Source organism: Staurois parvus, unplaced genomic scaffold, assembly GCF_062004578.1.
Source record: "Staurois parvus isolate SC_StPar_1 unplaced genomic scaffold, SC_StPar_1.0 ptg000263l, whole genome shotgun sequence".
Taxonomy (NCBI): Eukaryota; Metazoa; Chordata; class Amphibia; order Anura; family Ranidae; genus Staurois; species Staurois parvus.
This window is the reverse complement of record NW_028318059.1, coordinates 3,587,082-3,731,260: the sequence shown is the minus strand read 5'-3', so window position 1 is coordinate 3,731,260 and position 144,179 is coordinate 3,587,082. Positions and strand designations below refer to the sequence as shown.

Genomic DNA, 144,179 nt, shown 5'->3' with positions numbered 1-144,179 from the left:
CATTGGGTGCTGGCAGATTACGGGCCTCCCATAGCTGCTGCCAGGCCCCTAATCTGCCATGGGCCCCTGTACCGCCTCCTCATGCTGCTGCCAGGTCCACAGTGTCTCATGCCATGTGCCACTTTCAGGTCTCCTCACACTGCTGGTGTGTTCAATTTTTTTGACATAGGGTGCTGGCAGATTACGGGCCTCCCATAGCTGCTGCCAGGCCCCTAATCTGCCATGGGCCCCTATACCGCCTCCTCATGCTGCTGCGAAGTCCAGAGTCTCTCATGGGTCCCTGTACGGCCTCCCATTGCTGCTGTCTCCATCGCCACACTCTGCCATGTGCCACTTTCAGGTCTCCTCACACACTGCTGGTGTGTTCCATTTTTTGACATAGGGTGCTGGCAGATTACAGGCCTCCCATAGCTGCTGCCAGGCCCCTAATCTGCCATGGGCCCCTATACCGCCTCCTCATGCTGCTGACAGGTCCAGAGTGTCTCATGGGTCCCTGTACGGCCTCCCATTGCTGCTGTCTCCATCGCCACACTCTGCCATGTGCCACTTTCAGGTCTCCTCACACTGCTAGTGTGTTCCATTTTTTGTCATAGGGTGCTGGCAGATTACGGGCCTCCCATAGCTGCTGCCAGGCCCCTAATCTGCCATGGGCCCCTGAACCGCCTCCTCATGCTGCTGCCAGGTCCACAGTGTCTCATGCCATGTGCCACTTTCAGGTCTCCTCACACACTGCTGGTGTGTTCCATTTTTTGTCATAGGGTGCTGGCAGATTACGGGCCTCCCATAGCTGCTGCCAGGCCCCTAATCTGCCATGGGCCCCTATACCGCCTTCTCATGCTGTTGCGAAGTCCAGAGTCTGTCATGGGTCCCTGTACGGCCTCCCATTGCTGCTGTCTCCATTGCCACACTCTGCCATGTGCCACTTTCAGGTCTCCTCACACACTGCTGGTGTGTTGAATTTTTTGACATAGGGTGCTGGCAGATTACGGGCCTCCCATAGCTGCTGCCAGGCCCCTAATCTGCCATGGGCCCCTATACCGCCTCCTCATGCTGCTGCGAAGTCCAGAGTCTCTCATGGGTCCCTGTACGGCCTCCCATTGCTGCTGTCTCCATCGCCACACTCTGCCATGTGCCACTTTCAGGTCTCCTCACACACTGCTGGTGTGTTCAATTTTTTTGACATAGGGTGCTGGCAGAATACGGGCCTCCCATAGCTGCTGCCAGGCCCCTAATCTGCCATGGGCCCCTATAGCGCCTCCTCATGCTGCTGCCAGGTCCAGAGTGTCTCATGGGTCCCTGTACGGCCTCCCATTGCTGCTGTCTCCATCGCCACACTCTGCCATGTGCCACTTTCAGGTCTCCTCACACTGCTGGTGTGTTCCATTTTTTGACATAGGGTGCTGGCAGATTACGGGCCTCCCATAGCTGCTGCCAGGCCCCTAATCTGCCATGGGCCCCTGAACCGCCTCCTCATGCTGCTGCCAGGTCCACAGTGTCTCATGCCATGTGCCACTTTCAGGTCTCCTCACACACTGCTGGTGTGTTCCATTTTTTGTCATAGGGTGCTGGCAGATTACGGGCCTCCCATAGGTGCTGCCAGGCCCCTAATCTGCCATGGGCCCCTATACCGCCTTCTCATGCTGCTGCCAAGTCCAGAGTCTGTCATGGGTCCCTGTACGGCCTCCCATTGCTGCTGTCTCCATCGCCACACTCTGCCATGTGCCACTTTCAGGTCTCCTCACACTGCTGGTGTGTTGAATTTTTTGACATTGGGTGCTGGCAGATTACGGGCCTCCCATAGCTGCTGCCAGGCCCCTAATCTGCCATGGGCCCCTATACCGCCTCCTCATGCTGCTGCCAAGTCCAGAGTCTGTCATGGGTCCCTGTACGGCCTCCCATTGCTGTTGTCTCTATCGCCACACTCTGCCATGTGCCACTTTCAGGTCTCCTCACACTGCTGGTGTGTTGAATTTTTTGACAATGGGTGCTGGCAGATTACGGGCCTCCCATAGCTGCTGCCAGGCCCCTAATCTGCCATGGGCCCCTGTACCGCCTCCTCATGCTGCTGCCAGGTCCACAGTGTCTCATGCCGTGTGCCACTTTCAGGTCTCCTCACACTGCTGGTGTGTTGAATTTTTTGACATAGGGTGCTGGCAGATTACGGGCCTCCCATAGCTGCTGCCAGGCCCCTAATCTGCCATGGGCCCCTATACCGCCTCCTCATGCTGCTGCCAAGTCCAGAGTCTGTCATGGGTCCCTGTACGGCCTCCCATTGCTGCTGTCTCCATCGCCACACTCTGCCATGTGCCACTTTCAGGTCTCCTCACACACTGCTGGTGTGTTCAATTTTTTGACATAGGGTGCTGGCAGATTACGGGCCTCCCATTGCTGCTGCCAGGCCCGTAATCTGCCATGGGCCCCCGTACCGACTCCTCATGCTGTGACGTTGCAACAAGGTGGAATTCAGCCCTACATATGTTAGACCGCCTTTACGAACAGCAAAAGGCCATCACAGATTTCCTGATGTTAAAAGCGGATAAAGGTACTCCCTGTGTAACTTAGATGTCAGCCATTGGCAGCTCATGCGTGACACCTGCGCTTGCTCAGGCCCTTTGAGGAGGCCACGCTATTCGTGAGTCGGCAGGACTATGGGATGAACGACGTCATTCCTCTGTTGCACGTCCTGGAACAAATGCTGTTAACAATGGCTGGTCAGGGTGCGGTAGACGTGGCGTACAGATCTCAACGCCACATGACCCCTGTGGGGGCAGGACAGGAAGAAGAGGAGGAGGTAGAGGAGGACATTGGTGCTCAGGAAATATTGAGTGAAATGGGTGGTTTTTCCACTCAGCGGACAGGAGTGGAGGAGCAGGAGCATCTGGTAGAGGAGGAGGAAGAGGAGACAGAGGACCCAGACGCACCGTGGCAGTATGCTGTGGAGATGGAGGCAGGGAGTCCTTCGCATTCCTTGGCACAAATGGCCCATAGCATGCTTGCTTGCTTGCGTACCGACAGCCGAATAATAACCATCAGAGGGATGACTTTTGGCTGTCCACCTTGTTGGACCCTCGCTACAGTTCAAAAATGGTGGCCTTTTTCACACCTGCTGAGAGGGAGGCCAAAATAACGTACTATAAAAACCACCTATGTAGTCAGTTGGTCTCTGCCTGTCTGCGCCAAGGTCCATCCTCAGACACTGTGGGCCCTGTGCGCTCGCGTTCCGCTGCCATGGCAGCAGGGGAGGGGTGGGGTGGTAGGAGCAGTGGCAGCTCCACCAGCAGCAGCTGCCTCAGTCTGCAGTCGATGATGAGTAGCTTTCTTCACCAGCGCAGTGAGGAAACTACTAACCAGCCGCAGCAGCAGCAGCAGCATCAGGTGGACCTGGAGCAGGACCTCAAACAACAGGCTTAGGCCTACTTGGACAGCACCCTGCCAACCGAGGTAGACAATCCCCTTGACTACTGGGCAACGAAACTTGACCTTTGGCCCCAACTAGCTGAATTTGCCCTTGAAAGGCTGTCATGCCCGGCCAGTAGCGTGGCATCGGAGCGCGTGTTTAGTGCGGCAGGAGGTATTGCAACTCCGCGGAGGACACGACTGTCCACCCAAAGTGTGGAGAGACTCACGTTTGTGAAAATGAATCAGGCGTGGATTAGTCTGGATTTCAAACCACCAGTTCCTGACACAACTGACTAAATCCGCCATGAATCATGCCCCAAACATGTGCCACTTTCAGGTCTCCTCACACTGCTGGTGTGTTCCATTTTTTGTCATAGGGTGCTGGCAGATTACGGGCCTCCCATAGCTGCTGCCAGGCCCCTAATCTGCCATGGGCCCCTATACCGCCTCCTCATGCTGCTGCGAAGTCCAGAGTCTCTCATGGGTCCCTGTACGGCCTCCCATTGCTGCTGTCTCCATCGCCACACTCTGCCATGTGCCACTTTCAGGTCTCCTCACACTGCTGGTGGGTTCCATTTTTTGTCATAGGGTGCTGGCAGATTACGGGCCTCCCATAGCTGCTGCCAGGCCCCTAATCTGCCATGGGCCCCCGTACCGACTCCTCATGCTGCTGCCAGGCCCGTAATCTGTCATGGGCCCCTGTTGTCGCTTGTTGGCATATTCCGCTCGTTCAGATGCTCCTTCTCCTGCTACTCCTCTTCACGGATTCCGTCAGCAGTCTTTCTTGGAATCCGTTTCCAAGAGACAACAGTTTGTGAGCACGCACCCGACGGTGCAGAAGCTGAACGTCCTCCTGTCCAAGTTGCTGCTGCCAGGCTCGTAATCTGTCATGCGCCCCTGTACCACCTCCTCATGCTGCTGCCAGGTCCAGAGTGTGTCATGGGTCCCTGTACGGCCTCCCATTGCTGCTGCCAGGCCCGTAATCTGCCATGGGCCCCGTACCAACTCCTCATGCTGCTGCCAGGCCCGTAATCTGTCATGGGCCCCTGTACCGCCTCCTCATGCTGCTGCCAGTTCCAGAGTGTGTCATGGGTCCCTGTACGGCCTCCCATTGCTGCTGTCTCCATCGCCACACTCTGCCATGTGCCACTTTCAGGTCTCCTCACACTGCTGGTGGTTTCCAATTTTGTCATAGGGTGCTGTATGGCCTCCCATTGCTGCTGCCTCCACCGCCACACTGTGGCTCCACACTCTGGTTTTGGCCCCGTGACTGCCCAAATGAGTGAAGTGTGTGGTGATTCTAAGATCGACGGCACTCATCTGCATGTCATACTGACTGTCAGTATTATTTCTCTTCCCCAGCAGACTCCAAGGGCATTTAAATTAAAGGTACAGTGTTCTGCACTAATATAAAGTCTCTCTGAAGCCTAGAAACACCCTTTTATAAGTTAAATTCGCAGTGAATATATTCGACTCGAATCGAAATTTTTCCACGAATTCGCCGAATCAGTCGAATCGAATTTTTGAATACTTCGCTCATCTCTAATCATAACCTTTCTATAAAAAACATTAGTATTTCCAATTGCTCTATGTAATCCACTAATCTGGAACAATATCTCCTAATGTGAAAAAACTGTCCTTTAGGAACTCCATTAATCCACAAAAGATGATGGCAACTAAAAGTTGGAATGTAACCATTATTGTCCATGGGCTTAAAATACATTTTAGTATATAACTTGCCACTTCCTGGAAAATATTTAGATCTAAAAAATTAACCGACTGGGTGTCAATACACTTAGAGAACCCCAAACCATAAGGGTTATTTTCTACATGTTTCAGAAATAAATTTAATTAATCCATATCACCCTCCCAAATGACTAAAATATCATCGATAAATCTTTTCCATAATTTTTACCCTTTCCATTCCTTTCTTCCTCATGCTCCCACCTAGACATAAAGATGTTTACTAGGCTTGGTGCAAATTTGGCTCCCATTGCCAAGCCTTTTTTCTGAATATAAAATTTACTACCATACCAAAAATAGTTGTTATACATTCCAAATTCTAACAGTTGGATAATTCATTTCTTTTGTTTTCTATGTATCACTGTGTATCTCCTAAGCGCCCATTTTACTGCACTTACCCCATCTTCATGTTTAATGCTTGTATAAAGAGAGTTAACATCTATAGTGACCAATATCATTTTTCACATCCTCCATATTCTCAATTAAATAAATTATATCCTGTCCATCTTTAAGATATGCTGGCATCTGTTTCACTATAGGCTGTAGAAATATATCCACATATTACCCAATTCTGGAGTGTACAGAGTCTATACAAGTTACAATGGGTCTACCCGTAGGCTGAGTTAGATTTTTGGGGATCTTTAGCAAGTAATAGAATATAGGAACTTTGCAACAAGAAGGAATTAGATATTGTTCTTCCTTTTCATTTATTATTCCCATATTCTTAGCTTTAGTTATTAACCGCTTAAGGACCGCTCTATAGCAGATATACTGCTACAGGGCAGCACCTGTGCGTAAAATCATGCATATATAAGTGATTTTGCATTTCTGGGTAGGGGGTTCACGCAAGCGCCCTGCCCGTGCCGCCATTTGCGGCCGTGGATGTCATTCACCGGGTCCCGGACGGTAATTACCCGCTGGCATCCATTGATTACCGACAATCACCGATGGGGAGGAAGACTGTTTTGTTTACAAACAGTCTTCCTCCCTGTCAGCTCGAGCACACTGCTACAGTAAAGCACACACACCCCACCCCCTAGTAAAACACTCCCAGTGCATAGTTAATCTTTTGATCGCCCTTCACATTAACCCCTTCCTGCCCAGTGCCATTAGTACAATGTCAGTGTTTTTGTTAGCACTGATCACTGTATTGGTGTCACTGGGAATGTCAGTGACACCAAGTTAGTTCCCCTCCAGTGTCAGAATGTCCTGCTACAACTCGCTCATCGCTGCCATTACTAGTAGAAAAAAAAAATCTCAGTATCTATTCCGCCATTTGTAAACTCTATAACTTTCACGTAAACAAATTAATTTACACATATTGGGATTTGTTTTTAGCAAAGACATGTAACAGAATACATTTTGGCCTAAATTTATGACGAAATTTGATTTTTAAATTTTTTTTTATTGGATATGTTTTATAGCAACAAATGAAAAATATTGTTTTGTTTTTTTCAATTGTCAATTTTTTGTGCTATAAGCAAAAAAGCTTATAGCACAAATATATAAAAAAAAAAAACCGCACAGGTGATCAAATACCACCGAAAAAAAGCTCAATTTGTGGGGAAAAAAAGGATGTAAATTTAATTTTGGTGCAGCGTTGCATGACCGCGCAATTATCAGTTAAAGTAACGCAGCAGCGCAGCGCAAAAAATGGCCTGGTCAGGAAGGGGGGAATCCTCAGGAGGGCAAGTGGTTACACTACTTAATTGTTTTTTTAATTTTCTTGTAGGGTTCCCTTTTATTTTTTCATATGTATCTTTAACATTCAGAATCTTATCCATCTATTTTTCATAGTCCCTTCTATCTAGAAGAACCACCCCACCTCCTTTGTCAGCCGGACATTTTTCTTATTTGCTAGTTGTTCTAACCCCTGATGATTTAATAATTCATTTTTCTCTTTTTTAATACTTAACTCTCTCAGATCCATATTCACCATTTGTTTAAATACATCAATATTTTGATTAGTTGAGATGATGGGATTAAAAGTACAATATCTTCTGGCGTATAAGACGACTTTTTAACCCTTGAAAAACTTCTCAAAAGTCGGGGGGTCGTCTTATACGCCGGTATACGGCATGCTGACACTTGGTGTCAGGGTGGCACTTTTATGGGGGCAACGCGGTGCCGCTGCCGCCCCCCCCACCTTCCAACGGAAGGGACACTAAGTACAGGGGTGGTCAGGGGGCTGCTGTTTCTTACCTGGCTCTGGTCCCAGTCCCACGATGATCCAGTCCAGGAAGCGTGGCTGCTCCTTCATTCAGTTCAGCTGCTCGATGTTCGCGCGGCCACTCAGCTCCGCCTCCTCACCGGTGATTGGCCGCCAGAACTGTAGCTCAGGAAAGGCACACAGGCGGCCAAACACAGGCGAGGAGGCGGAGAATCGAATGAGGGAGCCGCCGGTAAGTGTGCAGAGGTGCTGCTGCATCCACATATGCTGGCTGCAGCAGCACCATACTGGAACAGAGGTCAGCAAGTGTTATTGGTGTCAGTGGGAGGAATAGTGCCCCATCATTGGTGTCACTGATACTAATGATGGGGCATTATTCCTCCCACTGACACCAACGATGGGGCACTATTCCTCCCCCCACTGACACCAACGATGGGGCACTATTCCTCCTCCCCACTGACACCAACGATGGGGCACTATTCCTCCTCCCCACTGACACCAACGATGGGGCACTATTCCACCCCCCACTGACACCAATGATGGAACACTATTCCTTCCCCCACTGACACCAATGTTGGGACACTATTCCTCCCACTGACACCATTGACAGGGCACAATTCCTCTCACTGACACCTATAACAGGGCACGATTCCCCCCACTGATACTAATGATGGGGCACTATTCCTCCCACTGATACCAATGATGGGCCACTATTCCTCCCACTGATACCAATGATGGGCCACTATTCCTCCCACTGATACCAATGATGGAGCACGATTCCTCCCACTGACACCAATGATGGAGCACAATTCCTCCCATTGACACCAATGATGGGGCGCTATTCCTCCCACTGACACCAATGATGGGGCGCTATTCCTCCCACTGACACCAATGATGGGGCACGATTCGTCGCTCTGACACCAATGATGGGGCACTATTCCTCCCACTGACACCAACGATGGGGCACTATTCCTCCCCCCACTGACACCAATGATGGGGCACTATTCCTCCTCCCCATTGACACCAACGATGGGGCACTATTCCTCCTCCCCACTGACACCAACGATGGGGCACTATTCCTCCCCCCCCCACTGACACCAACGATGGGGCACTATTCCACCCCCCACTGACACCAACGATGGGGCACTATTCCACCCCCCACTGACACCAATGATGGAACACTATTCCTTCCCCCACTGACACCAATGTTGGGACACTATTCCTCCCACTGAAAACATTGATGGGGCACAATTCCTCTCACTGACACCTATAACGGGGCACGATTCCCCCCACTGATACTAATGATGGGGCACTATTCCTCCCACTGATACCAATGATGGGCCACTATTCCTCCCACTGATACCAATGATGGGCCACTATTCCTCCCACTGATACCAATGATGGAGCACGATTCCTCCCACTGACACCAATGATGGGGCGCTATTCCTCCCACTGACACCAATGATGGGGTGCTATTCCTCCCACTGACACCAATGATGGGGCACGATTCCTTGCTCTGACACCAATGATGGGGCACTATTCCTCCCACTGACACCAATGATGGGGCACTATTTCTCGCACTGACACTAATGATGGGACACTATTCCTCACACACTGACACTAATGATGGGGCACCATCATTGGTGTCAGTGGGAGGAATAGTGCCCCATCATTGGTGTCAGTGGGAGGAATAGCACCCCATCATTGGAATACCATACCGAAATACCATACCATATTGAAATCAAATCTGATGTTTTTTAATTTTTATTTGGTGTGCGTTGGAAGAGGGGTAGTCTTATACGGCGAGTGTAGCCCAAACCCTATATTTTAACAGGAAAAGTAGGGGGTCGTCTTATACGCCCAGTCATCTTATACGCCGGAAAATACGGTAGATTTATTTCTTAGCCCACTTTCTACAGTTTCCTGATATGATTTTCCTTTATTTATCCCATAGTTGGATCCTGAAAGGGATGCAAAATATTTTTTTTATATTTAATTTCCTAACATATTTATTGAGATCTATATAGGTCTGAAATGTATTTAAATTAGACTTGGGTGCAAACTTTAAACCCAAATCCAAAACTGCTATTTCCTCTTTAGATAATGGGGCTGATCTCAGATTGTAGACTAAACAAGCTAAACTGCTGTAATACTGACACTCAGCGACTTGAATGTCTCCTTGCCATGGGAACTCTGCTATACTGAAGTTTCTATCTGCCAAACCCAGCTCTGATGAAGAAGGGAGCACCCTTTAAAATGCATTAGCTTTTATCCCCCCCCCTTTGGATTTACCTGTAACCCTGTGTGGATTATAGTTACCTTATGCCTGTTTTACCGTCACTTTTGTGAGTATATTTCCTAAATAAAATAAGTCACTATTTATTGAGGAAATGCGCAAGATTTGTGTGCTCTTTCTTTCATCCTCAGATTGTATATACCTTTTCCTATGTTTCCTTCCTTCTTCTTTTGTTGCTGCTTTCTGCTCCTTGGTGGTGTTTGTGATATGGTTTTGAGCACCTAATGTGAGCACTTTATTTATTAGGGTTGATTTTATACAAAAGGGTATTACACTATGTGTGGATTTTGCTAATTTTTTGGAGGAAGAAGAGGAGGATACTTTATGGAGTTCTTGAAGATTGAACATTAAACGAGCTAGACAGGAAAGAAAGATCACTCACGGGTGTGAATTGAGAACTTGCATTGTTTGGACACTGAGAAAGAACTGTATGTTTTGACTTCCTAGGGAGGAAGAGATTACTTGGTGACCACGGACTAAACGCGTTTGAAAATGTATTTTCACTGAGTACATGGTTGAATATTATTTAGGGTGAATTGGTTTCACATTGTATATAGCTGATTACATCACCAGGGGGTGAGAGTTTTAACCAGTCACTAGGGTTCACAATGGACATTTATAATTTTGTTAATAATCGAAAGGTTAATTTGGAAGAAGTAACAAAGCAGGAGAAAGCAGCAACAAAAGAAGGAAGAAAACACAGGAAAAGGTATATACAATCTGATCTCAGACCCATTATCTAAAGAGGAAATAGCAGTTGTGGACTTGGGTTTAAAGTTTGCACCCAAGTCTAATATAAGTCTCATAAATATGTTAGGAAATCAAATATAAAAAAAATTTTGCATCCCTTCCAGGATCCAACTATGGGATAAATAAAGGAAAAAAAAGACAAAGTCCATCTAGTTCAACTATAGAAAAAAAAAAGTTATAATCCTATACCCACAGTTGATCCAGAGTAAGGCAAAAAAACCCCCAGCAAAGCATGATTCAATTCGCTCCTGCAGCAGAAAGAATTCCTTCCTGATCCCCCGAGAGGCAATTGGATATTCCCTGGATCAGCTATACCCATAAATGTTAGTATTCAATTATATTCTGTATATGCAAGAATGAATCCTGGCCTTTTTTTAAAGCTATCCACTGAGCTGGTCAGAAACACTTGAGGGTGTCTATTCCACATTTTCACAGCTCTCACTGTGAAGAAACCTCTCCGTGTTTGGAGATTAAATTTTTTCCTCCAGACATAAAGAATGCCCCCTTGTCCTCTGTGATGACCTCAGGGTGACTAACTCTACACCAAGTTCACTATATGAACCACTGATTTATTTATACATGTTGATCATATCCCCCCGTAATCTCCTCTTCTCGAGAGAGTAAATTCAGTTCCTCTAATCACTCCTCATAGCTGAGCTCCTCCATGCCTCTTATCAGTTTGGTTGCCCTTCTCTGTACTTTCTCCAGTTCCCCAATGTTCTTTTTGTAAATTGGTGCCCAAAACTGAACTGCATATTCCAGATGAGGTATTACTAATGATTTGTACAGGGCTATAATGATCTCTCTCTCTCTGGAGTCTATACTTCTTTTAATGCAAGAGAGGATTTTGCTAGCTTTAGAAACCGCAGCTTGCATTGCATGCCATTATTAAGCTTGTGATTTACCAGAACTCCCAGATCCTTCTCGACCATTGATTCCCCCACTTGTACTCCCCCTAGTATGTATGATGCATATACAATAACTATATAAAAGTGAGCGCTAATTGATAAGCTGCTGAATACACCAAAAAGATACCAAATAATCCTTCTAAAATGTGAACAATATATACAGGTGGTGCAGCGCTAAACATATATTGCAATACACGGCAAACCGCAAGCCTAAAATCAAAGCGTAGTGTGACAAGGCCTTGATGGTACAGAGCTAAACTGTTATAAAATAATGACATATAAGTGCCCACATAAAGTGACAAAGTGCACATATAACTCATGATAAAGTGGTCACAGGTGCGTGAAAGTGAAAAAGTCCTTCCATTAAAGAGTAGACGTGAGACTCATAATCCAGGTGACCAATCAAAATTCTTCTGGTGTGACAGAAGTGATAAAAATTACACTCTCACCAGATGCGCAATATTATAGCGCATTAAAGAATATATAACTCATGAAGTCAGCTGGATTGTCATGAAAGCGTCAATCTCTGGGTAAGGACCCGCTCCTGGAACATCACTGGCACCTTACACCTCTCATCTGGATGGAATTTTCTGTAGGTGGTGGGGCTCAAATCAAGAGCCCCCAAAAAAGGATGCCAGGATAGAGTTGTACTGCTTCAATAATTTATTAGCCAAAGTTATGATCACAATAAAGTATAAACATGCAGTACGGACCATGCATCTGAAATCCAATATGGCCGCTGGACTGGCGTGGACCTCAGCGGTAAAATGTCAGGACGCTGCGGCTATAATCTGACGCGTTTCGTGTCCAAACACGTAGTCATAGGGATCTGCCAGCAAGCGCCCGACATCTACTCTGTCCTTTATATAATGTAATTCATCGCGTGCGTATACAACGCAACCACCATGATGCCGACTATCAGGCGCATGCACCGTACGCATCACGTCGCCGATCGTAGTGCGCATGCGTCAGCAGTCAGCACCATTTTCTTGTGGATCTTACATCCAGTTACGTATATAAACAATGAGCATGCTGTTATATCCGCACTATGCTCACCAAAAAATGTGTCATTGGTGGTCTATCAAACACTCTGAAAAACTATATTAGATGGTTGATGATCATAAATATCTACTATAAAGTATGGTTATAATATTATAAATTGCGCATGTGCGGATCAGATGTCTGTCAATCCATTGTATAGATCTTACTCCTCTCAAAAGAAGGTAACAGAATTAGGGTTGCTAATGTTACAACCTGATTATGCGATGATACATGGTCATGGTTAAACGAGCGCTATTATAATGCACAATAGAAGCATGGGCTATCAAAAAATTAATTCATAATTGTGGGGTTAGCTCAGGTGGGGGATCTCCTTCCCTGGGAAAAAAGGTAGACCGTACAGCAGGCTTTCTTCAAAATCTAACTGGTTGTCAGTTTTATTTAAAAGGTTTGCAAAAATATCAAAATAAACAAAACATCAAAATAAACCCTGGCCATCCAGACACTAACTAAAAAAGGAGACGTTTCCTCTCTCAGAGGTGAAGGGCTTCTCCCTGTCACCCAAAACAAAACAAAAGCAAACCTTTTCTTGTAGGTATAGTATACACACAGCTCTCTCAGAATACCTCTGAGTCCCAGGCCACGAGCAACTCCTTGCTCCAGCCCTGCCTCCTTTATACCACCTGTTGGTGGTCATCAGTGGAGCACAAACTCCGGAACCACCTCTGCCATTGTGGCCCCGAAAACCCGGAGTGAACTCCACCTTACACCTCACAGTATGACCTCATGCGAGGTGACACATATCGTCCATCCATCACTTTGCCGTTCATACTGTCACATATCCCCCCCCCTCAGCTCAAGCCCCTGCGGCTGAGCAACTGTCCCAACCAGGCAATGGACCCGGGAGAGGGCATCTACATTGCTTTGCAGTTTCCCCGCTCTGTGTTCCACCGTAAATCTGAACGCTTGTAGCGCAAGAAACCACCTTGTCACTCGGCTATTTTTCTCCTGGTTATCGCACATCCATTTGAGCGGGGGGCATGATCAGTAACCAACTTGAACTGTCTTCCTAACAGGTAATATTTCAGGGCCTCCAAGGCCCATTTGATGGCCAAACCTTCCTTCTCCACAATGGCATAGTTTCTCTCATGTTTGTTGAACTTTCTACTTAGGAAGACCACAGGGTGCTCCTCCCCATCTCTGATTTGGGACAGTACAGCACCTAGTCCCACTTCAGAGGCATCAGTCTGTACCACAAACTCTGTTGTGAAATCTGGGGTCACTAGCACTGGTTGGGCGCAGAGAGCTTGTTTCACCCTTTGAAATGCGGTCTCTGCCTCAGGATTCCACTTAATCATGACCGACCCCCTACCTTTTGTCAGATCTGTCAGTGGGGCTGCAATGGTGGCAAAATTGGGGATAAACCGCCTGTAGTATCCTGTGATCCCAAGAAATGCCCGGACCTGCTTTTTATTTACCGGTTGGGGCCACTTTTGAATTGCCTCGATTTTATTTATCTGAGGCCTAATGAGACCTCGACCAATAATGTAGCCAAGATATTTGGCCTCCTCCAAGCCTATGGCACACTTTTTGGGGTTGGCGGTAAGACCTGCTTCCCTCAGCGAATCTACTACCGCTTGCAAGCGGGACAAATGAGACTCCCAGTCTGGACTGTGGATGACGACATCGTCCAAATAGGCAGCTGCATATTGGCGATGTGGTCTTAGCGTTTTGTCCATCATTCGTTGGAATGATGCCGGAGCACCATGTAAACCAAACGGCATCCGCTTATACTGAAAGGACCCCTCGGGGGTAGAGAATGCCGTCTTTTCTTTTGCAGCTTCCGTTAAAGGAATCTGCCAATAGGCTTTGGTTAAATCTAAGGTGGTTATGTACCGAGCCATTCCCAACCTGTCAATGAGCTCATCCACCCGAGGCATCGGGTACGCATCAAATTTAGACACACTGTTCAGTTTCCTGAAATCATTACAGAAACGAATTGTTCCATCTGGTTTGGGACCAACACTATGGGACTCGACCACTCACTGTGAGATTCCTCAATCACTCCCAACTCTAACATGTCCTTTATTTCCTTTGCCACCAATTCCCGCCTGGCCTCGGGTATTCTATAGGGCTTGACATTTACGCGGACCCCTGGCTGGGTAACTATGTCATGGTGTATGACCGTTGTCAGTCCAGGTAGGTGAGAGAAGAAATCTCCATTTTTCCTCACAAACTCCTTAACATCATTTTGTTGGGCTACTGACAAGGTTTTCGTTATAGGTACCTGAGGGGCCACGTCCTTTTGGGGGCTTGGTACTGCCAACAAACTTTCCCTGTCTTTCCAAGATTTTAAGAGATTACCATGATAGATTTGTTTGGGTTTCCTTTTCCCTGGCTGGTAAACTTTATAATTTACTTCCCCCACTTTCTCCCTAATTTCAAAGGGACCTTGCCACTTTGCGAGGAATTTACTTTCCACAGTGGGGACTAGCACCAGCACTCTATCCCCAGGGTTGAAGCTACGGATCCCGGCACCCCGGTTATAAACCCTTCTCTGGACCTCCTGCGCTTGCTCCATGTGTTCCCGAACAAGTGGCATGACAGCTGCGATTCTATCCTGCATCTGTGAGATATGCTTGATGACACTTCTATAGGGCGTGGACTCTGTCTCCCAGGTTTCTTTTGCAACATCTAGCAATCCCCTGGGATGTCTACCATACAGTAATTCAAAAGGTGAATATCCTGTAGATGCCTGAGGTACTTCTCGTATAGCAAACATGAGATATGGTAGCAAAAAATCCCAATTTCTCCCATCTTTGTCTACCACCTTTTTTAACATGTTCTTAAGAGTCTTGTTAAACCTCTCCACAAGCCCATCGGTTTGGGGGTGGTAGACCGAGGTACGGAGATGGGAGATTTTGAACAATTTGCATAGTTCTTTCATAACTCTAGACATAAATGGCGTGCCCTGATCCGTTAATATCTCCTTTGGAATACCTACACGACTAAACACCCGGACAAGCTCTTTGGCGATAGTTTTAGCGGAGGTATTACGCAAGGGAATGGCTTCTGGATACCGGGTGGCATAGTCAAGTATCACCAGTATGTGCTGATGGCCCCGGGCAGACTTTACTACTGGACCCACTAGATCCATGCCCACTCTTTCAAACGGTACTTCAATTATGGCGGACTAGCGGACTGCGAAAATGGGGTGAGGGCGCAGAATATTGACATTCCGGGCATGACTCACAATACGCTTTGACATCTCCATGTAAGCCTGGCCAAAAGAATCTCTGGGTTATCCTCTCCTTTGTTTTCTCTACACCCAAGTGTCCCCCCATTATATGCCCATGGGCTAAGTCTAGTACCATCCGGCGAAAGGGTTTGGGGACCACTATCTGTTCTACCACCTCCTCCCCTTGCTTTACCACTTGATACAGCAAGTTATTGTTAAGAGCCATGTAGGGAAAAGACACCACTACATCATTTTCAACTGGTTCCCCATCAATTATTTTAATGTTTTCACGGGCTCTATTAAGTGTGGAATCTTTCAGTTGTTCCGTACAAAAATCCTCTTTTCTGACCTCTAGGTCAGGCACCACATTCTGTCCACTCTCACTAGAGCCAGCGATCATCTCTTGTTCTATATCCTCAGTGTCTGGGGTTGGATCCAACTCCTCCTGCTCCCCAGCCATTACAGAGAAAGGGAAAAGATCTACGCCTTCCTCGGACACACCCACAGTTTCCCCTTCCACTCTGCAGTCAAAGGGGTCAGGAGTGAGTTCAGGAGTTTCCGGCGTTTCCCCAGCAGGGGGAGCTCGGTCCTCCTGACACCTCTCCTTGTCCCATAACCTCCAGAAATGGGAAAATCTCTTCCCACTATGGCTTCATGAAGCAGAGAGGGCACCACCCCCACTGACTGGGTTACAGGGCCCCAGGGAGTATCTATCTCCACCAGAGCAGTCTGGTAATTACGTGTATCCCCATGAATACAAATAACTCCAATCGTGCTAGGGTGTAAGCTTGCAGGGTTTACCAAATCACTTTTAACTAAGGTCACAACACTACCCGAGTCTAGCAGAGCAGTTACTGGCTTTTCATCAATTGCAATCACACGCATTTGCTTTTCCATGTGTTTCTGACATGCTGCAGTACATACCACCTGTGCAAAAAGAGACATGCGTTTTCCTAAATAAGCATTTTCACATTGCATAGGTTCATCATTTAAAGGACAGTTTGCAGCAATATGACCTAACGCATGACAACGATAACATTTTATATGTTCAGTACCTAAACCTCTAAACGGCTTTGGGGACCATCCTGACCTATTTGGCCAGTCTCTAGGTCCTAAGCCTACAGTCTCATTATCTGACACAATAGTCTTATCATTTTTTCCTGAGCCTTTGACCCATGGAACAGTCTTACCGGATCCTCCGGATAGTTTTCCAAACCTAGTGACATTGGGGTACGGCCCAGGTGAGTGCAAAAAGTCCTCAGCGGCTGCATATCTCTCCACCAGGTCCACCAGCTCGTTTGCAGATTTAGGGTCTCCACGGCCAACCCACTTCCTCAAAGTGGCAGGGAGTGCACGTAAATATTGGTCCATGACCACACGCTCCACAATCTGAGAGCCTGACAATACCTCTGGAGCCACTTCTTGGTGAGATGTATCAAATCAAACATCTGGGATCTGGGTGATTTGTCAGCCCTGTAATGCCACTGATACACCCGTTGAGCCCGGACTGCAATGGTGACGCCCAGGCGTACAAGGACCTCAGCCTTCAGTTTCTCATAGTCCTGGGCATCCCCTGGTTCCAGGTCATAATAGGCTTTTTGGGATTCCCCTGTCAGAAATGGTGCAAGCAATCCTGCCCATTGCTCTTTTTGCCATCCTTCCCGAACAGCAACCCTTTCAAACGTTGTGAGGTAGGCCTCCACATCATCCGCAGGCGTCAACGTTTGCAAAAAATAGCTGGCCCGCGCCATTTTCTGCTCCACTGGCAGCGGATCTGCAGATTCCTTCTTTAATTCCAATAGGTGTTGGGCCACCTGCTTAAGGAACTCTCGGTCTGCTTGTTGGGCTTCATGTTGTGCTTGTTGGACTTCCGCCAACTGGTGATTCGTCTCCCGTTGTGCTTGTTGGGCTTCCGACAACCGGCAATTCACTTCCTGTTGTGCTTGTTGAGCCTCCGAAAACTGGCGATTCGCCTCCCGTTGTGCGGCGTTGGCCTGCAGCAAGGCTCTTATAACTTCCTCCATCTTCCCACTTGCTCAGGAAGTTGCCCGCCAAATCCACCATATGTGGGGTTAGCTCAGGTGATGGATCTCCTTCCCTGGGAAAAAAGGTAGACTGCACAGCAGGCTTTCTTCAAAATCTGACTGGTTGTCAGTTTTATTTAAAAGGTTTGCAAAAATATCAAAATAAACAAAACATCAAAATAAACCCTGGCCATCCAGACACTAACTAAACAGGAGACGTTTCCTCTCTCAGAGGTGAAGGGCTTCTCCCTGTCACCCAAAACAAAACAAAAGCAAACCTTTTCTTGTAGGTATAGTGTATACACAGCTCTCTCAGAATACCTCTCTGAGTCCCAGGCCACGAGCAACTCCTTGCTCCAGCCCTGCCTCCTTTATACCACCTGTTGGTGGTCATCAGTGGAGCACAAACTCCGGTCCGGAACCACCTCTGCCATTGTGGCCCCGAAAACCCGGAGTGGACTCCACCTTACACCTCACAGTATGACCTCATGCGAGGTGACACATATCGTCCATTCATCACTTTGCCGTTCATACTGTCACATAATATATCCATATACAAAAACATATATAATAATATATAAATAGATGCATGGTCAGCAAATAAACCATAAGATAAAATGAATCATAAGATACAAATCTACATGATTAAAGCTAAAACCACAATGTATAAATTTACAATACCATAAAACGATTAAAATACATGTAATTCCATAATAGTAATAGATATGCGTTAATTGTTCTATAAAATAGGCATCAAATAAACACACTGAAAATAAACTAGAAGGGTGGGTCAACCTGGTCCGGCCCCAGAGAGGTCGGAGCCAAACCAACCGAAACGCCGGAACCGAGGGTCCGCCAGGCGAGGTAAAGGTGCAACAGCAGTCCAAACATGGCGAACATCAAACCAAACAATAGACCAATATGATTCCCAACCCGAGCAGCATGTATCCGGTGCTGGTCAGGCTTAGGTAAAAAAAACACAAAACACAAAAAATAACTGAAGCACAACAGACCAGTATAAGGATACAAAGTTGCAATGACGGCAGTCAGGTAGACAGTCAATTGACTAAACCCTGTGGGTGGCGACTGTGTGGGTGGTAACGGACCACCACATAAGGAGCAGGATTAAGGATCAAAGGTGGTCAACGGGATTCAGTCCATTGAATCTTGTGGTGAGGGAGCAGGAGAGGAAAAGCGTCCCCGCTTGTGTGCGTTTAGGTTAGGAATTTGTGACGGCTGGGATTTCTGCGGTGAGCATGACGCCGAACGCCTTCTGGAGGTCTCAATCTGTGCAGCGGGAGGGTGCAGCTGGAGGGTTCATAGCGCGTCCTGAAGCTCGTCAGTAGTCTTGCATACGTGGTCACGGGCTTGATGGCGGAAGCGTACCGCAAAGGGAAAGCACCATTTATATGGTATACTATGCTGTTGTAGCACTAGCAAGTGCGGTTTCATAGCTCTGTGTTTGGTAATGGTAGTAGGGCAAAGGTCCTGAAACAGCTGGTAATGGTGACCTTGAAACAGGAGGGACTCCGAATTGCGGGCGGCTTGTAGTAGTTGCTCCTTTGTGCGGAAAAAATGAAGTTTAGCTATGATGTCTCGCGGCGGGCCGTCAGTGCGCTTTGGAGCTAGTGCCCTGTGAACCCTATCCATCTCGAGGCGTTCTATTGGGATAGCGGGGGCAAGCTCTTGGAATAGCGCAGTAACTGTAGAATGGACATCAATAATTGACTCGGGGAGGCCACGAATACGCACGTTGGAGCGTCTGGCCCGGTTCTCAAAGTCCTCTAAGCGCGCCTGAAGTATAGCGTTTTCGTCACGCAGTAGGTCTAGCTCATCCCCTTGCGTTTGGAGAGATGCATCAAGGTCGTCCACCCTCTGTTCTAGGTCCGCAGTGCGTTGCCCCAACTCACGGATTTCCCTGGACAGCTGGTTAGTTATGCGGTCTGAGGTCTGTTTCAGGGCCTTATGTAGCATTATTTCAAAGCGAGCTAGAATGTCAGGGGTAGTAAGGTCAGGCGTCAAGGCATGTTTGGGGGTCGCAGTGTCATCATCTGACTCACCCTCTGAAGAGCTTGGGCGGCTTGGCTGCTCCGTTTGCAGGACTGCAGGGTTGGATAAGGCTGGCTGGCTCTTGTGGTGCTCCGATGCGGCGGCCATCTTAAAGGAGGCACGAGCAAGGGCCTCCTTTATTGGCTTATGCGGCGGCGCCGCTTGATGTTTATTTGCCCCCCTGACCATATTGACAGATGGCCGGGGGGTTGCGCTGCCGATCGGTGTCGCTCGTGGAGCGGTGCGGGGCCGGATCATGCAGCGGTGAGGCTGTCTTCCCTGCGGCGTGGAGGAGCCTCAGGGAGACATGTCCTGTGCCGTCAGCCGCGCATGCGCCCTCCCTATCCCCACAAAAGTCAGTAAAGTGGAGTCTCTATTATGATATAGACGATAATGCTTGGAGAGGAAGTGGTCTTTGAATCCTTGTTTGATGTTGCTTACATGTTCCCTAAGGCGATCTTTTAATCTTCGTGTTGTTCTCCCAATATAATGTTTTTGGCACGGGCATTGCAATAGATAAACGACATGTCTACTATTGCAAGAAATAAACTTATCTATTTGGTATATCCTCCCTGTACTGGTAGAGATGAAATTGTCTACTTTCTTTTTCCTTATTGTATTGCAGCGGCAGATTATACATTTATTACAGGGATAAAAACCTGCCATGTCCTGCCTGGAGAAAACTAATATGACTGCGGGGGTCAATGACATTAGGAGCTATTCTATGACGTAATGGCATTGCTTTCCTGAACGTTATCTCTGGTTTCTCAGGTAAAATATCTGCTTGGGTGAGATCGGCCTTCAGAATCCCCCAATTATTGTTAATAATTTTAGTCACTGCTTTGTATTGAACAGAGAAGTTGGTGATGAAGGGACATTTTTTGGGTTCCCTCTCCATATTATTATTATTTAACATTTCTTCTCTATTCATATTAGCTACTGCTGTTAAAGTGCAGTCTAGCCTAGATTCATTGTAACCTTTTTCTAAAAATCTTTTCTTTAATATTGCCGCTTTTGAATAACAAGTGTCTATGTTGGTGCAGTTCCTTCTGATCCTGAGGAACTGCTCTTTAGGTATGGTATTTAGCCAGGTAGGATGATGGCAGCTGTCAAGGGGTATGTACCGTATTTTCCGGCGTATAAGATGACTGGGCGTATAAGACGACCCCCTACTGTTCCTGTTAAAATATAGTGTTTGGGTTATACTCGCCGTATAAGACTACCCCTCTTCCAGTGCACACCAGTGGGAAGAATCGTGCCCCATCATTGGTGTCAGTGGGAGGAATAGTGTCCCATCATTGGTATTAGTGGGAGGAATAGTGCCCCATCATTGGTATTAGTGGGAGGAATAGTGCCCCATCATTGGTATTAGTGGGAGGAATAGTGCCCCATCATTGGTGTCAGTGGGAGGAATAGTGTCCCATCATTGGTATTAGTGGGAGGAATAGTGCCCCATCATTGGTGTCAGTGGGAGGAAGTGTCCCATCATTGGTATTAGTGGGAGGAATAGTGCCCCATCATTGGTATTAGTGGGAGGAATAGTGCCCCATCATTGGTATTAGTGGGAGGAATAGTGCCCCATCATTGGTGTCAGTGGGAGGAATAGTATCCCATCATTGGTATTAGTGGGAGGAATAGTGCCCCATCATTGGTATTAGTGGGAGGAATAGTGCCCCATCATTGGTGTCAGTGGGAAAAATAGTGCCCCATCATTGGTGTCAGAGCGACGAATCGTGCCCCATCATTGGTATCAGTGGGAGGAATAGTGCCCCATTATTGGTATTAGTGGGAGGAATAGTGTCCCATCATTGGTATTAGTGGGAGGAATAGTGCCCCATCATTGGTATTAGTGGGAGGAATAGTGCCCCATCATTGGTGTCCGAGCGACGAATTGTGCCCCATCATTGGTGTCAGTGGGAGGAATAGCACCCCATCATTGCTGTCAGTGGGAGGAATGGCGCCCCATCATTTGTGTCAGTGGGAGGAATCGTGCCCCATCATTGGTATCAGTGGCAGGAATAGTGCCCCATCATTGGTGTCAGTGGGAGGAATAGTGCCCCATCATTGGTATCAGTGGGAGGAATAGTGCCCCATCATTAGTATCAGTGGGGGGAATCGTGCCCCATCTTTGGTGTCAGTGGGAGGAATCGTGCCCCGTCATTGGTGTCAGTGGGAGGAATAGTGTCCCAACATTGGTGTCAGTGGGAGGAATAGTGTCCCAACATTGTTGTCAGTGGGAGGAATAGTATCCCATCATTGGTGTCAGTGGGGAAAGGAATAGTGTTCCATCATTGGTGTATAAGACTACTGGGCGTATAAGACGACCCCCTACTGTTCCTGTTAAAATATAGTGTTTGGGTTATACTCGCCATATAAGACTACCCCTCTTCCAATGCACACCAGTGGGAGGAATCATGCCCCATCATTAGTGTCAGTGGGAGGAATAGTGTCCCATCATTGGTATTAGTGGGAGGAATAGTGCCCCATCATTGGTATTAGTGGGAGGAATAGTGCCTCATCATTGGTGTCAGTGGGAGGAATAGTGCCCCATCATTGGTGTCAGTGGGAGGAATAGTGTCCCATTATTGGTATTAGTGGGAGGAATAGTGCCCCATCATTGGTGTCAGTGGGAGGAATAGTGTCCCATCATTGGTATTAGTGGGAGGAATAGTGCCCCATCATTGATATTAGTGGGAGGAATAGTGCCCCATCATTGGTGTCAGTGGGAAAAATAGTGCCCCATCATTGGTGTCAGAGCGGCGAATCATGCCCCATTATTGGTATCAGTGGGAGGAATAGTGCCCCATCATTAGTATTAGTGGGAGGAATAGTGCCCCATTATTGGTATTAGTGAGAGGAATAGTGCCCCATCATTGGTGTCAGAGCGACGAATCGTGCCCCATCATTGGTGTCAGTGGGAGGAATAGCACCCCATCATTGGTGTCAGTGGGAGGAATAGCGCCCCATCATTGGTGTCAGTGGGAGGAATGGTGCCCCATCATTGGTATCAGTGGAAGGAATAGTGCCCCATCATTGGTATCAGTGGGAGGAATAGTGCCCCATCATTAGTATCAGTGGGGGGAATCGTGTCCCATCTTTGGTGTCAGTGGGAGGAATCGTGCCCCGTCATTGGTGTCAGTGGGAGGAATAGTGTCCCAACATTGGTGTCAGTGGGAGGAATAGTATCCCATCATTGGTGTCAGTGGGAGGAATAGTATCCCATCATTGGTGTCAGTGGGGAAAGGAATAGTGTTCCATCATTGGTGTATAAGACTACTGGGCGTATAAGACGACCCCCTACTGTTCCTGTTAAAATATAGTGTTTGGGCTATACTCGCCGTATAAGACTACCCCTCTTCCAATGCACACCAGTGGGAAAAATTGTGCCCCATCATTGGTGTCAGTGGGAGGAATAGTGTCCCATCATTGGTATTAGTGGGAGGAATAGTGCCCCATCATTGGCATTAGTGGGAGGAATAGTGCCCCATCATTGGTGTCAGTGGGAGGAATAGTGCCCCATCATTGGTGTCAGTGGGAGGAATAGTGTCCCATTATTGGTATTAGTGGGAGGAATAGTGCCCCATCATTGGTGTCAGTGGGAGGAATAGTGCCCCATCATTGATATTAGTGGGAGGAATAGTGCCCCATCATTGGTGTCAGTGGGAAAAATAGTGCCCCATCATTGGTGTCAGAGCGACGAATCATGCCCCATTATTGGTATCAGTGGGAGGAATAGTGCCCCATCATTGGTATTAGTGGGAGGAATAGTGCCCCATCATTGGTATTAGTGGGAGGAATAGTGCCCCATTATTGGTATTAGTGAGAGGAATAGTGCCCCATCATTGGTGTCAGAGAGACGAATCGTGCCCCATCATTGGTGTCAGTGGGAGGAATAGCGCCCCATCATTGGTGTCAGTGGGAGGAATGGTGCCCCATCATTGGTATCAGTGGCAGGAATAGTGCCCCATCATTGGTGTCAGTGGGAGGAATAGTGCCCCATCATTAGTATCAGTGGGGGGAATCGTGTCCCATCTTTGGTGTCAGTGGGAGGAATCGTGCCCCGTCATTGGTGTCAGTGGGAGGAATAGTGTCCCAACATTGGTGTCAGTGGGAGGAATAGTATCCCATCATTGGTGTCAGTGGGAGGAATAGTATCCCATCATTGGTGTCAGTGGAGGAAGGAATAGTGTTCCATCATTGGTGTCAGTGGGGGGTGGAATAGTGCCCCATCATTGGTGTCAGAGCGACGAATTGTGCCCCATCATTGGTGTCAGTGGGAGGAATAGCACCCCATCATTGGTGTCAGTGGGGGGAATAGCGCCCCATCATTGGTATCAGTGGGAGGAATAGTGCCCCATCATTGGTATTAGTGGGAGGAATAGTGTCGCATCATTGGTATCAGTGGGAAGAATAGTGCCCCATCATTGGTGTCAGTGGGAAAAATAGTGCCCCATCATTGGTGTCAGAACGACGAATTGTGCCCCATCATTGGTATCAGTGGGAGGAATACTGCCCCATCATTGGTGTCAGTGGGAAAAATAGTGCCCCATCATTGGTGTCAGAACGACGAATTGTGCCCCATCATTGGTATCAGTGGGAGGAATACTGCCCCATCATTGGTGTCAGAGTGACGAATCGTGCCCCATCATTGGTGTCAGTGGGAGGAATAGCACCCCATCATTGGTGTCAGTGGGAGGAATAGTGCCCCATCATTGGTGTCAGTGGGAGGAATCGTGCCCCATCATTGGTATCAGTGGCAGGAATAGTGCCCCATCATTGGTGTCAGTGGGAGGAATAGTGCCCCATCATTAGTATCAGTGCGGGGAATCGTGCCCCATCTTTAGTGTGAGTGGGAGGAATCGTGCCCCGTCATTGGTGTCAGTGGGAGGAATAATGTCCCAACCTTGGTGTCAGTGGGAGGAATAGTATCCCATCATTGGCATTGGTGTCAGTGGGGGAAGGAATAGTGTTCTATCATTGGTGTCAGTGGGGGGTGGAATAGTGCCCCATCGTTGGTGTCAGTGGGGGGGGAAATAGTGCCCCATCGTTGGTGTCAGTGGGGCGGAGGAAAAGTGCCCCATCGTTGGTGTCAGTGGGAGAATTAATGCCCCATCATTGGTATCAGTGACACCAATGATGGGGCACTATTCCTCCCACTGATACCAATGACACTTGCTGACCCCTGTTCCAGTATGGTGCTGCTGCAGCCAGCATATGTGGTTGCAGCAGCACTTCTGCACGGCACACTTACCGGCCGCTCCTTCACTCGATTTTCGTGGGGCCGCTGGGCTCCGCCACCTCGCTGGTGATTGGCTGCCTGTGTGCCTTTCCTGAGCTACAGTTCTGGTGGCCAATCACCGGTGAGGAGGCGGAGCCAAGCAGCCGCGCGAACATCCAGTGGCCGAACTGAATGAAGGAGCAGCCGCGCTTCCTGGACTGGATCGTCGTGGGACTGGGACCGGAGCCAGGTAAGAAACAGCAGCCCCTGCCCACCCCTGTACTTAGTGTCCCTTCCGTTGGAAGGGGGGGGGCATCGGCGGCACCGCGCCGCCCCCCTAAAAAGTGCCAACATGTCTTATACTGGCGTATAAGACGACCCCCGACTTTTGAGAAGATTTTCAAGGGGTAAAAAGTCATCTTATACACCGAAAAATACGGTAACTGTTCCTATCCGTTTTTTTAAAAAATGATTCAGTTACAATTTTTCCACCTTGGTTGAATAAGGTTAAATCTAAGAAATAAATCTGGCTCACACTATATTCAAAGATTAATTTGATATTGAGTGTGTTGTTGTTCAAAGTGCTAAAAAAATTAACTAAAGTTTGTTCATCACCGTTCCAAATTAAAAATATATAGTCTATAAAACGTTTATAAAAAGAAAGTTCGGGCCAATCCCTGGCGTATATCACATCCTCCTCCCACCTGGCCATAAACAGATTGGCCAGGCTGGGAGCAAATTTTGCTCCCATGGCTACTCCCTTTTTTTGTAAATAAAAACAGTTATCGAACCAGAAATAGTTCTTAGTCATTGCGAAATTTAAAAGTTCAAGGATAAAATTCTTGTGTAAAAGGGTCATGTCATTAAAATCATTTAAATAAAACTGTACTGCCTCCATACCATTAGAATGGTTAATATTAGTGTAAAGAGAGGTAACGTCAGCAGTGACTAAGTATGCAGTAGGTTCTATCTCCATATCTTTAATGTCTTGTAGAACCTGTTTGTTGTCACGTAGATAAGCTAGGGTGTTGACCACCAGTGGCTGTAAAAAATGATCTATGTTTTCCCCAGCTTGGGAGCAAAGGGAGCCTATACCACTTATGATAGGCCTCCCTGGCGGTTTAGTCTGATTTTTATGTATTTTTGGTAATATATATAACACCAGTAGTCTGGGGGCCACTGGACATAAAAAATTTCTTTCTTTCTTATTAAGAATCTTATTGTCATAACCTTTCTGAATGATTGTCTTCAGGGCTTTTTTGTATGGTACCAATGGGTTTTTATGATGCATGCATATTCTTAGACCCCAATTGAATGAATAACCTTACACTTAAATCATAAGGGCAGAGCAGTCCAGGAGGGCAAACATTGGAATACAGTCTTGCTGCTGGCTGTGTTGAGAGTGTAATCTCCTATTATCTCTTCCTCAGAATGGTGTTATCTCTCCTGGCTGTTATATTTCATATCAGACCTGTGTCCTATGCTGTCCTTGTCTGCCTTGTCCTGGGTGGGGGATTTCATCTCAGATAATTTTATATTTCCTTGCACAAGGCTAGCAATGTTAGGTGTTTTACTAAATCTTTCTGTTTTACAGTACCTCTGTTTACTCCTGATTCATTTGCCTTTGATCTATACCCCCTATCACTGGACTCTTGACAATAGTCCCGCAGAATGTTGGTAAAACTTTGGTATGAACTACCATTCCTCAGTGCCATCTTAGTGGGATAGTTTACATAACACTTATTGGCCATTGAGTATATGAAATTTGCATCATCCCCCAATAAATCAAGACAGTTGTACACTTTTTTTATACAATGCATAATATTCACTGCAGAACAACATTGGGTCATCGCCTCTCCTAAATCTCATTCGTTGTATGTCATTCATACCTCTATCATGACTGTTCAAAATATGCTGCAACACTTTCGTCCGCTCCTCTGCATTTGCTAAGTTATCATTAACCTGTGCAGATAACTGGACTGCCAAAGATCCTGGTAGCCATGCTTTTAGAAGAGAGCAAGCGTACTCAAAAGGTATCAAACCACCAGAGCCTCAAATGTATTGGACAGACACACTGGTAATTCCAGAGTATTAGATTCACCAAGAACCTGTCACAAGGTAACATATAATAGAAGGTTGGTGACCACCGTGAGCCCCGTGGCCACCCTAAATTATAAACAGTGCCATGTCCCAAAATCAAATTTGGATTGTTGGTGTATGCTAGATATGGGCTTTATAGGCACATAGACACGATATCAATGTGAATAAAAATACATATTTATTAACATAATTTTGTTAAAACTAATGTAGCTCAACATGGAATGTGATACATTTCTAAAAGACAGTGTGTTCCCCACACTTGGATATAAATAATTGGCAATGGATGCTTGATATGAGTGTAAATAGTCCACTTATCCAATTGCAGGGGATTGCAATGTTCACAGTGTAACCAACATGTTTCACGACTAGGGTCACTTCCTCAGGGGCTTGAAATGCGTCTAAAAAGTGAAAACCCAATCAAAGCGCTCTTCTAGCATTCAATATCCTTCATTAATTACCACTTTTAACTGAAATCCCACCATACAATTACAACTTTTGCACATCCAAAAAAAAGACTCACCACATGTGCAGTGCTTCCAGTTTCCATGGTGTCTCAGATTCAGCTGCCTTCACAATGAGAAATTCATAGAAGTCCTGCTTGTCCTTATGCAACCATGAATCCGAGCACTTCTGTCCTGTAGGTTATATGCGGCTTTTAGGATTTCCACACACTTTCCGGGGTTCCAAATGTAAAATGTGCTCTGTTTGGAGTGTCTTGATTCCAAGAAGGATGACTAACTCTTACAAATAGAGTTTATTCACAAATGGGGAAGTAAATATATTCCAGTTGTAAATAAAGAGAAGGGAAAAGGGAGTGAGATGAAAGGGGAAAAAATAGGTTCTTACTAGTCTAACACATACACACACACATTCTCTCTCAATCTCTCATTCCAGGGCCCTTTTTATCCAGATTTGAGACCCATATCCCAGCTGGGGGTTGGTAATCACAGTCATTGAAGACATCTTGCACCAAAGGTCATAAAAGTTAATTCCTGTCCCAAGCTCAGCTTTGAGTTCTTCTTAAGCAGATGATCACACAGGACGTCCATCCAATACATCACCCTTCAGGCCTTTTGCTGGTATGTGGGTTAGGGCAATTAAATAGCCCGAGTTCTACTGGTCAGATGAGAACAACCTTGTTCTGACTCAGCTATAGGACGATAAATTTTATCTCCAGCAATGTATACAGCTATATGACGTGGTGTTAAATCTATCTCTTGCATCGATTTCACAGTTTAACTCATTGAATAAACTCACATGTTGAGGAAGTCAGATGAGGAAACCCATTTGAATGTTCCGTTTAATGAAGAATAATCATAGGTAGAAAAACGTTAATGTTGTAAGCCTCATGGAAAGATGCATTCAGGAAGACAGGATACAGTGGAATGATTACCAGAAAGAGGCAGGGGGGAGGGATATACACAAGTACGGTGAGAGAGCTCAGCTTAGACAGAAGGAGACAGCTTACAGACACAGAGCAATAATAAACAAGTGATGGTCACAGAGAAATAATAATATATCAAATAGTGTAACACAACATTCCTCATCTGAAACCTTAAGATTTCATAACTTCAATATATATTTATTTTTTATTTGTTTATTTCAGGTACTTATATACCGCCGTCAATTTACGCAGTGTTTTACATATATATTGTACATTCACATCAGTCCCTAACCCTCAAGGGGCGTACAATCTAAGGTCCCTAACTTACATTCATACATACACATAGAGTGGGGCAAAAAAGTATTTAGTCAGCCACCAATTGTGCAAGTTCTCCCACTTAAAAAGATGACAGAGGCCTGTAATTGGCATCATAGGTAGACCTCAACTATGAGAGACAAAATGAGAAAGAAAATCCAGACAATCACATTGGCTGTTTTGGAAAGAATTTATTTGCAAATTATGGTGGAAAATAAGTATTTGGTCACCTACAAACAAGCAAGATTTCTGGCTCTCACAGACCTGTACCTTCTTCTTTAAGAGGCTCCTCTGTCCTGCACTCATTACCTGTATCAATGGCACTTGTTTGAACTTATCAGTATAAAAGACACCTGTCTACAACCTCAAACAGTCACAATCCAAACTCCACTATGGTGAAGACCAAAGAGCTGTCGAAGGACACCAGAAACAAAATTGTAGACCTGCACCAGGCTGGGAAGACTGAATCTGCAATAGGCAAGCAGCTTGGTGTGAACAAATCAACTGTGGGAACAATAATTAGAAAATGGAAGACATACAAGACCACTGATAATCTCCCTCGATCTGGGGCTCCACGCAAGATCTCACCCCGTGGGGTCAAAATGATAACAAGAACGGTGAGCAAAAATCCCAGGACCACATGGGGGGGACCTAGTGAATGACCTGCAGAGAGCTGGGACCAATGTAACAAAGGCTACCATCAGTAACACACTACGCCGCCAGGGACTCAGATCCTGCAGTGCCAGACGTGTCCCCCTGCTTAAGCCAGTACATGTCCGGGCCCGTCTGAAGTTTGCTAGAGAGCATTTGGATGATCCAGAAGAGGATTGGGAGAATGTCATTTATGGTCAGATGAAACCAAAATAGAACTGTTTGGTAGAAACACAACTCGTCGTGTTTGGAGGAGAGAGAATGTTGAGTTGCATCCAAAGAACACCATACCTACTGTGAAGCAGGGGGATGGCAACATCATGCTTTGGGGCTGTTTCTCCGCAAAGGGACCAGGACGACTGATCCATGTACAGGACAGAATGAATGGGGCCATGTATTGTGAGATTTTGAGCGCAAACCTCCTTCCATCAGCAAGGGCATTGAAGATGAAACGTGGCTGGGTCTTCCAACAAGACAATGATCCCAAACATACCACCCGGGCAACGAAGAAGTGGCTTCGTACGAAGCATTTCAAGGTCCTGGAGTGGCCTAGCCAGTCTCCAGATCTCAACCCCATAGAAAGCCTTTGGAGGGAGTTGAAAGTCCGTGTTGCCCAGCGACAGCCCCAAAACATCACTGCTCTATAGGAAATCTGCATGGAGGAATGGGCCAACATACCAGCAACAGTGTGTGCCAACCTTGTGAAGACTTACAGGAAACGTTTGACCTCTGTCATTGCCAACAAAGGATATATAACAAAGTATTGAGATGAACTTTTGATATTGACCAAATACTTATTTTCCACCATAATTTGTAAATAAATTCTTTCCAAATCAGCCAATGTGATTTTCTGGATTTTTTTTCTCATTTTGTCTCTCATAGTTGAGGTCTACCTATGATGCCAATTACAGGCCTCTCTCATCTTTTTAAGTGGGAGAACTTGCACAATTGGTGGCTGACTAAATACTTTTTTGCCCCACTGTATTAGGGCAATTTAGACAGGATCCAATTAACCTACAAGCATGTCTTTGGAGTGTAAGAGGAAACCGGAGTACCCGGAGGAAACCCACGGAGGCACAGGGAGAACATGCAAACTCCAGGCAGGTGGTGCCGTGGCTGGGATTTGAACCAATGACACTAGTACTGCCAGGCGGAAGTGCTAACCATTTATATATTCAATAAGTCCAATTCTGATGAATGTCTTGGAACCTGTAACAGGAAACATGCAAGAAGCAAACATAAACATAAGTTCAACTGGATGGCAGAACATGTAGTTATCCAACATGTAACATCTGTAAAAAGTACCAAAGTTCCAAGTAAAAAAACTGTGGTTATCAGCAATGTACTCCCTGCCGTGCAGGGCAGAGTGCTTGCATAAGTCAATCACATGGCAAAAGGAATACTAACTGTAATTGGACAAGCAAATGTTCGTGTGGATCCTCCCTTGGTTACATTGACCTCTGCCTTCCGGTACTTGGCATCATTACTGGGCACAACTTTAGCAATAAGATCCATAGGCCATTCATTCCAACAAACTTCCTTGTCCTTTAAGAGAATGAGATCTCCAACCTTATGATTAGGCTTAGATGTTTGCCACTTGTGACGACCTTGAAGATGATGAAGATACTCCTTCTTCCAGCGATGCCAAAACACATTGGCTAGATGTTGCACCTGTTTCTATTGACGCCTGTAGATATTATTGGAGATATTGCAGCAGTTCCAATCTTTTGAGTAAGAAGTGAAGCTGGAGTAAGGATCACTGGAGCATCAGGATCTGAAGATACCGGCACTAAAGGTCTTGCGTTTACTATAGCAGACACTTCAGCAAGAAAGGTAGACAAAGTCTCATGGGTGACTGGTAACCTATGATTCTGCAACATGGAATCAATAATTCTTCATGCTACTCCAATCATTTGTTTCCAGGATCCTCCCATGTGTGAAGAATGTGGAGGGTTAAACAACCAAGTACATTCATTGTTGGCCAGGAAATTGCAACTCTTTACATGCGCCAACAAAGTTGGTACCACAGTTGGATCTCAGTTGTTTGACTGGTCCTCTAACAGAGAAGAATCTTCGTAGGGCACAGATGAAGGAAGAAGAATCCATAGACTCAATCACTTCTATATGTATCGCTCAGATGCTAAGACAGGTAAACAATACAGCCCACCTTTTACTATTGACAGCTCCACCACGAGTTCTCCAAGTGATGACAGACCATGGACCAAAAACGTCTACTTCAACATAGGTGAAGGGTGGATCTGTACTTAGGCGATCAGCTGGGAGACTCGCCATTTGTTGCTGTTGATGTCTTCCTCTTAACTTGTGACACTTGACACACCTGAAGAGCAGGGAGGAGATGCACCTTTTCACACCAACAACCCACAAGCCAGCTGATTTGAAAGCACCTTCTGTAAACTGACGGCCTTGGTGTTGCACCCGTTCATGGTGATGACAAACCAGAAGAGTAGCAACATGATGTTGACATGGTATGAGAATAGGATTCTATTCTTTGCTGCATAGGTCAGATTTCCCTATACGACCACTAACTCCCAGTAGCTGATTGGCGTCAACTATAGGGTTTAGAGTGAACTGTTTTTGGACAAATCAGCTCCCTTTCTGATTCGCTCAAATTTCTCCTGATACACCTCTTGTTGCACACAATGGATAATGACCTTTTCTGTGCGTGCAATATCTGCTGCTGTGGGGTATTCAGAACAAATGTGCCAGCCATGACACTCTGATGTGGAGTTCTTCGCAAAGCAACAAGCAATGTGAATTAGGTGAGCAATAGCTCTTACAACAGATGACCAGGTAGAAAAATGCTCAAAACGGTGTTACTGCAGTTTCTGTTTTGTACTCATAGAAGTGTGGAGTGAGATGTTCACAGTTCTTATTTCCTTAACTTCAGGACTTACTAGTCCATAGGTGTCATCAGTAAGGAGTGAACAGGAGTTCTCACACAAAAACCTTGGAGGCGAAAGCCATAAGCTGTTTTGAAGGGCTGCTGATGGCACGGCTCTGGTTCCACAGTCAGCTGGGTTGAGTTCAGTGGGAGCGTAATGCCATTGACTTGGTAGAGAGAACCTCTTTACACATTCTACCCTGTAGCTGACGTACATCTGAAACTGTTTTGTTTGGTTGTATATATAACCAGACCTTACTGTCTGTATAAAAAGTGAAAGAATCAATTCTAGTGTCCATTTCACTTTGTATGACTTCAGCAATTTCTACTGCTAGCACAACTGTACAGAGTTCAAGTCTTGGTATGGTATGTGCAGGTTTGGGAATGAGTTTTGCTTTGCCTAGAACAAAACTACAGGGTGATTCTCCATTACTTCCAAAGGTCTTTAAATAGGCTACTGCAGCAATAGCTTCAACTGATGCATCAGAGAAAATATGAATCTCTCTATGGTCAGCAGTTGAAATGGAAATTGGAACATAGCAACGTGAAATCTGAAGTTTTTCTAATGACCTCAAAGAACATCTCCACCTTTCCCACTTGTGTTGTTTCTCACTAGGTAAAGGAATATCCCAGTCTAAGTTCCTAGGAGATAACTGTCTTAGCAGGATAATACCTTGAATGGTAACTGAAGCAATGAAACCCAGTGGATCATAGATGCTGTTCACCACTGACAAGACTCCTCTCTTAGTGAAGAGCTTGTCACAAATTGACACTTGGAAGGTGAATGTGTCTTGTTTGATGTTCCACAGCAAACCCAAACTTCATTGTATGGGAGGCACATCTGTACGTAAATTAAGGTTTTTTATACTAGTGACATAGTCCTCAGGGGGAAGGCATTTATAAGTTCTTGACTGTTAGATATAATCTTGTGAAGTCTTAGGTTTGCATTTTCTTTGTTCTGATGAGAAGATTGATTGATTGTTTCTTTTGCAGATGAAAAGGATGTGAGTGCGTTTGTCAATGTAGAAGTTTCTTTCAACAAATTGGTGGGCATCAGATCCATATTCTTTTTCTCCAGCCTGAGCCATTCTCCTTAGCCTGTAAGTTGCCACTGCAGGGGAAGGACTGTTACCTAAAACATTTACTTTCATTTGATATTCTATCACTTCCTTGTTGATGTCATTGTCTTTGTGCCATAGAAACCTGAGGTAGTTTCTGTTGTCTATTTTGACAACGAAGCAGTGACATATTTGTTGAATGTCAGCCATTACTGCTATGGGCTCTTGTTTGAAGCGGATCAGGACTCCTATTAGACTGTTGTTCAAGTTGGGTCCAGTAAGAAGTAAGAAGCATGTTGTTAAGAGAAACACCTTCATGCTGGGCGCTGGAATCAAAGACAACTCTGATTTGGTCTGGTTTGCGTGGGTGATACACGCCAAAGGATGGAAGATACCAGTATTCTTCTCTCTCCTTTAGTGGGGGGTGCAGGCTCTGCATGATCTCTGTCAAATATATTTTGCATAAAGTCCACAAAATGCCTTTGCATCTCTGGTTTCCTGCTTAAGTTATGTTTTAAGGAGGAGAATCTACTGATGGCCTGCTGCAAGTTGTTGGGCAATCTCTTGAGAGACAAAAAGGTAGGGGTGCTACCCATTTATTGGAGTTGTCTTGAAAGAACTCATTGTCCATTACTCTGATAAATTCCTTGTCTTCCATTGAAGATCTGTGCGCTGGGCAAATGGGGCATCTGGGGCTCCACTGAGTTGTCTATGCACCTTGTGAACCCTTAACAGAAGAAGGATCTGAGCATCTTTGTCAAGCGGTGGTATCTCACGGTGGTAACGCAGTGGTGGTATCTCACTTGCTATTACCTTTAGGTGAGGGTGATGGAAGGCAGCAGCTGGTGTAGGGATTTTTCCCTGTTAGCAGGTTTTTTGTTGCACTCAAGTGTAGGTAGGAGTAATTGCAGGTTACCTTTGAGAGGAGATACCATGGGGTTTATTTACTAAAGCTGGAGAGTCCAAAATCAGACTCCCTTCTGCATAGAAACCAATCAGCTTCTAACCTCAGCTTGTTCAATGAAGCTTTGGCAATGAAACCTGGAAGCTGATTGGTTTCTATGCAGAAGTGAGTCTGATTTTGCACTCTCCAGCTTTAGTAAATAAACCCCCATGAGTCCACGAGCCCTTCTTCCAAAAACCTCTGTAGTTCCACTATTTATTTCAAATAGATTGAATAGTTCAGATCTTGTAAGCGATCTATTGCTCTGAACATCTAAGATCGCATACACCTTTCGAGTCTTTTCTGGTTGATCTTCGTGGTTTATGTTCACCAGGCATATCTTAGCACATGACTTATCACAGCGGTCTTTCCCACAAACTTCAGTGCAGGATGAAAAAATTAAGGTGGAATCAGGCACTTGGTCTGTATTCTCCCTGCCTTGCCTTGACCTGGGAGGAGAGTTAACAGGTTGTGCAGAGCTGAGCTCAAGTGGATGGAGGGTTTGCACATGTTTTTCTGATCCACACTCTATGCACTTCATGGACATATTGCAGCCCTTAGCAAAATGTTCGGTAGAAGCACAACACTTCAAACATACCCAGAATGTCTTTAAAAGCTCCTTACACTCTTCAAGAGACCTTTTCCTAAAGCTGATGCATTTTTTAAGTGGGTGCGGCTTCTTGTGAATGGGACACTCTCAGTTAGGGTTTTCAATCTTGCTACTCTGTTTATTTGCAGCCACAACTGTGGTAGGAGTGGAAAGGATGTCAGTCTTTTTCACGGATAGTGGGCCTCTATGGTTCCTATAGTTGGCCTGAAGACTGGTACTCTTAGGAAAGCATGGAAAGAGACTGTGCTCACCGTATGAAAAACTTGGATTGTTCTTTGCCTCTGCAATGTTCCTGATGAATTTGCAGAAGAAAGAGAATGGAGGGAAGGAAACATTGTTCTATTTTTTGTATAATGACCCTAGTGTGGATCATTTTTCTTGAAAACCATATGGGAGCTTGGAGACGATTGGGTTTACCCCTCTAGCAGTGTCCAGGTAACTGAGTCCAGGTAATGTTGGGTCTGCCTTGGCTAGCTGAAGCTCAAGAAGTAGGTCACTCAGTCTCTGGAACTCCTTGTTGTCCTTACCAGATATCTTTGGGAAAGCTTCCAGATGCACGAACAGAACATTTTCTATAGCTTCTGGACTGCCATAACTTTGCTCTAGTCGATCCCATGCAGCTGTGAGGCCATCTGTAGGTCCATGAAAACTGATCTTAATGGCTTAACACGTGCAGCAGATAGAGGACCAAGCCATCTGATAAGCAGATCCAACTCTTCAGCAGCTGTAATACCAAGATCATTAATTGCAGGTCTGAAAGCACATTTCCAGCTTCTGTAGTTTTCAGGTTTGTCACCAAAACTTGTAAGACCAGTTTTTGTGAGCTCTCTGTGAAGTATGTATCTCACAAACTCTGCTGTTTCAGTCATCTCCAACTTTATGCTGTCTCAGTTGTCTCCGACTTTATGCAAGATGTTGGTTGAACGGTGCTGATTGTGCTATCTTTGACATTGCTGCTATAATACACAGGGAAATATGGTGCAGCAGATGCATTCAGGCGAGTTTCTTGCTTGAAGTCATTTGCTCCATTGGTACGTTTGTTTGAGGCTGTGATGATGACAGGAGATTGATGACTTGCTTGCACCTTGCTCTGATGCTCTGTGACGTATGAAGGAAGGTTAGGTAGATAGGCAGGAAAGGTGTTGGAGTGATTTTGCAAGCAGGAAGTTGCTGGAACCTCTTTAACTTGATGCAGAAAAGAAGTCTCTATGTTGTCAGGAGCATTGGAGAAGATAGAGTGTCCACTGCAGTGGCTTATAACATACTCTGTATTGTGTTTGAGGGGATCTTCCATATCCGCCATGTTTAGGTTAGTGCTGTCTTTCTCACTTGCACTTCTGTCTGCACTGATGCTTGTTCTAGGACCCTTAGTTTTGCCACAGCTGTATCATGTTTACACTGTTCGATTAAAATTTCTATTGGTGCTTTTTGGCTCACTGACTGAGTTTCCAACTCTGCTTTTTGGTGTGCTGAGTTTCCAACTCTGCCTTTTGGTGTGCTGACTGATTTTCCAACTCTGCTTTTTGATATGCTGACTGAGTTTCCAACTCTGCTCTCTTTTTTGCATATATGGCCTGCACCTTGCTGGCTTCCACTTCAGCGCGGGCACTAATAAGTTGCTCATTGAGTGTAGAGCGTCTTGAACTATGGGATTTAGAGAACTTTTTAGAATGTATTGTAGAAACGGATCTGTGAGATGCAATGTCTTGTAGGAGCTTTAACTTTGCTTCTGCCTTTAACTTGGTTTGCTGGATAAAACTGTCTCTTTCTAGATTAAGAACCTGGAAGCTGTTTAATTCCTTTAACGAATCTTCCGTGTGCATACTTTGTAAAACATTATTGAACTTGTTGCTGGTAAACTGATAAAGCTCATATGAGGCAGAAAGTTTTTGGATGGCGCCCTCTATTGACCATACCTCATGTTCAACAGACCAAGTGTTAGATTGAGTAACAATCTTTTTCCATAATAACTTCAGGCTAGTCGTTAGTTCAGTTCTTAAAGTTTCATAATTGTGCCTGGAAGAAGATACAAGGGGTCTATGTCATGGTTGAGCCCCGAAGGGACATGGAAGTACCAGTAGACTGGCTGGTTGACTGAACTCTCTCTAAAGTCCATTGGGGCAAAGTGCTGGTTCAGCTAATCAATCTGGGAGCCACATCTGTCTTTCTGTCTAGATGTAGTGCCAAACCTGCGGTTGAGGTTACATGTGTTTTAGGTGCCTGAAGCCATTGAAGTATCTAAAAAAGAAATATGATTGTTAAAAAAAGCCAGCTCTCCCTCCGGGCTCAACACAGGCAACAGTGCTGTGACAGGGGAGAGACGAGCAGCGGGCTGTCAATGTTTCCCCCTTGCTTGCCCCCTCCTCATGTGAGCAGCTGCGGACTCCTTCCCCCCTTCTCACGCCACTATCCGGAAAACAGAGCGGCTGGAGGAGCAGACTGTACCCCCACCCCCTCGGCTCTTTCTCTCCCCTCCCCACCAGGTAGCATGGACCGGCCATGTTCAGACAAGGAGAAGCACAGCCGCAAGCTTTGTGTTCCCTCTTGCCTGCTGCTCACCAGTCGCTCAGTTGTCCCCCCTAGTATCAGCAAGGGACCAATTTGGGGAGACCAGAGGAGCATCATGGGACATACAGTCCTGGAACACAGGTGGCCCCACTGGAACTGACATGGGGCAAACTACAGGATCCAGCATGCTCTGTTGAATCAAGGAAGACGAGAGCCGGAAAAGAGGAGGCTAAAGTCAGTGCTGAGGGGGGACAGAGTGAGGAGACCAAGCGACTGAAGTCCTTTTTGCTGTGCCTGTCTGTGCACATGAACATGGAGAGAGAACCACGCTGCCCCAGCACTGCCAGAGAGATAGAGAGACTGAGCCACTGCTGGGGTACAGATGTGCTGCACTACAGTCCAGAGTTGCCCAGGGCAACCCAGAGTGGGTGATCATCCAGCCGGAAGGGTTCATTGCTGCTGTGTTGCAGGGTCAGGTTCGAGGGCCTTGCATTCATTACTTGCTATCACTGCTATAGAGTGAGCCATTAGGAACTGCATAACCAGCTATCCTATATCCATAATGCTGCCTGCAGGCTTTATTGATGGTCGCAATGCGACTAAAGACTGCTCCTAGTCGTAACTCCCACAAGGCCCTAGCCATTTCCTAGGTAAAGTGGTATCATACCCTTGTCCGTTCATGGAGTGCACTCAAAACCAGCATAGAGCTGCTATAATTCTAAACACATTTAGAGTTTGTATACATTGTTTAGTGCTGACTTGCTAATTGATATATTGATTCTGGCTCATAATATAGAATTGTACTTCTTTCTTTTCTACTTTTCTACTATGTTTGGCAGCCTGTGTCCCAGCTTGCCTGCTGTGTGTTAAATTCTGTTTAAACTGCCATATATGCTAATCCATTTTAATATAGTAAGTGTGTTTATCACTGAACGTGTGTGTTTTTTTTTTATTGGCAATACCTCACAGCTAGGCGAAAGGTATTTTACACTTGTGTTGTTACTTGTGCTCGCAGTGATTTTATTCAACCAAGTGTGAACCAGGGACTGAGGTTGTTCTTGGAATTGAGGCACAGAAGTAAGCCTAAATGCTGTGTCCATGTAACATGTAAAGATAGCAGGAATATACACATATTTTAAGTAACTGCACCAGTCTATGATCTGTGACCAATAACTTCATGGCAACATGAAGCAAATTCTGACTGGTGCTCTCATCTACATCTAGACAGCTAGAAAATATAGTCTATATATTAAATTAGTTGTGTTTATTCAATAATATAGGAAAACCTTTGTAGCCATAGCTAACCTCCTTCTAAAATACTAGTTTCCTGACTTTTATGATAAACCAGTGGCTGTAAAGCTTTTTTGAGTCAACAATCTGTTCTAAATATATAGAATAAAGTACCTAAAGAGACCCTGGCACAAGTGAAAAACATTGCAGGTTAAAGCACAGAAAAATCAAATAATTTAAAATCTTAGTTGCAGCATTTTCCTTTTCACAAATTATTTTTGTTTACTTACACTTTGCACTGGCCCAGCTGTTCTGCTTCTCCCTTAGCCTCCCACAAACCGTTTATGTAGCTACCGGGGAAGGAGCAAAGGGGTACACTATAGAGCAGTCTTTCTAGATCAGGGTTCTGTGGAATTGTAGGGTTCCTTTAGAGGTTACTAGGGGTTCTTTAAGCAATTACTATTTCTGAATAGAGTAACCACTGACAATAATGATCTTTTTGCTATCCGAAAGGGGGTTTCTTCTCATTGACCACTGTGACAGTCAGAAAGACAAGGTGATTGATGGACATTATGAGTTACCTCGCATTTGTTCATATGTAAGCTGGAATTTGATCCAGGTTTTCCAGACCACCTTGGCAGTGTTGGTTCCAAACTGGATTTTGAGTTTTGCTGGTGACCATAAGCAAATTATATAAATAAAGCAGGACTGGAGCAAATTGTTGCTCTAACCTGGGACTCAGGAAGCCAAAACCTGAGAGATCTATGGACATTAAAGATGGCTTTGTAAGAGAAAGGAAAAGGTTTGCATAAAGTTTGATTTTGTTGGTGTCTGGGAGAAGCCCTACACCTGTGAGGTAGGAACCTGAAATGTTTAGTTAGTAGCTAGATGGCAAGGATTTATTTACTATTTTGTTTTGTATGCAACCATTTAAATAAAACTGGCTACAAGTCAGACTTTTAAGAAAAGACCTGCCATTTGGACTAATTTATTTCCCAGGAAAGTTGATCCCCACTTGAGCTAATCCCCACATATGGTGGAGAATGTGGGCCTCCTGAGCAAGTGGGAAGTTTATTTGTTTGTTTGTTTGTTAGTTTGTTTTGGGTTTTTTTTTCACAACATTTTAAATAAAACTGGTTACAAGTCTGACTTTTAAGAAAAGACCTGCCGTTTGGACTGTTTTTTTTTTCCCAGGAAAGGTGATCCCCACTTGAGCTAACCCCTACACCAATAAAAAAAAAAATTCTTCCTAATGACTAACACACTAATGTACCATGAGCTGTAGACTGTATATAGTAACTGTTATCAGGTGTTCCCTGAGACTGGAAAGTTATTTTAAGGGTTGCCCTAAGTAAAAAAAAAGTTGAGAATGGCTGTTATAGCATGTCACTTAAAGCGTAGATATATATATATACACAGGTGTATGTTGAAAATAATGCCTCAGTTTACTAATTTTTTTCGCAATATGAACGGATTAATTGGTTTTCAATGCATTTACAATTTTTTTTAATCATGTCCCTGTACAGTACTATGCCTTTATAGTGCACTTTATAGAGAGTTTTGAACAGATAAGATTTTTTTTTACTTTTTTCTGATCTCTGGAATGGATTAATTGGTTTTCAATGCAAATCAATTTTTAATCATGTCCCTGTACAGTATTTATGCCTTTAAAGTGCACTTTATAAAAAGTTTTGAACAGATAAAATACTTTTTTTTTACTTTTTTTCTGACCTTCGTAACGGATTTATTGGTTTTCATTGCATTCCTATGGGAAACTGCGTTTTTAGTTTACAAATTCTTCGCAAAACGAAAAGTTCAGCAGAACGCATGAAATTCGTAAATCAAGGTACGCCTGTATATACTATATATATCGGATGTGAAGTGATAATTATAAATGTTGTTGTTGAGGTGAGAGTACGTTAGCCGATATGGAATGTCATACTCCTTTATCCAAGAAATTAATTTTTCCTGCAGCACCTCGATTTATCCAGGAGAAAGACATTTTTATTCGGTTCCAGAACAGTCCAAAAGATACTTGCAACAAATGACAAAAATCCAGCAGAATATGTGTAAGTATTACAATGAACAACAGCCCTCCCATTTAAGATATTTCATATAAAGCATAGAGATACTACACTGTCCAGCATATGTGCAATCTATATTATGCACTTAGGTAGCTTCCATGCATTCAATAATGCGAGTTAAGATCTATACCTGTGCATCCATGATGATGTTGTGTGTAATCACTCAAAAAAATCTTTTCTTGATATACAGTTTCTAAAAACAGCTGATTGGTTGGCCAAGCACTTTTCATCCTAACACCAAAAGACCCTACTTGCTTTTTACCAAAAGAAACAATTAAGACGTACAATTAAGCTACAGTGTCTACAACCCCCCCTTACCCAGTACAGCAAACCACTGAACGTGTGACCAATTAACATTTTCCTTGTTACAGTTATACAGGTACAGTCTGCCTGTTATGAAGAATTAGCATAGGAGTAGTCTGCCAGCACTATAAATCTTAATATCCTCCATTTTAATGTGTAAATGAACTTGTCAATGGCCTATGTGTGCTGATCTTTTTATATATATATATATATATATATATATATACGTATATATACACACACACACACTATATTGCCAAAAATGTTGTGACGCCTGCCTTTACACACACATGAACTTTAATGGCATCCCAGTCTTAGTCTGTAGTGTTCAATATTTAGCTGGCCCACCCTGTGCAGCTATAACAGCTTCAACTCTTCTGGGAAGGCTGTCCACAAGGTTTCAGATTGTGTCTATGGAAATGTTTGACCATTCTTCCAGAAGCTCATTTGTGAGGTCAGGCACCGATATCAGACGATAAGGCCTGGCTTGCAGTCTCCACTCAGGCCTCCACTGTGCAGGCCAGTCAAGTTCTTCTACCCCAAACTTGCTCATCCATTTCTTTATGGACCTTGCTTTGTGCACTGGTGTGCAGGAATGTTGGAACAGGAAGGGGCCATCCCCAAACTGTTCCCACAAAGTTGGGAGCATGAAATTGTCCAAAATGTCTTGGAATGCTGACGCCACTAACAGTTGACCTTGGAATATTTACTAGCAAGGAAATTTCCCGGATGGACTTACTGTGCAACCTATCACGGTACCACGCTTGAATTCACTGAGCTCCTGAGAGCGACCCATTCTTTCACAAATGTTTGTAGAAGCAGTCTGCATGCCTGGGTGCTTGATTGTATACACCTGAGGCCATGGAGGTGATTGGAACACCTGAATTAAATGATTTGGAGAGGTGTCCAAATACTTTTAGCAATATAATATATCTGTAAGTCCAAAAAGGTAATGGTATACTCATGATAATTAAGTAAATTTTAAATTGCACTAATTATCATTCAACTTTTCACCAAAGGTTTAAGCGATTCAGCAGTGTCCCAATACTATTTGGCAATATAGTGTATATATATTTATATCTATTACAATATACTATAGTCTACACAGGAAAGGATTTTACAAGTAAATAACCTGCTAAATGAGAAAAAAAAATGCACATAATTTTATGTGATTATTGTTAAAATGAAGGGCCTGGTGTCAAGGCCTCTTTTAACTACCTACCTACTAGGCACTTTCAGCCCCTTCCTGCCCAGTTTTCAGCTTTCAGTGCTGTCATGCTTTGAATGCCTATTGCTCGGTCATGCAACACTGTACCCAAACAAAATGAGGCTGCACTGATGTGTGGCACTAATGGGCATTGATAGGCGGCACTGATAGGCAACACTTATGGGCACTAAAAGGCAGCATTAATGGGTACTGATAGGCAGCACTGATGGGCACTGATAGGCAGCACTGACTGGCATTGATAGGTGGCACTGATTGTCACTGAGAGACTGCACTGATGAGAAGGCACTGATGTGCATTGACAGTCATTCCTGATGGGCACTGATAAGTGGCAATGATGGGCACTAAAAGGCAGTACTGATTGGACTGCACTGATAATCAGAGCAATGTCCCCCCCAAGGATTGCCGCTTATCGGCGCTGATAGCACGTGAGGAAAGGACTGCAGATAACACTGTTCAACAGGTAAAAAGTTTTGGGCATAAAATTAGCTAATCTTACATAATTTTGGGGTGCTGAAAACGAAAATGACCCTAAAAAATGTTGATTGGCTCTAGTTTCCATGATATATTCACCCATCTAATGACGTAAGCCATTCAAAATTATGATGCAACTTCAGCTGCATATTGCGCAATTGATACTGGTGACCAATAGAAAATTGCATGTATACTGAGATGATGCAATATTAGCCTTTAATTGCATCACTTCACTGCATAAAAGCTGCAGTATCTGTAGCTGATTGTAGTTCGACAGCGTCTTTACATTTCGTTTTATGCTTATATAGGCTACTCAGTAATGCCTCGAACTTGTGTGAATAAAGCAGATAATTTCTGCTATATCTGCGGTGAAATAACTTTTATCTCACAAAAAAGGAGGATAACAGGAATGATTAAGAAAGCCTACAACTTGTATTTTGGCTGCAAGATAGGAGACCAGGACAAGAGCTGGGCACCACATATATGCTGCAATTCTTGTGGGACGGCACTGGAGCAATGGTTGAATGGAAAAAAGGCATCTATGCCTTTCGCTGTGCCAATGATTTGGAGAGAGCCAACAGATCATGTTAGTAATTGTTACTTTTGTATGGTGCCTCCAATTGTAAAAGGGCTAAATAAGAAGAAAAAGTTATCTGTGCACTATCCAAATATTCCATCGGCAATACGTCCAGTTCCTCATGGAGAGGGGCTACCAATTCCTAAAGCACCAGAATCCTTCGTGGTTGAGTCAAGTGAGGAAGAACCTGAAGCGTGTAGTCACGTGCAGTTGTAAGAGATAGCCCTTTCCTCGAATACAAGAGAAAAGCCAAGAGAAGCAAAACCGACACAAACTGAAGACAAAACTAGTGAGAATCCTAAGTATTAAAATGATTCAACTTAGCTTATGGCTATAATTTTTCTTGGTAATCCTATGCAATATATTATGCCATTTAGGCTTTGTTATGTAGTCAATATCACTTGCTTTATATTTGTGGAAAGACATCTATCTATATAATTATTGTGCATTATGTAGTCATTACGCCTATAGTAGAAAACTTTCTGTTTACAGAAAAACTAGAGCCAATTGACAAATTTCATTGTTATATTTGAACTCAGAATGTGAAATTCATTAAGAAATGGATCCTTTTGTTTCCAAAACTGGCAAAAAATAAAAATTTGTTGAACAGTGTAACCTGCATTTCCTGTTTACATGTGATCAGCTGTGATTGGACACAGCTGAGCACATGGTAAAGAGCCTACATCATCTGCTCTTTACTGCGATCGGTGATCAGCTGTGTCTGGGGGGACACAGCGCACCACAAATTGCACGCTCTTTGGGGCGCATTTGCGTGGCTAGAGTGGGAGGACGTCATATGACGTCTTCCCAGAACAAGACAGCTCCTGCACGTCCATCATTTCCCAATACGGTGGGCAGAAGGCAGTTAAGATAAGTCCTTAATTGCTTAATTTTTTGGAGAGTAGTGACTCAATCTATTGAAGCAAAAGGAGAGCTTGAAAGGTAAACATCCAACATTTGGCATTTTAGAAATCCCAAACAGTAGCTTCCACATTTCTTTAAAAAGAAATAAAATAAAAAGAATACAGGGTCACAACCTGATTTGAAAACATAACTTTGAATTTGAATGTTCTATTGTCTTCTGTTAAATTAGCCTGGCAGTTTATGTGCAAGCTTACATATACATATATGAAACTCCCTAGGGGATCTGTCATTAGCTCAAACCTAAAGGTAGAAACAATTAAAATGAACTGAAGTTTTACTGTTCTAAAAAGAATTGAGTCTTTATTCAGGAACCCACAACACAAGTTTTACAAAGCGGATGTTTGTCCTGGCATTAAGTTAGCTAGTTAAGGGGGGTTGACTGCTGTGATAAAGAAACAAAAAGGAAAACGAGTTTGTAGGAAAATGTAAATAAAATCCCACCAGCTTCCTTTCTCCACCCTTAAGAATAGCAATCAGTTAACCTCTGCCCTTCAGAAGTCACTTTCTCTATGAGGGCCATTATTACTAGGCAGGGCTTAGCAAAAGATAGGTAGCTTATATAGGCGCTATCAATAGCAAGGCCACATCAGCAGAGTGAGAAAGTGTTTATAAGGTTTTCTTGGACTACAACTACCTTGGTATGTTCATCTGCATAATAGTAAAGTGAAAGCTCTTGTGTACATTCCATTGATTTTATATACAGCATGTTGGGGGAAATACAATACTTTAATAATTAAAACTATAGATTGGTGTTTTACAGAAATTGTCACGACTTGTGTAGTAGCTATTACCCACCAAGCTCAGATGCACCAGCCTCTTTAACTAATTTACTACAACTTTCTGTGTTCCTGGACACACTCAGCAAAATAAGCTCCTTCACTTCTCTCACTATGTAGCTTTGAAAGTCCACATATGATGAGGCAGAGGTAGCTGGACAAATGATTTGTAGCCAGGTCAGAGGTCCTTCACTGTCATCACTAGTGTGCGGGTAGCTGGGCCTGAACTTAACAACACACAGCTTCTCAGGAAAACCAAGCTACTGTGGAAAGCATCTCCCTAATTGCTACTGGAGTCAGGGGCGGCGCCAGGTGGGTGCTTGGAGATTCTTTTAGCACCCCCCAAAATTCAGATGCCACTACTTGCATTTGTCACAGTATTTTTTTTTTATTTCAATTTTCCTACACATCCTTTATTTATGCCAGAAGGCTGGGGACTCTTTTCTTACCTGTGGAGGGATACAGCTGTCATGACCTCAAAAAGTGATAAACTTTAATGAGTCCCAACAGGCTGGTTTCAGAGGCGGATTGATATACAGCCTCTGCTGCCTCCTCAGCCAATCAGAAAGCACTGTACCCACCCTCTTCCCCAGCCTGCCTAATTTGTCTTCTAAGCTATAACAGGAGGAGGTGCCTGCAGCTGCACGGAAAGGGGAGAGGAGTGGAGAGGAGACAACACAGCCTGTAATGGATGATGGACTAGAAGAGGCATATTCTCCAGCCTGCAGTGATGTGAGTTGTTTTCCTACACTTGGTCTAAAGGGAAAGAAAAGGCTTCTGCCAGCATGGAGAAGCTTGTTTCTACAGTGTGGGATACACTGCCTCTCCCTTCATCCATCCATCCCCTCCTTCCTCCCTCCATCCATCCAAAACCATCCCCCCCCATCCACCTCTCCATTCCTCCATTCATCCATCCCTCTCCCTCTATCCATTCAAAAGCATCCCTTCCTCCATCCATCCAAAACCATTCCTCCCTCCATTCATCCATCCCTCCCACCATCCATCCAAATCCATCCCTCCCTCCAGCCATCCAAAACCATCCATCCCTCCATCTATCCATCCCCCCTCCCTCACTTGCTCCATCTCCCCCTTCATTCCTCCCTCCCTCCCTCCCTCCATCCAAAGCCATGCCTCCCTCCATCCCTCCCTCCCTCCCTCTATTAATTCATCCATCCCTTCATTCATTCATCTATTTCTCCATTTGCATTATCTTTAACATAAACATTGCTGGTGTCACAATACATCCCTCAGTTTCCCACACTCTAGAAACAGGCCAGGGCTCTTGCACACTAACTGCCTGAGCCCATTCACGATGCACTCTGTACATAGCACACTCCTGAACACTGCACTGTGTGCATAGGGCACTCCTGATCTCTGCACTGTGTATGTAGCTCACTCCTGATCTTTGTACTGTTTACGTACAGTAGCTCACTCCTGATCTCTGCAATGTGTGCATAGCACACTCCTGATCTCTGCACTGTGTACATAGCTCACTCCTGATCTCTGCACTGTGTACGTAGTGCATTCCTGAACCCTGTGCTGTGTATATTGGACACTCCTGATCTCTGCACTTTGTATGTAGCAAACTCCTGAACCCTGCGCTGTGCACATAGGGCACTCCTTATCTCTGCACTGTGTACATAGGTCACTCCTGATCTCTGCACTTTGTACGTAGTACACTCCTGAACCCGGTGCTGTGTACATAGGGCACTCCTGCACCCTGCGCTGTGTACATAAGGCACTCCTGAACCCTGCGCTGTGTACATAGGGCACTCCTGAACCCTGCGCTGTGTACATAGGGCACTCCTGAACCCTGCATTGTGTACATAGGGCACTCCTGAACCCTGCGCTGTGTACATAGGGCACTCCTGAACCCTGCATTGTGTACATAGGGCACTCCTGAACCCTGCGCTGTGTACATAGGGCACTCCTGAACGCTGCGCTGTGTACATAGGGCACTCCTGATCTCTGCACTGTGTACTTAGCGCACTCCTGATCTCTGCACTGTGTACGTAGCGCACTCCTGATGTCTGCATTGTGTACATAGCGCACTCCTGATCTCCGCATTGTGTACGTAGCACACCCCTGATCTCCGCATTGTGTATGTAGTGCACTCCTGATCTCTGCACTGTGTACGTAGCGCACTCCTGATGTCTGCATTGTGTACGTAGCGCACTCCTGATCTCTGCATTGTGTACGTAGCGCACTCCTGATCTCCGCATTGTGTATGTAGTGCACTCCTGATCTCCGCACTGTGTGCATAGTGCACTACAGATCTCTGCACTTTGTACGTAGCGCACTATTAAATGCTGCACTCTGTACGTAGCGCTTGCCTAAACACTGAAACACGCACTGTGCTTGTAGCACTCTCCTCAACTCTGCACGCTGTAATTAGCACATTGCACTTTCTTCAGTCCTGCACGCTGTAAGCAGCACACTGCACTTTCCTCAATCCTTCACTTTATGCATAGCACTCTCCTGTGGGGTGGAGAGGGGGTCACTTGTATTGCGGTGGGAACATGGTTGAATCCTGCAATAATTTTATGAGAAAAAAGCTCTGATCACCAGTATGCAGGGGCACACTGACCACCAGTATACAGAGCCACTGACTACCAATATACAGAGAACATACCAAATCAAATAAAACACCTACCATGCAACCAAAAAAAATCTCAAACGCAATAACCACAGAATCTTTTTAGCTGGTTGCTGCTAGCATTGATATGTGTTCCCACATCCAACATGAAACAATAAAAAGCAAAAAATGCAGTGCAACACTACACTTCCTGTATACAATAGTACAAATCGACTTATAAATGCAATGGTAAAACTTATATATGAATATCCAGTACAAATCAACCAATGTATTGCAATATAGTAGTGATGATGTCATCCTTTCTGCAAAAATATTTTGAGAAATTTCAGAGCTGCAATGTGCAAACAATGGTGAAACCCCCTACATACAATATTAATAGAAAAGGTGTAGATCAATCGGTGTATTAGAACATTTATAGTGATGGCATTGCCCTCTCTGCAAATGTTAATAAATGTTGTAGAGCTGCAATTTGTAAATAGTGGTGAACCCCCTACATATAATAATAATAAATGTATAATGGATGCACATATTTTACATTTATTATTATATGTAGGTGGGTTTCACCACTATTTGCACATTGTAGCTCTACAATATTACTTAACATTTTTAGAGAGGGTGAAACCATTACTACTATGTTCTAATACACTGGTTGATTTGCACGTCTTATATTATTATTTAGGTAGAGGGTTTCACCATTTGTTTGCACATTGCAGCTCTGTAGTTTCTCAAAATATTTTTTGCAGAGAAATTGACACCATCACTACTATATTGCAATACATTGCTTGATTTGCACTGCATTTTCAATCATATATAGGCTTTACCATTGCAAATAGTCCATTTGTATTATTTTATAGAGGAAGTGTAGGATTGCGCTCCATTCTTTGCTTTTTATTGATATACAGATGACACGCTGATCACCTTTCTACAGGGGACACACTAACCATCATTGTGCAGATGCGCACTGACCACTAATGTAAGGCATCCTAAAGAGTATTGAAAACCAATGTAGGAGGGCACACTGAGGAACTAATGTACATAGTCTTGACCCTCATACTCTATATGCCACATATTGCTAACCTTTTCACTCTGTATGCTATGTTGTATGTTGCACCATTAAAGAAGCACGATTGCTATACTGCTGGGGATTTATTATTGTGCAATGTTGGGTGTTAATTATTGTGCTGTGCTGGGGGTTTATTATTGTGTTGTGTTAGGTGTTTATTACTGTTCTGGGGGTTAATTGTTGTGTTGTGTTGTTGGTTACTCATCCTGCAATGTTAGGGGATAATTATTGTGTAATTTGGGGGTTTATTTGTTGTGCAATGTTGAGGGTTAATTGTTGTTCAGTGTTGGGGGTTAACTGTTGTGCAGTGCTGGGGGTTAATTATTGTGATATGCTGGGGTTAATGACTGTGCAGAGGGTTAAGTATTGAACCATGCCCTGGTTACTTCCTGGGCTGTAATAAGGGTTAATTTCTGTGTCCTACTCTGGGTTAATTATTGTAGAGTTCTGGGAGTTATTTATTATGCTGCGCTGGGGGTTATTGCTAAACTTAACACAAGCTGGGGGTTATATTTTCTGGCCCCAGTTGGGCTTATTTTAATACCACAGTCTGTTTGGTTTACCCCCAGGTCTTATTTAGTCTACACAAAGGGAGAAAAGTGTTACACTATAAGACATAAACCATGAAGAAACACCCACTTGATGGCCATGTCCACTTTTTGGCCATGCCCACAAGTGCACAGTAGCCGGTGCACTTAGCACACATTTTGAACCCCCACTCGTACTTCCATCACCAGCATAACACCCCCAAAAGTTTTTGTCTGCAGCCACCCCTGACTAGAGTATACTTATTTCAGTGGATTGGCCCCCCTGTGTCCTTCTATCTGGGATCTCCCCCTGCTGTTCACCTATGTTACCTGGACTTCACTGAGGTGGATGCACTTTATGAGTATAAACATAATTTAATGTTTGTGTTCTCAACTTTTTTTACTGTAGTAGTGATTGGTCTTATGGAAACTATGAAGCCACACATTACCCTGATTAAGCCACAGACATTTCTGTGAAGAGTCACTGTGCAGTGTGATGTGTGTTAAAGAAACATCATCAAACATTCTACATCACTTAAAGGAGAAGTTTCCTTTCCTTTGTGTTTACACTCTCTTAAGGAAATCTTGCCTTTGCACCAAGAAGGATTTAAACCTTTATGTGCACCAACTAGGGTGCCATTGAGCGTGCAGAAGGTTGGACATTTTAATGTTAAAGGGACATTGATATATCTAATTAAAGAGCTCTTTTCCTTTTCAGAGGTAAACCCAGCCACCAGTAACTGAGGACCCAATCATGAGTTAGTCTGGCAGTTTGATAGTTTTCCCTTCAGCTCACCTAGGGTGAAAGATCTCAGAACTTTGGCTACTGTTTAAATTCTGACTTCTAAAAACTGATTGAAATTGTGCTGTGTTGCAACTCTTACTAGAGTCTTCTAAGAGTGTTCGCTGTTATTCTATGCACATATTTTCTTGTAATTTTATTGTGCCTGCATTCTGACCTCAATATAGTCAAATATTGATTCACTCTAAACTATGTGTGAGTCTATTTTGTAGTTGTAGCCAGGGGGTTCTCCTGGTCAAAGGTCTAAGGTGCTTTCAGCAGGGATTGAGCTTCCAAGGTGGGCTCAGGAAAGACAGGGAATGCAAAAAATATTCAGCGGCCCTCGAGGGGGTAGAGCTAAATGTGGGGGGCTCGACCAGGATATCCCAGGAAGAGAGAATGGAACCCTCTGATGCAGGTACAGAGAGTCCTGGAAGGGATGTACCTGAACCCTCTACTCCACCTGATGTTGTCAGGGGAATACCTGCCACCAGTTTGACTGAACTAGGAAAGTTCATAGAGACCCTGTTGAAAAGCTCTACTTCGAACACCAGTTGTAACTTGCAAATATTGGGATGCTTCTCTGGTAAGACACCCACTCCCCTTGGAGAGGATGACTTTGACACGGATTGATCAAGCTATACAAGCTGTAGAAGAATGGGAGGTAGCCAATGCTGTAAAGAGGCAGAGAGTGGAGAGTTTGCAAACCCCTGCCTCTAACATTGTGTGTAATCTGAAGGGAGACAAGCCAGGATGCAGAGCACACGAGTTCCTTGAAGACTTGTGAGAAGTGTTCGACAGGGTCGAGAATTGTAGAGCTAGTAATTGTTTGAGCACACATATCAGTATAAATGTGAAAAATTGATTTTAGCCAAAGCCTGGAAAGCTGAAGTTCAGAGGGGAACCAGGCCGTGGGCCTCCTCTTGTGTTACGAAAACTACTTTGGTTGGGGAGGAAACCCCTGAAATTCAGGCTACGGTTCCAGTAGATAACATAGTACAGACTTTGTTGCAGTTGGCTCAGGCTCAAGCCATGATTCAGCAGTCCTTTTGTGAGGTCTGAAAGACAATAGGGCAAGTCATGGAGGCCCACGTTGCCATGCAGATGGACATGTTGAAAATGGGACAGACAGTGACAGCACTGGCTACCGATCTGGAAGAATCTGGCGCCAGGTCTATCTTGTGCTCCTACCAGTGTGGAGAACCGTGACACTTTTGGGCACAGTGTCCACAAAATGAGTCAACTGCAGATCTGGCTGGCTTTCTTATCTGGATTCTGATTCAGCCTAAAGTACTGCCCTGGAGTGGGAAATAGGGATGTGGACGCCCTATCCAGGAGACCTCATTGCATCTAAGCTACCGAGCCCAATTTGCTGCAAGTATCCCCAGAAGAGGTGCAGGCTATGAGCCAAGGAGTCATATATGTAGCCATGGGGATGGCCTATGCACAAGTTATGGGAGCCCGAAATGCATGTATCCCTCAGTATTAATGTAATGTGTCACAGCTGCAGGGTGAGGAACTACTGTACCTCAACTCACTATGAAAGACATGCAGGAAGCCCAGAATCAAGACCTGCTCTGTCAGTTTACAAAAAGGGCTCTTTTGGAAGCACAACATAGTCTACTCTGGGTAGATGATCCCCCAGATGCCAAGGTAATTCACAGACAGTGGGATAGGATGGAACTGAGGAACAGGGTGGTCTACTTAAGGGGCCCCTTGGACTGAAGTGACAATCAATGGCAACTCTTGCCATCTCAGTTCAGAAAGGGCAGTTTTAAAGTCGCTGTATGATGAGCATGGTGAGAGATTGATTCTACTGGCGTTGAATGAAGTCAGAAGTAGAGGAATACTGTAGTACCTGCATGAGCTGTATGCAGAAGAAAACCCTGCCCAAACAGACTGCCTTCATGAGCCACCTCCAAAGCCAAGGACCAATGGAGCTGCTGTGTATCAATTTCCTGTGTCTGGAACCGGACTCTAGCGGACGGGGGAATATTTTAGCAGTGACTGACCACTTCTCTAGATACGCTCAGGCATTCCCTACCAGAAACCAATAAACATCTACAATATCCAAAGTTAGAGTAGAAAAATGATTTGTGCACTATGGACTTCCACAAAGGATTCACTCAGACCAGGGCAGAGACTTTGAAAGCAAGCTGATAACTGTTGGCCCTCTTCTGGAGATGAAGCAACAGTGGAGTCAGCATATCGCTGCAGTGGTACACGCATACAACAGCACTGAAAACAACACTACAGGCTATTCACCTTACCATTTAATATTCTGACAGGAGGCAAAATTAACCGTAGATCTGTCCTTTGGTACAGCCCCTGATCACCTTGCCTCTTCATCGCATCAGGGGTATGTGGAGAGGCTGCAGCACCAGAGCCCGATTATGAAAAAGCTAAACAGACTTCTAAAGTGGTGGAACATTGGAACAAATGACACTATGACCCTGATTTACTAATGTGCCTAGGCGCATTTCCGTGGGCTAACGTCTACTTTTTAATAGCGACCGTCTACTTTTAGACGGCAAAGACATTTACTAAAGAAAGCGTCAACAAGTAGACGCGAAATCGAATTTACTAACCAGGCACAATCCAGGAATCAGTCTCAAAAAGCAGACTTGCTAAGAAGCACGTCTAACACCACCAAAAATCAATGCAGAGACATGTTCACATTAAAATTTGCTTTCCCAAATATTGGGACTTCACTTTAAACAAACAAAAATTTTAAAATGTGTAAAAAATAGTTTTTTTAAAGTCATGACAGTGAAGAACTAGAAGCTTTTCCAGCGTCTATGGACGGATATAAATGTGCATGTGCAGAACACATTTTAGCCGTCTGCCAAGGGCGCTTTCTTTTTAGACGCTGTTTAATAGTAAATCTCAGTGTGGAGTCCTCTGACAGACGGCACTCGATCGCATGTATTGTGTTTAACAAACAGCACTATTTGTAGCTAGGCATATCTTTATGTATTCTAATTTGATTTCCTTAGTTCTATTGATTCTGTTTTTGTTTCTTATACTTTATAATTATTTCTGTAATGATTTTACATATTTTGAAGGTCTAGATAATATATATTTTGACAGCTGAATCTAAAAATAAAGGTCTGCAATTGAAGAAAAAAAAAAAAATGACGTGGGGTCCCCCCTCCCATCCATACCAAGCCCTTTGGGTCTGGTATGGATCTTAAGGGGTAACTCCACGCCAAAATGTAAAAAAAACGGTGTGGGGTCCCCCCCAAAATCCACACCAGACCCTTATCCGAGCATGCTGTCCGGCAGGTCAGGAAAGAGGGGGGACGAGCGAATGACCCCCCTCCTTAACCATACCAGGCCACATGCCCTCAACATGGGGGGGTGCTTTGGGGCAGGGGGGCTCCACCCCCAAAGCACCTTATCCCCATGTTGATGGGGACAAGGGCCTCTTCCCTACAACCCTGGCCAGTGGTTGTGGGGGTCTGCGGCTGGGGGGCTTATCAGAATCTGGAAACCCCCTTTAACAAGGGGGCCCCCAGATTCTACCCCCCCCCCACGTGAATGAGTATGGGGTACATGGTACGGCTACTAATTCACAAAGAAACAAAAAGTGTAGTGTAAAAAAACACAGGACACAGTCTTTGACAAGTCCTTTAATAAAAGAAAAATCTCAAAGAATGCCCCCCGAAGTAGATCCAACGTCAATCACGATGTAAGGCGCCGGCGACCAGAAAAAAGAAGAAAAAAAAAGGTTCCGCTCCCGACGCTGGCTGCTCAGCCTTCTGCTGTGAGCTTGGGTGACAGCTCTTAATTATGTAAAAGGCGGGGCAAGCCGGGGACATCGCGCATGTGACCCCACCCCATGTCACATCAATGATGTCACATGGGGCGGGTCACTCGGATGATGTCCCCGGCCCTTACATATTTAAGAGCTGTCACCCAGGCTCACAGCAGAAGGCTGAGCAGCCAACGTCGGGAGCGGAACCTTTTTTTTGAAATTTTTTTAGGTCGCCGGCACTTTACACCGTGATTGACGTTGGATCTACTTCGGGGGACATTCTTTGAGATTTTTCTTTTATTAAAGGACTTGTCAAAGACCATGTCATGTGTTTTTTTTACACTACACTTTTTGTTTCTTTGTGAATTAGTAGCGGTACCATGTACCTCATACTCATTCACGTAGGGGGGGCCAGGATCTGGGGACCCCCTTGTTAAAGGGGGCTTCCAGATTCTGATAAGAATCGCAGACCCCCACAACCATCGGCCAGGGTTGTGGGGAAGAGGCCCTTGTCCCCATCAACATGGGGACAAGGTGCTTTGGGGGTGGAGCCCCCCTGCCCCAAAGCACCGCCCCCATGTTGAGGGCATGTGGCCTGGTATGGTTCAGGAGGGGGGGTGCTCACTTGTCCACCCCCCTTTCCTGACCTGCCGGGCAGCATGATCGGATAAGGATCTGGTATGGATTTCGGGGGGGCCCCACGCCGTTTTTTTTGTTTTTTAATTTTGGCGTGGAGTTACGCCTTAAGATCCATACCAGACCCAAAGGGCTTGGTGTGGATGGGAGGGGGGACCCCACGCCGTGTTTTATTTATTATGGTGTTGGTTTTTAAATGTAATTCTCGCTTTTTTTTTCTTCACTATAGCTCAGAAATTCAGCTGTCACTTCCCCCAGCTAAAAGTGCAAGTTTTCTTTGCGTTTATATCCCTAAAGGAAACAATGTTTACTTTTAGTTTATTAAAAGATACAAAGTTTTCTGTAACTTCGGGGAACGTGATAGATAAGCTTCTGAACTATAGTGAAGAAAAAAAAAAGGCTGGCATTTGCATTTAAAAATCAGCGCCAACATACACCTTGTATTGTGAAAAAAATGACTAACAATTGTGTAAGCCGAGGCGTTATATTCAATGGATTTTCATTCGTAAACCAAAAATTACGTTAACCGAGGCGTTGGTAAACCAAGGTATGCCTGTATTAGTATTGCAATCCTTTGTATTGGGATATATAGAACCAACATACATCTGAATTAGCAACATGGTACACCATTTGTGTCACATTTGAGATATCTGGCTAGTTACACTGACCTTGCCCAGGGACTAATACAGGCCATAGATGGGTCGAAAATCGGCCGATTTTTCAGCCGAAAATAAAATCGGCCGATTTTCGGATCGTTAGTGGGCTATTTGTTCGGCCGTTTTTTGGTATTTTGGCCTTTTTTTTAATCGGTAAAGTTGGAAAAAAATCGGCCGATTTTGCCGATCGGCCGATTTTCGCGGCAATGATGGGCAAATCGGCCGATTTTTTACTGATAAAAATCTGCGCATGAGCAGTGACCTGCAAGAGGAAGACAAAAAGAAGAAAAAGAAGAAGAGGAAGAAGAAGAGGATGAAGAAGAAGAAGAAGAAGAGGATGAGGATGATGATGAAGAAGAGGATGAGGATGAAGAAGAAGAAGAAGAAGAAGAAGAGGATGAGGATGAAGATGAGGATGATGATGATGAAGAAGATGAGGATGAAGAAGAAGATGAGGATGAAGAAGAAGAAGAGGATGAGGATGAAGAAGAGGATGAGGATGAAGAGGAAGAAGAGGATGAGGATGATGAAGAAGAAGAGGATGAGGATGATGAAGAAGAAGAAGATGAGCATGAGGATGAAGAAGAAGAAGATGAGGATGAGCATGAGGATGAAGAAGAAGAAGAAGAAGAGGATGAGGAAGAAGAAGAAGAGGATGAGGAAGAAGAAGAAGAAGAAGAAGAAGAAGAAGAAGAGGATGAAGAAGAAGAAGAGGATGAGGATGAAGAAGAAGAAGAAGAAGAAGAGGATGATGATGGTGAAGAAGAAGAAGAAGAGGATGATGATGATGAAGAAGAAGAAGAAGAGGATGATGATGATGAAGAAGAAGATGATGATGATGAAGAAGAGGATGATGATGACGATGAAGAAGAGGATGATGATGAAAAAGAAGAAAAAGAAGTAGGATGAAAAATAAGAGGAATTCCAGTCCAGCAAAAAGTGTCCCTGCAGAGAGCTCCGCTATTTCTGACAGTTCTTTGACAGTTCCTTGACATTTACAGCAGTTGCAACATTGTATCTATTTGTTTTCGAATAAAAACATCTGTATCCTAAATGGAAACAAATAGATACAATGTTGCAACCGCTGTAAATGTCAAGGAACTGTCAAAGAACTGTCAGAAATAGCGGAGCTCTCTGCAGGGACACTTTTTGCCGGCTGTAGACGGGATAAAAATCAGACGATTTTTTTTTACCATTGATGCTAATGTCGGCCGCTTGAACGACAGATTTTTCGTTTTTTAAAAGAAAAATCTGCCGTTTTTCTCCCCGTCTATGGCCTGCATTAGGGTTGATTCACACCACAGAAATACAGGCAGGATTAGTGTTCAACAGCTCAGTGGATAATTGGTTAGCACTGCTGCCTCACAGCGCTAGGGTTGTTGGTTTGAATCCCAACCACAACAATGAATTTGCATAATCTCCCTGGGTGGCTACCCTAACTTAGATGTGCTGGTGGCAGCATCTTTGCTTGCTGTCTAAATGATCCCTAGAATGTGAATTAGAATGAGGCCTTGTCTGTTCAAACACCTTTAAAGCTGCACCTTGAGATAAGGGCCTGGACTAATGATTGATTTGATAATGCTGGTTTGCTCTCCGCCCCCTTTTGGGAAGGATTTGTTAAGCCAAGAGCTGAGGGAGAGAGAAAGAAAAGGATTAAAAAAAAAAAAAAATAATGGCATGGAGTCCCTCTCCAAATCCATAACAGACCCTTATCCAAGCATGCAGATGCCTTCAAAGATTTATTTCCTTTGTTGAATTGCCTGCTTGGTTCACACTAGATGCGATTTAAAATTGTGCTTTTTGTTGGCAATTTCACCGTGTTTTCTGCAGATTTACCGAGTTATTGCGTTTTCAATTGTGTTTTGCATTGTGATTTCTATTGTAGTCTATATGTGAAATCGCTACAAAATGCAGAAAAAGTTAGACAAGAACTACTTTTGAAATTGTGCTGCAGCAAATCGCTTACGTTAAGACACTCACATCCACATTCATTAGATCCAATATCAGGTACAATTTCAATCCCCAAATCACACCTGAAATCATGCACCCTGGATGCAACATGGCATGCGATTTGCATGCCCTGCGACTTGCAAATCGCATGCCAAATTGCACCTGATGTGACTGGGGGCAAACACCACCGTCACATTTAATCTGATTTGAAATTGGGCAACTTACAGTGAAGTCGCACGATTTCAAAATCAGATTGGATGTGAATGGAGCCTATAGTGGACAATAGGGTGCAACTTGGCCTACAATTTGCAAGTTGCCTGGCATGCAAATCGCATGCCAAATTGCATCCGATGTGACTGGGGGCCACCCCGGTCACATCAAAGCGGATTTTGAAGTGGTGTGACTTACACTATGGTCACATCATGTGATTTACAGTGAAGTCGCATGATTTCAAAGTCGGGGGAGATGCTGATTTAAAGTGCGATTTGAAAGACATCTGACACAGATCTCTCTGCAAATGAAAAGTAGTGTATTCATTACTTTAGAAATTGTTGCAGCTCCAACCAAGTTTGAAGCACACCAATATGAACGCACTAATAGCGGTCACATTGAGTGCGACTTGGCATGTGATTTGCATGACATGCAACTTGCAAATCGTATGCCAAGTCGCACCCTATTGTCTGCTATTAGAGCTGATTTATGGGAAATCCTGCATACTAGCAAAAGTGAATTGACATTTTCAGTATTACATGCGAGGTGTGATCATGTGACTGCCTTAACTCATGCGATAATCTGGAGTGAATTGTGCCCATAGTGCCAATAAATATTGCCATGGGGTTCCCTTTCACATCCCTGTTCAATGTTATGTTGTATGCTGCACAGGTACACTTCACTGTGGCTTTCTTTCTGACTCCGATTTGTGGGGCCTGTATACCAAGGGTTAACGCAGGTGGGAAGAGAATTAATCAAGTGCAAACACTTTCTCTGACCAAATGAATGACAGTTGTGGGTGTGGCCTATGTTATATAAAGTTTGCACTATCCAAAACCGAGCTCCTGGTCTTCCCCCCCCCCGCGCTCCCCCCCATCCTCTCCATCACTACTAACAACGCCACCATCTCTCCCACCCCACACGCCAAAGCCCTCGGTGTCACCCTGGACTCCCACCTCTCCTTCCTACCCCACATCCAACTGCTATCTAGATCTTGCAGGCTCCACCTCAGCAACATCTCCAAGATACGCACATTCCTCACGCCAGACATCAACAAACAACTCGTACACTCCCTCATCATCTCACGCCTGGACTATTGCAATTCCCTTCTCACTGGCCTACCCAAACGAACGCTATCCCCACTCCAGTCGATCCTAAACTCAGCGGCTAGACTCATCCACCTCACCAACTGCTCCACATCTGCCTCCCCCCTCTGCCAATCCCTTCATTGGCTCCCGATTGCCCAACGCATCAAATTCAAACTGCTAACTCTGACCTACAAAGCCATTCACAACTCCGCCCCAAACTATATAACCGACCTGATACCCAAATACTACCCTACTCGTGCCCTCCGCTCCTCACAGGACCTCTTTCTCTCTAGCTCCCTGGTCTCCTCCTCCCACGCCCAATTGCAGAACTTCTCTAGGACTTCCCCCATCCTCTGGAACTCCCTACCCCAATCCATCAGACTGTCACCTACCCTCCTCACCTTCAGACGCACCCTGAAAACCCTCCTCTTTAGGGAAGCCTACCCCAACCTCACCTAACACCTGACCTCACCTAACAACTAACCTCCTCCACTCCTCCCACCACTCCACCCCCCACAGCCATTTCCTCCTGTACCACCTTCCCCTCCCTCCTAGATTGTAAGCTCAAAAGAGCAGGGCCCTCGAACCCCTCGTGTATTGTATTGTTACTGTCTTGTCTCATGTTCTGTCCCCCTTGCTACTGTACAGTGCTGAGCATACCCTTTGGCGCTATATAAATACTGTATAATAATAATAATAATAATAGTGGGTGATTTTTGCCCTGGAAGAGGCCAGGTCTGTAAGTCTGGTTTGGACAGGAATAGATATTGTGGTGAATTGCCCCAGGCCACACTCATGCTGTGTTTTGATGTGGGCTGTAAATGTTTTACATTTTTTTCCTTCTAAGGTGTGTTTGTGTGTTATTGTACAATGATTGTGTGGTTATTATCTTTGCATTGTAATTCTAACCCATGTCAATTGCTCTGCTCTTCCAAACCTGCACTTGGCTATAGTTTGCTTGCTCTTTTAGAATGAAATGCAGTTTTCAGACAAACCTGATGAGAAATGTATGTGTGGGGGATTTGGGGAGGTGGGAGGTGTTTTAATTTTGGCACATACATATTTTTATATTGATATTTTGATCTGCAGCCTGTTTTGTGGATAGATAAGCCTACTACATGATTCAATTCTATTTTTATTTCTGTTTTTATTTCTATTTTTATTTCTGTTTTTATATCTTTTTTATACTTGTGTTAATTTCTGTACGATGCAGGAAAACATGTAGGTCCTTAGGACCCAGGAATTACTTGCCTCCCTCCCATTCCCTTCACACTATAAAAATGTCAGGGTTCTACTGGGGCTCAGGTCTGAAGAAGGAGCCTATTGAGCATGCTCCGAAATGCATTACCGCCCCCTTCACCTGCTACATCTGACTCTGCTCTCCAAGCTTCATTTTTGATGCACAGGCACATCCTGGACTCTACTTCCTGATCCTATAGGCATAGTTTGCTGCTGGACGGCTGGATGTCCCACCTGGATCTAATTACCACATGATGAGTCTTTTTAACAGTTTATCTTGTAAGTGCAAATTTTTCCATTGTTTACTAAATAAATTGTCAATACTGCACTTAGAGGCGCCTTCCTCTCTTTTTCTTGCTACTACGTGATTCATATTAACCGTTTGTTTCCTGCTGTAACCTGTGAAAGCACAGTTCATTAGAAGTATAATCTTTTAGATTATAAGTAGAGATGAGCGAATCGAACATGACGAAGTGGAATTCGTTCCGAAGATTTGGAAAAATTCGATTCGCGACGAATCCGAAGATTAGCAAACTTCGGATGCACGAATCGAATTTTCCCAAAAATGGCGGCGACATGTGTGGCGACAGGAGAAAATGGACAGAGAAGATGGGGCGGGGATCTCTGGGAAGGCGCGCAGACAAGGCGCGCTGACCCATAATGCATTCATGAGTCATGAATCATGACATGTGATCGCATTAGCCAATCAGCAGCCAGCCAGCACTGTGTAATGGTGGAGCTATAAATCGCGGCCATCTTAGAATTCTCCATTAGCCTCCAGTCATTCAAGAGAGACAGACCTGTCTGTATTAAGGGACAGAGTTAGGGCCACAGAGACTTTAGGGCCACAGAATCGTTACTCAGGGACACAGAATCGTTACTCAGGGACACAGAATCGTTACTCAGGGACACAGAATCGTTACTCAGGGACACAGAATCGTTACTCAGGGCCACAGCTATCAAAGAATCAAAAATTTAAAGTGACATACACCCTTTTTTTTTTTGGTGGCTGTCGTGCACAGTTGGTGCTGCAGTTTGCCGATTGTGCAAAATAAACTGACTTTCTGCTTCACAACCACTATTGTACGTTCAAAGAGTTAAATCCATTTACACGCCGGCTGGCGGTAATATTTTTTGGGTGATTAGTGCATTCCAGTGACACAAACGTACAGTTTCCAGCCAACGGCAAGCTGCAATTGACCGATTGTGCTAAATAAACTGACTTTCTGCTTCACAACCACTATTGTACGTTCAAAGAGTTAGATCCATTTACACGCCGGGTGGCGGTAATATTTTTTGGGTGATTAGTGCATTCCAGTGACATAAACGTACAGTTTCCAGCCAACGGCAAGCTGCAATTGACCGATTGTGCTAAATAAACTGACTTTCTGCTTCACAACCACTATTGTACGTTCAAAGAGTTAGATCCATTTACACGCCGGGTGGCAGTAATATTTTTTGGGTGATTAGTGCATTCCAGTGACATAAACGTACAGTTTCCAGCCAACGGCAAGCTGCAATTGACCGATTGTGTACAATAAACTGACTTTCTGCTTCACAACCACCATTGTACGTTCAAAGAGTTAGATCCATTTACACGCCGTGTGGCGGTAATATTTTTTGGGTGATTAGTGCATTCCAGTGACATAAACGTACAGTTTCCAGCCAACGGCAAGCTGCAATTGACCGATTGTGCTAAATAAACTGACTTTCTGCTTCACAACCACTATTGTACGTTCAAAGAGTTAGATCCATTTACACGCCGGGTGGCGGTAATATTTTTTGGGTGATTAGTGCATTCCAGTGACATAAACGTACAGTTTCCAGCCAGCGGCAAGCTGCAATTGACCGATTGTGCTAAATAAACTGACTTTCTGCTTCACAACCACTATTGTACGTTCAAAGAGTTAAATCCATTTACACGCCGTGTGGCGGTAATATTTTTTGGGTGATTAGTGCATTCCAGTGACAGAAACGTACAGTTTCCAGCCAACGGCAAGCTGCAATTGACCGATTGTGTACAATAAACTGACTTTCTGCTTCACAACCACCATTGTACGTTCAAAGAGTTAGATCCATTTACACGCCGGGTGGCGGTAATATTTTTTGGGTGATTAGTGCATTCCAGTGACATAAACGTACAGTTTCCAGCCAACGGCAAGCTGCAATTGACCGATTGTGCTAAATAAACTGACTTTCTGCTTCACAACCACTATTGTACGTTCAAAGAGTTAAATCCATTTACACGCCGGCTGGCGGTAATATTTTTTGGGTGATTAGTGCATTCCAGTGACATAAACGTACAGTTTCCAGCCAACGGCAAGCTGCAATTGACCGATTGTGCTAAATAAACTGACTTTCTGCTTCACAACCACTATTGTACGTTCAAAGAGTTAAATCCATTTACACGCCGGCTGGCGGTAATATTTTTTGGGTGATTAGTGCATTCCAGTGACAGAAACGTACAGTTTCCAGCCAACGGCAAGCTGCAATTGACCGATTGTGTACAATAAACTGACTTTCTGCTTCACAACCACCATTGTACGTTCAAAGAGTTAGATCCATTTACACGCCGGGTGGCGGTAATATTTTTTGGGTGATTAGTGCATTCCAGTGACATAAACGTACAGTTTCCAGCCAACGGCAAGCTGCAATTGACCGATTGTGCTAAATAAACTGACTTTCTGCTTCACAACCACTATTGTACGTTCAAAGAGTTAAATCCATTTACACGCCGGCTGGCGGTAATATATTTTGGGTGATTAGTGCATTCCAGTGACATAAACGTACAGTTTCCAGCCAACGGCAAGCTGTAATTGACCGATTGTGTACAATAAACTGACTTTCTGCTTCACAACCACCATTGTACGTTCAAAGAGTTAGATCCATTTACACGCCGTGTGGCGGTAATATTTTTTGGGTGATTAGTGCATTCCAGTGACATAAACGTACAGTTTCCAGCCAACGGCAAGCTGCAATTGACCGATTGTGCTAAATAAACTGACTTTCTGCTTCACAACCACTATTGTACGTTCAAAGAGTTAAATCCATATACACGCCGGGTGGCGGTAATATTTTTTGGGTGATTAGTGCATTCCAGTGACATAAACGTACAGTTTCCAGCCAACGGCAAGCTGCAATTGACCGATTGTGTACAATAAACTGACTCTCTGCTTCACAACCACTATTGTACGTTCAAAGAGTTAGATCCATTTACACGCCGGGTGGCGGTAATATTTTTTGGGTGATTAGTGCATTCCAGTGACATAAACGTACAGTTTCCAGCCAACGGCAAGCTGCAATTGACCGATTGTGCTAAATAAACTGACTTTCTGCTTCACAACCACTATTGTACGTTCAAAGAGTTAAATCCGGTTTTATTTTTGGGGTGCTTATTGAATTAAAGAGTATGTCAGACAACACGCAGAGGAGTGGCAGAGGAGGCAATGTTTCAGGAGCGAGCAGACGTGGCAGCAGAGGAAGGGGTCGAGGCAGCACTAGTCGCAGCCAGAGGCCAGTGCTCCCGGTGTCATCCAGCGGTCGTGTCTCCACCGACAACCCTGCCGTCATCGATTGGTTGACTCGGTCGTCTTCCTCTTCCCAGGTCACCTCTGACACCTACAGCCAACGGTCGGTGGGTACGTCAGACACAACCGATAGTTGGCATGGCCCGGGAGCAAGCCCACTGAAATCACGTGTCCTCGACCTGCCCCTGTCCTTTGGTGTTCCCTCACCAAGCAAAGTATCGCATGCTGTGCGCTCAGCCCCACTGTACAGTGAGGAAGAGCTAACAGAGGGCGGTCAGGAACGGGGGGAGACATCCGCCTCTTCAGCAGCCAGGCGAAGAAGTACTGGCGAGGAGAGTGGCTCGGTAGCCGGTCTAGAGACAGGTCTGTCTCCTGACCCACACGCAGCCGAGGGGGCTAGTAGTGACGCGGAGACCCTAATTGATGATGATGAGGCTGATTGCACTTGGCAGCCTCGTCGTCATCAGGCTATTGCTTCCGCATCATCAGGAGAAGAGGGTGCCAGCTTGCCAGCGAGCAAAACAGTCGGTGGGTTGCCCAGGAGGCAGCAGGGTCGCAGCAGTGTCAGTGGAGCCAAACGGCCACGGAGTAGAGCACCAGCTCCACTGCAGCCTACCACCACGGCCAGTAGTGGTGCCGGTGTGCACGGAGGAAGTAGCAGTCAGCCAGTGAGGAGTAGCGGGGGCAACGTTTCCTACTCGGCGGTGTGGCAATTTTTCGTCACGCCGCCCGAGGAAGTAAACGTAGCCGTATGTCGACTATGTGGCCAGAAAGTCAAGCGTGGCCAGGGGGCCAATGTTGGGACTACAGCGTTGCGTCAGCATATGCAGCGTCGCCATTCGGTGGCCTGGGAAAACCGTGATAAAGATACGGCGGTTCTGCCTGCCCCAGCCCCCGCTCCATCACCCGCTCCGTTACTTGCTCCGTCACCCGACGTCAATCGCCCTCTATCAGCCAGTCAAGGCTCCAACACCTCTGCTGAGGGGAGTTGTCGCTCGTTGGCATCTTCCGCTCATTCAGATGCTCCTTCTCCTGCTACTCCTCTTCACGGATTCCGTCAGCAGTCTTTCTTGGAATCCGTTTCCAAGAGACAACAGTTTGCGAGCACGCACCCGACGGTGCAAAAGCTGAACGTCCTCCTGTCCAAGTTGCTGGTGCTGCAGTCCCTCCCTTTCCAAGTGGTGGACTCAGCACCTTTCCGAGAAATGATGGTTTGTGCCGAGCCGCGGTGGAGAGTGCCAAGCCGGCATTTCTTCGCCAAAAAGGCAGTGCCAGCCCTGCATTCACATGTAGAAGAGATGGTGGGCCAGTCTTTGAGCATGTCGGTCTCTGCCAAAGTGCACGGCAGCGCCGACGTGTGGAGCTGTAACTACGGTCAGGGACAGTACATGTCATTTACGGCCCACTGGGTGAACGTGGTGCCGGCACAGCCGCACCAGCAACTTGGACAGGTCACGCCGCTTTTGCCTCCACGTTTGCACGTCCTTGGTCCAGCAAAGATGTCCGCCTCTACCACCTCTTCTTCCGCCGTGTCCTCAGCCGCCACCCCCGTGCCAAGTCCCATTACCCGACCGGCATATCACATGTGCAGGGCGCAACGGTGTCACGCTGTGCTGCACCTGGTATGCCTTGGCGAACGTAGTCACACAGGGGAGGAACTTCTGAGTGTAATGAACAGAGAAATCGACAGATGGCTGTCTCCGCGCAAACTGAAAATCGGAACCATGTTGACCGACAACGGAAAGAACATGGTGTCTGCTCTGCGTCAAGGAAGGTTGTGCCATGCGCCATGCATGGCTCACGTGTTCAATCTGGTTGTCAAGCGGTTCCTAAAATCCACCATCCCACTGCAAGACATCCTTAAAATGTCATGTAAACTTTGCATGCATTTCAGCCATTCCTACACCGCAAAGCACACCCTCCTTGAGCTGCAGCGGCAGAACGGAATTCCACAGCATCGCCTGATCTGCGACGTTGCAACAAGGTGGAATTCAACCCTACATATGTTAGACCGCCTTTACGAACAGCGAAAGGCCATCACCGATTTCCTGATGTTACAAGCGGATAAAGGTACTCCCCTGTGTAACTTAGATGTCAGCCATTGGCAGCTCATGCGTGACACCTGCCGCTTGCTCAGGCCCTTTGAGGAGGCCACGCTATTCGTGAGTCGGCAGGACTATGGGATGAACAACGTCATTCCTCTGTTGCACGTCCTGGAACAAATGCTGTTAACAATGGCTGGTCAGGGTGCGGTAGACGTGGCGCACAGATCTCAATGCCACATGACCCCTGTGGGGGCAGGACAGGAAGAAGAGGAGGAGGTAGAGGAGGACATTGGTGCTCAGGAATTATTGAGTGAAATGGGTGGTTTTTCCACTCAGCGGACAGGAGTGGAGGAGCAGGAGCATCTGGTAGAGGAGGAGGAGGAGACAGAGGACCCAGACGCACCGTGGCAGTATGCTGTGGAGATGGAGGCAGGGAGTCCCTCGCATTCCTTGGCACAAATGGCCCATAGCATGCTCGGTTGCTTGCGTAGCGACAGCCGAATAATAACCATCAGACAGAGGGATGACTTTTGGCTGTCCACCTTGTTGGACCCTCGCTACCGTTCAAAAATGGTGGCCTTTTTCACACCTGCTGAGAGGGAGGCCAAAATAAAGTACTATAAAAACCACCTATGTAGTCATGCAGTATATAGCCCTATCGGCCACTTTCTGGCATCCAGTTGCTGTAGCCCCCATCACCACACTGTGCCACGGGCCCCTGTACCGCCTTCTCATACTGCTGCCAGATCCATCCTCTGCCATGTGCGTCTTTGTCGTCTGCTCACGCTGCTGGGTTCCAGTTTTAAACCTAGGCCTGTGTATGGCTTCCGAATACTGCTGCCTCCACCGCCACCCTGCGCCATGTGCCTCTGTCGTCTGCTCACGCTGCTGACGGCTTCCGCTTTTTAACCTAGGCCTGTGTATGGCTTCCGAATACTGCTGCCTCCACCGCCACCCTGCGCCATGTGCCTCTGTCGTCTGCTCACGCTGCTGACGGCTTCCGCTTTTTAAACTAGTCCTGTGTATGTCTTCCGAATACTGCTGCCTCCACCGCCACCCTGCGCCATGTGCCACTTTCAGGTCTCCTTACACTGTTGGTGGGTTCCATTTTGTGATAGGGTGCTGTATGGCCTTCCATTGCTGCTGCCTCCACCGCCACCCTGCGCCATGTGCCTCTGTCGTCTGCTCACGCTGCTGACGGCTTCCGCTTTTTAACCGAGGCCTGTGTTTGGCTTCCGAATACTGCTGCATCCACCGCCACCCTGCGCCATGTGTCTCTGTTGTCTGCTCACGCTGCTGACGGCTTCCGCTTTTTAACCTAGGCCTGTGTATGGCCTTCAATTGAAGCTGCTTCTGCTCCGCCACTCTGCCATTGGACTCTTGATAGTCGTCTCCCCACGCTGCTGCTGGGGGGACTTTTTAACATAGGCCTCTGTATGGCCTTCAATTTTAGCTGCTTACGCTCCGCCACTCTGCCATGGGCCCCTGTACCGCCTCCTCATGCTGCTGCCAGGCCCGTAATCTGCCATGGGCCCCCGTACCGACTCCTCATGCTGCTGCCAGGCCCGTAATCTGTCATGGGCCCTGTACCGCCTCCTCATGCTGCTGCCAGGTCCAGAGTCTCTCATGGGTCCCTGTACGGCCTCCCATTGCTGCTGTCTCCATCGCCACACTCTGCCATGTGCCACTTTCAGGTCTCCTCACACTGCTGGTGGGTTCCATTTTGTCATAGGGTGCTGTATGGCCTCCCATTGCTGCTGCCTCCACCGCCACACTGTGGCTCCACACTCTGGTTTTGGCCCTGTGACTGCCCAAATGAGTGAAGTGTGCGGTGATTCTAAGATCGACGGCACTCATCTGCATGTCATACTGACTGACAGTATTATTTCTCTTCCCCAGCAGACTCCAAGGGCATTTAAATTAAAGGTACAGTGTTCTGCACTAATATAAAGGCTCTCTGAAGCCTAGAAACACCCTTTTTATAAGTTAAATTCGCAGCGAATATATTTGGCACAAAGCGAATTTAATCGGCGAATTCGGCGAATCAGCCGAACCGAATTTTTGAATAATTCGCTCATCTCTAATTATAAGCTCTTATGAGCAGGACCGTTCTATGTTAGCAACATCAATAGTGCTTTTTTTTTCCCCACCAAGAAATTGACTACCTACTTGTTGCTGCTGTCCAAATAAATGTGGAATATGAATTTGATCAATAAACGTTTGGACTAAGTTTATTTTTTGGGGGGTTATTTCATGTTCAATATATTAGCACCCCCAACACTTATGTTTTGCGAGCTATATAATATGCCCAAATCTAGCTTGTTAAACTGCACATATGCAAGTATGTCCAAACTAACAAACCAAAAGCCCCCTATTGCACCACAAGACCGTGTTATGTACCAATGAATAGGTTGTGTTCAATGTGCAGTTAGCTATTCTTTTTTAACCACTCCTCTTAACAGTAATAAATTAGGCCCCCAATTTATCTTGACTTTGGTCCTTTACTGGCAAATATATATTCGCCACTGTCATATACACAGTAGAGGTGCAAACATACATTCACCAATAAGAGAAAGGGGGTAAGTGAGTGCTAAAAGTCGATAAGCTGCTAAACACCAAAGGTACCAAAAAACCTCCAAACTAAACAATATCACAGCAGGGTGTAGTGCTGAAATAGAAATACAAGATACTCATAAAAGTATTTGTGGTAAAATGCACATAAAAACCATATGTCATGACCTGATGACAACTTATAGATAGCCTATGGATATAGCCTATGGATCCCACCAGGGATCGCCACTATCCCACCAGGGATCGCAGGCCCACCATCCCACCAGGGACACAAACAGGGGGCACCCACTACCCACCAGGGACTGCAAAACAACTAGGGACTGCAAACCACCAGGGTCCCTAGGCTCCTATCCCACCAGGGATCGCAAGCCCACCATCCCACCAGGGATCGCTACTACCCCACCGGGGATCGCTAGTCCACCTTCCCACCAGGGATCGCTGACCCACCACCTCACCTGGGATCGCAGGCCCACCACCCCACCAGGGACCACTAGCCCACCACCCCTGCCCTCTGGCGCGCTATCCCTCTGGCGAAACTCCGGTGACTCGTGGCCTACCACGACCTCTGAAGCCGTGGCCTCTCCTACCGGCTGCGGCAAACCGTGGAGAACCGCGAACCGCAACAGGCTGAGGATTGTTGCTGTGACGCCCCGCTCCGGACCCCACAGATTGAAGGAAGCAGCAACCACCCCCACTAGCACAAAGAGGGTAAGCCGCCATTGGCCCTGACTGGGTAAGCCACCGCTGCCACATCTGCTCCTCACCGTGCTCCACTAAACCGTGTCCCTGCCACCGCACAGTCCTGAGCCCCGCTCCATCCAATGGAGGTGCCCTCCAACCCCTTGCCCATTCCGGACATTGGCCCGCACCACTTCCAGATGCCGGCCTACACCACCTCCTGCCACCGGGCCTCTAGCACCCCCTGACGCCGGGCCTTCAGCACCCCCCGACACTGGGCCCTCAGCACCCTCCGACACCGGGTCCTCAGCTATTCCTGTCGTCGGGCCCTCATCTCCTCCCTCCGCTGGGCCCTCAACACCCCCTGACACCGGGCCCTCATCACCTCCTGAAGCTGTGCCCTCAACGCCTCCCGATGCCAGGCTTCCAGGACCCCCGACGCCGGGCCTACAACACCTCCAATCACCGCGTCCCATGGCTCCTCCAGCCGCCGCCCCACTGTGCCCACCGACACCGTGCCACAACACCCGAGGACGCCGGCCTACAGCACCCACAGACTGCAACCAGCCAGCTGCAGCCCCAGCCGCCCACCACTCCCACTCCCCTCCTACGATTGGACACTGATGAACTCTGACATGGCATAACGGACTCTCCCCATCCTCACGTCCTGACTGGAACCTCCCTCCTCTCTGACCCGACCAGCACTCTGCTCTCCCTAGCATGCCACCTGCACTCCTCCTCGTTCTCCTTTCCTCCATTCCCAAACTTGCCTCCCCCACCCCCTACTCCCCCAAAACAACTCTACATTGCACCCTCACTCCTTCCTTCGCCCCTCTACGGCTCTCACCACCTCATCCTGATACTCCACTCCACCGCCGACCCACATGCCACCACCAACAGACCCACACGCTCCTGCTCATCTCGTTCCCATGCCACCTTCCTCACCCTCCTCCTTCTCCTAACCGCCGGAGGCATCTCCCCAAACCCTGGCCCCCCATCTCCCTACTCCCCCTCTCAGCACCCCCCTACTCCTGCCAGCCCCCCGCAACCCCCTCAACCTCATATCTGTCCTCCTCCTCCCTGCATCCACCCCTCCCCTCTCGGTTGCACTCCTGAACGCCCGTTCGGTTTGCAACAAGCTCACCACCTAGCAGTCACTGAAACCACGATCCAAGCCACTGACTCCACCTCCCCTGCAGCCCTCTCCTATGGAGGCCCCATCTGGACCCACTCACCCAGACCGAGTGGCCGCAGAGGCGGAGGGGTCGGTATGCTGCTACCACCGCTGAGCACCTTTCAGGTCCTCCCTAACCCCCCCTCCCTATCCTTCTCCTCCTTCGAGGCCCACTGCATCCGGCTCTTCTCTCCCACCCCCCTAAGGATTGCGGTAATCTATCGACCTCCTGGTTCCGCATCCCTCTTCCTAGACGACTTTGCCGCCTGGCTTCCCTTCTTCCTCTCCTCCGAGCTACCAACCATCATCCTAGGTGACTTCAATATCCCGATCAACCTCCTCCTTCGCGCTCACACAGCACACTCAGTCCTCCACCCACTCCAATGGAAACACCCTGGACCTCGTTTTCTCCCACCTCTGCACCCCCCACGACTTCACTAATACCCCCTTCTCCCTCTCTGACCACCACCTCCTCACATTCTCCATCTCCCCCTCCCTTAACTCCCCCCCCCCCCGAAGCGTCTAACCATCACCTGCAACCTCCGCAATCTGAACCCGACCCATCTCCACCCGGCAGCTGACCGTCTGTATGACAGTATCCTCCCTCTGTCATGCCCTGACCTGGCCACTACTGCATACAACGACTCACTGTCAGCTGCCCTTGACTCCCTGGCACCCCTAACCACACGTAGCATTAGACCCCGACCACTTCAACCCTGGCAAAACGACCACACGAAATGTCTCAAAGGACGCAGTCGCGCACTGGAGCTCTTATGGCGCAAAACCAGATCCCCTTGCGCGTTCTCCCTCTATAAAGCCGCCTACCTCGCCTACACCACCTCCCTCCACGCCGCCAAGCAAGCCTATTTCATAACCCTTATCAACACCCTCTCCACCTGTCCTCGCCGGCTCTTCTCCACTTTCAAATCCCTGCTCTCTCCCCCTCCATCTTCACCCAGCACCTCACTCACCACCCACAAGATTGCCAATCACTTCCAAAACAAGATTGACGCAATCCGCAAGCACATTGTCAGCTCACAATCCAACTCACAATCCACCTCTCCACCCAGCCTCCCGCCCTCCTTCAACCCCTCAACCCTCCCCTCCCCCGACCTCATAGCCGCACTACCCCCCACTATACCTAATGCCCCGCACACCATCACCTCCCCAACACTCCGCTCCTTCAGCCCAACTACCCCTGAGGAGGTCTCTAAGGTCTTCACTGAAGCCCGCCTCACCACCTGCCCCCTGGACCCTATCCCCTCACAGCTCCTTCAGTCACCCCCCTCCATCATTCGCTCCCTCACCCACATCTTCAATCTCTCCCTCTCCTCCGGCACCTTCCCCTCCCCTCTAAAGCATGCACACATCACCCCCATACTCAAAAAACCCTCCCTTGACCCCACTAACCTTAACAACCTTAGACCCATCTCCCTGCTGCCTTTCACTTCCAAGCTCCTTGAGTGCCTGGCCTACAATCGCCTAAGCGCCCACCTCGCTGATAACAACCTCCTTGACCCCCTACAGTCTGGCTTCCGTCCCCTGCACTCCACCGAAACCGCCCTACTTAAAATCACCAACGACCTGCTAACCGCCAAAGCCAATGGCCACTATTCTATCCTCCTGCTTCTTGACCTCTCTGAGGCCTTCGACACTGTTGACCACCCTCTCCTCCTTGCCAAACTGCACTCCCTTGGCATCAGGGACGCTGCTCTCTCCTGGTTCTCCTCCTACCTTTCCCAACACTCCTTCAGCATCACCTACAACACTGCCACCTCCCCCTCCCTCCCCCTCTCTGTTGGGGTCCCCCAAGGCTCTGTCCTCGGACCCCTCCTCTTCTCCATCTATACCTCCTCCCTTGGCAAACTTATTCACTCCCACGGCTTCAATTACCACCTCTATTCCGACGACACCCAATCTTACCTCTCCACCCCCCACCTCACCCCCTCACTCTCCGCCCGCATCGCCCACCTCCTAAACGACATATCAGACTGGATGTCGCTCCATTTCCTCAAACTTAACCTATCCAAAACCGAGCTCCTGGTCTTCCCCTCACCCCGCACCCCCCCTATCCTCTCCATTACTACTAACAACGCCACCATCTCTTCCACCCCACACGCCAAAGTCCTGGGAGTCACCCTGGACTCCCACCTCTCCTTCCTACCCCACATCCAACTGCTATCTAGATCTTTCAGGCTCCACCTCCGCAACATCTCCAAGATACGCACATTCCTCACCCCAGACACCACCAAACAACTTGTACACTCCCTCATCATCTCACGCCTGGAGTATTGCAATTCCCTTCTCACTGGCCTACCCAAACGAACGCTATCCTCACTCCAGTCAATCCTGAACTCAGCGGCTAGACTCATCCACCTCACCAACCGCTCCACATCTGCCTCCCCCCTCTGCCAATCCCTTCACTGGCTCCCGATTGCCCAACGCATCAAATTCAAACTGCTAACTCTGACCTACAAAGCCATTCACAACTCCGCCCCAAACTACATAACCGAACTGATACCCAAATACTACCCTACCCGTGCCCTCCGCTCCTCACAGGACCTCCTACTCTCTAGCTCCCTTGTCTCCTCCTCCCATGCCCAATTGCAGGACTTCTCTAGGACTTCCCCCATCCTCTGGAACTCCCTACCCCAATCCATCAGACTGTCACCTACCCTTCTCACCTTCAGGCGCACCCTGAAAACCCTCCTCTTCAGGGAAGCCTACCCCAACCTCACCTAACACCTGACCTCACCTAGCAACTAACCTCCTCCACTCCTCCCACCACTCCATCCCCCACAGCCATTTCCTCCTGTACCACTTTCCCCTCCCTCCTAGATTGTAAGCTCGAAATAGCAGGGCCCTCGAACCCCTCGTGTATTGCATTGTTACTGTCTTGTCTCATGTTCTGTCCCCCTTGCTACTGTACAGCGCTATATAAATACTGTATAATAATAATATAATAATAATAACAGTCACACATCAAATTGATCAATATAATAACAGTCCAAAAATAAGTGATAAAGTGACATAGTGCAAATGCATATACAGTGGGTGTAATGCGTCACTAATCAGTGACTTGCCATGTGCACGGTGCCAAGTGAGTCCAAATAAAAAGGTGCCTAGAAATCTTCCGGATCCAAATGACTGGTCCCAATGAATGGTGATAAAGAAAAAATGTAAAGGTATGCAGACCCCCTATGAGTATGTGCAATCGCACGAAACGCGTCAGAGAGGAGCTATAGCACTAGGATGCCACACTGCCGACATTACACTGGTCACGGCAGCCATCCTGGATCATCATTACTGGTCAGTGGCTTTGTATATTTATTCAATAAAGCACCCTCTGTTTAAACATTATCATGCTATTGGCCTCCTCTTTTCTGAGCTCCCTGTGAGCTCTTACCATCCACAGAGGAGTTGAGCTACCCATGGGCAGTAGATGTCGACATTAGAGGGACACTGGACCTGACCAGACCTTTAAAGGGGACACCCTGGTTCTTTGAGATAGATATCTCTAAATGTACAGTGGGATTGCGCATCTGGTGAGTACATTTTTTCTTTATCACCAATCATTGGGACCAGTCATTTGGATCCGGAAGATTTCTAGGCACCTTATTATTTGGACTCACTTGGCACCGTGCACATGGCAAGTCACTGATTAGTGACGCATTACACCCACTGTATATGCATTTGCACTATGTCACTTTATCACTTATTTTTGGACTGCTATTATATTGATCAATTTGATGTTTGAATGTTATATCCATAGGCTATCTATAAGCTGTCATCAGGTCATGACATATACATTCACCAATGTCATATACACAGTAGAGCTGCAAACATATATTTGTGAATGTCATATACACAATGGAGCAGTGTGGAAAATTGCTATGGTGCACAAATAAACACCAAGACGGCTGTTGGAGGAGGCACTAGAGCAGCTGTCATACCGGAAATACGTCATCACGTTGGCAGAAGGACGTTTGCACACACTGGTAGTGGGGAGTGTTAGTGGATGGGAGTGTAGTTAGGAGAGTTTAGTGTAATTTTATTTTTTAGCTTTGTGGAATTCCAGACCACATCTGGACATGGCGAGATCGCTGTTCTCGACCAAGGAGCTGATCCTCATTTGCAGGGGAAACATTACTAATAACTGTTGTATTTTCAGTTGAAAACATGTCCCATTCCTAGATACATTTAGGTACATAGCAGAGGTTCAAGGTATTCCATAGAAGAAGTTATTGTTCTTCCTAACAGGTGGCACGGACACAAGCATACACCCAGGGCCACTGTTAGATATCACGGGGCCACGTGCAGCATACCTGACAGCCCCCCACCGCCAGAGAAATTATCCAAATTATATTTATGGTAAAAATACACTAAAAACATTATTAATGGACATAGTCCCAACCATATTACTGTGAAATCTAAATGATAAAACTGTACTGAGTTCATAAATAAAACTGTGTGTGTAATTGAGGTCTTGGGGCTCATTCACATGGGTGCTGTGGCCTGTAGAGTGGTTTGTTTTTGTGGCTGTCACCGTTTGCAGGCAACCTATGTTACACTATGGAAATGTTGCAGGTCCTAATTTGACAAGCATATGGGTGCAGGTGTACAGCCCTGAACACAAACAGTGAGCATTCAGGGCCACTTCCCCACACCTTCACACCTGTCAGATTAAATCATGTGTTCATACAGCTGCTGTGTCCCCATAGTGTAACAGGTGGCTTCGGCCACATGAACAACCCACTCATTTATGCTGTACAGGCCAGAGTCTGTGCTTGAATCAAGCAGTGAGCTTCAGCTTTAAGGCAGTAGTAGAAGTAACTACTTTAGAGCCCCAGAGCAGTATCCCTTTAAAAGTAGGCCAGGTCCTTCTTTTGCCGGAGGCTGCGGATCGGAGCCCAGTTCATTCATCTGGATCCCCGGCGAGGCCGCTTCCTCCGAGCCGCATCTGGGAGCGGTCGTCCAATAGGAAGAGGGCCCTTTCTCAGACCCCTTCGCGATCAAGTCCTTCCTGTTCTTCTCCGGGCTGAAGATGCGTCCTGGATTTTCCATGTATCATCTCACCGATGACCTCTCTGACGGGACCGTGAGTTTGGCCCTTAGGGCTCCCCCAGTTTGTTTGCATTCTGGGTTGGTACTGCTCCGGCTTGCTCCCTTGGGTTCCATCCCTGGTTGGGGGGGTCTCCTCCTGGACTTAAGAATTATGACTTTCTGCTGCCGCAGCCTGTTTTGGGCCCCGGTGCTGGTGTTTGGGTCTCCGTTGGTGGCAAGGGGTGATGGTTCCCTCGGGCTCCGGGGTGGGAGGTTGATCTGGTAGGCCCGGTTGGGTGGGAGGGGGTGGGCCCCCATGGTTTCCATGGGGAGATCATTACGGAGGTCCTTGCTCCTGGGACTTTTAGTTTAGTTTTATTACTCTGGTACCCCGTTCTATTATGTTCATTGCCTTATTGCCCTTTTGCCCCCTGAGGGCTTATGTTTCTGATGTTTCCATTTGCAGCCATGTGTCCGGTGGTAGAGCCACCCCTAACTGGTATCCTTCATTTGTAGGATGCACGTCACCATTGGCGTGACACGATTGCACTGTTGTATATACTTTTTGTGTCTTTTTCCTTTTTTCTTTTTTTGTTTTTTTTTGTTCTTGTTTTATGCAGGGTTCTGGGACACCACGGTCCGATCACCATTGGGGGTGGAAATTGCTAGCTGCTTTATGTTTTTTTCTGTTGAGCGTGTTGCGCTGATACCGCCATGGCCTAGCCCCTTTTGAAAATACATTCACAAAATGTTCAAGGCTTCAATTCGCCTCAGAAGCGGGCTAAGGTTTTTCATAACCTCAAATTGCAACAAATTGACGTGGTATGTTTACAAGAGACCAAGTTTTCTCAGTCCTCCGCTCCGCGTTATCTTTCGCCTCACTATCCCACCTTTTACACGGCCTCGGCTCCTGAGAAGCGTCGGGGTGTACTGATAGTTTTTCATCGCAATCTCCCTTTTGTCTGTGTTCCGAATATAGCGGACTCCACGGGTAGGTATTTGCTTCTGCAAGGTACCCTCTGGGACCAGGAGGTTACTTTTGTCTCTTATTACACGCCTCTTCGTTTTCAGGATACATTTTTTTTCGCATCTTTGCACCATTGTTTCCTGACACTCCAAGGGTCTCCTCCTTGTTTTGGGGGATTCAAATGTTACTTTGGACTCCACATTGGATAGGCGCTGCGCTCGGGGGTGGTCCCTTCTCATGACTCGGTGCTGGAGGAACGGATGCGCTTTCTCTTGCGGACGGCGGGGCTGGCGGACGTCTGGAGGGAGTTTCACCCAACTGAATGCGACTTTACATTCTACTCCAATCCTCATGACAGTTTTTGTAGAATTGACCATATATTCATGCAGGTTCAGCAGCTTCCTTTGGTCAGGCGGATAACTATTCCCTCCTCACCCTGGTCGGATCATGATCCCTTGGTACTTCTCCTTGCCCTCTCTGGGTCAGAACGGCGCCCTTTTCATTGGCGCATCAACGATTCTTTATTGACTAATCAGACTACCTGCCAACAAATAGAATTTTTTTTACGAACATACTTCACGGAAAATTCGGGATCAGTCTCTTCGGCAGTGCCCTTATGGGAGGCGCATAAGGCCACGGTGCGGGGCCATGTTATACAGCTGGCGGCGGTCCGGAAGCGGGAGCGGGAGTGCCGACTTTTGGAGCTTCATTCTCTCCTGGCCTCTGCGGATGCGCGTTGGAAGTCATCTCCGTCCATGGCCCATAAACGTGCTCGGGACGCTCTGGCGACAGAATTAGACCTACTTGCTTCTTCGGAGGCGGAGCGGGCCCTGCGTTGGACCAAACACAAATTTTATTCCTGTGCTAATAAACTGGGCCCGATGCTGGCCAGGAAACTCAATTCTGTGGGGAAACCCTATAAACCGATCAGACTGCGGCTTCCCACAGGTGGATGTACTTCTAATCCCCAGCAGATTGTTTCCCGATTTTCGGACTTCCTTTCGCGCCTCTACACTAAACCAGATCCCTTCCCCGTGGCTCAAGCAGAGGCATTCTTTCAAGATCTCCATCTTCCGGGATTGTCTGAGGCGGCACAGGTGTTACCGTACCGGAAGTGCTCCAAGCCATCAAATCTTTACGGTCCAGGTCCTGATGGCTTCTCCGGTCTCTATTATAAGAAATTCTCGGCCCTGTTGGCACCCGTCTTGGCTGCCTATTTCAATGAGTTACGACGAGGCTCCCTGCCCTCTCCATACGTGCTTAGAGCGCATATCTCCATGATTCCTAAGACGACCGATGATGTACAGGAACCGCAAGCCTTCCGGCCCATTTCTCTTCTTAATAAAGACCTGAAGATATTGGGCAAGTGTAACGGAACCGGAACCCAGACCGCACTGAGTTTTTCCGTTATAGCACAACTTCCCCTGTCCGAACACCATCCACGGACCACACCCTCGAAATCCCTCAGGAAAAAAAGACAACACCCAGCTCTTACTAAAACAGGAAGCCAGCAACCTTTATTTTACACAAAAACATGTTTTATACAGAGGGCGGGGAAACACAACCAGGAACAGGAAATACATCATCAGCCCACCCTCTCAGTGGGAAGGGCTACAGTATAGGCAGGAAACACCTCATCACCCCTCCCCATCCAACCAGACACAGAACAATGGGATGCAACCATGTGGCAAAGGACATTGACCAACCCCCACACCAATACACAAACAGTACATCCCATAATAGTTGGCTGGGCAGGAAGACACAGCACAATGGGGGGTAGCACATGGTAAACAGACAATGGACAGCCATGTGGCCTAGACAAAGGACAACACACTATACACAGGACTCAGGCATTCACATACACACCCTGTAACCCTTAACAGGCACAGGGTGGGTTAAACATAATGATTTGGGGAGATGATACAGAGGTCCCCCGACACCCAAAAGTCACTCCCGTCACATATCTCCCCTTTCGGCAGGAGACTAACACAGGAGTATATCCCAGACGGATGTACTCTGAAGTTAGTCTGTACTTCCAGTCCCTCAATGCCAGCACCCACACAGTACCGCATGCAAATTGTCCCACACCAAGCGTTACTCACCCAGCCAACCTCTGCCTCTCCCGTAGAACATACCCGCCGCTGGGGAGAAGTACGGACTGGTCCTTCTCCCGGAAATCCTCTCAGCCGCTGGAGAGAAGACAGGGTGGCTGGGCCGACTCCATCCTTCTGTAGGGGATCTGGGCTGACTACCCAGCATCCCTGGGGTATCCAAGTGGTGACTGTAGTTGCTAGGCAGAGGCCAGCGGCACTCTGCCCTGGTGCCAGCGCTTCTGCTGGGGACCCTACATCTGCTCCGGCTAACCGTGGGGGAGGGAGGCTGTCTTCCCCCACTCCCAGACTGTGGATCTGCTGCTGGGATGGCATTCCTCTGTCACTGTCCCCCTGGTGCACAGATCCTAGCTTGGGAGGGAAAAGAGTTTCCTCCACTTTGGCTGACTGTGGGGGAGGGAGGACAACAACCTCCTCTCCCTTCTCACCCTGGGCCTCTGAAACTACCACAGGTGTGGGGCAGAGGTCCTGGACCCTCTGTCCGGTTGTCAGTGCTTCAGCTGGCAGCTCCCCGGCTGGTTCCTCCTCAGAAAAAAAATCAGTACAATCCCCAGTCTCTGGAATGGCTAAATGTCCAGGGCACGGGCTGGAGGCCCTTGAGTTCAGTGCCAGCACTTTGGCAGGTGACTCATCACCCACAACGTCCTCCATTGAAAAATCAATTAGATCCATGCATTCTGGGATCTGTACTTGGAGGGATGAGCCAACTTCTCCATCTTCCATACCCTCATCCAGTTGTTGGACAGTCGCATTCCTCCATCCAAGCTCATCCCATGTAGAAACCGGGTCATCTAAATAAGCCAGCACTTGCTGCATCCGCCATAAGACCTCAGTTTCCATAGCTGCAGGTGGTATCTGTCTCTCTTCTCCTGCTCTTGGATCCCGGTGATGGTTTGGATGTGTTTACAGGTTGGAAGCACAATCCCACCGCTTGCCACCAATGTAACGGAACCGGAACCCAGACCGCACTGAGTTTTTCCGTTATAGCACAACTTCCCCTGTCCGAACACCATCCACGGACCACACCCTCGAAATCCCTCAGGAAAAAAAGACAACACCCAGCTCTTACTAAAACAGGAAGCCAGCAACCTTTATTTTACACAAAAACATGTTTTATACAGAGGGCAGGGAAACACAACCAGGAACAGGAAATACATCATCAGCCCACCCTCTCAGTGGGAAGGGCTACAGTATAGGCAGGAAACACCTCATCACCCCTCCCCATCCAACCAGACACAGAACAATGGGATGCAACCATGTGGCAAAGGACATTGACCAACCCCAACACCAATACACAAACAGTACATCCCATAATAGTTGGCTGGGCAGGAAGACACAGCACAATGGGGGGTAGCACATGGTAAACAGACAATGGACAGCCATGTGGCCTAGACAAAGGACAACACACTATACACAGGACTCAGGCATTCACATACACACCCTGTAACCCTTAACAGGCACAGGGTGGGTTAAACATAATGATTTGGGGAGATGATACAGAGGTCCCCCGACACCCAAAAGTCACTCCCGTCACAGCAAGATTCTTAGTTCTCGTATCAATAAATATTTGCGGAGCCTGGTCCACAGGGACCAAGTGGGGTTCGTCCCTGGGAGGCAAGCAGGTGATAACGTTCGTAAGGTGGTCCATCTTATACATTTTCTGCAACAGCGGAAAATCCCAGGATTCTTACTGTCCTTAGACATATATAAAGCTTTTGATTCTCTATCCTGGGAATATCTGCGGTTTGTGCTGTCTCGTTGGGGTTTTGGGGATTCTGTTCTTTCTTGGATCCAAGCCTTGTATTCTTCTCCGTCGGCCTCTGTTAAATACGCTGGGTATTTCTCGGATCCCTTTCCTATTGGGTGAGGGACGAGACAGGGTTGCCCCCTGTCCCCGGCACTCTTTGTCCTGGCACTGGAGCCGCTGACTTTAGCGCTTCGGACCGATTGCAATATATCGGGGGTTTCCTACGCGGGACAGGAGTTTAAGCTGAGCCTTTTTGCGGACGATGCCCTCCTGACTCTTACTAACCCCCTGACGATGCTTCCTAATTTGCAACGGGTTCTCGAGCGCTTCTCTTTGATTTCGGGTCTCCGTATTAACTTGGATAAGACTGTCGCTCTCAATATTACTTTGGCTTCAGATTTGGTTTTGCGCCTACAATCCCACTTCCCTTACAAATGGGCTTCTTCTTCTCTTGAATACTTGGGCATTCGCTTGACCCCCACCTATGACTCCCTCTTTGCTGCAAACTATTATCCATTGCTCAGCTCTCTATCTTCTCTTATGCATTCCTGGCAATTTCCGCACCCGTCTTGGATAGGGCAGGTCCATTCTGTGAAAATGACCATCCTGCCGAAATTGTTATATTATTTTCGCACTCTTCCAGTGCGGGTTCCCCCTCATTTTCTTCGGTTGCTTCAGGCAAAGTTTATGCGTTTTATCTGGGCCAATAAGCACCCAGGAGTATCCAGAAATACGCTCTTTGCTCATAGACTCCAGGGTGGTCTTGGGGTGCCTAATGTAACTAAGTATTATCAGGCGAGCCAAATTGCCCCGCTGTCTATGTTGCATGCTTCCTCTGATGTCCCTCTCTGGGTCTTGCTGGAACTACCTAATTGTGCCCCTATCGCACCGTTGACGCTTCTATGGCTGCCCCCTGCCCTGCGCCCTATGGCGCTGAGCCCGTTGTTGCTCCATGGCTTACAAGTCTGCGACTCCACGTTACTCCAGTGGCCTGATGTCACCCTTTCTGCCTTTGCTCCCAATTGTTAATAATCCTCTTTTCCCGCTGGGTTTGGATCACCCAGGGGCGTTCTCTTGGTGGGTGGCTAATGGTTTTTCACAGGTGCGACACTTTTTGGTTTTTCGGTCCTTCCCCACCTGGGATTCTCTTCGGGAGTCCCGGGACGTTCCCCCGGCGGAATTTTTTCGATATCTTCAATTGCGGCATTGGCTGCTATCGCTGCGGGGCACTTCTGCTTTCCCATACCAGAAATCTGCCTTTGAACAGCTTTGCCAGCAGCGTCCGGGTGCCCCGGGCCTTATCTCCCTTCTTTATGCAGCTTTGAACAGACGCTCGTCGCATACTTCTCTTTCATATGTTGTTCAGTGGGAGCGCGACCTGAGAGTGGCTGTGGATCCGGAGGACTGGAAAAAGGCCTGGTCACTCATTGCTAAATGCTCATTTAATACGACCACGCTGGAGGCAGCCTATAAGGTATTGTTTCGTTGGTATTGGGTTCCGGCTCGTTTGGCCTAGGCTAACCCTGCTTGTAGTGATCGATGTTTTCGGGGTTGTGGCCATTGTGGTGATGTCTTGCATATCTGGTGGTCATGCCCAAGACTGGTTCGTCTTTGGTCTCATGTGTTTGGCCTCCTTTTCACTTTGTTTCATCTCTCTATACGCCAGGATGCTTGGTATGCCTTGCTTCATTGTCCTATACCGGGCCTCTTGGCTCATCAGCAGAAGTTGGCATCCTATTTGTTTTTATCAGCCACTAGAACAATTGCTCAGGCCTGGAAGAGTCCGTTTGTCCCTCTCCAGGGGGTGCGGGATCGTATGACCACTATGATGCTCAACGAACAGATGTCGAGTATATGCAACGACTCCCAACGTAAAGTTTTGAAAATATGGGAACCGTGGTTGCAATATGCCTTTCCCACGCTCCCTCTGGCTAGTATGGGGCTGTAATGGCGTTCGGTGGTGGCATTCTTGGACCCCTGCCCCCCCCCCTTTTTTTTTTTTCTCTTCTCTCCCTTTTTCTGTTAGTTTTTGGGTGACAGTGGACAGCTGTCTTTAGTTGTTATAATCAGAGTTTTGTTAATGTTGTTGTACCTTATGTGCCACTGATAGCCCCTGCGTGGGCATACCTTCTGCCTTGTTGGAGTTAGAGCACTGTTTCTCTATTATGTTTTTTCTTATCAGTGCAATTGATAGCCCCTGTGGGGGCGTGTTTTGTTGTCTTTGTTTTATACTGCTTAAAATTAATAAAAACCATTGAAATACAAAAGTAGGCCAGGTGGTTCGTCAGAACACCAGCCGGTGTTCCCTTTGCTCAGACCCACAGATGACTTCTTAGCACCAGAGGGGGTTAAACAGCACTCAGATCCTCTAGGGATATCTGTACTCACAAGGCTCAAGAGGAGCTGGATGCCTTCCTCCATGATACCAGTCCACATCTTCAGTAGACAACCTCTCAGTCAGCATAGCAGGATCCGGGTCTCAGCACACCTGAGGCTGCATGGCAGTAGTTGCTGAGAGGGCAACGTGCCCTCTCCCAGTCTGGATCAATCCTGGACAGGAAAGCCCCTTGTGCTTACTGAATTAATACAGTAACCCAGAATGCCATCAGAGCCAGTCTCTCTGGGATAGGTTGACCATCTACATAACTCCACACCTATCATGCAGAAAGTTTTAAAGTTTCCAGGTTACAGATGAAGCTAGGAAGACTGGCACAGATGAGCACACAGAGCAGACCTTACTAAATGATCACAGCCCACCAAATACAGTGAGCTATGCTTTTTCCTAACAAATATTTACAGTCACTCTGACTACAGAGCGACAGCTAAATTTACCTATCAAAAACAGAAGTAATTCTATCTATCTAATCCTAGAACCTACCTAGGATGGTGCTACACAGTACAGTGAAGTGGATGCAATGAAGGCTATATCTGTTCTGCTTCTCAAATCCAGAGTTGCTTCTCTTCACAACCTCTGCCATGCTGTGTTGTAACCTTCTCTGCACCGGACAGCACTAAAAGAGAAAGTTAGCCAGGTATAGCGAATAGGCTATATGTAATTACTTGTATGTGCGTATGTAAACATATGGGTGTATGTATTGTAACACAGCTAGGCCCCGCCATGGTGTGAGGATAGGCAGAAAACACACAGAATTCACATTAACCACTTGCCCTCCAAAGGATGCCCCTCCCCTTCCTGACCAGGCCATTTTTTGCGATACGGCACTGTATTATTTTAACTGACAATTGCGCGGTCATGCAACACTGCACCCAAATTAAATTAATGTCCTTTTTTCCTACAAATGGAAATTTCTTTCGGTGGTATTTGATCGCCTCTGCGTATTTTATTTTTTGCGCTATAAACAAAAAAAGCAATTTTGAGAATAAAACAATATTTTTTACTTTTTGGTATTAAACCTGCAGTAAAAAAATGTCTAAAATCACATTTCATCATACATTTAGGCCAAAATGTATTATTCTACATGTCTTTGCTAAAAAACTCCCAATACATGTAAATTATTTGGGTTACGTGAAAGTTATAGCGTCTACAAATGACAGCATATATACTGGATTTTTTTTTTCTATACTAGTAATGGCAGCAATCAGCAACTTATAGCGGGACTGCAGCAGGCAATTTGACACTGGGGGGAACTGACTATGCAGAGCAATACAAAGCATCATGCTGGAGCTTACAGGGGAGAGATCTGTATTGTGTACATACAGACCTCTCCCCCATCAGTGATCCTCGGCAATCGCCGGGTCTTGGCGGGGAGTCTCCTGCCAGGATCCAGTGATCGTCAGCTGAATGGTGGCGCGGGTAGGGAGTTCACGCCCCCTACCCATCCATATATATATGTGATTTTGCACAGCTCTGCCGCCCTGTAGCAGTAGTTCTACTATAGGGTGGTCAGGAAGCAGTTAAGGCTCCATAGTGTGAACAGGGAAAACTGAGTTTACAGGCTTTGTAATCTCGGATCAAGGTCCGAAGCTTGAAGTATTCAAAGTGTCTTGGATGGTATGAAGCCTTTATTAAGGCCACAAACCTGGGGTAATTCTAGACAACAGGTTTTTGGGTCTCCCATAGAGGGTTTGCCCAAGTCAAGGCTTTGTCAGAAAGCAAAGAAATAATGAAATCTACTTTGCTTCTGTCCACAGGGAATGCTTGGGGCAGCATCTCAAACATATATTCCAACCTGAATGAGAAATCCTCTGCAGTGAGCTGGATAACCCTAATACTGCTGGGGAAGCAGAGCAGAACCAGTCATACCTCTTACAGTGGTAGTATCAGAGGCGTCTTCCTGAACGGAGATAGGAGCAGCTTCAGGGATGGCTTGCAACACTGGTCATACCAGCCAGGGTAGGAGGATCATCTGTATATATGAGCAGTTCGGATTACGAGTGTTTGTAATACTATGGAAAACTGTGCCAAGTGGTGGTACTGCTCATCCAATCTGGAAAGAAATTGCGAAATGTTAGGAACCATAAACCAGGTGGAGACAGAGCAGTTAAATCACACCTTTAATGAAATGGCAAAAATAACACAATTCAGGAATATAGTCAAAACAGAAGACAGGGTTTGGATGCCAGAGTGGGTAATCAGACGAGCCAGTGTTGGGAAAACATAAGTCAACGTAGTTAGGAGCCAAAAATCAGGAAAAGGAATCGGAAGAGAAGTCAGCTAGACCGAGTGGTAGGCAGAAACACACTGGAGATCATGGACCACGCAAGAGAAAGGAAGAAATGAGCTGTTGATAAAATACCAAAAAGGGCTGGCTGTAGGCTGGACTAATGAGGCAGGTGAATCACTGTGGAGACAACGAGTGGCTGATAATTAACTGACAGCTCAGCAGCTTCGGATTGCTGAAATAAAAGAGCTGCTGGATAAGTGTCAGGATCCCAGCCCTGACAACTGGTTCCTAATATACCCTGGTCAATTGAGAGGGAGTTAACCACTACATACGCGAACACATTTTTGCTGTGTCTCAAAAGAATGGAGGAGATTCCAGGAGACAGGCAGTTACTCTAGGTGAGCTACACAAGGCCGTAAAAGGTCCTTAACCCATCAGCAGGACCGGTATCTGCTCCTTTAAGCAAGGAGGAACAGGATGAGCATTGCCAGAGTCCTACAAAATGACCTCCAGCAGGCCGGTGGTGTGAATGTCTCTGACCAAACAATCAGAAACCGACTTCATGAGGGTGGCCTGAGGCCCGACGTCCTCTAGTGGGCCCTGTGCTCACTGCACGGCACCATAGAGCTCGATTGGCAATTGCCATTGAACATCAGAATTGGCAGGTCCACCACTGGCGCCCTGTGCTTTTCACAGATGAGAGCAGGTTCACCCTGAGATGTGACAGACGTGAAAGGCTCTGGAGAAGACATGGAGAATGTTATGCTGCCCCTGATGCTGCCTATAACATTGTTCAGCATAACAGTTTGGGGGTGGGGCAGTGATGATCTGGGGAGACATATCCATGGAGGGATGCACAGACCTCTACAGGCTAGACAATGACACCCTGACTGCCAGTAGGTATTAGGATAAAATCCTTGGGCCCACTGTCAGACCCTACACTGGTGCAGTGGGTCCTGGGTTTCTCCTGGCGCACGACAATTGTCTCATGTGCCGAGAGTATGCAGACAGTTCCTGGAGGATGAAGGAATTGATACCACTGAATGGCCCCCATGATTGCCTGACCTAAATCTAATAGAACACCTATGGGACATCATATTTCGGTCCATCCGACGACACCAGGTTGCACTTCAGACTGTCCAGGGGTTCAGTGATGCCCTGATCAAGATCTGGGAGGAAATACCCTAGGACACCATCTGTTGTCTCATTTGGAGTATGCCCCGACGTTGTCAGGCATGCATACAAGCATGCGGGGGCCACACAAACTACTGAGGACCATTTTCAGTTGCTGCAATGAAATTTCATCAAAATGGACTAGCCTGCTGCATCATGTTTTCACTTTCAGTCTTGAATTCAGTTCTCTGTAGGTTGATCATTTTCATTTCCATCAAACGATGGGGCATCCTTACATTCCTAACACATTACCCAGTCCATATCAGTATAGATATGCAGCATGATGTGTTCCCCATTAAAATATGATGTGTTTTCATAGTGTTCCTCTTAATTTTTTTTGAGCAGTGTGTATAAATAAATATATACACATACACACCCCACTTTGGCTGTCATTATAGATTAAACTAATTTATATTACAAATGTATATGCACATGAAAAATTCTCAAAAATAAATAATCGCTATTAAAATACATGACTATGAATTGCTTGATTTTGCGTTTTAAATTAAAAATGAATAATTAGTATTGCACACCGTAGGATACTACAAACCTATCAGTTGGTTAACCTCTTCCCGACCACCCTATAGCAGATATACTGCTACAGGGCGGCATGGGTGTGCAAAATCACACATATATATATATACGTGATTTTGCATTTCCGGGTAGGGGGAACGCGCGAGGCGTACCCACGCCACCATTTGAGGCCGCAGCTGTCAGTCACCGGGTTCCAGCTGGTGATTAATCGCCGGCGCCCAGTGATTGTCGAGCATCTCTGACGGGGAGGAGGACTGTAAGTAAACAAAAAAATTCTCCTCTCTGTCAGCTCGGGCACACTGCTTTGGATGACTGTGCACAGCACAGCCATGCAAAGCAGTGTGATTACAGTTAAGCACAAACACACAGCTCCTAGTAAAACAGCACACAGTTAACCCTTTGATCGAATCTCATGTTAACTTTTCCTGCCAGTGCCATTAGTACAGTGTCAGTGTTTTTCTTAAAACACTGATCATTGTATTGGTGTCACTGGGAATGTCAGTGACACCAAATCAGTTCCCCCCCAGTGCCAGAATGCCCACCGCAGTCCCGCTATAAGTCTCTGATTGCCGCCATTACTAGTAAAAGTTAAAAAAATTAATAAATTCCGGTATCTATACCACCATTTGTAATCGCTATAACTTTCACATAAACCAGTTAATTTACATGTATTGGGATTTGTTTTAGCAAAGACATGTAGCAGAATACATTTTGGCCTAAATTTATAACGAAATTAGATTTTTTAAATTTTTGCACTGGACATGTTTAATAGAAAAAAGTAAAAAATATTGTTTTTTCTCAAAGTTGTTGGACTTTTCTATATAGCACAAAAATTTTAAAATGCAGAGGCAATCAAATACCACCAAAAGAAAGATTAATTAGTGGGAAAAAAAACACGTAAATGTCATTAGGGTGCAGCGTAGTATGACCGCGCAATTGTCAGTTAAAGTAATGCAGCACCGTAACGCAAAAAATAGACTGTACAAGAGAACGTATGTGTGTGTACTAACTTGACACACTCATACAAAAAAAGCAAAAGAACTTTACCAGTTCAAGTCCGCCCTATAGCAGTTTTACTGCTACAGGGTGGACTCCCTGCACAAAATCAGGTGTATTTATGTGATCTGTGTTCCTTCCGTGTCCCCGAGTCATGGGTGCGCGCTCACCTGCCGGTGCTGTAATTCAGTACAGCACCGATTACACTGTTCAACAGGTAAAAAGTTTTGGGCATAAAATTAGCTAATCTTACATAATTTTACGGTGCTGAAAACGAAAATGACCCTAAAAAATGTTGATTGGCTCTAGTTTCCATGATATATTCACCCATCTAATGACGTAAGCCATTCAAAATTATGATGCAACTTCAGCTGCATATTGCGCAATTGATACTGGTGACCAATAGAAAATTGCATGTATACTGAGATGATGCAATATTAGCCTTTAATTGCATCACTTCACTGCATAAAAGCTGCAGTATCTGTAGCTGATTGTAGTTCGACAGCGTCTTTACATTTCGTTTTATGCTTATATAGGCTACTCAGTAATGCCTCGAACTTGTGTGAATAAAGCAGATAATTTCTGCTATATCTGCGGTGAAATAACTTTTATCTCACAAAAAAGGAGGATAACAGGAATGATTAAGAAAGCCTACAACTTGTATTTTGGCTGCAAGATAGGAGACCAGGACAAGAGCTGGGCACCACATATATGCTGCAATTCTTGTGGGATGGCACTGGAGCAATGGTTGAATGGAAAAAAGGCATCTATGCCTTTCGCTGTGCCAATGATTTGGAGAGAGCCAACAGATCATGTTAGTAATTGTTACTTTTGTATGGTACCTCCAATTGTAAAAGGGCTAAATAAGAAGAAAAAGTTATCTGTGCACTATCCAAATATTCCATCGGCAATACGTCCAGTTCCTCATGGAGAGGGGCTACCAATTCCTAAAGCACCAGAATCCTTCGTGGTTGAGTCAAGTGAGGAAGAACCTGAAGCGTGTAGTCACGTGCAGTTGTAAGAGATAGCCCTTTCCTCGAATACAAGAGAAAAGCCAAGAGAAGCAAAACCGACACAAACTGAAGACAAAACTAGTGAGAATCCTAAGTATTAAAATGATTCAACTTAGCTTATGGCTATAATTTTTCTTGGTAATCCTATGCAATATATTATGCCATTTAGGCTTTGTTACGTAGTCAATATCACTTGCTTTAAATTTGTGGAAAGACATCTATCTATATAATTATTGTGCATTATGTAGTCATTACCTATAGTAGAAAACTTTCCGTTTACAGAAAAACTAGAGCCAATTGACAAATTTCATTGTTATATTTGAACTCAGAATGTGAAATTCATTAAGAAATGGATCCTTTTGTTTCCAAAACTGGCAAAAAATAAAAATGTGTTGAACAGTGTTACCCACCAGATCCAGGCAAGAGAATGAAGCAATCTTCTCTTTCTGGAGTCAAAGCAGCACACTGACACAGTAAAAGCACAGTTAGGTCACATATAACCCCCTGATCACCCCCCAATTAACCCTTTTACTGACTTATCACCAGTGTTATTATTACAGTGTACAGATTTTTTTTACTGATCACTGTATTAGTGTCAGAGGCGACTTTAGATAGCATTAGCTTCAGTTAGCATCACTATAACTTTCACACAAAACAAAAAAATATACACTTACTGGGATTTTTTTTTTAGCAAAGACATGTAGCAGAATACATTTTGACCTAAATTAATGACTAAATTTGCATTTATTGGATATTTTTTATAATCGAAAGTAGAAAATTTAGTTTTTTCTAAATTGTTGGTCTTTTTTTCTTTATATCACAAAAAATAAAAATCCCATTGGTGACCAAATACCATCAAAAGAAAGCTCTATTTGTGTGAAAAAAAGAACATAACATGTCTTGTGGTTACAGCATTGCATGACTGCGCAATAACCAGCTGAATAGCACAGCGCCAAATAGCAAAAAATGGCCTGGTCAAGAAAGGGGATAAATCTTCCAGAGGGCAAATGGTTAAAATAATGAATACAAACATAACAAAAAGAGACGAAAAAAGTGTGGTAACCACTAGGGGACTACCTGCAGTACATATACTGCTACAAAACAGCCCCTGTGCACAGGATCACGTATATAAACATGATCCTGCATTTCGGGGTAGGGGGCGTGCACGAAGCGTGCAACCACCCTACCCACGGCACCGATCGCGGCCGCTGGTGTCAGTCACCGGGTCCCAGGTGGTGATTATCTGCTGAAGCCCGGCGATTGCCGACTGACAGGGAGGAATGCTGCATTGTTTTCAATGGAGCTCTCCTCCCTGTCAGTTTTCAGCACACTGCTCCGGATTGCAGAGCGCAGCCTTTCGGAACAGTGTGTAACAGTGAAGCACACCCCCCCCCGCCCCCTAGTAAAACACTCCTCTCACACAGTTAACCCTTTCATTGCCTCCTAATGTTAACCCCTTCCTCCCCAGTGCCATTAGTACAGTGTCAGTGTTTTTTTTTTTTGCACTGATCACTGTATTGGTGTCACTGGGGATGTCAGTGACCCCAAGTCAGTTCCCCCCCAGTGTCAAAATTTCCGCCACAGTCCCACAGTCCCACCATAAGTTGCTGATCACCTCCATAAGTCTCTGATTGCCGCCATAAGCCGCTGATCGCCGCTATTATTAGTATATAGAAAAACAATTAAAAATCCAGTATCTATACCGCCATTTGTAAACGCTATAACTTTCACGTAAACCAAATCATTTACACGTATTGCAGAATAAAATTTGGCATAAATTTATGACGAAATTTGATTTTTACATTTTTTTACTGGACACTTTTTATAGCAAAAAGTTCAAAATATTGTTTTTTACTCAAAATTGTCGGTCTTTTTTTTTATAGCGCAAAAAATTTAAAACGCACAGGCGATCAAATACCACCAAAAGAAAGCCCAATTTGTGGGGAAAAAAGGACGTAAATTTAATTTGGGTGCAGTGTTGCATGATCGCACAATTGTTAGTTAAAATAATGCAGCACCATAACACAAACCCCTTATGTAATCGCTTCCTGACCGCCTTATAGCAGAAATACTGCTACAGGGGGGCACAGGTGCGCAAAATCACATATATATATATATATATATATATATATATATATATATATATATATGTGATTTGCGCTCCCATGGTTTTCCCTTCTCAGCATCAGATTGCCTGTCTGTACGCCAGTAATCACATTTAACCCCTTGATTGCCAGGAACACGCTCATACACAATAAACCTCCATTGCTAGTATAGCGTCTGAACGGATCAATATCTTTGATCAGATCAGCACTATACCAGTGTTCACATTATTATAGTGTTCCCAAAAATGCAGCATTAGCGGGATCAGCCCTGGCACCTGCCAGCACCTGCGTTTAGCTCCTACGCTTACCCCCCCTCCCTTCTCCCCCAGCAAGTGCAGTGTCAGTAGGTCCCTGTCACTTGATACATTGCACACAAAACTGCAGTGTTCGCAAAATCAGGCTTGATCTCTGTTAGCACTTGCCGGTAAATTTTGATGACTCTCATATGCAGCAGAGTGCCAGTACTAGTGCCGCGCAAATCCCAAATGGCAGCCCACAAATTCTGCAGCACCCGTACTTCCCCCATTCACCGACCAACCCGGAGTTGAGGTGGAAACAGCAAATTTAACTACTCCCCTTGATTTTTTGGAGCTGTTTTTCACAGAAGATCTGTATGCATTGATTGTGGATCAAAGCAATTTATATGCACAATAATTTATTGCCTCCAACCCAAATTCAAACCTTGCCAGACCATTCGCATGGAAACTCATTAGAGTTTCTGAATTTTAATTTTTTTTGGACCTAACCCTCAACATGGGCATTACTAAAAAAAAATGAATTGCGGTTGTATTGGTCCACAGACCCGATTCATCATATGCTGTGTTCTCTGCTGCCATGACCAGGCATAGATGTGAGAGTATAATGTGTTTTATGCATTTCAACGACAACACAATCTGTCGTCCTTGGGGTGACCCTGAATTTGACCGGCTCCAGAAAATTCAGCCCCTCATAAATCACCTTAACCAAAAATTTGCAGATGTCTATCCTCCCCAGCAAAAAATCTGTGTTGATGAGTCCCTCATTAATGTTTCTGGCCGCCTTGCATTCAAACAATTTCTCCCCAGCAAGCGTGCCAGATATGGGGACAAGATGTAGAAGACTTGTGTTCTACTGTGTGCCCACCATTAGAAGTGGGTGGATGCAGGGTGGTATATTCTAATGGTGGGCATACCACACACTTTTTCAGGCAAAGATTTCTTTTCTTTTTTTCATTCAGCCCACAGGCTGCATACAAGAAAAAAAAAAACAGCATATATACCCAACAAGGACCAGCGACGTACTGGTACATCACTGGACTTTGAATGGTTATACCAGGATGATGCCTACAGCTGCTGCAGACATCATCCTGGTATATTTTTTTTCAGCCGGCGATCAGCTTTCATGTAAAAGCAATCCTAGTGGCTAATTAGCTGCAGGATTGCTTTAACAAGCATCGGGAGATGATGCCCCCCCCCCCCCCAGCTGCCTTCCACGTCCTTCTCAGGCAGTCCTGTGCCATCAGGGGGAACCTGAGAATGCTGCTGGTGTTTCTGCCAGCTGACCATAGAGACTGGTGCCAATCATCTCTATAGCCCAAGAAATTGGAAGCTACAAGCATTTCATCACTTCAGTTTCGCAGGATATAAACAGATTTGTAAATTGTGAAAGCATCTGATCACACCGATCTTGGTTTGATTAGATAATGTAAGGGCAGAGGAGATATCTAGAGTCTGATAGACCCCAGATTTCTCAAAAAAGAATATATGACAATGCCCATTGAAGTTATAGGAGATATTTGCATTCCCTGTGACAGCATTAAAAGTGATGAAAAAAAAAAGATAGGGACAGTGTACAAATAGTTAAAAAATGAAAATAGCTTAAAAAAAAATCCCCCCTCTCCCCCCCTTGCACGCACACCTGCGTGAGCATTGACCCTGTTTAAACAGCAGTTGCACCATGCATGTGAGATGTTGCCATGAACATCAGATCAAGGGCAGTAATTCTAGCACTAGACCTCCTCTTTAAATCTAAAATGGTAGCTTGTAAAGGCTTTTAACATGTTGCCTATGGATATTAAATATTAAAATGTATGCAGTTTGTCGCCATTGCACGGGGCATGCACAGTTTTAAAACATGTCATGTTTGGTATCTATTTACTCGGCATACCATCATCTTTTCTATTCTACCAAATAATTGGCCAATATATTTTGTTTTTGTGCATTAACCACATGCCGCCCAGCCACGGTATAAATACGGCGGCAGGGCGGCACGGCTGGGCAAAAGCACGTTTTAAAACGTGTGTTTTGTAAACAGGTAGGGGGCGCGCGCAAGGCGCGCGGCCGCCCTACCTGTCCCGCCAATCACAGCTGCGAATGTCAGTCGCCGGGTCACAGCTGGTCGTTACCGGCTATGTCCCGGCGATCGGCGGCAATCGCTGACAGAGAGCACAGCTGCAGTAGCTGTGCTTTCTGTCAGTTCCCTGACAGTTCTAGGACACGCTGATCGGGACAGAAGAGTTTCTCTCTCCCGATCAGCGGTGTTCCCTGCAGTACACACCCTCGCCCCCTAGTAAAACACTCCCCTCACACAGTTAACCCTTTCCATGAAAAATAAACTTAACCCCTTCCTCCCCAGTGCCATTAGTACAGTGTCAGTGTTTTTTTTTGCACTGATCACTGTATTGGTGTCACTGGGGATGTCAGTGACCCCAAGTCAGTACCCCCCAATGTCAGAATGTCCGCCGCAGTCCTGCAGTCCCGCCATAAGTCGCTGATCGCCGCCATAAGTCACCGATCGCCGCCATAAGTCACCGATCGCCGCCATAAGTCGCTGATTGCCGCCATTATTAGTATAAAAAAACTAAAAATCACAGTATCTTTCCCGCCATTTGTAAACGCTATAACTTTCACGTAAGCCAATTAATTTACACGTATTGGTTTTTTTTTTTACTGGACATGTTTTATAGCAAAAAGTCCAAAATATTGTTTTTTTTTCTCAAAATTGTCAGCCTTTTTTTTTTAGCGCAAAAAATAAAAACCGCACAGGCGATCAAATACCTCAAATAGCTCAATTTGTGGGAAAAAAAGGATGTAAATTTAATTTATGTACCGTATTGCATGACCGCGCAATTGTCTGTTATACTAGCGCAGCGCTGTATAGCAAAAAAATGGCGTAAATTGCAGTATCTATACCATAGTTTGTAGACGCTATAACTTTCACACAAAGCAATCAATATACACTTATTGGGATTTTTTTTTACCAAAAACATGTAGCAGAATACATTTTGGCCTAAATTTATAACCAACTTTGAGTTTACTATATATTTTTTATAGCTGAAATAAAAAATATTGTTTTTCTTCAAAATTTGTGATCTTTTTTTGTTTATAGCGCGCAAAATAAAAAGCGCACAGGTGATCAAATACCACCGAAAGAAAGCTCTATTTGTGTGAAAAAAAGGACGTAAATTTTGTTTGGGTGCAGCATTGCATTACCGCGCAATTATCAGTCGAATTAGGGTAGCGCCGAGTAGCAAAAGAGGCCTGGTCATTAAGGGGGTAAATCCTCTGGAGGTCAAGTGGTTAAAAGTAAAAAAAAGTGTATTTATAAAAAAAAATTGCTGTTGAAAAATCACTGCGCGAGTACTATGTGACATAAAAAAATTGCAGCACCCACCATTTTATTCACTAGGGTATTTGCTTTAAAAAAATATATAATGTTTGAAATTAATTTCCTAGCAAAAATACCTATTTTTTTGATGTGAACAAAAACTGTCAGAAAAGGCTTGGTCTTCAGGTGGTTTGAAGAGTGATGTGTGGCATAAACTTCTAATGCTGGGCATAAAATACCCCTGCCCCCAAACAACCCCTTTTTGGAAAGTAGACACCTGAACCTATTTGCTGAGAGGCATTTTGAATCAATAGAAGAATTTATTTTTTTTACCACAAGTTTTTGGAAAATGACAAAAAAATTTTTTTTTTTTTACACATAAATGTCACTTACATGGTTTAAGGCTCACTCATGCCATGGGTATATGTGGAATTACTCCCCAAAATACATTCTGCTACTTATCCCGAGTATGGGGGTACCACATGTGAGAGACGTTTTGGCAGTCCAGCCAAGTACAGGACCCCAAAATCCAATAAGCACCTTCAGGCTTTTAAAGGGCTTTATTTCCTCATTACACTTCCTGACTACCTATCACAGTTTCGGAGGCCCTGAAATGCCAGGATAGCACCAAGCCCCCCCCAAATGATCACTTCTTGGAAAGTAGACACCCCAAAGAATTTGATAAGAAGCATGGTGATTATTTTGCAGATCTCATTTGTTGCCACAAGTTTTTGGAAAATGAAGAAAAAAAAAATTGTTTCTTTTCTTTTTTTATATTTCAAAACCTTGTGAGAAAAAATTAGATCTGCAAAATACTCACCATGCCTCTTCTTAAATTCCTTGGGGTGTCTACTTTCCAAAGGGGTCATTTGGGGGGAATTGATGCTATCCTGGCATGTCAGGGCCTTCGAAACTGTGATAGGTAGTGAGGAAGTGAAATGATGAAATTACGCACCTTCAGGCTTTCAAAGTGGTTACTAGATTTCAGGCTCCTGTATATGGCTAGGCTCCCAAAAAGTCTCACACATGTGGTATCCCCATACTCGTTAGAAGTAGAAGAATGTATTTTGGGGTGTAATTCTACATATGCCCATGGCTTGTGCGAGAAATATATAATTTAAATGACAACTTTGTGTAAAAAAAAAATGTTTTTGTCATTTTCCAGAAACTTGTGGAAAAAAATAAATCTTCAATGGACTCAATATGCCTCTCAGAAGATAGCTTAGGGTGTCTACTTTCTGAAAAGGGGTCATTTGGGGGTGTTTGTACTGTTCTCTGGCCTGGTAATTTGGCACCTGAAGAAATGTGATGGGCAGTCAGAAAGTAAAAGCTGTGTAAATTCCATTATCTATACCATTAATTGTAGATGTTATAACTATCACACAAAGCAATCAATATACACTTATTGGGATATGTTTAACCAAAAACATGTAGCAGAATAAATTTTGGCCTAAATTTAGGATGAAATTTTAGTTTTTTTGGATATTTTTTATGACAGAAATGAGAAAATATAGTTTTTTTTAAAAAAAAAAAAATTTCTCAAAATGTTTTTGTTTATAGCGTCAAAAATAAAAAGTGCACAGGTGTTCAAATACCACCAAAAGAAATCTCTATCTGCATAAAAAAAAGGAAAAATTTCATTTATGTACCGTATTGCATGACCGTGCAATTGTCAATTAAACTAGTGAAGCACTGTATAGCAAAAAAATGGCGTAAATTGCAGTATCTATACCATAGTTTGTAGACACTATAACTTTCACACAAAGCAATCAATATACACTTATTGGGATTTTTTTACCCAAAACATGTAGCAGAATACATTTTGACATTTGAGTTTACTATATACTTTTTATAGCCGAAAGTACAACATATCGTTTTTCTTCAAAATTTTAATTTTAATATTCTAATTTTCTGAGATTGTGGATTTGGGGTTTTCATGAGCTGTAAGCCATAATCATCACAATTATGACAAATCATGGCTTGAACTATCTTGCTTTGCATGTAATGAGTCTATCTCATATATTAGTTTCACCTTTTAAGTTACATTACTGAAATAAATTAACTTTTGCACGATATTCTAATTTTTCGAGTTTCCCCTGTATATGTCTTATTTCGTATATCGTATATCACCTTATTTCGGCCATCTATAAAATTCTCTATACTACTTCAGTATCTGAGACTAATCACTTCTGCATGTACAAAAAGGCTAATATTCTTGAAAGCTCTATTACCCTTTGGCTGTGTGAAAACATTTGGGAATCCACTTCTAAAGTTTCACGATGTGTGGTGCAGAGAGGGACTGCCTACAAGATACGTCTATTCTGGTACAAGACCCTAGGGGGTTTATTTACTAAAGCTGGAGAGTCCAAAATCAGACTCCCTTCTGCATAGAAACCAATCAGCTTCTAACCTCAGCTTGTTCAATGAAGCTTTGGCAATGAAACCTGGAAGCTGATTGGTTTCTCTGCAGAAGTGAGTCTGATTTTGGACTCTCCAGCTTTCGTAAATAAACCCCTAGATGTCTTACATGAACGCAACCCTTCCATCTCTCGACAATGTTGGAGAAGCCATAAAGTTGTGGGAACTCATTACCACATTTTTTGGGAATGTCCTCTTAATAAACCTCTTTGGACAGATGTTCAATCAATTCTAAAAGGTCTTCTTGGAATAGTTATTCCTTTAGATCCTCTATTTTACTTGCTTGGTTTACTGTACCCAGGTATCTCTAAACCAGGGGCAGACTGACAACTCATGGGGCCCCCGGGCAATAGGGGATCATGGGGCCCCCGTGTCCTTGCCCAAACTCAAAAAAGCCTATGAAAAAGGTACCAGGGGCATCTCATGGGGCCCCCTACTGACCCCGGGCCCTAGGGGAATATAACTTTTTTCAGTTCCTATCTACAAAAGTCCAGAACAGCAATGAGCTTCTGGGAGAAACAGTATATCTATATACGCCTTGTCCACAACCATTTGAGTTGCTACCTCACTGACAACAACCTTCTCAATCCCCTGCAGCCCACAACATTCCACTGAAACTGACCTACTAAAACTCACCAATGACCTACTAACTGCTAAAACCAACGTCCGGTACTCCATATTCATACTCTTAGGGCTCGTTCACACTTGACTTTTTTTCCAACTCTTGCCAAACACCCCTATAGCGTGTGACAAGCGTTGGTCCGCAAACGCTCCAAAAACACCACATGCGTGTTTTAGCGGTGGTTGCTAGGCGTTTGCCAAGCGTTAAAAACGACCTACAAATGCCTATAATGAAGTTTGAATGGTGCAAATGCCTCGCAACCGCACCATAGACTTGAATAGGAGGCTTCAACTCCTCCTGACTCGACCCGAGGCATCCGTTTTGCCGTGACGCGACGCAACACAACCCTAACGTTCCCGTTTGAACAGCACTATGTGCTGCAATGTGCAGAATTTTAGAAACGCTTCCCAAACGCCTGTCTGCCGCTTGCTAACAAGGCTAGTGTGAACGTAGCCTTAGACATTTCTGCTGCCTTTGACACAGTTGACCACCTACAACTCTTCAACAAACTCCACTCCCTTGGTCTTTATGACTCTGCTCTTTCCTGGTTTTCCTCCTACCTATCTCAGCACATTTTCAGTGTCACATACAGTGGGTATAGAAAAGAATCACCCCCCTTTAAAATAATCACATTTTGTTGATTTGCAGCCTGAAATGAAGACAGATGCCGTGTTTGTTTTATCCAGCTGTAATTTATAACATCCAAGTGAAAGATATAACACGAACATGTCAGAAAAAAAATTCAAAAACAGAATCACTGAGTTGGAAAAAGGATCACCCTAGTCCTAAAAATGTCTTGTAAACGCAATCAGCGCATAGGCGGGCGACACGTAATCATGCAGTCCTGTGCACAAAAACACACCGGCACACGCAGGGTGCACTAATTGCTGACACTCAGTGGCCTTTATAAGGACTGCAGCTCTACTCAGTGATTGCTGGATTATAGTCAGCCCCTCCCGTTCCTGTGTTCCTGAGTTTACTGCTGATTACCCATTACTGACCCGGCTTGATCCTGACCTTGTTCCTGTCTGCTGCTCTGTGTATGACCCCGGCTTGATCTTGACCTTGTTCCTGTTTGCTGCACTGTGTATGACCTTGGCTTGATCCTGACCTTGCTCCTGTCTGCTGCTACTCTATGTATGATCCCGGCTTGATCCTGACATTGCTCTTGTCTGCTGTTCCATATTGATCCTGGTTCTGGCTACTAACTACTCTACCCATCCTCCGAGAACCACGTGTTCTCTGGAGAAACTCATCCTGCAACTGGAGCACCCATGGGTTCCATCTCATCAGGCATTTCCAAGCAGCAACACTACTGGCAATCCGTGCTTCTTTGAGCACTGCACCTCCTGTTTCCACCTCTAGGGGCGCACTGCACTTAGCCATAAGGGGAGCCCTCTCTCTATTGCAGCCTCCGGTCAGGTACGTGACACAGGTGTAGCTAATCACATTCTCAATGGCACACAAAGCCACTTGGCTTTCAACTGTGATCAGCTGTGGTCAAATTGATTAGCTCACCTTTCCTGGAGCATTTTAGTCCCTTGTAGTGCAACTGAAGCAAACAATCAATTTAAGGGTGGCACTGTCAAAAGATCTCCAGGATAAAGTTATGGAAAGTGTCAGGGACCCCAGGCTTTACTGCGGCGCATGGGTCTGCGCATGTGCAGTATGCCGGGGCGCACTAGCGTGCAGCACTAGGACCTGGGCGCCCACGGCAGCGGTGGTCGCGCATGCACACTCGCAATCGTGGACGTGCGCCTGTCTCCAATTAGGGCGCAGGGCGCCCTATTTAAACAGGCTCGGTCTGTGCTTAAGTTGCCATATGTTCTTTTCCTGTATCCTGTGTTCCTGAGAGATTGCCTTGTTGCTGACCCTGCCTGACCCTGATTTGTTGACTGTCTCCTGCCCTGATCCCTGGCTTGTCTGACCATTCTCCTGTCTAATCCTGCATGTTTGATCTCTTTTACCGAACCTGGCCTGTGACCTGTTTATCCTTCTGCCTGCCGCATGTACCGTCCTGCCTCCACTGTTACCGACCTGGCCTGTCTGACTTCGCTCACTCCGCCTCCTCACATCAGGCTCTCACCTGCTACATACTACCGGCAAGTGCTTCTACCATAGCTGGTTGCACTCAGGGGCCGCGACCTGGTTTTGGCCTGCTCCAAGTTCATCCCCACCATCAGGGGCTCTGGTGAACAAGCAGGTCGGAGCTTAGATTCCCTGCCTTGGGGAATCCCGGTTTGTGGAGCGCTAGAGGCTACCACCGGCTGGTCCATAACTGAACCAAAGGGCCATGACAGAGTCTGGAGGAGAACCCTCTCCTTGGGAAGAGATGTGCCAACACCTGGCGGTGCTCACGCAAGCCGTTAAAACGCTAGAGGAAGGATATAAGCATTTGGAGGGACGTGTTCAGAGCCTAGCCGCACCTGCTTCCATAACATCAGACCCGGTTAGTGAGCCTCCTGCCAGGGGCCCCACAGAACCTTCCGCTGGAGCAGTGTTCTCCATCCCCCCACCAGAACTTTGAGTGCCAACACCCGAACGTTTCAATGGGGATCGAGGAAAGTTCAGGGCCTTTCAGAACTCCTGTCAGCTATATCTTGATCTACAACCCTGGACTTTTTCGGCTGAATCTGTGAAAGTAGGGTTCATTATATCCCTGTTGCAGGGTGAACCCCAGGGATGGGCTCACCGTCTGATGGAAACTCGCCACCCACACCTGAACTCCGTTACTGCCTTTTTCAAAGCAATGGCACAACTTTATGATGACCCGCATCTAGCTGCCTCGGCTGAGGCAGCCCTCTATACCTTACAGCAGGGACGCTCGGCTGCGGAGGACTATGCAGCTGAGTTTAGGCGTTGGAGCAGAGACACTCAGTGGAATGACGTGGCCTTGCTTCATCAATTTCGATTAGGGTTGTCTGACCCGCTTAAAGATGAGCTGGCAAGAGTAGGAGTACCTGACTCCTTGGAAGACCTAATAAACCGGGCAATCCAGATTGACCGTAGGTTGCGGGAATGGAGACAGGAGAGGTCTAGCCAGGGGAGGTCTAGCCAGGGGCCATTACCCACCTGGATGCTGCCAAGGGCCACAGTCGGCAATCGGAGTCCGGAACTGTCAGATGGGACTGAGCCCATGCAGCTAGGTCTGATGTGGCCTTCCCTTTCAACGGAAGAATGCCAGAGACGTCGGTCGAACAACCTATGCTTCTACTGCAGAGCAGCGGATCACATGGTGCGCTCCTGTCCAGAGAAGTTCCGTAAGTGCTCTTCCTTTATTTCTGCTATGTCTCCGGCGTGCACAGGTAACCCCACTCACTTAGCTGTATTTGTGTCTTTTCAGCTCCCCGGAAGAATCGTACAAGTGACAGCTATTATTGACTCCGGGGCGTGTAGCTGTTTTATTGACCTTATCTTTGCAGCCCAGCAGCAGATTCCATTGCTCACCAAGGAGCATGGCCTGAACATTTTTTTGGCCGATGGGTCTCGAATAAAATTGGGGATGATAGATTGGGAGACCCCTCTTGTCAGATCCTGGGATCAAACCTGGTCCTTATGCAGTGGGAGGCAATGTCTCTTCTCACTGAGCTATCTGGAATGCTGGACAGCTCCCTTGACAATTCTTGGATAATCCTGCCTTGTGCCTTGATTTCTCTTGAACCCTGAACTCCTTGCTCCTCCCATGAACTTCCTTATAAAAGCCATGTCCATGCACTTCCTCCTTGCCAGATTATTGTGCCTTACCAGCCAATATCCCGCTTACTGTTCCTGCTGCTGTCTTCATCTACGTTACTGACCTTTGGCTTGCTACGGACTACGATTCTGCCTCATCCTATCTACTACCATTGGTGACCGACCCTTGGCTTGTGACTGACTCCGCTTCTGTTTGATCCCTGAACTGTTTGATCCGCTTTTGGTTTCCAGCCTACTCATTCCCTGGTGGGGTGATCCTGAGATCTGCGACCTGGCATTCACACGCAGCCAAATCCATCTCCACCATTAGGAGCTCTGGGGAAGACCGGTGGATGCTTAGACCCGCACCTCAGGTGAGCCTGCGTCATTCCCAGGGTGGGCCGCTGGTGTACCAATCCTGCTGGTTTCAGGTAAGCCTTACAACTGCTGTAGCAACTGGTCTCTGAACCTGACCTTATATCGTGACACCTCCCATACACACCACAGTGGCAGGTCATCACCAAGAACTTCTCTGCTTGGACACCATTGCTTCCCTTCTATTTCCAGTTATTTTGGAGCTTCCCTGGCTACGAGCTCACGACCCCCCCAAATTGACTGGAAAGCTGGGTCGATTCAGTTTCACTCACTTTATTGTCAGGAGCATTGCTTACCCAGGTTACCACTAGACACACCAATCTTGTTATGTGTACCGATACCAAATTAGCCCAAATTGTGCCTTCTGCCTATCATCAGTTTCTTGACGTTTTTAGCCCACGGGGAGCAGATATCCTTCCTCCGCATCGGGCTTACGACTGCCCCATTGACCTTCTCCCGGGATCTGAGATACTATTTGGCTGAATCTTTCCCCTGTCAGAACGAGAGTTGGGGGCATTGAAAGAGTATATTGATGAGAGCCTTCGGAAGGGCTCTATTCACCTTTCCACGTCGCCGGCCGGTGCAGGAATCTTTTTTGTTGAAAAAAAAGACCAGTCCCTGTGTCGATTATATGGACTTAAATAAGATCACAGTCAAGAATCGCTACCCCCTTCCCTTAGTCCCTGAGTTATTCCAAAGGTTAAAGACAGCTTCTATTTTTACGAAACTTGATCTCAGGGGCGCTTATAATCTGTTCCGTATACGCAAAGGGGCGAGTTGAAAACCGCTTTTCGCACTCGGTTCGGGCACTTCGAATGCTTGGTTATGCCATTTGGGTTATGTAATGCACCGGCCACTTTCCAGCATTTTATGAATGATATTTTTAGAGACTTTGTGGACATTTTTATGATTGTATATCTAGACGATATTCTGATCTTTTCCTCATCTCTGGAGGTGCATCGGGGGCATGTCAGGAGCGTGCTGGAGCGACTTCGCCAGCACGGGCTCTATGCCAAAGCTGAAAAGTGCAGTTTCAAGCAGCGCAGTATATCGTTTTTGGGTCTAATCATTTCCACCACTGGGATCGCTATGGACCCCCAGAAAATCACGGCAATTCTAGAATGGCCGGCCCCCACGGATAAGAAGGGGGTTCAGAAATTTATTGGTTTTGCCAATTTCTATAGGAAGTTTTTATAAAACATTTCTCAGGCTTGGTATCCCCCATCACCCAACTCACAAAGGTGGGGGTACGTTTTCAGTCGACTCCAGCAGCACAGGCCGCCTTTTGAGGCCTTGAAGAAACTGTTCACAGCAGCTCCCATCTTAAGCCACCCTGATGCATCATTACCATATATATTAGAGGTGGACGCATCAGAAGTTGCTGTAGGAGCAGTATTGTCGCAAAGGGTAGGTGCAAAGGAACTTATGCACCCGGTAGCTTTCTTTTCTAGGAAGCTCTCCCCTTCAGAAAGGAATTATGATATTGGGGATCAGGAATTGTTAGCAATTAAGGCAGCATTAGAAGAGTGGCGGTATCTATTGGAGGGAGCCCTACACCCCATTTTGGTCTACACAGACCATAAAAATTTAGAGTATCTGAAGATAGCTAAATGCCTCAGACCACGCCAGGCTAGATGGGCATTATTCTTTTCTAGGTTCAATCTACATATAACCTATCGACCTGGGTCTAGAAACACGAAACCGGATGCTCTCTCCCGGATGTTTGAAGACCCTAAAGAAACACCCAAACCGGATACCATCTTGCTGGCAGGTAGTTTCTTACTGCTTCAGTCTGAGCTTTTGTCCAAACTACAAGCTGCGTCCACCAGGGTTCCTGACCTACCTGGAATCTCAATACAGAGCAGGGAAGGTCTCTTGTGGAGGGGGGAACAGATCCTGGTACCCAAGGAAGCTGAGACTCTGGTTTTGGGCTATTGCCATGATCATCCATTGGCGGGTCACTTTGGAATACACAAGACCCTAGAATTGGCACGACGCACGTTTGGTGGCCAAGTATTGCCAAAGATTGTGAAACATACATTAGAACTTGCACTATTTGCAATCGGAGTAAGCCCACCAGAGACAGGGCTTGGGGCCTGCTGCGACCCTTGCCAATACCTGACTGGCCCTGGAGCATGATCTCCATAGATTTTATCGTGGAACTGCCACCATCGCAGGATCACACCGTGATTTTTGTAGTAGTAGACCGTCTCTCTAAGATGGCCCACTTCCTTCCACTAGAAAAGACACCATCCGCTTCCGAAACGGCACAGGTTTTCATTAAGGAGATAGTGAGACTTCACAGCGTGCCAAAGAATATTGTTTTGAATCGGGGAGTTCAGTTCACGTCCAAATTCTGGAAGGCTTTATGCGAGGGTTTGGAAATCAAGCTGTCTTTCTCTTTAGCGTATCACCCGCAAACTAACAGACAGGCTGACCAATCAAACGCTTGAACAATATCTTAGATGCTACACTTCATTTCTGTAAGATGACTGGCTGACACTTCTGCCAATGGCACAATTTGCTTATAATAATGCGAACCATTCTGCCACCAATCAATCCCCGTTCTTCGCCAACTATGGGTTCCACCCTACTTTCCTGACAGATCTGGTCCCGGAGAACTCAGTCCTAGCGGCCCAAGAGACCTTAAATTTCTTCACAACCAATAATAAATTATTACAGGAAACAATGGCTAGAGCCCAGGAAGATAGCAAGAAATTTTTTGACAAAAGAAGAGGGGAATTGGTCATACATTTTTGGTTGGCAACGACCAATCTGAAACTGGCATGCCCGTCAAGGAAATTTGCACCCAAATTCGTGGGCCCTTTCCAAGCAGAACGTAAGATCAATGAAGTTGCATATAAGCTGGCACTTCCCGAATGTTTTAAAATACACCCTGTTTTTCATGTGTCTCTGTTGAAACCTGCAGTGCCAGATCCTTTTTCAGATCATAGATCTAGACTTCCAGAGGCCATAGACATTGATGGAGAAGAGGAATTCGAGGTAGAAGCGATTATTGACTGCAGAAGAAGGGGTGGTCAAACGCAATACCTCATCAAGTGGAAAGGCTATGGGCCAGAAGAGAATTCGTGGGAACCTGCTCAAAATGTCCATGCCCCTAGATTGATTCAGGAATTCCTTCGCAACCAGCCTCAAGGAAGAAATCGGTTGGGCATCCGGAGGCTGCCCGTAGGGGGGGGCAATGTCAGGGACCCCAGGCTTTACTGCGGCACACGGGTCTGTGCATGCGCTGTATGCCGGGGCGCACTAGCTTGCAGGCACTAGGACCTGGGCGCCCGCGGTGGCAGCGGCGGTCGTATGCCTGGCACCAATGAGGGTGCAGGGCGCCCTATTTAAACAGGCTTTGTCTGTGCTCAAGTTGCCGTATAGTCTTTTCCTGTATCCTGTGTTCCTGAGAGATTGCCTTGTTGCTGACCCTGCCTGACCCTGATTCGTTGACTGTCTCCTGCCCTAATCCCTGGCTTGTCTGACCATTCTCCTGTCTAATCCTGCAAGTTTGATCTCCTTTACCGAACCTGGCCTGTGACCTGTTTATCCTTCTGCCTGCCGCATGTACTGTCCTGCCTCCACTGTTACCGACCTGGCCTGTCTGACTTCGCTCATTCCGCCTCCTCACATCAGGCTCTCACCTGCTACATACCACCGGCAAGTGCTTCTACCACAGCTGGTTGCACCCAGGGGCCGCGACCTGGTTTCAGCCTGCTTCAAGTCCATCCCCACCATCAGGGGCTCTGGTGAACAAGCAGGTCGGAGCTTAGATTCCACGCCTTGGGGAATCCCGGTCTGTGGAGCGCTAGAGGCTACTGCCGGCCGGTCCATAACAGAAAGGCACAAGTCAGGAGATGGACACGAGTGCTAAGATGCAGTTAAACACAATAGTTTAACTAAAGCAGGATAACTCAAGCAGCAAGAAGATACAACAACAAGAAACTCTACTGCACGCTGGACAGACTGCAAGCAAACACCCTGGGAAACATCTCTTACAAGTCTGAGTCCCACTCTGTGTACTTTTTAATATGTCCCCTCTACTCCTTTTCATATTGCTTTCCTGCGTTCCCAAAATCTCACTTCTTTATCCCTCTGCTCCACCCCAAAACTGGTACATCTCACCCTCACTTCTGCCATCTCCCTACTACTGCTCCCATCACCTCCTGCTGATACTTCACTCTCCTGCTGACCCAAACACCAGGACTGGAAGGCATGTGCACTCGTGTACATCCCGCTCCCATCTTGCTTTCCTCACCCTTCTTCTCCTAACCTCTGGGGATATCTCCCCAAACCCTGGTCCTCCAGTATTTCACCCCCAAACCAGGCATCCTCTTTCTTCCGGGAATAGCTGCAATCCCCTCAATTTAACATCAGTCCCCGTGCTCCCAAAAACCACCCTCCCTTTTTCATGTGCGCTCTGGAATGCCCGCTCTGTCTGTAATAAGCTCACCTCTGTCCATGACCTTTTTGTCTCCTGCTCCCTTAACCTACTAGCTATTACAGAAACCTGGTTCAAGCAGCAGATTCTGCTTCTCCCGCAGCACATTCTTATGGAGGCCTCATCTGGACCCACTCACCCAGACTCAATGGTCGGAAAGGTAGTGGGGTTGGTTTGCTTCTATTCCCATTGAGCACCTTTCAAGTCCCCCTAACCCTCCCTCTCTATCCTTCTCTTCTTTCGAGACTCACTGCATCTGGCTGTTTTCTCCCATTTTTCTGAGGATTGCAGTGATCTATCGGCCTCCTGGACCAGTGTCCCGCTTTCTTGATGATTTCTCCGCCTGGCTACCCTACTTTCTCTCCTCTGAACCACCCACTATCATTCTCGGAGATTTTAACATCCCTATTAATGTCAACAACCCGGCTACATCCCAACTCTTCAACCTAACCTCATCTTTTGCATTAGCACAGTGTATACAGTCCTCCACTCACTCTGATGGGAATACATTAGACCTTGTTTTCTCCCATCTTTGCACTCCCTACAACCTCACCAGCACCCCTTTTCCTCTCTCTGATCACAATCTCATCACCTTCACAGTCTCCTCGTCTTCAAACACCTATCCCTCCAAGCAGCAAACAATTACCCGCAGAAACCTTCACAGCTTGAACTCTGCTCCTTTCCTCTCTGCAACTGACCAACTCTATGACAATCTCTCCCCTGTCCTGCCCTGACCTGGCCACTGCTGTCTACAACAGTTCGCTTTCATCCGCATTAGACTCCTTTGCTCCTCTAACAACATGAAGCATCAGGCCTCGACCTTTACAACCTTGGCAGACTGACGACACCAGAAATCTTAAACGACATAGTCGTGTGTTGGAGCGATTGTGGCATAAAACCAAATCCCAGCATGCATTCACCCGATATAAATCTGCTTTCTTAACATACAATTCCTCCCTTCATGATACCAAACAAGCCTACTTTGTCTCTCTCATCAATAGCTTGTCATCCAGTCCTCGTCATCTCTTCTCTACTTTTAACTCTCTACTTTCTCCACCTCCACCCAGTACCTCACTCACTGCTCACGAGATTGCAAATCATTTCAAAAACAAGATCGCCACTGCACAGACATCCATCCCACTTAGCATACCTTATACTAAACCTCCCGCAACACTTTCCTCTTTTGACCTTGCTACTACCAAAGAGGTCACTAAGGTTTTCTCAGAAGCACGTCTCACTACCTGCCCCCTGGATCCTGTCCCCTCACAACTACTACGATCACCCTCTTCTTCCATCCTATGCTCCTTCACTCACATCTTCAATCTTTCCCTCTCTACTGGTGCCTTCCCCTCCCCTCTAAAGCATGCGCACATCACTCCCATACTTAATAAGCCCTCCCTGGACCTCACCAACCTGAACAATTTAAGACCCATCTCCCTGCTGCCATTTACCTCTAAACTCCTAGAACGCTTAGTCTACAATCGCCTGAGCTCCCACCTCACCGACAACAACCTTCTTGACCCTTTACAGTCTGGCTTTTGCTCACTCCACTCCACTGAAACTGCCTTACTAAAACTCACTAATGATCTACTAACAGCTAAAACCAATGGCCACTACTCCGTACTCTTACTACTTGACCTCTCTGCAGATTTTGATACGGTTGACCATCCCCTCCTCCTCAAACTCCACTTTCTTGGTCTCAGAGACTCTGCTCTCTCCTGGTTCTCCTCCTACCTATCTCAGCGCTCCTTCAGCGTTACCTATAACGCTGCCTCCTCCTCTTTGCTCCCTCTTTCTGTAGTGGTCCCTCAAGGTTCTGTCCTTGGACCCCTTCTCTTCTCCATCTACACCTCCTCCCTTGATCACTTGATAAGCTCCCATGACTTTAAGTACCATCTCTATGCTGATGACACACAAATCTACCTTTCTACCCCCCACCTCACCCCTTCAGTCTCCTCTCGCATTACTAACCTACTAAGCGACATATCAGCATGGATGTCACTCCACTTCCTCAAACTCAATCTTTCCAAAACTGAGCTCTTAGTATTCCCCCCAGCCCGTGCCCCCTCCCCTGACTTCGCCATCAAGATCAATAACACAATCATCAGTCCCTCCCCTCATGCCAGGGTACTAGGTGTAATCCTAGACTCCCATCTGTCCTTTCACCCCCAAATCCAATCACTGTCCAAATCTTGTAGACTTCACCTCCACAACATCTCCAAGATACGCCCGTTCCTAACCACGGAAACCACTAAGCAACTTATTCACTCCCTTGTTATATCTCGCCTTGACTATTGCAACTCCCTCCTCATTGGCCTACCTAATCGCAGGCTATCCCCTCTTCAGTCTATCATGAATGCTTCTGCCAGACTTATCCATCTTACTAACCGTTCTGTATCTGCCACCCCTCTCTGCCAATCCCTCCACTGGCTTCCAATTGCCCAACGGATAAAATTGAAAACATTAACAATAACGTATAAAGCCATTTATAACTCTTCCCCAAATTACATCAAGGATCTTGTCTCTAAATATCACCCAAACCGTACTCTCCGCTCCTCGCAAGACCTCCTGCTCTCTAGCTTCCTTGTCTCCTCCTCCCATGCTCGTCTCCAGGACTTTTTCAGAGCTTCCCTGTCAGGGCAGGGCTGTGGAACGGACAGGTAGGCCTAGTGGCAGGGTAACGCATTGGCTGACGAGAACCACCACCAACAGACCGAAGTCCCTCAGGGCGCGGAGTCTAAGTCCCAGGCTGCCCTTCACCAGGGCCCCTGATGGTGGGGATGGACTTGACACAGCCAGGAACCAGGTCGCGGCCCCCGAGACACCCCGGCTGCGGTAATGGCCGCCGCCAATGGCGTGTAGCTGGTGAGAATGACAATAGTATAGTCAGGCAAGCCAGGTCAACAACAACGGGACCAAACAGTACAGAACAGTAGACAGAGAATCACAGGTCATGGGCCGGGTTCAGCAACGGAAGGTCAGATCGAAGGAAAACACAGAGAATGGTCTTAGTCACAAGCCGAGTCAGAATACCAGAAGAGTCACGAGCGTATACACAGAGCTGTAGCAAGACAAAGACACAAGACACAAGTGCAAAGAGCATGTGCGGATCACAGGCTTATATGTACTCAGCCACACCCCTCTGGGGGATGGACTTCAGAGACCTGAAGGCATAAAAGCTTCCCACCATGCTCAGCAGAAATCCAAGATGGATGCCAGCACATGGAGTAACATAACCTCTGGGAAAAGGTAGGACCTTGACAGTACCTCCTCCTCAAGGGCCCCTCCCCCTCCGCGGCTCAACAAAAGGTTTCTGAGGAAAGCGGGTATGAAAAGCGCGGAAGAGGGCAGCAGCATGGACATCCGCGGAAGGAACCCAGGAACGCTCCCCGGGACCATAACCGCGCCAATGAACCAGGAACTTTAATCGACCGCGCACCAATCGAGAGTCCAGGATCCGGCTCACCTGATACTCCTCATGACCGTCAACCCGAATGGGACGGGGCCGAGGCAGAGAGGTAGTGAAACGATTGCAGATCAGAGGTTTCAACAGTGATACATGAAAGATATTGGAGATCCGCATCCCAGGTGGAAGGGAAAGGGCATAGGCCACCGGATTCACCTTGCGGAGAATGCGAAAAGGACCGACAAAACGGGGAGCTAGTTTGGGTGTGGGCACCCGAAGATTGAGGTTACGAGTAGACAACCACACCCGATCGCCGACCTGGTATGAAGGAGCGGGCAACCGTCTGCGATCAGCCTGGAACTTCTGATGCTGAGCCGAGTCCCTCAAAGCCCTCTGGATCTGCCCCCATGAAGAACGCAGGGCAGCAAGATGGTTCTCCATAGCCGGAATGTCCTGTGGTGAGAACCTCTCAGGTAATACCGTGGGTTGGTACCCATAGTTGGCCATGAAGGGAGACATCCCGGAGGAGGAGTTGACCGCTGAGTTCCTGGCAAACTCTGCCCAAGGCAGGAGATTGGCCCAATCGTCCTGATGGTCCGAGATATAACACCGAAGGAATTGTTCTAAGGCCTGCTTGGAACGCTCCGCAGCCCCATTGGACTGCGGGTGGAAGGCTGAAGAAAAGGAGAGACTAATACCCAACTGGGAGCAGAAGGCGCACCAGAATCTGCACACAAACTGACTCCCGCGGTCCGAGACAATCACCTTGGGCAACCCATGCAGGCGAAAAATCTCCCTGGAAAAGACCGTGGCCAGTTCTTGCGCTGTTGGTAATTTCCTGAGTGGAATACAATGGCACATCTTGGAAAAACGATCGACGACCATGAGAATGACCGTATGACCCCGAGACACAGGGAGGTCTACAATAAAGTCCATGCCCAGGTGTGACCAAGGACGCTCCCCATTGGGAATGGGTTGCAGAAGACCCATTGGAAGATGCCGTGGAGATTTATTCTGGGCACAGATCGAACATGCCGCTACATAAGAGGCGATGTCGGCACGTAGAGTTGGCTACCAGAACAACCAAGAGACGACCCAAGACAACTGGTTCCTCCCCAGATGCCCGGCAGTTTTGGAGTTATGGTAAGTACGCAGCAGACGGGTGCGCAACCCCTCGGGTACAAAACATCTACCCTCCGGTCTCTCGGAAGGAGCGTCAGTTTGAGCCGCCAAAATCTGCTCCCCAAGGGGAGAAGTCAGACTGGTGCGAATGGCAGCCAGGATCTGATCCGGAGGTATGACCGAGGTTGGCTCAGAGTCCTCCCTGGACAACTCAGAGTATTGCCGCGATAATGCATCAGCCCTGACATTCTTGGAACCAGGCAAATAGGAGACCACATAGTTGAACCACGACAAGAACAAGGCCCATCTGGCCTGACGGGGTGTCAATCTTTTGGCCTTCGAAAGATAAGTCAGGTTCTTATGATCGGTAAGAATGAGGACCGGAACCGCGGAGCCCTCGAGCAGGTGCCTCCAATCCTTGACAGCCAGAATGATTGCCAACAACTCCCTATCTCCGATCTGGTAGTTGCACTCTGCAGAGGAAAGCTTCCTGGAGTAGAACCCACAGGGAAGTAGGGGTCCATCGGGCGACCGACGTTGAGACAGGAGAGCGCCTACTCCCGTCTCGGATGCATCGACCTCAAGGACGAAGGGCAATCCAGGATTGGGATGAGACAGTATCGGAGCCGAAGCGAAGGCGGATATCAGAGCCTCGAAAGCTGCGATGGCCTCGGATGACCACTAGTGAGGATTACTGCCCTTCTTGGTTAGGTCTGGGAGAGGCTTTGCCAGCGTGAAGAAGTTCCTGATGAACTTCCGATAGTAGTTGGCAAAACCCAAAAAGCGCTGAATGGGCCGAAGACCATTGGGACGAGGCCACTGCAAAACCGCCGAAACCTTCTGAGGGTCCATGGAGAATCCCTCTGCAGAAATTATGTAGCCTAAAAAGGCAACTTGGGATTGATGGAATTCACACTTCTCAAGTTTACAAAAATGTTTGTTCTCACGTAATCGTTGCAGCACCTGCTTGACATCCTGGATATGGGACTCCATGGAGGCAGAGTAAACCAGGATGTCATCCAAGTAAACTACCACACACTGCTGCAACAAGTCACGAAGGACATCATTTATGAATTCCTGAAAAACTGCAGGCGCGTTACACAACCCGAAGGGCATCACCAGGTATTCGTAGTGGCCGGTTCTGGTGTTAAATGCGGTCTTCCACTCATCCCCCTTTTTGATCCGTACGAGGTTGTACGCCGCCCTAAGGTCAAGTTTGGTAAAGACTGTTGCCCCCTTAAGGCGGTCGAATAACTCAGTAATCAAGGGAATCGGGTATGCATTCTTAGTGGTGATTCGATTGAGACCCCTATAATCAATGCAAGGCCTCAATTCACCACCCTTCTTCTTTACAAAGAAAAAGCCCGCTCCTGCTGGGGAAGTAGACTTACAAATGTGCCCCCGGGAAAGCGCAATCCGCAACGTACTCCTCCATGGCCTTGTTCTCCGCAACCGAGAGAGGATACACCCTGCCACACGGAGGAGTGGCACCGGGTTGCAAGGATATGGCGCAGTCGTAAGGACGATGAGCAGGTAAGGCACCAGCGCGTACCTTATCAAACACGTCCTGGTACTCCCCATAATAAGTGGGCAACGCAGAGTCCGAGGAGGCACACAACACCTTAACCGGCCCACGGATGCACCCGGCCCCACACTGTGGAGACCACGAGAGAATCTCGGCAGTTTGCCAATTGAAGGTTGGATTGTGCATCTGGAGCCAGGGATACCCCAAAACCACCGAATAGTGCGGAGAAGAAATCACCTGGAAACAGGCCAACTCCCTGTGAACAGCCCCAATAGCTACTTCAACTGGCATAGTCTCGTGGGTAACCTGCGGTGGTTGCAGGGGCCTGCCATCTATCGTTTCGAGAACCAATGGGGTAACCCGAGCCTGCAGGGGAATGGAGTGCTGGGCAGCAAACGAGCTGTCCATAAAAAACCCGCCGGCCCCAGAATCTACCAATGCCTGGGCCGTCACCGAGCCCTCCGCCCAAGAGAGGACAACGGTGATCAGTGGCTTATCTCTGCGGAACGCCGGGGATGAGGAGACTCCACCCAAGATCTGTCCCCGACAGGATCTCAGGTGCGAGCGTTTCCTGGAAGGACCGGACAGGACTGCCGAAAGTGCCCACCAAGACCACAGTACAGGCAGCGACCCTCCCGACGCCGAGCGGCCCGCTCTCCCTCGGAAAGGCGAGCAAACCCCAGCTGCATGGGCTCACCACCAGACAATCTATCCCCAGGAGGCGTGGGAGGAGAGGGAGGAATGGGTGGGACAGAAAACGCAGGTGCCAGTCGATTGGAAGGCCTCCGCAGGCGTTCCCTGAGCGGAGGCCTCTCCCTGAGCCTGGTATCAATCAGGATCAGGAAGGAAATTAGTGCTTCCAGCTCCACAGGCAATTCCTTGGCTGCGATCTCGTCCTTCAATGCATCAGAAAGACCCTGAGAAAACGCAGCCACCAGAGCCTCATTGTTCCAACCCACCTCTGCTGCCAGGGTACGAAACTCTATGGCGTACTCGGCCACGGTCCGTGAACCCTGATGCATAGACATGAGCAGCTTGGCAGCCGAGGCGGAGCGAGCCGGTACGTCGAATACCCTACGGAAGGCATCGATAAAACCGGAAAACTCGTGAATCACTGGGTCATTCCTCTACCATAAGGGATTCGCCCAGGCCAAGGCCTTGTCTGAGAGTAGCGATATTAGGAAACCCACCTTTGACCTCTCAGTTGGAAAAGCGTGGGGTATTAATTCGAAGTAAATCCCCACCTGGTTGAGGAACCCACGACACTGACTCGGCTCACCCCCAAAGCGCTGTGGAAGAGGGGCTGAACCAGTCATACCTCTGGGCGCCGCGGGTGCCGCAGCAGCCGCGGCGGCAGGCGCAACAAGCGGAACAGCAGCGGGAGCGACCACCGGAGTGACAACCGGCCTAATAACACCAGGAGTAAGGTGCGCGGTGCGTGCCAGCAGAGTTTGCAATGCCTGAGCGAACTGATCCAACAGGAGATCCTGTTGATCAAGTCTGGCGACCAACATTGGAAGTGAAGGCGTACCTGCACCGTCAGGATTCATGGCACTTGTGTAATGTCAGGGCAGGGCTGTGGAACGGACAGGTAGGCCTAGTGGCAGGGTAACGCACTGGCTGACGACAACCACCACCAACAGACCGAAGTCCCTCAGGGCGCGGAGTCTAAGTCCCAGGCTGCCCTTCACCAGGGCCCCTGATGGTGGGGATGGACTTGACGCAGCCAGGAACCAGGTTGCGGCCCCCGAGACACCCCGGCTGCGGTAATGGCCGCCGCCAATGGCGTGTAGCTGGTGAGAATGACAATAGCGTAGTCAGGCAAGCCGGGTCAACAACAACGAGACCAAACAGTACAAAACAGTAGACAGAGAATCACAGGTCACGGGCCGGGTTCAGCAACGGAAGGTCAGATCGAAGGAAAACACAGAGAATGGTCTTAGTCACAAGCCGAGTCAGAATACCAGAAGAGTCACGAGCGTATACACAGAGCTGTAGCAAGACAAAGACACAAGACACAAGTGCAAAGAGCATGTGCGGATCACAGGCTTATTTGTACTCAGCCACACCCCTCTGGGGGATGGACCTCAGAGACCTGAAGGCATAAAAGCTTCCCACCATGCTCAGCAGAAATCCAAGATGGATGCCAGCACATGGAGTAACATAACCTCTGGGAAAAGGTAGGACCTTGACATTCCCCCATCCTCTGGAACTCTCTACCCCTATTTATCAGACTATCGCCTACTCTGCTCACTTTTAGGCGATCTCTGAAAACCTCTCTCTTCAGAGAAGCCTATCCTGCCCTCAGCTAATAACGGAATCTTCTACTCTTCCAACCAGTCCATCCCCCACAGTTACTACCTTTTGTACCACTAGTCCCTCTCTCCTAGATTGCAAGCCCAAGGAGCAGGGCCCTCCTTTCCCTCTTTTATTGAACTTTATTGTTGCTGTATTGTCTCCCGTTATATTATAAAGCGCTGAGCAAACTGTTGGCGCTATATAAATCCTGTATAATAATATTAATAATAATAATCAATGCCTACAAGCACAGTGATGTCTATTATTAAGAAGTATAAGGTATTGCTTCAAACTGGATGAAAGAGCCAGGAGGAAACTGGTCAGAGAGGCTACAAAGAGGCCTACAGCAAGTAATTGCAGGAATTGATGACAAACAGTGGTCATTATGTGCATGTGACAACGATATCACAAATTCACCACAAATGTGGCTTGTATGGAAGGGTTGCAAGAAAAAAGCCACTCCTCAAGAAAGGCCACAGACAATCACGACTCAGCTTTGCCAAAGCACACCTTGAAGATGCTGAGGCCACATGGAAAAAGGTATTATGGTCAAATGAGACTAAAATTTAATTATTTGGCCTCAACACAAAACAATACGGCTGGTGGAAATCCAATACAGCTCACCATCCAAATAACACCATTCCTATAGTAAAGCACGGAAGTGGTAATATCCTGTTATGAAGGTGTGTCTCTGCAGAAGGGACTGGAGCACTTGCTAGAAAAGAGGGAAAAATGGATGGGGTAAAATACAGTCGAATTCTTAAGGAAAATCTACTGGCCTCTGCCAGAAAGTTGTCAATGAGAAGAAGGTTTACCTCCCAACATGACAAGGACCCAAGCACACAGCAAAAATAACCATAGAGTGGTTGAAGGAGAAAAAGGTGAATGTTCTTGCATGACTTAGTCAGAGCCCAGACTTAAACCCCATTGTAAATCTGTGGAATTACTTGAAGACTGCAGTCCACAGTCACAATCAAATTTAACTTGAGCAGTTCTGCAAAAAAGATATATAAAGGATTGCAGATTGGGACTTTGTATATACCTCCAAAAGGTATGATGCAGACAAAACATATAAGTATAAAATATCACTTTATTTAATATATACCAAATAGATGCATTAAAATAATTTAAAAACATGTAAACATCTTAGCCATCCAAGATAGTCATACATTCTTGATATCGATTTGTAAATGGTTGACACGTTTTGTGGAAAAATCCTCTTCATCAGGACCTCGGATCCCAATATAAAGCTGCTGAAACAGCATATACAGCACACATAAATTATAATTAAGGAAAGTAACATTTTTTTCCATTCAGAAAAACGCTTCACATAAATGTTGCATGACATGATGATTTTTATTGCAACAACATCAATTACCAAAAAGTTTCCAATATAATCAAAATGCAGCGCTAAAATAAATAATTATAATGAAATATAGGTGAAGATTGCGCAAAATAGTGCGCTAGCCAGTGATACAGCAGTGATGTCTTAATGAAGACACCAAATAATTTATAAAGTGACAGCAATAACATATAAATACATTATATGTCATAAAATTATAAAAAGATCAATAAAGGTCCATAAAATCATTCAAAAGGTGCGTCAGCTTTCCAAAATAAGGAAGATGTCGAACAATCATGTTAAACTTCCATCGTACAATCATAAGGTGCACGTGACTGATGAGAAAGAAAGGGGTGTACTTGCACTCACCAGACGTAAAATGATTTTACGCATGTAGTATAAGGGACACTGGTGGTCATCTGGAACCTGGTTGGAATGTGGCACTCCGATGGCGCTTGGTATACCCAGGGACAATACTCCAGACCTTTCAGTGGACCCTCTCCGATGGTGGAAACTGCTCTCAGGTTTTACTTACACCCAGCAATAGGTGAGTACAGCAACAATAGGGGATCCACCTTAAGTAGCTAAAAAAAACCACCAGGACATAAAAGCTGATATAGTGTAGTAGTTTATTCAACCCAATGATGGTAATCACATATTGAAGTAACAGTTGTATTAACAAACATGTAGCAGCAGGTGGCAACAGCTACAGTTAGTGAATGCAAATAGCATATACACATAAATGGTACCAAAAAGTATCTACTCTACATCATGAGAGAAGATGGAGGTGGAAATGAAAGAAAAGAAAAGAAAAAAAAAACACAAACAAAGAAAGGAAAAACTTTAACCTTATATTCACACTTGCGGATTTGCGCAGCTGGTGACACTGTCTACCAGGCCCGTGGGGAGGGACTCGATCCCAAAACACCTCACAACAAGACTATAAATATACCTGTATAATGAAATTAAATACTTATGTAACCTATATAGGATATTAAAAAGACATTCATATGAACTATGTGGATTACTTAAAGATGTCATTATATACATTTAGGCGACACACAGTAGGTAAAATTAAGGTGCTCCCTTCATAGCAGAGGAGATAAGCTACGTTAAAAAGAAAATTCTAAAATTATATATGAAATTATATTATCTAACAAATACGGTAAGCCTCCAATTCTCCCCAATACATGCATCAAAATTAAAATAAAGTTAATTATCAATAATAAATATCAGCCATCTGTTGCCTATATAGGCCATATATTGTCTTAACAGATAAGTCTACAAATGAGAATCAAAAATAATTCTATGTTAGTCCCCTCAGAAAGAAAATGCCACAATATCCTAAACATAACTCACCTATTTGGTAACTGCTGTATCACCGGCTATCATGCAGCATGTGGTCAAGATGGCGCCCAGAGAGAATATTTCCCAAACCTACTGACTATATACAGTATATAGTGTGGGTGCATTGAGAGTTCCTCACTAAGACTGCCTACATCTCCCAGGCAAGGCCACTAAAGACCTATGAGTCCTGAGGGATTGAGGTAGACTCCTCCTCCAACTCTACAATTCCAGGCGGTTCATCCGCTCATGCCTGGACATTGCCCCAAGGTCCTGGGTAGCCCCCTCCACCTTCTGCTCCAACCAAGGCACCCTGGCCAGGCCAGGCGGTCCGGCGTACAAGTGACGTAGGGCATCCCTCACGGCGTTGCTTCCGATTATGGAGTGCACGACAGGAGGGTGGTAAAGCAATCACACCCAGCCCTGGGAATCCTAAGCTAAGGTGCAGTGCCTCCTGAGCTATGCACCCCTGACCAGCTGACCAAAGGGGCATGTTGTTCCCAGAACTGGACAGCTGCCAGTGGGGGGACACCGACTCATCATGACAAGTCACCCCACATGCACAAAATCGCAAACAAATAAAAATCCAACAAAAAAAAGGTTAATAAACCACTTGCTGATTGTGCCATAGCCAAATGACGGTTACAGAGTGGTCTTCCAGTTCTGTTACAGCGTGAGAAAAGTACTGCCGATAACCGGCAATTGTGAAAGCAGACATCTACACTGACAATCAGTGCCCTGATTATCAGTGCAGCCCCAACATTTCTGTGTGTGAGGAAAACCATCCGCCAATTCAGATGTAGGGTACTGGAACATGTAAATGACACTGCACAGAAAAGAGACAGGCCAGTTGCTAGGCGTGTCCTTGAAAGATATGGAGGGAAAGCTGCAGTACTGGAATTCTTGAAAGTTAAGCAGTTTTAATTGGGTCCAAGGAAACTTGAAGCAAGGTGGATCTTTCGTCTGAACTCACGTTCCCCTTATTGGTAGAATGAAGGTTTTCCATTCTACTGTTTGTGTGTGAATGAGGATTCCATGACAATTTTGTTAATTTGTCTCCTGTTTGCCTCATGTTATTTTATTTGTATGGATTGTACTTGTAAATTAAGAGAAGTTGGATGGGGCGGTAAATATCAGAATTGTATTATGACATTGTAATGACCCAATTCTAAAAGAATAGAAATAGAGAGGAATAAATGTCATTAGGAACAAAAGGACAGAATTATAGACAATTGTGCCTATTCTTATCTTGTCGTCCTTAAGATGGTGATCTTTCTCCTCTTACTATGAGCATATGGGGTTGTATGAGTGTTGTGATGTCACATGCGTAGTGACGTTGTTATGCATGCAAATTACATGGTGTCATGTGTGTGGTGGCCATTTTGGCCAGCCAGGTTATAAATAAGAGGAAGACAAACAAAAGATGCCATTTGTACTTTTTCTTTGCTCACCATTTATTTATTTATTATTTCTACCTCTGACGAAGCTCCATTTTACGAGTGAAACATGTAAGAGCTTGCTTTGTTTGGGAGCACTTTTTTCCGTTTGAGATCACATGAATTAAGTTTTTTTCTAACTTATTTTGTCTATTTTTTGGGGTGAGGGATATCCATGTCTATCAGGACATTGGTGTGTTCATATTAGAGAGGTATTTGTGCGGGTGTGTGGAATATGGGGCTTGTCCATTAGCGGTCTGTTGTATCCACATGGATAACATATCCTAAATAGATGGGTCTCATTTTCAGACCATTAAAGAGACAGCTTCATATCTTGAGTGTGATAGATGTCATTGTGCAAGTATGAATATTATGGTGGGCTAAGGGAATGGAGATAGCCATCATCTATTCCTTAAGACCATATGGCATTGGCCAAAGGTTCCCACGCTGAATGGTTATCTATTAGTTGTACAAAATAACATCCATATAGACGTATATTGATCTTGAGGCACCCATAATGAGTGTAATATCTCTCGTTTAACCTCACCCTACAGGAAGTTAAATTTATTGTTATAAAACATTTTTTTGATTAAAAAAGGTTACATTTTATCCAGGTGGCTTTGTGGTGTAGAGGGATACGCCCCTTCATCCAGTTGGAATTTGTAATTGCCACATAGGATTGTTTTTTCATTATTTTAGACTTTAAGTTTTTAAATTTAGTTGAATCACTCTTTGAATATGTATATTCACTGCTTGCTTTCAGTATATGTAAGTTATTCTATTCTATCTCCTTATCAGCTGCATCCCCTGAACTTCTAAAGAAAAGCTCAACTTGCAAAACGCGTTGGGAACTATACCTCCCATGCTCACCATGTACAATTTAAAACTCACCCAGACTTGCATTTTATTGTTTTGGGGGTTGTGTAACTTGCTTTTTAACTCTGTAATAAAACTTTGTGATTTTATACATATGGTTTTGTGTATTTTTTTTGCTAAGGATTACATATCTGCACCTTTAAAGTCCCATTTACTCCTTTTATTTTGCACTGTTCTAATTGGGATGTGGTGATGGAGGTTATCAGCCATACTTATTTGTCAAAATGGCGATAGATTATTAATCATGAGAAGTTTGGTCTTTTATTTATTTTTGTACTTTTCCAATATTTATTTATTTTGTTTGCGCTACATCATTGCGGTATTCTGAGTATGTATAGTGTGGTGGAAAATACTCTTGATGTTTAGCAATATTTAAGGATTTTATTTTCTATCACATTCATTGTTTATGTTCACACTAAGATTAGTACTGCTCTGATTGTTCATTTACATACTACCCAAGGCATTGGTTGCTCAACCCAGGTCCCCTAATGCACCTGAGGTGGCAGAGATAATGTCTAGTACAGGACAAGGCTCAAATGGACCTCTGCTCCTCCCCAGAAGATATCTACCACTGGGACAGTAACAGCAAGTGCAGCTCTCACATCCAAAGTGGGCATCTGGACTACTAGGCCTTGGCAGAACAGAAAAAAATGGCTGCAAAAGGACAGGGAACAATAGTGTAGCAGAGGAAATAAATCCTATCTGTGCCTGTTGTAACCTGCTGACTGGCATCACCTGTGAAATTTGACACTTGCACCTATACACACAAGGCGGTGAGGGATTTCAGGCCCCCCTTCTCCTCTGTCTGTAATAGAGAGAGAGACAATCAGAAGAGCCATTAAATGAGCCAATGACAGGGACTTTCTCAAGCAGGAGGTGCAGCTGCAAAGCATTGTGGAATATGCAGTCTTGAACAGAAAAGGCCTGATAGGCTTATATGAGGAAAGGAACTGTCATGTACCTGGTTGGGGAGCCTGACATAGAGAGAAGGCGTCCTCTTACGACTCCCGCTCAGAGCCCCTGATAGTGGGCGCAGAGCCAGGAGTGGCACGAGTGCCGGGTGGATCTGGAGCTGGCGGCAGGTAGCTGAAGACCCAGGAGATCTGGATGCAGGCCAGGTGCGGGTGCAGGAACGTAGGTGCAGCAGCAGGCAGGTATGACAGCAATCAGGGTGCAGACTGGGACTGGACACTGGAGCGTGGATGCGATAGCAGGCAGGTATGGCAGTGACCAGGATACAGGCCAGGTGCAGGACCATGGGTGCAGTGGCAGGCAAGTATGGCACACGTCAGGATGCAAGCCAGATGCAGGACCGTGGGTGCAGTGGCAGGTAAGTATAGCAGCTGTCAGGATGCAAGCCAGGTGCAGGTAAGTAGATGCAGCAGAGTCAGACAGGCCGGGTCAGTATTAAGTGGGCAGATCAAGTACAAGGGAGCAGGCATGCGGATGGTCAGGGATAGCTGAGGTCGGTGCAGGCGGAGTTCTTTCTTAGTCAGGATCAGATCAGAATATGAGCAACAGGATCAGATAATAGTGCAGGGACAATGTAGACCAGAAGGCATTGATTGTACTGTATTGCAGGTTTACATAGCCCGCCTGGAGGTGACGTGGACTCTACTGCACTTCTGCGCATGCACACCCGCACGCTCCCGCACATGCGCACTCGTTACGCTGTGACCCGAAGGGATCTGTAACCATTGCACGGCTGCATGGCGACAGGGTTCCTGACAGGAACTACACAGACCAACATGCTTAGGGAGAGCAGAGTGAAGGACTCCATCTTGTTTTTCCTGACGGGAGGCAGTCTGCATGTGGCAAAGAAGTGCTTAGGGTCAGTTCACTGCATGTTTAGTTATCTGCATCAGTCAAGGGAACATCCAAACTCAGAGAAGTGGCATACAGTACAGTGCCTACACCGACAGTGTGAAGAGCTCATCGTGAGGTGACCAGAGGAGCCTGTCATTTCCAGGACGATCGTTTGGGCCTTAGTCACAGGATCTGGTGAGAGAGATTTTTCCTACTGGCATATGACAGCAACACTGCACACAGACAGAGACATTACACTTCGCCCATACTCACCAAGCACTGGGTTGTGTAGATGGCCTTGGTAAACAGACACAGTATTTGCTTTGCTATACAGGGGATTACAAGTATACTTTACCTTAGGAGTTTAAGTGCACCAAAGAAAGTGGCTAGCTGAAGATCCTAAGATTCATCCTGTTACCAAGAGACTGAAGTTACTGGTACCATACGGTCACGCTCATGCATATTCAGACCTCTATATTGCATGGTATGTGAAGGAATAGCTTTACCTTGGAAAGTAGCTATTAAGCATCAGTTGGGCACAGTGTTTGCCTATTGGATTTGTGGTGTCGGGGGTTAGAAGGGAGAAGTCTGACACAACAGAGAGTCATTCTTCTACTCTCCTCCTGCTTGGACATCATAGAGCCAAATTTATGTAGAGGAGGTAAATCCACTTTGAGGTCACCATTTAAGTGTTTGCCTCTGCTCTTGGGGTTATTCACGGTTGGAATCCCCTGAAAGCAGCCTGAGTATAAAAGTGAGCTATATTGCTTTCGGTCACAGTATTTGCTGTTCTCTTGATTCACCTAACGTATACCTGTTGTTAATGTTTATTACTTTCCATAGAGGTCATACAGTAAAGCTGATCTCTGTGTTTTATTATAAAGTGTGTGCTTTTCATTGGTCCTTGCACTTACACTATCGTCAGGTGTGTCAGTTGGGGCTAAGACAGTTCTTGGGGTTGAGAGGCAGAGTGGCGGAGTAAACAAACTTAAGCAGCCCCTTCGGGGGTATAGCTACAATAGGAATCCTAGACCAAATGAGTAACCTATGCCAGACATGCAATAAACATGGAGATGCAACAGTATTAGACCCACTGACTGATGAGATCCCAACCCTGGCACAAAAGACTCGCTGGGCAGCAGGCGGAGGACTGTCAGAGGCAGGCTGACCAGCAGGCACGGGGTCATACAGAACCATCAGAGGCAAGCTGGGAAGCAGACGCAATACCATCCAAAGCAGGCTGGACCAGATCAATAGGTATGGAGGTAGACTGAACTGAATTAGAAGGCATGGAGACAGACTAGTTCGGATCAGAGCAGCACTGGCCCCAGAGGACATCCTGTTTGTGACAAAACACGTGGGGATAGCCTAGCTCTGACATTGTCATGTCTGCTGGACCAAGTGGACAGAGCAGAGTAACTCTACATGCTTTACATAATTTACTCCTATACGCTCTTTGAATTTTTTTTAAAGCATATTGCTTAAATATATGATAGGTCACACCTTTCTGCTTTTATATTTGCCTTAATTTAAAAGGATTATTATTATTATTATTACATCGAGTTTATATAGCGCCAAAGGGTTTGCTCAGCGCTGTACAATAGAGGGGGGGACAATACATGGCACAGTACAACAATAACAAACAACGTGCAAGGGGTAAGAGGGCCCTACTCTTTCGAGCTTACAATCTAGGAGGGAGGGGGTATAGGTACAGTAGGAAGTGGCTGAGGGGAATGAGGGGTGGGAGGAAAGAGGGAGAATGGCCGTTAGGTGAGGGTGGGGTAGGCTTCCCTGAAGAGATGGGTTTTGAGGGAGCGCCTGAATGTGAAGAGGGAAGGCGACAGTCTGATGGATTGGGCAGTGAGTTCCAGAGGATGGGGGAGGACCTGGAGAAGTCCTGCAGTCATGCATGGGAGGAGGAGACCAGGGAGCAGGATAGAAGGAGGTCCAGTGAGGAGCGAAGGGTACGGGTAGGGCGGTACTTGGGGATCAGGTTGGTGAGGTAGTCAGGGGCAGTGTTGTGAACGGCTTTGTAGGTCAGGGTTAGAAGTTTAAATTTGATGCGTTGGGCAATCGGGAGCCAGTGGAGGGAGAGGCAGAGGGGGGTGGCAGAGGTGGAGCGGGTGGTGAGGTGGATGAGTCTAGCCGCTGAGTTCAGGGATAGTGCAACATATACAGTACTTTCGATTTTTTTAAATTTATCTTGTAGTTTTCCAGAAAGGTGAACATGTTCTTTTACTTCTGCTAAATTTATATGTAAAGTGAAAAGATGCAATTAGGCCCCTGTAGAGGGAAGATCACTGCATTTTTTTGCCTGCTAATTGTGCATCATAGTGCCATTGAGTACGTGGGACTGTGCTCTGTAACTGGGCTGGTGACATTCTTGGTGTAATACGTGCAGATTTATGCAGGAGAACTGTCAGGAAGGAAGCTTATTTCAGATGTTAATAAGAATAAGATGTCATTGAGTGAGGGTGGAACAGGAGATATTTACCACTTTCACCAATGTTCATTTTTGGCAAAGGAGTATGTAGAACAGGAAGTGACCTTACACCATATTATCCTGTTACTTGTCAAGCAGCCCCCTAGAATTTTGTTCAAAATAATACATGACTGAAAGTATGTAAGGCAAAAGCACAATACAATTTAAAAAAATGGCTAAAAACTTAAAAAAAAATATTCATCATCTATTATCCATATATATTAATAGTGAGTAATAACAGAAAATGGTAAGTTTTTTAATGCGGATACTATTACTGGCAGAGAGAATAGATAAGTGAGTTTGAGGTACAGCTAAACAATTATAATAGGAAACAAAATAAGTGGAATATAATATAAAATAAATAAATGTTTTATATATATTTTATTTATATATGCAAATGGGTGGAAGTGTGTATATATATATGTTATACAAACACACACTTTGTAAAAGCCACATATTTTTTATTTTCAGATCCATAGCTACTGATAGAAACTCGTAGCTTTTAAGTGTCAGCAAGCATATCTTGTGGGCAGATTCACACTTTTGCACCCTATTGCAGTGCAGTAATATGCATTGTGCCAGGTATTAATGTGCATTGCATTAGGAAACCGCATACTGCACATGACCTTTTTTAATTATTTTAATAGTTTTTATTAAAGAAATGTTTCAGAATGTATTTGAACAAGTATACAAAACTACATTGGCCAAATGTAGGTTGATTGTCTCTAGGGCTGAAACAACTAATCATCATAATTGATTATAATCGATTATGAAAATAATTGTCAACTATTTTAATAATCAATTAGTTGGTCAGCTGATTAGTTGGCGTGCATACAAAATGAATTATTTGTTTATATATCAGAAAATACAGTGCAGCACACATACAGCTCAGTACATCGTCCATACATGTCAGTATACACAGTGCAGCACACATGAAGCTCAGTACACCATCCATACATATCAGTAAATGCCTGAAAACTTGTGAATGTGTGAAGAGCAATGCATCATGGGACATGTAGTCCTGGGCAGGAGAAGGAATTAATAAAGACAGAAGTTTTTTTTTTTACCTTGCTATAGGTGCACTGTGGAGGAGCAGGGCTGCACTGTGCAAAATCATTGCGCAAAGCAGGTGAGTTTGACAAGTTTGTTGTTTAAAAAAATCCAGCGTTTACAATCACTTTAAGAGCACTCTACAGGGAAGATCAGCATCTGAACCCATAGAAGCTGGAGGCAATATAAGGCATTACAATTAAATGTAAGGTTTACCACTATTGTACATTATATTTAAAATGATTATATCCATGAAAAAATTCTCAGCTTTTAGTACTACTTTAATATAAAAGTTTAATATTTCCCCTTCTCCCTTCATGAAGATTCATGTCTGACTCCCAGTTAAAATACCCTGTATATCAACCCCTTTTAGTAGTGATTATCTGCTGTTTTTGTATTATAAAGGGCTATTTTTTTTTTTACTTCATCATGACAGGTGATATAAAAAGCATGCTGCTGCTACCACATGTCGTAGGCTTCATGTACACTAGCACCTCCTAAAATTGAGTTTAGGAGCTTTTGGCGTTTTTTTTTTGCCAAAGCTCCTAAACTCAACTCCATAAAAGTCTGTGTCTCTGTACACATAAACATTTAGCAGAGTTTGTAAGCTGCTGCTTTTAAATGAGGTTAAACCTTCCTCTCCTGAATGCGGAAGAATCATTTTCAGAATAGTAATGTTTTTACTGCGGGAAAATGCGAAACATGGCAAAAACGAGGTACCACATTTCCACACATTTTTGTCGCATTTTCACTCGACCATGCTCAGGGTAGGCTAGTGTACATGTAGCCTAATGCTGGCCATATACGTATTGATTTCTGGATGGGAATATTCTGATAAAAATTCTTTGTAGGAAGGAAGGAAGGAAGGAGAGTAAAAGAAAGAGAGAAACAATGAAAGAGAGAGAGGAAGGAAGGAAAGAAGGAAGGCGAGAAAGAAATAGAGCAGGAAAGATGGAGAGAAAGAAAGAAAGAAAGGACACATGAGGAGAGGGTGGGAGGAGGAGAGGCAGAACCAGCTTTCTTTCTCCTCTCCTGTCTGTGGTGGTTGGGGGAACTGTCAGCACTGGGAACAGTATACTGTATTTTGACAGTGCTGCAGGAAATGAGGGGGAGGGGTGGCTGCAGGGGGAGCATACAGGAGCCCAAGGCCTGCCTGCAGGAGGGAGAGGAGGAGAAGCAGGTATTCAGTAGTGGCAGGAGAGAAATGAACAGTCTGGTTCCTCTATGTGTCACCCGGCTGCAAACGCGCTGTGTGCCCTATGGCCCAACTTTCTTTTTAGGTTTTTATCTGATTAATCGATTAATAATCGGCCAACTAATCGATTATGAAAATAATCATTAGGTTCAACCCTAACTGTCTCCTAACTAACAGAAGAATGTTAGACATACACTATGATAAGGAATACTAACAGTAAGAAAGCAGGTTATTAAGAACGGAGGCTGAATTGTATAGCTGACCAGGAGAGACCTTCCATCTTTAGTTTGTCTAAGAAGCTATCGAACTTGTGCTAGTAAATGGGAATTGTCAGCTAAGTAACAAGTTTTACTAATGTAGGAGTAGAAAATAATGTTGGTTACCTTAGGAGAGAACTATGGATTCCAGAAAGGAAAGAGAAGAGATAAAAAGAGCCTAAGTACAAAAGGTATTAATGGGTGGTAAACAAATGGGCAGATAAGAGGGAGGGAGAGTAGAAAGAGCAAGGCATAGAGACCAGAAGTATGGGTAGGTTTAGAATGCATATAACCCTTTTTAACAATGCACAGTATGGTGTGCATATTTTTTTAAAAACTACTTGTCCAGGATTTAACAAAAAACACATTTTAACCAAAACCGTATTTAAATCTGAGGTCCTTTTAGAAATGTCTGGAACTTTTAAAAATAAAAGGGGTTTTATGGTGATTTAAACTTTTAATATTTTTGACATTGCGCTCTTTATCTCCTACTCACCTCCCTGCCTGTCTCCAGCACTGCATCCGGGGACTAGCAGGGAGGGGAGAGACCTTGCAGTGTAATGAGCACCGATTGGGTGCTCGTCAGGAAAGGCGAGTGTTGGGCTCTCTTAAAGGTCAGCAGAAACGCATCTGCAGGGTGAGTAAATGAGGCACCGGCCTAAATGAGGAAAAAAAAAAAACTTTATTCCCTCAGGATACCCTCACACATGGAAGCACTTGTGTGCTTAGAACAAGCGCATGCTGAGCAGACAAATCAAGCTCAGTTGTCCGCTCTGTTAAAGAATAATTTCAGCTTAAAAAAAAAAAAATAAAAAGCACATATTTTTGCAGGAGCCTGGAAAGCATTGCACAAGTGTTCAGCAGATCACTGGTACCATGCAGCTCTCCTGTAGACTGTCAGTGTAAGCTGTCTGCTCGTACATTGTACAGGAAGGCAGTGTCACACTGACAGGAAGAATCAATAAACTACCAAAGCGTTCAACAGCACCATGGTAGTTCATTGAGAGCTACAGGCCGACATCTACAAAGGATGTCGGTTGATTCATTCACAGCTGGGCTCTTTTCAAAAAGTGAGAGTTGGTACGGGGAACTTCTCCCAGTACTGTTGTCACACAGAGGGCTTGGATCGCCAAGACACTGCAGGTGCTGGAACATGTTGCATGTTCCTCCTTAAAAATGGGTGGAACATGCAACATGTTTCTGAAGGTGAATTTATCCTTTATCCCTTTTGCTGCCAGAGCCCTTTTTTGCGTTTTTTTTGCATGCATTTAAAAAAATAATTTTAGGCCTGAAGATTACATAAACCCGCCAAAAACAGTATATATTTTCAGAAAGCAGAGACCCAAAGAATAAAATAGGGGTAGCTACAATTTTTACAATTTTTTATGTCACAAGATATTACCATAAATATACCCACATACCCACAACAGTAAAATAAGTCTGTATAGGCAGTACAGCATGCTTGTTATACTCACTGTGGAACCTAAGGGGTTAATCCTCTGCATTTTGTATAAAGGTAATTTGATCCTGACATCCCTGCTCCTCTTCTTGTTCAAATGTCCACGTCTTATCTCCCGATAAGACAGACTGAACCATTCTGCATATGCTCAGTTTAGTGTGCATTGCTAGAGTTTTTTTTTTTTCTTGGGAGAGAGCATGTGATCAGCACAGGGCCAATCAGTACTGTCCAGACAGAGATCAGGGGTTTTGCATCCTAGAGTAGAAAGAAAACTCCTTCTACAGACTTTTCCTTGTACTCTGCTGAACACTGATAGAATTCACAGGACTGCTCTAACTGCTGATGAGAAAAGGTATTTAGCAGTTTATATTTACTAAAATAATTGCACTTTCATGTTCTGTGTACTGTGGGAGACCAAATATAGTGAATGCAGGGCCATGGGTTAAGTAACACTTTAATGTAGTATTTTTGGTAAAATATAAAAGATAAGGATATATTTTCTATAGGTGATGCTTCTAAAGCCCCTTATAGATCATTATTAGTGTTATGGAGATTATTGATCTCATTCTGGCATGAGTGGCGATATGCAACATGCATCACAATAGACTTTTTATGCGCAGGTGTACCAGCATGTGCATTTATGTCTGTATGTGCGTATATCTTAGGGGCACCTCAACATTGTTTTGGGGGGGTTATGTGCTTGGGTGAAACTTACATTTTTTACAATTAAGAATATTTTTTTTGCTTAACTTTCTTTCCATGACATAGGGGACAATGTCTTCTATGTGATGATTTTTGGTGACAGGTTCTCTTTAATGAGATGTCTAAAAGACACAGGATGTCTTCCCTCTACACCACTGACTGTAATGCAGTGCACATCACACTGCATTACATTCTTTCCTGGCCTCGATGGCCAGGAAAACTGACAACAGGGGCTCGGAAGGGACATCATACACGTCACTTCCGGGTCAGAATAAGAAGAGGAGGAGAGCAGACATGTCCACTCTACTTCCTACCCTCTACTAGCTGGCACCCATTGAGCCAGTCCCGGGCCGCAGATGGTCAAGCAGAGCCTGGGAGACATAGCGGGCGGGGAGGGGGAGGTTTGCACGTTTGGGGGGGGGGGGGGGAGCAGAGGCTGGCTTCTACCTGACAAGTGAGCCCTGCTGCTTGTTAGCAGGGCTAAACATTACATGTCCCGAGTGTTGGGCGTTAGGAATTGCACATCCCTGGTATGTGTGCTGTGTTAAGCAGCTGAAGTAGTATTCTGGGTACAAATATTCTGAACACTGGCCAGTTCAGCAGGAACCGGACAAATTTCAGACCGTGTGTACAGCTGTCCTTCTGACAGAAGCCAGTCTAAGGTCCTCATCTGGAATATGCAGTTCAGTTTTGGGCACAAATTCACAAAAAGAATATTGGGGAACTGTAGAAAGTACAGAGAAGGGCAACCAAACTGATAAGAGGCATGGAGGAGCTCAGCTATGAGGAAAGATTAGAGGAAATTAATTTATTCTCTCTTGAGAAGAGAAGATTAAGGGGGGATATGATCAACATGTATGAATACATCAGTGGTTCATATAGTGAACTCGGTGTAGAGCTATTCACCCTTAGGTCATCACAGAGGTCAAGGGGGCATTTTACATCTGGAGGAGAAGAAATTTAATATCCAAACACGGAAAGGTTTCTTCACAGTGAGAGCTGTGAAAATGTGGAATAGACTCCCTCAAGAGTTGGTTCTGGCCAGCTCAGTGGATTGCTTCAAAAAAGGCCTGGATTATTTCTTAGATACACAGAATATAACTGGATACTAACATCTATAGGTAAAGTTGATCCAGGGAATATCCGATTGCCGCTCGGAGGATCAGGAAGGAATATTTTTCCCTGCAGGAGCAAATTGGATCATGCTTTCTAGTTTTTTTTTTGCCTTCATCTGGATCAACTATGGGTATAGGATTATAACTTTTTTTTTTTAATGGTTGAACTGGATGGACTTTTGTCTTTTTTTAGCCAGACTAACTATGTAACCATGACCCGCTTTTGTCAAAGGGACATACTGGAAAACCAGCATCTGAACAACACTCACAGCCAATTGCTGCAAATGCTGATTAGTGTGTTCTGGTGGAAGGGCAGCTCCCCTGTCGGAACACAAATGCAGAGTGGGAAAGACTGCTGTACTAACATCACTTAGTACAGTGATCTCTCAGTTTTTTTTCATTCAGCCCACTGGGTTAAACGAAAGGAAACAATGTGTATCAGGCATAAGGGTCAGGAAATGTTTAAAACTCTGAAATTATCTTCCTCTGACTTATATTAGGTTGTAACATGTCAACTAGGTTTTGGGGTTTTTGTAAGAAAACATTACTGGATCAGCTAGAAAAAAAGACTAAATGTTTGCCTATGCCATATTTGGTTTTCCTGTCTGTTAAATTTTATAATACAATCTTTAGAAATGTGTTATATGTATTCAGAGCAAAGTAAAAGTGTCTGTGTGAAGCCTGTAGTCAAGTGACAGGTCTCATGCCAAGTGATTGGCCGCTAGGTCTAAGTACCACAATTTCTAGTTGTCATAGAAGGAGTAGCGGGGGAGTGGTGGAGAGGTGAGTATCAGTGGGTCAGGATGGAGGGGGGACTTTACACAGCCCATGTCAATATCCCCCTAAATTAGGCTAGCTGACAGTCTCTCTTTAACTTTGTTCACTCACAAAATTGTGTTAACTGTGCTAAAGCCATACGTTTCACTAAATGTATATGGTCAAAGAGAACACCAAATGAAAAATCCTTTGGAGTAAGAACTTAGTAGTAAGTCTATATAGTTCTGGTTACACCAAGAAGGGCAAAGGACAACCAATGCCTTTCTGATGCCACATAATCCCCCTTCATCAGGGCTGGGTGAAATGGCAGAAAGTTAAATGGACTCACAAGTATTCCTAAGCAGACTGATCTGCAGCCAGAGGGTGTTATGGACAATAGTCAGCTCTTGTGTTCACAGCTGGGATCCTTGTCTTTATGGTGAGCTGCCAACTGAGCTGAAATAAATACGGTACTTTGTCCCCTTTTTGATAATCTCTTAAAATCTGTGTCAAGCTCCCCTCCACTACTACCTCTTAAACTTTTGCCTAAGCCTGTTTATGTCCAATGTTGGTACACTGATCATTTAGAAAAGGACCATTGTATTAAAGATATGTTGATAATTGTATGTGGCTTCTGCCCATAGTAATTAGCATCCAGAATTGTTGGCATATAGTGCCAATATCACCTAAAATTATAAAACCATTTATCCCAAACTAGCAGTAATCTGACTGGTTATACAGTCTTTCTAAATAAAGACAAAAGAGTTAATTTCCAGAGTCTTTGTGTATTACTCTGTGTGTGTTGGAAGGAAAATAGTTTCCCGAGTCACTCCGGACACAGACGTGCACATATGACCGGTGATCAGGCATTTCCTCTCCCTGAGAACCATTAAATGCCATTAAAAGGTTTCCAACAAGGGATGGGCACATTAACTAAATAACATACAGGCTCCTACAAATAGGCAGGTCAGCTTATTGTCTTCACTATTCAGCAGAGCTTGATGAGCACTTGGAAAGTATTAACACTGTAGTAATATGAATCTTCCACTGTGAATGAGAGACACAAAGCACAGATACTTTTGCTACTGTGAAGTAATGGAGAAAGGCAGATGTGCATATATATATATATATATACATATATATATCTTCATTAAATATTGCATTGTATATATAAGACCGTAATATTTAAATATGCACTATACTGTGCAAAAGTCTTAGGCAGGTGTAAAAAAAATGCTGTAAATTAAGAAAGCTTCCATAAATAGAAGTGTTAAAAGTTTATTTTCTCAAAATGGACAAAATTGAACTGAATAGAAATCCAAATCAAAAGAATATTTGGTTTGACCACCCTTTGCCTTCAAAACAGCATCTCAAACTCCATTTGCAGAAATGCAACCCCAAATCTGCAGGGAACCTCCACCATTCTTCACTGTTGCCTGCAGACACTCATTATTGTACTGCTCTCCAGCCCAGCGGGAATTTAGGGAATGCATGGCTAGCGACCTGATGTAAGAGGGAAGGATTTGGGTTTCTATAACACTGGGCTGATTTTTCATTGGGGTTAAACCTATACAGTATGCTAAAAATGGTTTACACCTAAATGAAAGGGGGTCTGTTGTGCTAGGGGAGAGTTTTTTTGGGAGGATTAGAAGAGTATTTAAACTAGGATTGAGGGGGAGGGTGAATTAGGATATAATGGAGCAGGCAAGTCAGATAGGACATGGAGCCTGTGTAACATGTAACCATTTTTTAAGTAAATGTGAGTGTAGTTTTAAGAATAAATCATTGAAATTGTAACTACTATACCTATGGCGGCTGTTTCTATCTGTTGGCATGTTTTAAGCAGCCTTAAAGGGACCCACACCGATTTTATTTTGGATGACAGCGAGCACCCTAGTGCACAGGTCCTGGTGAGCATATCACAAGTACGTAAGCGGGAATCCAAGCATATAAGAGGCCCTGGTGGATGCACAACAAGCATTATATGACCTTGCATTTGATGCGAGTCATATGAACACGCAACTTCACTTATTTGATGAAGCGAGGGCCAAACCTATAACATTTCAAACATTGAAAAAGATAATGCCAAATTCACTGATTTGAAAGCCTAATCTGCATCAAGGCTAACAACCACACTAGAGCTGACATTTTCATGAGAGGCTTGTAAATTCACAAACAACCTACAAAGATTGAAAGAAGTGTTCCTGCCTGGCATAAAGCTTGATTGATCAGGGTGGAAGTGATAAAATAACCTGGTTCAAATGAATGGCCACAATCTTAGCTAAGATTTTGATATCCACCTGCAGAAGGGAAGTTGGACAATAAGACTCAAATAACTCAGGATTTTTACCTGGTTTGGGAATAGGAATTATGAGGGCTTCTCACATGGACTTCAGTAACATAGTGTGTATATATATATATATATTTATATAATGTCAAGAGTCTAGTAACCAAGACATAACTATAATGAGAATGGGTAAGCCATCAATACCTGGAGATTTAGACCAGGAAAACTGGACAATGGCTTTGGCTATGTCATCAGTGGCGAATGACCCTTCTAGCAAGGTTACTTGTTCATCACAATGTGAAGCACTCCAAAATAGTTAAAGGTTATTAACATAATAACATGTAACATGTTACAATCAGACCGGCCCCCGCTCCCCCTCTCCCCCTTCAGATGTGAATCAGAGACTACAAGTCCCGACAGCATCAGTGTCTGTCAGCTTGTAGTCCTCAATGAACTACCACGGCGCTGTGAAGCACCGTGGTAGTTCATTCATTCTCCCTCTCATTATATCTGCTTGCCCTTACAGCCCATATGAGCAAGGAGATATACTGACAGATCTGCAGGAGACCTGCATGATTGCTGTTACAATGGTTTACAGGCTCCTGCAAACAAAAATAATAAATTCACATTTGTTTTACAAAAAAATGTGCATTTATTATTTTTTTCTAAAAGGTGAACTTATTCTTTAACATAACTGCTTCATCTTGCTCTCTTAAGGTGGGGAACAGAGTGTGGAAAAAAGTGTGAAATTTTGCAGCATCCAGTTGAGGGTCAGTAAGGGGTTCACACTCAAATTACTTTGGGAATGAGTGATTACTGGGGGTCTATCTTCCTTTTGAAGAGTTTTTGCATTTTGAGATGAGCGGATTGGTCTGGAGAAAGCTCCGCTATAAACTATTCCTCCCTATCAGTTAATCCTTGGATAGCCTGAGTGAGAGCAACTACAGAATTCTGCTTCAGTCTTGAAATGTGGGTAGTCAGGGTTAAACATTCATTAAGTTTAAAGGGAGTCCCACACAGATGAGTAGGAGGCCTATCAACATTATTAGAAAAAAAACCCGTATAGAAAGCTCCCCCCAAGCTGTCCCCAACTTGTGTAGGCATGTAATCCATTCAAAGCTTTGTTGTGTCTGGTGCCACCTAATTCAGTGGAGAGGAATCAACGCTGCCATCTTCCTCTTGGGCCTCCCTGTCCTGCCGTCTGAATTTCTCCAGATTTAAATTGGCTTCAGAGACCTTGCAAGGTGGCTACATGAGCAGCTAGTAAGTGGAATCCCCAAGGGGCATGCTGGAGTGTAAATCAGGATCACAGGAGCACAGGATTAAAGAAAACAGGATGAACAGTGAGTGGAGGTCTTTCCACAGCGTCCTACTCAATGCTGCACCAGACCACACCCCCTTTTCTTCCATCTTTAACAAAAATCTATATCCCTGTGGTCACAGCAGCTTCTGGCAGGAAATAGCATCCCACTATTCTTCAGCGCAAGTACACAAGCTTCTGATATGCTGTAAACAAACAGGGACACACCATCATTATAATCTGCATATTCCACAAAGGTATTATACAAAACACATAAAAGCCATTATTAACAACAATCCATTTTCACATACACATAACTCACATACAGTACCTTCAATCACTTTTCTATGAAATCACCCTATGAAGTGCTGCAAGTTATGTGTATTTTCTGTTATATTTCAAAATTATTTAGAAATTCGTATGCTGTCAGTGTCCACATGATACTTATGTTTAGCTTTAAATTCATGGTTTCCAGATGCATCCAGAGCTTCCGCAGAAGGATCATCACCTCCAAGCTTTTCTCATTCTGGTGAGTATCTAAGACAAACACAAAGGATTTATATTGATGAACATGTATTCAGCATTTTAAGGTTAACTACAATAGTACGCCAATAGTAGTTGATAATATATAATAAAAAAGATGTTTAAGGCGTTATTTAGTGACAGCTTGAGGAAAGTGAAGCCGATAACCAGCAACTGCACTTGGTGATCTGCTGTGTCATTGCACACAGCTGATCATGTGGTAAAAGGCCTCTGTGATTGGCCTTTTTCCACATCACATGAGCAGCTGTGTCCGTAGGACACAGTAATCACGGAGATCGCCGGGTGCGCTCTGCTGTGGGTGCACGGGAGGGCATCATATGACGCCCTCCATGAACTGGACAACTGCGCTGTAGCTGTCATTCAGTTACAGCATGGTTGCCAAGTGGTTAAAATAGAAATGAAATGCAAAACATTTGTGTAAATTTCAGGGGTGTAGCCTCCAGGGCTTGATCTAGCCTCTTTAATGTGCAGCTGCAGTAAAAAAGGTCAGGGGGGCAGGCGTTGGAAGGTGAGCACAGCAGTGTACAGGGTGTCAGCAGGGAGAAGGAAAGGGGTCAGCAAGGCAGTGTACGGGGTTCATCAGGACAGAGGACAAGGGTCAGTAGTAAGTGAGACAACGTTCAAAAGTCAGTAGAAGACGAGGCAGAGTACAGAGGCCAGTAGGAAATAATGCAGAGGGCAAATGTTGCCTAACAATGGGAAGAGCTTAAAGGGGGGTGATTATAGAGAATCTGTGCCTAGTTACTTTGCACAAATATAACATAGTTCTTATACCCACAAAATAATCCTACTTACAAGTCACAAGTGACAGTCTCATGGGTACACATAAATTGCAAAAAGAAGGAGCATTTTTTTTAAATATAAATATTTCCATTGCATATGCTTTTCTGCACACTAAAAGTGATCTCTGTCTGTCTGAGCCTATCTTAAAGGAGCACTTAATTCAAAACCATCAACTGTTGGGGCATTGAACACTATTGTCAGGACTATGTAACGTACAACATATAGAGTGCAGGGGTCAGGAGTAAGTAACATCAAAACAACATATAAAATACAGCATGGAGCCCTCCTGTTCACATTAGATTCCCTCCTTACATCAAGAAACCCCATCAGAGTTCCCCTTCAGAGTCCTCCCCCTTACAACAGAGTCCCCAGAGTCACCACCATAGGAGAAGGAGAAAGATTTGTTTAGGGGCTCATCTCCCAGACAAAGGTATTCAAATGAAGTGGGTCATCTGCGGAAATGGGCATGGTCTAGGAGAGACCAGAGAAAGTGGGAGAGTTGCAATATCTTCCTCCTGCCCAAAACAGAAGAGTTGAGGTTGAGTGCACTATATTGGACCGATGAGTGGACTCATCCAGAGGAACCAAGAAAGGTAGAAGCTCTAACCAAGTGTAGGTCTGGCTGTAGTTAAAGGCCTTGTCAGAGAGAAACCCGGAATGAATTCTGGATGGCCAATAATAGGCGCCAGTGGAGAGGGGAAGCTGGATGTCTTGGTCAGCCTGTAGCACCTACGGAGTTGAAGTAGAGTGGGTTTGATCAAGGGGTGTGGAGAAGAGAATGGGAAGTAATGGACCCTAGGCCATGGAAGGCCAGCTAAAAAGACCGGTACTGATTCCTGCTCCAGGGATACCCATTGTCAGGGATGCAGGCATCCAGCAAGGGTGATCAGATTAGTGGGCTGTACCTTAAGGAATCAAGAATCAGACTGAATACATTTTAACCTCCCTGGCGGTATTCCCGAGTGTAGCTTGGGGTAAAGTTTCTGTACCAAAAGCGGTAACCCCAAGCTACACTCGGGCTTACCATGCGGCGCTGCATAGGGAGTCCCTGCAGAGCTTACCTTGTCCTTCGCTCCCGCGATGTGTCCCCTGCAGCGTCCCCGGCCATCTCCTCCAGCTGATGCTGGCATCCGGCTTCTGTGTTCCGGTCCCTGTGACGTCGGGACGTACGGGCGGCGGCGGCGGCGGCGGGAAATTTGAAAATTTAAAAAAATTTCATTTTTTTCAAAACAAATTTTACATAGTAAAACATTGCTGTTTCAAACCATTTCACATACATTTTGTCCCTAGTGCTTTGTCCTGTCCCCTGTCTGCATTTTGACTGTTCTTTCTGCCTGGAAACTTAGAAACGTCCATGGCGTCCAAAAAGCGTCCCTTTAGGTCAAAAGCCGGTTTAGATTAGCTAGAGAACAGCGATAGTAAATCAGAACCACTTGCAGAATTGAGTGATAATGATTCGTGGAGAAATTTGTCATCAGACACTGAAAACAATTTTGCGACTTTGCTCAGTGATGTGCAAACTTGGCGCTATATTTCAAATTTCAGTGTTTTTGGTTTGATTATATTATTGAATTAAATGTATTATTATTATATTATTATTTTTTATGATTATTTATTAAATTATAATTTATGATTTTGTGTTTCAAATTTTATCATACCCGGGATGTTTAATAGACTCTTGTTCGGACAGATTTCAGTGAGTTATTCCTAAATATTACAGCCTACAATAAAAAAACTACATATTTCCATGCAAAATAATGGTACCGTTTCAGCACCAAAAATCTGAAATAATCATACCGCCAGGGAGGTTAAATAAGTTTATTAAGACAAATTGTACACTTCCAATACCAATACCAGTAAATCATAAACAAGTGATAAATAAATGTGACAGTGCAAAAACCCCAAATAATAACCTAACTATATGCAAAATGGAGGGAACACACATGGACAAGACAAGGTTAGGACCGGGACAGGAGACAAGGGGAGAAGGGAGCCAGGTATGGGGAGCAGGCAGCAAGATACAGGGAGCAAGTCACAGGAGCAGGTATCAGGGTCAGGTACAAGGATTAGGTTCAGGCAGAGACACGGCTTGCAGGAAGAATACTGAAGCATTGAACTCCAGTCAAGGGAGGGCTTATATACCCCCAAAAGTCCACATCCGTTACAGCTTAATTACTTGTACAGTCCAGCTGCTGGGAGACACCAGCTGGTGGGCACCAGAACTACACCCTTTGATTCCAGGAACAACAGTGCCACCAGCAGGTGACCCAAGTAATGACTGAGGTTTCCCCTCAGTGTCTGAGGACTCTTGCACTTTTCAGGCCAGAGTCTTTTAACCCGCTGGAAGGCCATGCCCACCACCACTAGGGCCTTGAAGATGACTGGTTAACTCACTGCCAGTGTCTGAAAGCTGTCTGGGTTCCCCACAGGTCGGATCCCCGAAGAGGCACAACATCCGAAATAAATGAGAAACTGGGTGCTCAGATGGATGTCCATGGAATACTAATTAAAAACACCACAGGGATAGCTGCTCTCAGATTCCATATAAACTGAATTAAATTAAACTGTAAAAGTCAATAAGAGGAGCACCTTTTTGTCAGTTCCAGGTGAGACTATCGTAAACAGAGCCCAAAATGATAAAAGATTTGCACAATTTATTAAGACCATTTAGATTACATCCAGAAATGAGGTAGCTTACAGACACAGATGCTCCTAACCTGTCAGTTCTGGGCAGCGTCCACCAATGGATGACACAAACTCCAGAGGCCAGCAGGAGTTGAGGGAATAGTGGTGTCACCACAACTGGAATCAACAATCTCTGTATTTTCAGGTCTGTGGACCATCAATGACACTCACGAGGCACCCAGAAGTGACATCACGGTACAGGCGGACCCGAAGAGTAGCTGATATAAGGGAAAAGGAGACCATTGATGTCTTCAAGAGCCATCTATAAGCGAACACCCAAAAACAGAACAAACCGGTTGCTATGACTACATGTTTCAGGGCAAGCCTCTTCCTCGGGTCATGTGATGCATCCAGGATGAAATGAACAATTTATAAAAGAGAGAGTGGAGGGGCCAGGAGTGAGGGTCATCCATTGATGCCGTACTGCAAGCTAATAACTCCTTGTATTGCCCGTTCCTAAAACAGTTTTTATAAACAAAGCAAAAAAATTAAAAACAAGGTACAGAAATGGAAATAAAGAACATCATTGAGTGTAATTTATGTGACAACTTATTTGTTACAGCCTTTTAAAAAAATAAATAAATACCGCAGATTTCACCAAAATTCAATATACCAATGTACAAAATATTTTAGGCAAAACAAATATATTGAAAATATATTGTAAGGGTCCGATATGCGGACATAATCATATTTCTAACTTTTTTAGTCATGAGAGAAGTGAAAGGAAGGTGCTTAAAAAGAGGATGGGGGAAAAAAAAGAAGAGGACACCACAAATGGACAAAAGGAACTGAATAAACCAAAAAGGGGAGAGAGGGGGAAAAAAACGGAGGAGGGGGAAAAAAAAGGAGGAAGGTGGCAGCCATTTTTACATTCATACAATAGTGTGAATGTCGATGTCCTCTTTCAAACCATGGGGAGACAGTGTACCCAACTTATAAATCCAAAAGGTCTCATTCTTACATAGCAACTCAAATCTTTCATTATCAGTAATGGATGTGTTCTATAGCAAGAACTGTCAATTCCTTAAAAGTTCTTCCAAGGGCAGGACGCAAAATGTCGTGGGATTCTGTGCTTGTCGTTACCCTCTATTATGAGTCTTCAAGGAGAAGGTTACATGGGCACTTTAAGACATACTGTATATCATGTATTCAGTGGAACATATGATAAACTGTGTGATTGTAAAACTATTAATTTGTCACTAAATGAAGATAAACCTTATGGGATAGACTGGCAGGTGAGACAGCCACATTTGTAGCATTGGAAGATACCCACTCTATTATCACAATAGCATCTACTGTCCATGGATCTCTTAGTACAGGAATGAAAAGTTTACTTAGTGCAACTATATTTTTTAAGGTACAGGCCTTCCGTACAATCTGGGGAGCTGCCGGTAGGTCGGGAGCTAGATTTGGATCAGAGCACAATATATGCCAATGTTTCTTAATAATATGGGAAATGGCACTGCAGTTGCCATTAAAACCCAAGATAAATCTAACATTGTTGTTTTCAGGAACAACTTTAGTATCTACAGCAGGGGGATCTTTCAAATAGGTCTCATAGGCATTCTTTAGGAGGTCCTCAGGATAACCCTGTTCTTTGAACTTATCTAGTAAAATTCTAATTTGTAAAATGTAATCCTCAGCCCTGGAACAATTTCCCTTGAGTCTGTAAAATTGACCTTTGGGTATATTATTTTTCCACATGGAATGGTGGCAACTGGGAATAAGAGTGTGGGCAGGTCGGGCAGAAACAGGGGGAACAGGGGCAAGATGAGGAGGAGGAACAACTGTATTCCTCTCTGTTCCCCCGTGTGAGGGGAGGGGGAAGTGTGCTGGCAGGGCTGTGTCTATGGGAGTGTAACAGACGCTCAGCTCAGCTGCAGCCAGAATACATTTTATATATCTAGATTTATTAAAAAAAAATTTTTTTATTGGCTACTGTATTTTTAATAGCAGAAAGTAAAAAAAATCTTTTTCTAAATGTTCAGTCTTTTTCATTTATATAATAAAAAATAAAAATCCCAGTGGTGATCAAACACCACCAAAAGAAATCTCTATTTGTGTAAAAAAAAGGATGAGGTTGGGTTTTGGAATGATGGCCTGAATTAGATATGGGTGCAGTAGCGGTTGATGGGGGAGAATGAATTGTAGGGTGATGGACTGGATTAGATATAGCCACAGTAGTGGTAGTGGTGGGGGGCGTGGGTTATGGGGTAGGGTTCCCCATATTGGATACCATGTGGGAGTAGTGGCAATTTAGTAGGGGTGGCTTTGGGAGCAGGGACAGGGAATGATGGAGGGTAGGTAGGAGTGTCCTGGGGATGGTGTAGAGAATAGGTGGGATGTACAATGGATGGATCTAGGGTGAGAAGGGAGGGAATATTATGATGGTGCTTGTTCCAGGTAAAGACTCTATGGGAATTGTAGTCATCCAGGTCTCTACGGAATTTATTGAGTTTGATTTTAATTAAATGATCTTCCTTTCTTTTGGTATTCCTTTTTAAAGTGTTTAACCATGATGTGGGAATAGGGGTGTTAAATTCTGTAATGTCTGTGGCCAACATTTGTATATGGTGGGCAAGTTGTTCAAATCTGGAATGTCTATGGGTAATGAGAATATCTATCCATTTGGATGTGCAAAATTCAGAGACAGCAGTCCATTCTTTGTGAATATCAGGGGTCAGAAAAGGACAACATTTAAGGATTCTTAGCCCTCTGGGGGTTATTTTGGACCATCTATATTGTCGTAGGAAGAATTCATCCACCACTGGGTGTTGGCAGAATGGATGATTCTCTCTAGTTTTTTGAACCTTCCACATAAAGAAAATCAGATTTTTCCTTTTTAGTGTGCAGAGAGTTAAGAACAGGGTATGGGGTAGAGCAGAGTAAAATCTAAAATCCCATATTTGGATTTTTCTATGTCAGAATGGAGATCCATACGGTCCATTAAAATAAATAAATAAATAAATAAATAATTAATTAATTAAATTAAAAATATATATAAAATAATATATATATAAAAATCCTTACTTCCATTGTTCATTCTCCCCCCTTGGCTCTAATGGTTAGACATCTGTTTACACCACTTCCGGTCATGCTGGTCGTCATTGCCACACTATCATCACAGACCTAATTAATCTGTTTTTTTTTGACACAAGCATATATGCATGCGTCATCACCGCACTATTGTTACATACCAAATTAACCTGTCCTTTGACCTAAACATATACGCATGCATCTCCATTACAGCATGCCCTCTTATCTACGTATGGTTGCCACATATCCATTGCATTGCTGTGGCTACCATAAATTATGCAATTCATTTATCACCCTTTGCCCCTTTTGACATCCCCTAATTTCCTTTCCATGCTAGGAACCTATACCAAAACTATTTTCCTACGTAGGGTTATCCTCTACCAAGTGTCCATTTTGTCCTTTTCATATGGGTATATATGCACACATATATATATTCTAATATATACCTATTTATTATATATATATATATATATATATATATATATTTATTTATGTGTGTAATAATTTTGTTTTTCTGTTTTTTAAAAAAAAAATTCTGATTTTTTCCCCCTAATGCCATGCTTTTTAACATTACTTCTAAGTGTCTCATATTTTTAACAACATTCACTATTTAATTCCTTTTATATTGTGCTGATCTTGCTTTTATGTTAAACCCATGTTTTATGATATGTTTATATAAGTATATTATCCCTCTACCTGTGCCATTAATCTACCTGTTCACAGACAGCTTGTCTGGTGCTCTGTGACAGCTTCCTCCTCCTTTCCTCGCCCCTTACTCTATAAAAGGCTCTTTCATCCCCAGCTCCTCCCTGCCTGATGAAAGAGCGCACCTGGACTCGTCTCATCCTGCACATGCACAGAAACGCGTCGCATTTTGATGACGTCAGACGCCACATGTGCTGATCCCGGACATCTTGGAGACTCTGCCATACTTCACAATCCATGCTGCATATGCACAGCACCATCTGCTGGCAGACACCTTGGAGATTCCACCAGGTTTACCATCCATGTTGCACATTCACAGCACCACCTGCAGACGGACTCAATCGATCTCCTCTCTGGATCAGACACACAACAACATCTGGCTACAGACGTCTCACCCTCTTACCCATGAGCCTGTTTTTATATTCTAAGATGTGAGTTACTACCTAACTTTCTATTAAATACCTTCACAGTACATACTTAGAGGCGCTGTGTTTCTTTGTTTCCCTCATGTAATGGATCTAGACCAGGGCTTGAAAAAGTCGCTTGCCAAATGCGAAGGGAAATCCTTGTGTGGTGAGCACAGGTGGAGCAGCTCCACCTGCGCTCCAAGCCTCATTGTGAAGCCTAGTTCCGGTTTCCAACTTTCGGCTTCTTCTTCAGCAGCGCCATTACACTGGCAGCGCTGCTGAGGGGACAGGTGCAGGAGAGGTCCATTCTCCTCTGCTGAGAGGAGACACCTGCTCTCCACCGGCGCAGGGCACTCGAGGAGAGGTCCGCTCTCCCCCGCCTTGGGGGACACGAGGCCCGCTCTCCACCACCCTGGGGGACACGAGGCCCGCTCTACACCACCTTGGGGGACACAAGACCCACTCTACACCGCCTTGGGGGACATGAGGCCCACTTTATACTGCCTTGGGGGACACAAAGCCTGCTCTCCACCGCCTTGGGGGACACGAGGCCTGCTCTACACTGCCTTGGGGGACACGAGGAGAGGCCTGCTCTACACCGCCTTGGGGGACACGAAGAGAAGCCCGCTCTACACCGCCTTGGGGGACACGAGGAGAGGCCCACTCTACACCGCCTTGGGGGACACGAGGAGAAGCCCGCTCTACACCGGCGTAGGGGACACGTGAAGGAGAGACCCGCCAACGGCGCACATCACTACACACGCCAGCTTAAGGTAAATGAAATTTTTTGTGCTGCACAAGACCAAAAAAAAAAAAAACATCAACAACATTAAAAAAAAACAACCACGCCATTGTAGTGCTGCTCTCTGGGGCCTAAATATTTTAAAAAATTAAAAAAGAAAAAAAAGCACAGCACACCTATGCACAATCAGCTACAAATGTAATTTAAAATAAAAAAAAAATATTTTCAATAAAATTGGTAGCTGACTATGCATAGGAACACATCCTCATATGGTAGTGGTGAAAATTATCAGTGCCCTCCCAGTTTTGACTGTGGTATCTATATATATGCACCCTGTTTATTTTTCTGGGGTCGCCATTGGTCCCTCACAATTGTAATGCGTGGACAGACCCCCCAAGCAAGCAGCTGTGCTCCGCCCTGCTCCTGAAAGGAAGGCCAGCCAGCAGACACACCGAGCCACCAGAGGGGCTTTAAAGCAGAGCAGCCTTCAATCAGGCCAGCCTTTAATCTGAACTGCCTTTAATCTGAGCTGCCGTTAATCTGAACTGCCGTTAATCTGAAGTGGCATTGAGCTGAACTGCCTTTGGGCTGAACAACTGCCGTTAATGTGAACTGCCGTTAATGTGAACTGCCATTGAGCTGAACTGCCGTTGAGCTGAACTGTTCTGTTTAATCTGACCTGCCATTGAGCTGAACTGCCTTTAATCTGAACTGCTGATGAGCTGAACTGCCTTGTTTATTCTGACCTGTCATTGAGCTGACCTGCCGTTGAGCTGAACTTCCATTGAGCTGACTTGCTGTTGAGCTGACCTGCCGCTGAGCTGACCTACCGTTCAGCTGAATTGCCTTGTTTAATCTGACCTGCCATTGAACTGAACCGCCATTGAGCTGAACTGCCTTGTTTAATCTGAACTGCCGTTGAGGTGACCTGCCGTTGAGCTGACCTGCCGTTGAGCTGAACTGCCTTTAATCTTACCTGCTGATGAGCTGAACTGCCTTGTTTAATCTGAACTGCCGTTGAGCTGAACTGCGTTGTTTAATCTGACCTGCCATTGAGCTGACCTGCCGTTGCGCTGACCTGCAGTTGAACTGAACTGCCGTTGAGCTGAACTGCCTTTGATCTGAACTGCCGTTGAGCTGAACTGCCTTGTTTAATCTGAACTGCCGTTGAGCTGACCTGCCGTTGAGCTGACCTGCCTTTAATCTGAACTGCCATTGAATTGAACTGCCTTGTTTAATCTGAACTGCCGTTAATCCGAACTGCAGTTAATCTGAACTGCCATTGATCTAAATTGCCTTTAATGTGAACTGCTGTTGAATTGAACTGCCTTGTTTAATCTGAACTGGCGTTAATCTGCACTGCCTTTGATCTGAACTGCCGTTGAGCTGAACTGCCTTGTTTAATCTGAACCGCCGGTGAGCTGAACTGCTGTTAATCTGATCTGCCGTTAATTTGAACTGCCGCTCAGATGACCTGCTGTTAATCTGTCTTCAAGCAGACCAGCCTTTTAAGCAGGCCATCAATCAGACCAGCCAGCAGACCAAACTTTAATCAGGCCATCAATCAGACCAGCCATCAATCAAGCCAGCCAGCCATCAATCAAGCCAGCACTCAATGAAGCCAGCCAGCAGACCAGCGTTTAATAGGCTCAGCCAGCAGAAAGGCCTATAGGCAGCCAAGACCGGCCTTGACAGTGCAACTAGCATGATCACATCTCATGGAGGATCTTCCTTAGCCTGAGTCATCTGTGGCAGCCCAGACGTAATACAAAAAAGTGGTCCTAATTTCCAGTATTCAACCCATATCTCATGCCTGTGAGTTTTTCCTTATTTTTTTTGGTCTCCTTGTTTACCCTGCAACATGAAACAGAGCAAATTAAGATTTTTTTTTTACAGAAAAAGATCATCCTACTATTGTGGAGTCCCAGTCAAACCCTATAGAAAAAGAGAATGAATCAATAGGTAATTCAGTTGCTAGTTGTGGTTTGCCACAAACTTCCACTGCCGTAATAACTAAAAGGACAAATGATGGTGATGCTGGAAAGACCGCGAAAAAACGCAGTTTTAGTACACATTGGCTGGATCAGTTTTCATGGCTTGCTTACTCCAAGGAAAATGATAGAGTTATAAGTAAAGTTTGCAGTCCGTTCCCCCAAATTTCAGATGAAAAATGGGCAAATGGCCCATTTAAAAAGGAAACTTTTGTAGGGCATGACAAATGTAATAAACACAAAGAGAATATTGATAAGGCAAAGGCTAGAGACAACCCTGAAGAAAGACCTTTAGCTATGTATATCAGAAAAATGGACGCAGCAATGTTTCAGCACGACACACAAGTTTAACATTGCTTATTACGTACCTAAATGTGAAAAGCCATTTCTAGATTTCCCTGATTTATTAACATTGAGTGCCAAACTAGATGTGCCAGTTCTGCAGAAATATGGAAGTAATGTTCAATGCAAACAATTCATTCATTTCATTGCAAGAATAATCACAGAAAGTCTTGTGGCAAACATTAAAAAGTCACCTTTTGTTGGCATCATGATTGATGGATCTACAGATCGAACCTACACTGAACATGCAAACATTTATCTCCATTATGTTTTAGAAGGAGCCGTCAAAGAAAATTTTTTGGGTACATTTGTGCTAGAAAATGCTACTGCCGAAGGTTATTTCAAAGGATTGACTGCCTTTATGGATAATTTGCATCTTAATTACAGAGGCTCTTCAT

At 45.5% G+C, this 144,179-nt stretch overlaps 1 long non-coding RNA gene across 1 annotated transcript; it reads left to right on the top strand.

The window, feature by feature from the left end:
- Positions 1-45,487: 45,487 nt before the first annotated feature.
- On the top strand, positions 45,488-140,752 carry LOC149459330 (uncharacterized). Its single transcript, XR_016313296.1, has 3 exons — positions 45,488-45,590; positions 133,023-133,076; positions 140,397-140,752. It is a non-coding gene; the product is annotated as an uncharacterized LOC149459330 (long non-coding RNA).
- Positions 140,753-144,179: the final 3,427 nt, after the last annotated feature.